At 40.8% G+C, this 135,202-nt stretch overlaps 1 protein-coding gene and 1 long non-coding RNA gene across 15 annotated transcripts; one reads left to right on the top strand and one right to left on the bottom strand.

Moving 5' to 3' along the window:
- Positions 1 to 20,744: 20,744 nt before the first annotated feature.
- LOC123594793 lies at positions 20,745 to 36,437 on the top strand. Its single transcript, XR_006710884.1, has 2 exons — positions 20,745 to 20,789; positions 36,354 to 36,437. It is a non-coding gene; the product is annotated as an uncharacterized LOC123594793 (long non-coding RNA).
- A 9,846-nt stretch (positions 36,438 to 46,283) lies between these two features.
- TAF1 (TATA-box binding protein associated factor 1) lies at positions 46,284 to 131,984 on the bottom strand. Of its 14 annotated transcripts, none has more exons than XM_045472312.1 (40): positions 131,711 to 131,984; positions 130,647 to 130,761; positions 130,383 to 130,499; positions 125,674 to 125,793; positions 124,315 to 124,556; positions 123,695 to 123,913; positions 123,081 to 123,299; positions 122,531 to 122,738; positions 121,120 to 121,296; positions 120,500 to 120,627; positions 120,293 to 120,400; positions 119,994 to 120,167; positions 119,363 to 119,536; positions 119,028 to 119,132; positions 116,772 to 116,972; positions 116,462 to 116,603; positions 115,739 to 115,869; positions 114,940 to 115,020; positions 106,844 to 106,993; positions 106,556 to 106,675; positions 105,847 to 106,022; positions 105,070 to 105,248; positions 103,166 to 103,376; positions 102,544 to 102,709; positions 100,490 to 100,701; positions 97,117 to 97,225; positions 96,799 to 96,897; positions 96,322 to 96,499; positions 89,619 to 89,686; positions 88,144 to 88,266; positions 87,285 to 87,377; positions 87,118 to 87,202; positions 57,292 to 57,359; positions 56,835 to 56,951; positions 56,680 to 56,685; positions 53,295 to 53,420; positions 52,339 to 52,440; positions 51,914 to 52,070; positions 50,682 to 50,859; positions 46,284 to 48,076 (listed from the first exon to the last, which is right to left on the bottom strand). In XM_045472312.1, the coding sequence occupies exons 1-40, from the start codon at positions 131,888 to 131,890 to the stop codon at positions 47,857 to 47,859; spliced, it is 5,784 nt and encodes a 1,927-aa protein (XP_045328268.1). In that variant the 5' UTR covers positions 131,891 to 131,984; the 3' UTR covers positions 46,284 to 47,856. The 14 variants fall into 14 exon arrangements, 12 of the variants coding, with proteins under 12 accessions (XP_045328268.1, XP_045328271.1, XP_045328272.1 ...); XM_045472315.1 differs by having other exon boundaries at positions 103,166 to 103,379; positions 124,315 to 124,493; XM_045472316.1 differs by having other exon boundaries at positions 124,315 to 124,493.
- Positions 131,985 to 135,202: the final 3,218 nt, after the last annotated feature.

The raw sequence follows: 135,202 nt of genomic DNA, 5'->3' as shown, positions 1-135,202 counted from the left end.
CTCCCTCTGTCCCCAGCTCTCTGTCCCTCTCCCCCCACTCCTCCTCTCCCCCGCTCACATGCACTTGCTATCTCTCTCTAAAATGAAAAAAGAGTGAATTCTCTTCCACCATGAGGAAAAAAAAATCACAATGTGAATTATCAGATTCTCCTTAATCCACCACCCCCCACCATCCTTTGCTGCTATCTGCTGTGATTTCTATGCATTGACAGCACACTGCATGTGTATTCAACCCAAAGTAGAGTTGAATAAAACTTCTAGAATAAAAATCGTTGTCTCCTTTAACGGCTTATTTTCAAAAGATAGTGTTAAAGAAACGTATCCATGTGATAAAATGTAGAATTTACATATACACTGAAAATGATATTTTTAATTTTTTAATGTTTATTTATTTCTGAGAGAGAGAGAGAGAGAGCACATGAGCAAGGGAGGGAGAGCAGAGAGAGAGACACACACAGAATCTGAAACTGGCTCCAGGCTCTGCGCCATCAGCCCGGAGCCCAATGGGGGCTCGAACTCACAAACCGTGAGATCATGACCCGACCCAACCGACTGAGCCACCCAGGCACCCCTGAAAGTGATTTTTAGTCTCATACTTTAGAAAGATTTAGAATTATGAATTGACAACACTCTCTTCTCAATTATTTTTTTAAATTAAAAATTTTTTAACATTTATTTATTTTTGAGAGAGACAGAGCTCAAATACGGGAGGAACAGAGAGAGGGGGAGACAGAATCCAAAACAGGCTCCATGTGTCAGCACAGAGCCTGACGTGTGGCTCTAACTCAGGAACCATGAGATCATGACCTGAGCCAAAGCCAGACACTCAACCGACTGAGCCACCCAGGTGCCCCTACTCTCAGTTTTAAGATTGTGCTAATTTGGGGGGCGCCTGGGTGGCTCAGTCGGTTGAGCGTCCGACTTCAGCTCAGGTCATGATCTCACGGTTCCTGAGTTCAAGCCCCACATTGGGCACTGTGCTGACAGCTTGGAGCCTGGAGCCTGCTTCAGATTCTGTGTCTCCCTCTTTCTCTCCACCCCTCCCCCACTCATGCTCTGTCTCTCTCTGTCTCAAAAATAAATAAACATTAAAAAATTTTTTTAAAAGATTGTGCTAATTTTTTAGTTGTGAAAAGTTGAATTTTTCTGTTGCCTTTATTTTCATCTAGTGGTTTATATTTTTAAATAACCTTACATTAAAAACTCTTAAAGAAATGCGGGGCGCCTGGGAGGCTCAGTCAGTTAAGTGTCCGACTTTGGCTCAGGTCATGATCTCACATTTTATGAGTTTGAGCCCCGCGTCCAGCTCTGTGCTGACAATTCAGAGCCTGGAGCCTGCTTCAGATTCTGTGTCTCCGCCTCTCTCTGCCCCTCCCCCACTCATTATGTCTCTTCTCTCTCTCTCTCTCAAAAATAAATATTTATTTTTTAATTGTTTTATTTTTTTATTTTTTTTAAATTTACACCCCAATTAGTTAGCATATAGTGAAACAATGATTTCAGGAGTAGATTCCTTAATGCCCCTTACCCATTTAGCCCATCCCCCCTCCCACAACCCCTCCAGTAACCCTCAGTTTGTTCTCCATATTTATGAGTCTCTTCTGTTTTGTCCCCCTCCCTGATTCTATATTATTTTTGTTTCCCTTCCCTTATGTTCATCTGTTTTGTCTCTTAAAGTCCTCATATGAGTGAAGTCATATGATTTTTGTCTTTCTCTGACTAATTTCACTTAGCGTAATACCCTCCAGTTCCCACGTAGTTGCAAATGGCAAGATTTCATTCTTTTTGATTGCCAAGTAATACTCCATTGTATATATATACCACATCTTTCTTATCCATTCACCCATCGATGGACATTTGGGCTCTTTCCATACTTTGGCTATTGTTGATAGTACTGCTATAAAGATGGGGGTGCATATGTCCCTTCGAAACAGCACACCTGTATCCCTTGGATAAATGCCTAGTAGTGCAATTGCTGGGTCATAGGGTAGTTCTATTTTTAGTTTTTTGAGGAACCTCCATACTGTTTTCCAGAGTGGCTGCACCAGCTTGCATTCCCAAAAAATAAATAAACATTTTTTTAAAAGTTTCTAAAAATCTTTAAGAAATGTATGCCACCAATTTAGAAATTGTTGCCTTTTCAGTCATTAAACTCTGATACAAATGGGCATAACATATACAGATCCACGGAACTAGAACTGTTGTGTGTTTTTAAATTTTTTATGTTTATTTATTTTTGAGAGAGAGTTTGTAAGTGGGGGAGGGACAGAGAGAGAGGGAGACACAGAATCCGAAGCAGGCTCCAGGCTCTGACCTGTCAGCATGGAGCCCAACGCGGGGCTTGAACCCAAGAACCGGGATCATGGCCTGAGCCAAAGTCACATGCTTAACCAACTGAGCCACACAGGCACCCCTAGAACTGTTATTAAAGAAATATTACATGATGTTTGATTCCTATCATAGCAATTTTTGTGTTACTTTCCTTTGGCAAACATTTTCTCCTAATTTCTTCAGCTTAGTCAACATTTTCTTGGGTAGAACTTGATTGCACAACTAAATTTCATAAATAGATTGGATTCTCTTACAACATTAAACTTTTTATCAAGTTTTTAATGGATTTAGATACAAAGAAAACATTGTTTTGCAATTGGATTCATAGGTTTCATTAATGTAGTCACTAGGAATATGTGCTAGATTTGACCCCTGCCCCCACCAAATACTCTAGTTCAAAAAGTGTGAAAAATGTGAAGCATTATGTAAAAATAATGTTAAGACCATATCAGATATGTGGAAGTCTTATTGCCTACCATATACATGCCATTTTTCAAAAGTTTTTTCTGGGGTGCCTGGGTGGCTCAACAGGTTAAGCGTCTGACTTTGGCTCAAGTCATGATCTCACAGTTCGTGGGTTCGGGCCCTGTGTCAGGTTGCATTCTGACAGTGTAGAGTCTGGAGCCTGCTTTGGATTCTGTGTCTCCCTCTCTCTCTGCACCTCCTCTGCTTGCCCTCTGTCTCTGTCTCTCTCTCTCAAAAATAAATTTAAACATTTAAAAAAGTAAAAGTTTTTTTGTTAGTTTCTTTTTAATTTAGCTAAGTCTTGATTAATTTGGAATTATTAATCATTCTACCTCTGATTCAGTAGTCATGGGGTGGTTATTCCTAATATTTATTAGTTATTTTGAAATGCAGACTGTTTATTCGTTGTGCAATGATATAATATAGTGTTTTGAGATTACCTTGTGCAGAAAATGTTTCCAGTTACATAGCCTTAAAGGGAAATGTTTCTAAGACGAAAGATATAATTCAAGATGTTTCTTTCTTTGTCACTTCATTTTCTCTATCCTCATTTGAACACAAGGGTAAAAGTCTTAAGTCAAACTCATGACTTTGTCATTCAAACATATCTGTATCCCCACTTTTTTCTCCATTTGTGTTCTAAGGCCGGAATCGAGATATTACCAAGGAAAGGCACAAAGCCATGGTACTATGTATTTTGACTTAAAGGGGAAAAGGCAATTAATTAACTTTGGTAGAGCATTGATTGTACCTTGTTATGGAGGCTTCTCTTTCACTTTCTGATATATTTTCATGTAGTAAGATGGAATATGGAATATTGTAATAATATAATTTAAGGTTTCACTACAAACTGCTTGGAATAAGAATTATTATGGGGCACCTGGATGGCTCAGTCAGTTAAGCATCTGACTTCGGCTCAGGTCATGATCTCACGGTTTGTGGAGTTCGAGCCCCTCATGGGGCTCTATGCTGACAGCTCAGAGCCTGGAGCCTGCTTCAAATTCTGTGTCACCCTTTCTCTCTGCCCCTTCCCCACTCATGCTATCTGTTTCTCTCTCTCAAAAAAAAATATTTAAAAAATAAAAAAAAGAATTATTACGAAGCTGTGAAGTTGCTATAAAATTAATGTAAGACATTTAAACTACTCTTTTGCAAAACTATTTATTTTTATTTTTTTTTTTTAAATTTTTTTTCAACGTTTATTTATTTTTGGGACAGAGAGAGACAGAGCATGAATGGGGGAGGGGCAGAGAGAGAGGGAGACACAGAATCGGAAACAGGCTCCAGGCTCTGAGCCATCAGCCCAGAGCCCGACGCGGGGCTCGAACTCACGGACCGCGAGATCGTGACCTGGCTGAAGTCGGACGCTTAACCGACTGCGCCACCCAGGCGCCCCAAAACTATTTATTTTTAAACAATTTTTTGAAGTGTAGTTGACAATGTTACATTAACTTCAGATGTACAACACAGGGATTCAACACTATACATGATGCTATGCTCACCACAGGTGTAGCTACCACTTGTCACCATACAATGCTATTACAATACCACTGACTATATACCCTGTGCTGTACTTTTCATCCTTATGATTTATTCATTCCCTAGCTGGAAACCTGTATCTCCCACTCCCCTTCACCCTTTTTACTCCTCCTCCCATCCCCTCTCCCTTCTGGCAACCACCAGTTTGTTCTCTGTATTTATGGGTCTGTTTCTGCTTTTTTTTTTTTTTAATTTTTTTAACGTTTATTTATTTTTGAGACAGAGAGAGACAGAGCATGAACGGGGGGGTGGGGGTGGGGGAGGTCAGAGAGAGACGGAGACACAGAATCTGAAACAGGCTCCAGGCTCCGAGCTGTCAGCACAGAGCCTGATGTGGGGCTTGAACTCACAGACCGCGAGATCACGACCTGAGCTGAAGTCGGACGCTTAACCAACTGAGCCACCCAGGCGCCCCTGTTTCTGCTTTTTTTGTTTATTTATTTTGTTTTTGTTATTTATTTATTTACTTATTATTTTAGAGAGAGAGAAAGAGAGAGTGCACGCACAAGTAGGGGAGGGGCAGAAGGAGAGGGAGAGAGAATCTTAAGCAGGTTCCATGCCCAGAGTAGAGCCCAACATAGGGCTTAATCTCACAACTGTGAGATCATGACCTGAGCCAAAATCAAGAGTCAGATGTTTAACTGACTGATCCACCCAGGCATCCCATGGTTTGTTCGTTTTTTCTTTTTAAATTCCACATATAAGTGAAATCATGTAGTATTTTTCTCTGACTTACTTCATTTAGCATAATACCCTCTAGATCCATCCATGTTGTAGCAAATGGCAAGACCTCCTTTTTTATGGCTGAGTAACATTTATATATATAATATATATATATATATATACATATATATATATATATCATATCATCTTCATGCATTCATCTATCAATGGACACTTGGTATAGAGAACAAACTGATGGTTACCAGAGGGGAAATGGGAGAAATGGGTGAAATAGGTGATGGGGATTAAGAAGGGCAGTTTTGATGAGCACTAGCTAATGTGTGAAATTGATGAATCATTATACTGTACACCTGAAATTAACATAACACTGTATGTTAACAGTATATTAACCATACTGGAATTAATTTTTTTAATTTTAAAAAAATGGACCTAAAAAAATGGACCTGTGGGTTGCTTCCATATCTTGGCTATTGTAAATAATGTTGCAATAAGTTACATAGGGGTGCATACATCTTTTCAAATTAGTGTTTTTGTTTTCTTTGAGTAAATACCGAGTAGTGGAATTACTGGATCATATGGTGTTTCAATTTTAACTTTTGAGGAACCTCCATGCTGTTTTCCAGAATGGCTGCACCAATTTACATTCCCACCAACAATGGAAAAGAGATCCTCTTTCTCCGCATCCTCACCAACATCTGTTGTTGCCCGACTTGTTAATGTTAGCTATTCTGACAGGTATAAGCTGATATCTCATTGTGGCTTTGATTTGTATTTCCCTGATGATGAGTGATGTTGAGCATCTTCTCATTTGTCTGTTAGCCATCTGTATGCCTTCTTTGGAAAAGAACTTATTCAGGTCCTTAAACAACTTAAAATACATCTAGGATGAGGTAAAAGTCCGTGTGCATCTATAATAGATGGCAGGTATGGTCAGAGAGCCACTGTATATTAATAATGACTATTGAAATAACTTCTCCATGTTTCTAGAGGCAAATACATGCATTATTTGTGAAATCATAATACATAAACTTTTGGGACTTGTCCTGAACCCCATTTTATCATGTGTACATAGCCTGTTCCTCAGGTTTTCCTCATGTGATAACCATGTACACAAAATCTAGCTATTTAGTATTGGATTACAATTATTCTTCTGATTTTCACCTGAATGTTTTATTTTTTATCTAAATGTTTCAAAATTTTTTATTTTGTGTTGTTTTGGAGGGCAAATGTTAATACTGTTCTATTCAGGAAGCCATTTTTTTAAATTTTAGTAAGTTAACATACAGTACAATATTGGTTTCAGGAGTAGAATTCAGTGATTCATCACTTACATACATCACCCAGTGCACATCACAAGTGCCCTCCTTAATAGCCATGACTCATCTAGCCCATTTCCCACCCCCTCCCTCCATTAATCCTCACTTTGTTCTCTATCATTAAGAGTCTCTTGTGGTGTGTTTCCCTATCTTCTCTTTCTTTTTTTTTTATTTATTTTTTTTATTTTTTAAAAAAAATTTTTTTTTCAACGTTTATTTATTTTTGGGACAGAGAGAGACAGAGCATGAACGGGGGAGGGGCAGAGAGAGAGGGAGACACAGAATCGGAAACAGGCTCCAGGCTCTGAGCCATCAGCCCAGAGCCCGATGCGGGGCTCGAACTCACAGACCGCGAGATCGTGACCTGGCTGAAGTCGGACGCTTAACCGACTGCGCCACCCAGGCGCCCCCCTATCTTCTCTTTCTACCCCTTCCCATATGTTCATGTTTTTTCTTAAATTCCACATATGAGTGAAATCATATGGTATTTGTCTTTCCTCTATTGACATATTTTGCTTAGCATAGTACACTCTAGCTCCATCCACATCACTGCAAATGACAAGATTTCATTCTTTTTGATGGATGAGTAATATTCTATTGTGTATATATACCACATCTTTTTTTTTTTTAATTTTAGAGAGAGAGAGTGTATGCGCATGAGTGGGGGAGAGGGGCAGAGGGGGGGAGAGAGAGACAATGTCAAGCTGGCTCCATGCTCAGAGCACAGCTTGATGTGGGGCTCAATCCCATGACCCTAGGATCATGACCTGAGCCAAAATCAAGAGTCAGACACTCAACCGACTGAGCCACCCAGGCACCCCTATTTACCATATCTTCTTTATACATTCATCAGTCGATGGACATTTGGGCTCTCTCCATAGTTTGGCTATTGTTGATAAAACTGCTATAAACATTGGGGTGGATGTACCCTTTCAAATCTGTATTTTTGTATTTTGGGTAAATAACTAATAGTGCATTTGCTGGATCATGGGGTAGTTCTATTTTTAGTTTTTTGAGGAACCTCCATACTGTTGTCCAGAGTGGCTGCACCAGTTTGCATTTCCACTAACAGTGTAAGAGGGTTCCCCTTTCTCTGCATCCTCGCTAACACCTGTTATTTCTTGTGTTGTTAATTTTAGCCATTCGGACAGGTATGCAGTGATATCCTCTTGTAGATTTGATTTGTATTTCCCTGATGATGCGCGATGTTGAGCATCTCTTCATGTGTCTGTTAGCTATCTGGGTGTCTTCTTTGGAAAACTGTTCATGTCTTCTGCTTGTTTTTTTTTTTTTTTAATGTTTATTCATTTTTGAAAGACAGAGAGAGACAGAGCACAAGCAGGGGTGGGGCAGAGAGAGAGGAAGACACAGAATCTGAAGCAGATTCCAGGCTCTGAGCTGTCAGCACAGAGCCCGATGCGGGGCTCGAACTCACGAACCACAAGATCATGACCTAAACCGAAGTCAGACGCTCAACTGACTGAGCCACCCAGGGGCCCTCTTCCGCCCATTTCTTAACTGGATTGTGTCTTTTGAGGGTGTTGAGTTTGATAAGTTCTTTATAGATTTTGGTTACTAAAGCCCTTTATCTGATATGTCATTTGCAAATATCTTCTCTCATTTGGTCCGTTGCCTTTTAGTTTTGCTGATTGTTTTCTTTGTTGTGCAGAAGCTTTTTATCTTGATGAGGTCCCAATAGTTCAAGTTTGCTTTTGCTTCCCTTGCCTTTGGTGACGTGTCTAATAAGAAACTGCTCTAGCCGAGGTCAAAGAGGTTGCTGCCTGTTTTCTCCTCTAGGATTTTGGTTTCCTGTCTCACCTTTAGGTCTTTCATCCATTTTGAATTTATTTTTGTGCATCGTGTAAGAAAGTGGTTCAAGTTCATTCTTCTGCATGTCGCCGTCCAGTTTTCCCGGTACCATTTGTTGAAGAGATGATCTCCATTGGATATTCTTTCCTGCTTTGTCGAAGATTGGTTGACCATATAGTTGTGGGAGGAAACCAATTTTTTACGTGCCTTTGTATATGTAAAATATAAAATACTGTTAAGAAAGATGCTGTTATAATGCTAGCTGAAATTGTTAGGTTGTCGACACATGAAAAAATGCTCAACATCACTCATCATCAGGGAAATACAAATCAAAACCACAATGAGATACCACCTTACACCTGTCAGAATGGCTAACATTAACAACTCAGGTAACAACAGATGTTGGCAAGGATGTGAGGAAAGAGGATCTCTTTTGCATTATTGGTGGGAATGCAAGCTGGTGCAGCCACTCTTGAAAACAGTATGGAGGTTCCTCAAAAAATCAAAAATAGAACTACCCTATGACCCAGCAATTGCACTACTAGGTATTTATCCAAGGGTACAGGTGTACTGTTTTGAAGGGACATATGCACCCCCATGTTTATAGCAGCACTATCAACAATAGCCAAAATATAGAAAGAGCCCAAATGTCCATCCATGGATGAATGGATAAAGAAGATGTGGTATATATATATACATATACAATGGAGTAATACTCAGCAATCAAAAAGAATGAAATCTTGCCATTTGTAACTATGTGGATGGAACCAGAAGGTATTATGCTAAACAAAATTAGAGGAAGACAAAAATCATATGACTTCACTCATATGAGGACTTTAAGAGACAAAACAGTTGAACATAAGGACTTTAAGAGAAAAAACAGATGAACATAAGGGAAGGGAAACAAAAATCATATAAAAACAGGGAGGGGGACAAAACATAAGAGACTTTTATTTATTTATTTTTTAACGTTTATTTATTTTTGAGACAGAGAGAGACAGAGCATGAACGGGGGAGGGTCAGAGAGAGGGAGACACAGAATCTGAAACAGGCTCCAGGCTCTGAGCTGTCAGCACAGAGCCCGACTCGGGGCTCAAACTCACGGACTGCGAGATCATGACCTGAGCCAAAGTCGGCCGCTTAACCGACTGAGCCACCCAGGCACCCCCATAAGAGACTTTTAAATATGGAGAACAAACAGAGGGTTACTGGAGGGGTTGTGGGAGGGGAGATGGGCTAAATGGGTAAGGGGTATTAAGGAATCTATCCCTGAAATCATTGTTGCACTATATGCTAATTTGGATATAAATTTAAAAAAATGAAATTAATTAAAAAAAAGAAATTGTTAGGTTGTGAGAGTGTGTTGATACAAATGAAAGTATTTTCCAAGAAATTCATTAAGTGTATAAACAGAAAGGGGCATTGTGATATTTTCTGCTTTCGTATATAAAGAGTCATTTGATGTAGCTAGCACAACATAATGCAAAAGGTTAACTTTACATGGTACTGAAACAGTCTAGTTAAAAATGGAAGAGAAAAAAAGAGAGATAAAATTTCACCCTCCAGTTTGGTCTAAGTACATTTGGAATATATTTTTGGATTCTATTGAATGGTAACTTGAATGGCATATGTAAAAACCCATACCTGACTGTTAAATATGTGCTTCTAAAAACCTGAGATCAAGGCCAAAAAAAAAGGAAAGGAAACAAAAAATGTGTCCCTTCACCATAATAAATGGATCAAATTGGTTTTTGTCTAATGTTTCATCAGAAAATATGATGAAGGCCCAAGCTATTGTCAGGCTTATTTGGAAACTATTGTGCATTTTTACAAATAATAGGAAGGCTACAGAAAGAATTTAGAAAATTTCTCTGTCTCTGTCTCCCAGTCTGTCTAAGAAACACTGTTCTCTTTTTACCTGGTGCATAATCTGAGAATTTAGAAGGTCAGAGTATCACAGGAAATGATTATAGAACTCCAAATAGTATTTAAGGAAACCGGCAACCATCTTGCTCTCTTTTTTTAAAAGTTTTTAAACGTTTATTCATTTTTGAGAGAGACAGAGTGTGAATGGGGGAGGGGCAGAGAGGGAGGGAGACACAGAATCCAAAGGAGGATCCAGGCTCTGAGCTGTCAGCACAGAGCCCGATGCGGGGCTCAAACTCATGAACCACAAGATCACGACCTGAGCCGAAGTCAGACGCTCAACCAACTGAGCCACCCAGGCGCCTCCATCTTAACTACTTCAAGTGTACAGCTCAGTAGTGGTAAACATATTCACATTGTTGTGCAATGGGTCTCCAGAATTTTTTCACCTTGCAATACTGAAACCCTATGTTCCTTTCCCCACTTCCTCAGCCCCTGGTGACCACCATTCTACTTTCTGTTTCTAGAAATTTGACTGCTTTAGATACCTCACACCATGGGAATTACACCATATTTGTCTTTGTGTGACCAAAGAGCCCAATCCTCCCCCCCTTTTTTTTTGCATTTCTGATTAATGCCTTTATTTTCTGATTGCTTTCAAGAAATAGTTTAACCAAGGGGCGCCTGGGTGGCTCAGTCAGTTGGGCATCTGACTTTGGCTCAGGTCATGATCTCGCGGTTTGTGAGTTCGAGCCCCACATCGGGCTCTGTGCTGACAGCTCAGAGCCTGGAGCCCATTTCAGATTCTGTGTCTCCCTCTCTCTCTGACCCTCCCCTGTTCATGCTCTGTCTCTCTCTGTCTCAAAAATAAATAAACGTAAAAAAAAAATTTTTTTTTAAAGAAATAGTTTAACCGAGGATGGGATTCTGGATAAAACATCATTTTCTCTTAGAACTCTGAAGATATATCTCCTTCAAGAATGCCATGTTGCCCACTAAAAAATAAAAAAGTAAAAAGCCCAATACCAATTCCATTCTCACTCCTTGCATGGTAACCTGTTTGTCTCCAAGGAAAACTGTAGGAACTCTTCATCCCTGGGGTTCACGAGTGTCACCGGGAACCAGTGACCTGGAGCACTTCCACTCACCACTCAGTTTTCAGAACGCTCCTTACATGGCAGCGGATATGAAAAAGACATGAAGGAAACTGAAATGCATATTACCAAGTGAGAGGGACCAGTATGGAAAGGCTATGTACTGCAGGATTCCAACTGAGTCACATTCTGAAAACGGCAAAACCATAGAGTCAATAAAAAAATCAGTGGTTCCCAAGGATTGGGGGAAGGGAGGGATGAATAAGTGGAGCACAGAGGCCTTTTAGAGCAGTGAAACTACTCTGTGTGATACTATAAGGGTGGATAAGTGGTGGATAAATTATACCCAAAATATGCATAAGTAAGTTGTTTAGAGCTGAACTGTGTTGAACAGAAAGAAACAACTGTAAAGAACCCCAATCCGAAATATTCACTGACAGGGAATAGATAGATAATATATGCTATCGTCCCAAAATGGAAAACACATAAGTGAAAAGCAGCTTACAGAAGATGGCATACAAAATAAGTCTATTTTTCTAAAGCACCAAAACAAACAAACTAAATGATATATTTTCTGAGGAATCCTTTTTTTTAGATTTTTTTATATATTTATTTTGAGACAGAGAGAAAGCATGCTCATATGCGTGCGTGAGTGAGAGAAGGGTAGAGAGAGAGAGAGAGAGAGAATCCCAAGCAGGCTCTGCATGAGCAGAGCCCAACACAGGGCTCGAACTCATGAACCGCCAGATCATGACCTAAGCAAAAACCAAGAATTGGATGCTTAACTGACTAAGCCACCCCAGCGCCCCTAAGATTTTATTTTTAATTAATCTCTATACCCGTTGTGTGGCTCAAACTCACAACCCCAAGATCAAGAGTCACATGAGCTACCAATTGAGCCAGCTGGGTGCCCCAGCCCAATCCTTTGTTTTTTAACTATTAAAAAAGATTTAATATTTTTTAAATTAAAAGCAGATTCCAGGCTCTGAGCTGTCAATTAAAAGCAAGTTCCAGGCTCTGAGCAGTCAGCACACAGCCCAACACGGGACACAGGACTCGAGCCCACAAACTGTGAGACCATGACCTGAGCTGCAGTCAGACACTTAACCGACTGAGCCACCCATGTACCTCCTGCCCCAACCCAATTCTTTTTTTTTTTTTAACTTTTTTAACGTTTATTTATTTTGGGGACGGAGAGAGACAGAGCATGAACGGGGGAGGGGCAGAGAGAGAGGGAGACACAGAATCGGAAGCAGGCTCCAGGCTCTGAGCCATCAGCCCAGAGCCTGACGCGGGGCTCGAACTCACGGACCGCCCCCAACCCAATTCTTTTTAACAGCTTGCCTGATTAGGTCAGCTTACTTAGGATAATATCTATTTCTTGAAGTTAGCTGATTTGGGATCTTAATTACATCTGCACAATCCCTTAACAGCAGCACCTAGATTAGTTTTCAACTGAATAACTAGGAGGCAGTGTGCATTCACCAGGGGGCCAGGATTGGAGACCATGATAGAATTCTGCCCATTGCAAATGGCAGAGTAACCCTGGAAAAAGAGGGAGTGCTGACTGGGGACTGTCAGACATATTGAGTTCAGTTTTCATATATAGCATTTCATAAATTTCATATATAGCCCTTCAGCTTGTCACATGTGTACATTAAGGCAGTAGAACAATTAAAAAGAGTAAAACACCCTAATCCCTTAATGTTCAAGATATCAGATTCTTGCCTCAGATTACTTGAAGGATTTGGTAGAGGGAAGCAAAGCAAGTAAAGAAAAATAAAGTCGCTGAGACCAAAATCCTTTGATAATTGTATCCCTTGCCCTATATGATGGGCAAGGTGGAGACATTAACGAAAAATCCCATTCTCAGGGCATCTAGGTGGCTCAGTCAGTTGAGGGTCTGACTTCAGCTCAGGTCATGATCTTGTGGTTCATGAATTCCAGCCCCACATTGCCTCGTGGATCCTATGTCTCCTTCTCTCTCTGCCCCTACCCTGCTCACACTCTCTCCCCCTCTCTCAAAAATAAATAAACATTTAAAAAAACACCCCATTCTCAAAGGTCCTGACAGCTGCTTCTGGGGTGGAGAGCTGGGCCATAAAAGCCCAAACAGAAAGGATAAACCTACCAGGCTTCATATGACACACTGAAAATAGGTGGAAGGATGTAGGGCTGCAAGAACACATGTGTGATATCAAAATAGCTCTGGAATTTACCTTCTATCTCCGTTGCCAGTGCCACTCCCCTACTGCCCTAGACAGTTCCAACAGCCCTCTAACTGGTCTCTAACTCCCCCCCTACCTGATTCTAATTTTCCCTGCTTCACCTTAATTTGTTTTAAGTTTATGTATTTATTTTGAGAGAGAGAGAGAGAACAAGTGGGGAGGGGTAGAGAGAGAGGCAGAAAGAGAATCCCGAGCACGATGTAGGGCTCGAACTCAGGGACTGTGAGATCATGACCTGAGCCGAAATCAGACGCTTAACTGATTGAGCCACCCAGGAGCCCCTGCATGCTTCACCTTAGACGATCTAAAACATAAATTGGGATTAAGTCGACATTCTGCCTAAAATGCCTCAAGGGCTGTCCATCATATGTCAGCTTGGCCTGCAAATCCAGCCTCATCTGTTGCCATCTCCATGTACTCACATTCATACCGGCTTCAGTTGCCTGAAAACATCAGGCAGTTCCACATTTCCAGCCACACCTTTTCCCAATCTTTTCCCTCTATCTAGATTGGCCTTCCCCTCCATTCGAGTCTGCTAGGCAATTCTTTTTTTTTTTATGTTTATTTTTGAGAGGGTGGCGGGGAACAGAGGATCTGAAGCAAGCTCCGTACTTGACAGCAGCGAGCCCGATGCGGGGCTTGAACTCACGAACCAACCATAAGATTATGACCTGAGCTGAAGGACACTCAACTGACTCAGCCACCCAGGCGCCCCTAGACAATGCTTACATATCCTTCACTCTCCCTTCCTTAAGTAAAGATATTGGCCCCTGACCCGTGATCTCCCTCTGCACCCTAATTCCTGGTGCTCATACTAGGGGATCTCATTGTCCCTGGAGATGACACGACCAACAGCTTCTTTCTTGGTCCCTAGACTCAATTACCTTTCCCATGCCACTTCAGCCACCCCTACCCAAACACCACATCTTGAATTCTATTGTGGCCCATAGTTATTCACCTCTAACATTTATCCCTACACTATTCCATTTTGGTCACAATCCCCACAAACCTCTCACCTTGGGTCAGTACTAAAAACCACCCTCTGGGAATGCAAGCTGGTGCAGTCACTCTGCACCAGTATGGAGTATGGAGGTTTCTCAAAAAACTAAAAATAGAACTACCCTACAACTCAGCAATTGCACTACTAGGCATTTATCCAAGGGATACAGGTGTGCTGTTTCGAAGGGACACATGCACCCCATGTTTATAGCAGCACTATCAACAATAGCCAAAGTATGGAAAGAGCCCAAATGTCCATCGATGGGTGAATGGATAAGGAAGATGTGGTATATATATATATATATATATATATATATATATATATATATAATGGAGTATTACTTGGCAACCAAAAAGAATGAAATCTTTCCATTTGCAACTACATGGATGGAACTGGAGGGTATTATGCTAAGTGAAATTAGTCAGAGAAAGACAAAAATCATATGACTTCACTCATATGAGGACTTTAAGAGATAAAACAGATGAACATAAGGGAAGGGAAACAAAAATAATATAAAAACAGGGAGGGGACAAAACAGAAGAGACTCATAAATGTGGAGAACAAACTGAGGGTTGCTGGAGGGATTGTGGGAGGGGGGATGGGCTAAGTAAGTGAGGGGCATTAAGGAATCTACTCCTGAAATCATTGTTTCACTATATGCTAACTAATTTGGATGTAAATTTAAAAAAATAAAAAATAAAACAAGTTAAAAATAAAAAAAAGTAAAAATAGAATTATCATATGATCCAGTAATCGTATTACTGGATACAAAGAAAACAAAGAAAACAAAAGAAAGAAAACAGAAACACTAGAAAACAAAAGAAACAAAACAAAAACACTAATTTAGGGGATATATGCACCCCTATGATTACTGGAGCAATATTTACTGTAGCCAAGTTATGGAAACAGCCCAAGTGTCTATTTGATAGATGAATGGATAAAAAATAGGTGATACACACACACACACACACACACACACACACAGGAATATTACCCAGTTATAAAAAAGAATAAAATCTTGCCATTTGCAACAACATGGATGGATATAGAGGATATAATGCTAAGTGAAATAAGTCAGAAAAAGACAAATATCATACGATCTCACTCTGGGTGGAATTTAAGAAACAAAACAAACGAACAAAGGGAAAAAAGTTAACAAACTAAGAAACAGACTCTTAACTACAGAGAATGAACAGATGGTTACCAGAGGGGAGTGGGGTGGGGGGATGGGTAAAATAGGGGATGGGATAGGGATTAAAAATACATATCTTGATGAGCACTGAGTAATTTATGGAGCTGTTGAATCACTTTATTGTTCGCCTGAAACCAATGTAATACTGTAATTAAAATAAAATTTTAAAAGAATTTAAAAATTAAAAAAAAAAAAAACCCCACCCTTCTCCCGCTCCTTTACCTGCGTGTTTTCACCTTGCTGGAGAAAATGCGCCAACCCGTACAAATTAGTGCGACTGTAAATCCGTGGTCTTCAGCCTCAGCTGAATCTCACGCAAACAATACTACATTCACACCCAACTTGTCTCTATCTCACCTCCCTGTTCCGGGTCCACCCATCTCCCTGTGCCCTAAGTGCCATCTTTTTTCAATCTCCTTCAGAATCCTCCGCCATCAATTATCCCTTCTTTCTCTGATTTCAATCTGTGCTTCCTTTCCCTCGGCTGTAAACATGTGTGAGTGTCTCTCATTAAACACCAAAGCAAACGAAATGAAACAGAACAAAACCATCCCTTGACCTGAAACTTCACGGGGTGCCAATTTCTCTCACTCTCTCAGCTTAAGCTTCTCTGAATACTAGTAGTCTACATTTGCTGTCTCTGCTTCCTCAAATCCATTCATGCCTCGACCTGCTGAAAAATGTTTCCATTGAAATTTCTTTTGGCAGGGCGCCTGGGTGGCTCAGTCGGTTAAGCATCCAACTTTAGCTCAGGTCGTGATCTCATGGTTCATGAGTTTGAGCCCTGCATTGGGCTCTGTCTGACAGTGCAGAGCCTGCTTGGGATTCTCTCTCTCTCTGCCTCTCTCTCTGTCCCTCCCCCACTCACATTCTATCTCAAAATAAACAAAACTTAAAAAAAAAATTTGATAAAAAAAAGGAATTTCTTTTTGCAAAATTCACCAATGACCCCCAAACTGTGAAAGGCAATAGCTACTTTTCAGTCTTCATGTTATTGGATTTCTCTGTGCATTTGACATTGCTGCTAATTGCCTCCTCCCTGAACTGTTCTTGTTCTTATGTTTCCATCACATTGAATTCATTCACGGTACTGGTTATTCTTTACTTCTCTGACCATTCCTGGTTATTCTTTTTCTTTTATTTTTATCTCTTCCTCCTTCCACCACTTAAATGTTAATGTTCCCCAATGTTTTGTTAAGAGCTGTGAAAGGTCTGAGATGTTACCCTACATGCATACCTATGTACTTGTAGTATGAATGCTAAAGAATCCTGAGGAGCCTGGATTAGGAAAAAAGAGTTTTTTGGTTTTTGTTTTTTAGATAGAGAGAGTGAGCATGAGTGGGAGAGGGAGAGATTCTTAAGCAGGCTCACACCCAGCATGGAGCCCAATGCGGGGCTCAATCCCATGATCCTGAGATCCTGACCTGAGCCGAAATCAAGAGTCAGACACTTAACTTACTGAGCCACCCAGGCACCCCAGGAGTACACTTATATATATATTTTTAAAAAGTTATTTTTGAGAGAGAGAGAGAGAGAGAGAGAGAGAAAGCAGTGGAGGGGCAGAGAGAGAGGAGGACAGAGAATCAGAAGTGGGCTCTGGGCTGACAGCAGAGAGCCTGATGTGGGGCTCGAACCCATGGACTGTGAGATCATGACTCTAGCCAAAGTCAGACGCTCAACTGACTGAGCCACCCAGGCTCCCCAGGAGTACACTTCTCTTGAGGAGCACTGAGTAATCTATGGAACTGCTGAGTCACTATATTGTACACCTGAAACGAACATAATGCTGCATGTGAACTGCCATGGAATTAAAGTAAAATTTAAAAACAATGGAAAACATATATACACTATATGGGAGAGAGACAGCCATCCTGCTCCCTTCTGAGAGAGAAAACTTGGCTTCTCAGAGAGGGGAAGGAAAGGATCCTGGATCTTACACTAGCCTTTTACAATGTTGATGTCTTTCCAAGGGCCCGATAAGCCTTGTTATCTCCAGTTTTTACAGACTAAAGATGGCTCCACAGTCTAGGCTTCATCCCTTTTGAAGTGTTAATACCTAGGGAAAAACTGCTCCCATCTTCCTGGCACCTTGGGAGCTTCAGCAGGGGACTTAATCCTGGTTGTAGCCATTTGAATCTCTTGGGGAGATAAGAGAAGTTTTATTATCCATTTGGCTCAGAGCAGTTAGCTAGACAAATGGCTAAAGATATCATCCTCATGACGTGTGAAAAGTGAAATGTGTCTAAGAGAAGTGAGAGCAAATATTTTCTTTAACATTTTTTTAAAATGTTTATTTATTTTTGAGACAGAGAGAGAGAGCACGCACGAGGGGGGAGGAGCAGAGAGAGAGGGAGACACAGAATCCAAAGCAGGCTCCAGGCCCTGAGCTGTACGTGAGGCTTGAACTCACAAACTGAGATCACGACCAGAGCCGAAGTTGGACACTTAACCGAGTGAGCCACCCAGGTACCCTTGAAAGCAAATATTTTCTGTCTGTATATTGTATACAACCCTGTGTCTCGGGTGGCTAAGGCTTTTTACAGGAGCACTTAGAAACTCAGGGAAGTTATATTTCCCACCCCAGGACCCTCTCTTCAGTCTTAACTTACTCTACAGGCTCTCTGGACCATCCTATTTTATTTTGTTTCAGCGGCTACCTGTATGCTAAGAACTTCAAATATCTCACCCCTGATATAGATATAGACATCTATATCTGAGTGTTCTACAGACGCCTCACATTCCACGTGTTCACAGTGGAAACTCCTCATCCCCACTGAGACACTCTTGTACGCTCTACATTAGTTGATAGCAGTACCATCTGGGTCATACTTGTGACTGTCCTCATTCGAATTGCCTTTCTATAGATGGAAGAATTTCCACCTCATGAGCTCTGCCTCCCTCCTGTGAGAGTCGGAACTCTTCTGCCAGCCTCCCTTGTAGATAGGACAGTCTGTGAACTTAGGCTCCTCCCATCAGAAACACCTGCCAGAGACCCCGATCCGGAAGTGAGCAAGAGCAACGGAAGGAAACCGGCTCTAGGTGGAGCTTCCATTTTGTTTGCTATCAGGAAATTTCCAGCGTTTTTAAGGTTGACCTTCTAGAATGCAGCAGCAGGGGTAGCAATTCCCTCCTGTGCTCTGGGTCGGGTGGTGCCTGTCTCATCTGGCCACTTGTGCAATGGTTTGGGGCATTATTCCTGAAAGTTTAGCTCCAACCTTGTTCTTCAGCCTTTCCAACAATTGTGGGGTTCCTCAACAGCCTTTTAAAATTCTTTTTGAATTTAATTTATTCCACAGTCTGTTCATTCAATTTAGTTTAAAATTTAATAAGACATAAGGGTGCTGGGATGGCTCCCTCCGTTAAGTGTCGACTCTTGATTTTGGCTCAGGACATGATCTCACAGTCGGCAAGTTCGAGGCCCACATCGGGCTTTGTGCTGACAGCGCAGAGCCCGCTTGGGATTGTATGTCTCCCTCTCTCCCTGCTCCCCCACTCGTGATCTCTCTCTCTCTCTCTCTCAAAAAATAAACAATAGGGGCGCCTGGGTGGCGCAGTCGGTTAAGTGTCCGACTTCAGCCAGGTCACGATCTCACAGTCCATGAGTTCGAGCCCCGCGTCAGGCTCTGGGCTGATGGCTCAGAGCCTGGAGCCTGTTTCCGATTCTGTGTCTCCCTCTCTCTCTGCCCCTCCCCCGTTCATGCTCTGTCTCTCTCTGTCCCAAAAATAAATAAAAAAGTTGGAAAAAAATTAAAAAAAAAAATAAACAATAAAAAAAGTAAAATTTATTAAGACATAGTGTAGACTTACAAGCTGAGTAATTATTGTGATGTAGATGATCATTATAATTTTCTATTGCAAATACTTAGCGTTTTGTGGATTGCTGGCTTTATTTATTGTTTCAAGTTGTTTTTTTTTAAATCTTTATTTATTTTTGAGAGAGAGAGACAGAGTGTGAGCAGGGGAGGAGCAGAGAGGGAGACACAGAATCCGAAGCAGGCTCCAGGCCCTGAGCTGTCAGCATAGAGCCTGACGCATGGCTCGAACTCACCAACTGTGAGATCATGACCTGAGCGAAGTCAGATGCTCAACCGACTGAGCCACCTGGGCACCCCGGTTTTGTTTGTTTTTTTTGACAAACAGTTTGCATTTTGTTTATGCAAACAGCCAATCAGGGTCTTACCCATTTAGCTCAGGGATAGCATTTTAAGGGTTGATTGGTCTTTTTTTTTTTTTTTTTTTTGAGTACTTAATTAATTTATTTAAATTCAAATGAGTTAACATACAGTGTAATATTGGTTTCAGGACTAGAGCCCAGTGATTCATCACTTACATATGACAGCCAGTGCTCATCCCAACAACTGCCCTCCTTAATGCCCATCACCCATTTAGTCCATCCCTCACCCACCTCCCCTCCAGCAACCCTCAGTTGTTCTCTGCATTTAAGAGTCTCTTATGGTTTGCCTCCCTCTCTCTTTTTATCTAATTTTTCCTTCCCTTCCCCTATGTTCATCTGGTGTATTTTTTAAATTCCATGTGTGAGTGAAATCATACATTTGTCTTTTTCTAATTTATTTTGCTTACTGTTATATACTCTAGTTCCATCCACATCATTGCAAATAGCAAGATTCAAATTTTTATTTAAATTCTAGTTAGTTAACATACAGTTTCGGGAGAATTTAGTGATTCATCACTTAAATATAATACCCAGTGCTCAACATGACAAGTGCCCTCCTTAATCCCCATCACCTATTTAACCCATCCCCCCACCCGTTTACCCTCTATTTAAAAAAAACTTTGTATATCACAATTTATTTATCCATTCATCGGTTTTCACTCTTATGTGGATCCTGAGAAACTTAACAGAGACCCATGGGAAGGGGAAGAAAAAAAAAAAAAAAAAGAGGTTAGAGTGGAAGACAGCCAAAGCATAAGAGACTCTTAAAAACTGAGAACAGGGGCGCCTGGGTGGCGCAGTCGGTTAAGCGTCCGACTTCGGCCAGGTCATGATCTCGCGGTCCGTGAGTTCGAGCCCCGCGTCGGGCTCTGGGCTGATGGCTCAGAGCCTGGAGCCTGTTTCCGATTCTGTGTCTCCCTCTCTCTCTGCCCCTCCCCCGCTCATGCTCTGTCTCTCTCTGTCCCAAAAATAAATAAACATTGAAAAAAAAACAAAACAAAAAACTGAGAACAAACTGAGGGTTGATGGGGGGTGGGAGGGGAGGGTGGGTTATGGGTATTGAGGAGGACACCTTTTGGGATGAGCACTGGGTGTTGTATGGAAACCAATTTGACAATAAATTTCATATATTGAAAAAAAAATTTTTTTAATGTTTATTTTTGAGAGAGAGTGCGCGCGAGTGGGGGAGGGGCAGAGAGAGAGAGAGACACAGAATCAGAAGCAGGCTCCAGGCTCTGAGCTGTTAGCACAGAGCCCGAGGCAGGGCTCAAATCCACGACCCTGGCATCATGACTTGAGCCAAAATCAAGAGCCAGATGCTCAACCAAATGAGCCACCCAGGCACCCGGATATAATATATCTTGTTCCACTCATCCATTTATGGACATTTGAATTGTTTCCACTTTTGGCAATTGTGAATAGTGCTGCTATGAACATGTGTGTTCAAGTTTTGGTTTGAATACCTGTTTTCAATTCTTTGGGGTATATACCTAGGAGTGGAATTGCTGAATCATGCAGTAAATCTATTTTCTTTTAACTTTTTGAGGAACCATCAAACTGTTTTCTATGGTGCCTGCACCATTTTACATTCCTACCAGCAACACACAAGGGTTCCAATTTCCCCACAACCTCGCCAACACTTGTTATTTTTCTTACTATATATATATATATATATATATAGCCTTTTTTGTGGGTATAAAGTTGTATCTCATTGTGGGCTTGATTTGCATTTCCTTAATGACTAGTGATGTTGAACATCTTTCAAGTATCTGCTGGTCATTTGTATATCTTCTTTGGAGAAATGTCTATTCAAGTCCTTTGTCCATTTATTTTAGCAGACTTAGTTCTTTTAATGCAGTTTTACATTTACAGAATAATCAAGCAGATATTATATAGAGTTCCATGTATCCAACCTACTCTCTCCACCTCTACTCATTCCCACTCACACATGCACAGCTTTCCCAATTAGGAACATCTTGCAATAGTGTGGTACATTTGTTAAAATTAATGAACCAAAACTGATTCATTGTTACAGTCTACTGACTACAGTTTACATTAGAGCTCACTCTTTATATTGCACATTCTATGGGCCCTGACAAATGTGTAATGACATTTATCCATGATTACACTATTGTACAGTATATTTTCATTGCCCAAAAAATCCCCTGTGCTCTATTTATTCAACCTCTCTTCCTTTCTCTCCCTGAACCTCTGGAAACCACTGATCTTTTTATTATCTCCACGGATAAACTTTATTTTTTTGAGAAGTTTTATATTTGCAGAAAAACTGACAAGATGGTACAGAGTTCCTGTGAACCCAACATCCAGTTTCCCCTATTGTTAACATCTTACATTAGTATGGTATATTTGTTATAATTAATGAACCAATATTGATACATCATTATAAGCCAAAGTGTATACTTTATTAAGGCTTCCAAAGTTTTTACCTAATGTCCTTTTTTTGGTCCATAATCTCATCTAAGACACCATATTACATTTAGTTATCATGTCTCCTTAGGCTCTGTAATGGTTTCTTTCTTTCTTTCTTGTAATGGTTTCTCAGACTTTCCTTGCTTTTGATGACCTTTATAGTCCTTTTTTTAATTTTATTTTAGAGAGAGCATGTGTGTGAGCTGGGGGAAAGGGGCAGAGGGAGAGAGAGAGAAAGAGAGAGAGAGAAAAAGAATCTGAAGCAGGCTCCACACTCAGTGTGCAGCCCAACACCAGGCTCAATCCCTGAGCCTGAGCTGAAATCAAGAGTCAGATATTCAAACCGACTGAGCCACCCAGGAGCCCTAGACCTTCATAGTTCTAGGCAGTGCTAGTCAGGAGTTTTGTAGAATTTCCCTCAACTTGGATTTTTCTGATATTTTTCTCATGATTAGACTGAGATTATGAGTTTTCAGAAGGAGGAGCCCAGATGTAAAGTGCCATTTTCAATGTATCATAGCTACAATACATAATATTAATGTGACTTTTCACTGTTGGTGTTGATCACCTGACTGAGGTAGTGTTTTCCAGATTTCTCCACTATAAAGTTACTCTTTCCCCCCCTTTCTATACTGTACTGTTTGGAAGGAAGTCACTATGCGCACCCAATCATAACAACTAGAATGTAATGAATGCTCCACCTCTTTGAGGGCACAGTATATAAATTATTTCTAATTCTTCTGCATGGGAATTTGTCTCTTCTGTTCATGTGTCTATTTATTCAATCGATCACTAATTTACGTCAGTATGGATTCATGGATTTTTTTTTTTTTTTTTTTAGAGAGAGAGAGGGTATCAGCAGGGAAGAAGGGCAGAGGGAGAGAGAGAGAGAGAGAGAGAGAGAGAGAATCTCAAGCAGCTTCCATGCACAGTGCAGAGCCTGACTCTTAATGGGCTTAATCCCGTGACCATGAGACCCTGACCTAAGCCAAAATCAAGAGTCAGACGCTCAACCAACTGAGGCACCCAGGCACCCCATCATGGATCTTTATTTTATACTTTGCCCCACTCCCATTTTAGTGCTCAATAATTTTTATTTTCTTTTTTATGCAATTAACAGCACTCTGGCATCAACCAAGCAATAATAGGTTGCTTCACTTGATATCTCTAGCACATTGTTCCTGACACTGGGAAACCTTTCCTGGGACCTGCAGAATGTTTTCTTTCCCATCAGAGGCAATGATGGCTCTCTGTAAGTATTTACTGAAGTTGATCTTTCCCCTTGAGGTACAGATGAAAAAGGGTGTCTTTGGGGAGTGCCTCTCTGTGCTTATCCATGAAATGAAGACTTCCCAGACTGGATGGAGAAAATATTTGAAAAGATGTATTAGTCAGAGTTCAACCAGAGAAACAGAACCAGTAGAAGATATATGTTAAGAAATCTACTGTTGGAGCATCTGGGGGGCTCAGTCAGTTAAACATCTGACTTCGGTTCAGGTCATGATCTCACGGTTTGTGGGTTCGAGCCCCACATCGGGGTCTGTGCTGACAGCTCAGAGCCTGGAGCCTGCTTCAGATTCTGGTCTCCCTCTCTGCCCCTCCCCCACTCATGCTCTGTCTCTCTGTCTCTTTCCTTCTCTCAAAAATAAATAAACATTAAAAAAATTTTTAAGTCCTCTGGTCATGGATTTTAATTATATCTACAAAGTACCTTCACAGTAACACCAGATTAGTTTGACTCAATACCTGGGGACTGTCCTAGCCAAATTGACACATCAATAGACCATCACAAAGGAGAAGGAGGAAGAGGGGAGAGGAGGGAGAGAAAAGTCAAAGGGAAAAGAGAATAAGAAAGAAAAGAAGGAGGGGAGAAGAAAGAAGTATAGGAAAAAGAGGAAAAGGGGAAGGAAGATGCCAGGAGGTCAGCAGAGGGTTTCCATAATGAAGGTTATAATGGTAAGTAGAAGAATATTAAAAGGGAGCACCTGGTGGGGGGGGGGGGGTTGCTCAGTCAGTTGAGCTTCTGACTTCAGCTCAAGTCATGATCTCATGGTTTGTGAGTTCAAGCCCCAAGTCAGGCTTGCTGCTGTCACCGAAGAACCAGCTTCAGATCCTCTGTCTCCCTCTCTCTCTGTCCTCCCCCACCCCCACACTCTCACGTGCGCTCTCTCTCTCTCTCTCTCTCTCAAAAATAAAATAAACATTAAAAAAAGAATATGAAAAGAAAAACAAATTGAAACAGCCACCTTACACCATAGATATGAAGCTTTCAATGTGAAGGATTTGTACATATCCACTAGACAAGATGTTTTATCACATACTCCACAGAAGAAGAGGGAGGATTCTGTAAGTGGAAACAAAAGGAAGTGGAAACAGTTACCCTTGGAAGGAGTAGCAGAGACTCTGTGGAAGTGGATGGCTTGCTGCCACGGTGTTGAAGAGATCACTGAATAGAGCCTCTTCCCAACCAATCAAAAGGGATAGTACTATAGTCTTTGGTCTAGAAATTCCACTTTGAGGGATTTTTTAAAAATGTTTATTTATTCTATATGTAGTGTATACATTTATTCTATATATATTCTATAAATATATTCTATAAATATTCTATAGATACAGAAATATCTGTATATATTCTATAAATATATGTTTGAAATGACGCATGTACAAAAATAGTCACTGAAACATGGTTTTCAAGAGCAAAAAGTTGGAAGTAACCCAAAAGTCCACCAGTGGGAAATTGGTTAAATACACTATGGTATAACTAGCCATGTAATATTATGCAATCACAGAAACAATGAGTAATTCTATATGGACTGACTTGGAAAGGACTCCAGGATGTACTATTTAAGTGAAAAGAAGCAAGGTGCAAAATAGTGGACACATAATGCTACAATTTGTGGGGATTTCTCAAAGTTTTTTTTTTTTTAACGTTTACTTATTTTTGAGACAGAGAGAGACAGAGCATGAATGGGGGAGGGTCAGAGAGAGGGAGACACAGAATCTGAAACAGGCTCCAGGCTCCGAGCCGTCAGCACAGAGCCCGACGCGGGGCTCGAACTCATGGACAGTGAGATCATGACCTGAGCCGAAGTCGGCTTCTTAACTGACTGAGCCACCCAGGTGCCCCTCAAAGTTTTTTTTTAAATAAATGTTTATTTTGAGGTGGGGGAGAGGAGCAGAGAGAGGGGGAAAGAGAAAATCTCAAGCAGGCTCCACGCTGTCAGTGCAGAGCCCAACATGGGGCTCAATCTCACAGACCATGAGATCGTGACAGCCGAAATCAAGAGTCAGACGGTCAACCTACTGAGCCACCCAGGCACCTCGGGGGATTTCTTAAATGCATAGATATGTGTTGATAAATGTAAGGAATATTTGCAAGAATATACAAGACACTGATTCCTGTGGTTGCCTCTAGTGAAGGTAAGTGAATTGGGGGAAAGAAAGACAAGGGCAACTTACTCTTTCCACATATCTTGTTTGTAGATTTTAATGTTGTACCATACATTACGTATACAAAAATTACATACTGTATATAAAGTGATGCTGAAAGGGGATGAGATGCTGTTTTCTGAAATTGTTAATCTGGAGTATGTCATTCATTCTCTCAAACTTTCTGGCTCTATCTGCTCCTGGTGCTTCACACAGGGTTGAACAGCAATTTTTTTTTTTTAATTTTTTTTTTCAACGTTTATTTATTTTTGGGACAGAGAGAGACAGAGCATGAACGGGGGAGGGGCAGAGAGAGAGGGAGACACAGAATCGGAAACAGGTTCCAGGCTCTGAGCCGTCAGCCCAGAGCCCGACGCGGGGCTCGAACTCACGGACCGCGAGATCGTGACCTGGCTGAAGTCGGACGCTTAACCGACTGCGCCACCCAGGCGCCCCTGGAAATTTTTTTTTTTTAATGAAAACCACTCTTTATCCCACTGTACAGATATAACCATTGTTATAATTTTCTTGCATTTCCTTCCAGACTGTTTTTTTATGCTTTTTTTTAAAACAAAATATGTGGTCATACTTAATTTTGTATATTGCTTATCTTACTTGACATTGTATCATGAACATTTTCCTATGTCTCATGTCCATCTTGTGGCTGTACTTGAATTTAATTCCTTATTGCTGAACACTCATTGTTTCCAATTATTTAATATTAAAAATATGCTTTGATGAGCATATTTTACATTAATATTTATGTTCATCTCTGAATAGTCCCTTGGGATAATTTTTTAGCAATGGAGTTACTAAATGCAAAGTTATGAAAATTCTTAATGCTCCTGAGGCACAGTATCAAATAGCTTTCAGCAAAGTTCTACCAACCTCTACTCCCACACACAGTGTGTCAGTGCTTTTTTATCACATCCTCATCATAACATTTTCTTTAAAGCAATGTTGTGTTTAAAAACATGGGCTTTAGGCACTCCTGGGTGGCTCAGTCGGTTAAGCGTCCGACTTTGGCTCAGGTCATGATCTCGCGGTTCCTGAGTTTGAGCCCTCTGTCCAGCTCTGTGCTGACAGCTCAGAGCCTGGAGCCTGCTTCAGATTGTTTCCCTCTCTCTCTCTGACCCTCTCCCCCTCGTACTCTGTCTCTCTTTCTCAAAAATAAACATTTAAAAAACACTGGGCTTTAGAAACAGCCCTATAACCAAATCCTGGCTCCTCCGTGTATAAATACGTGACTTTAGGTAAGTCACTTAATTATTTTGATCCTTAGTTTCCTCATCTGTAAAAATAGACATACTAACACCTACCCCCAGAGTTTTTGTGAGGATTAAAGAAGATAATGTATGAGGTTGAACCATGAAATTGCCAGCATTCAATCATTTTGATCTACAAAAATGTTTGCCATGTGGCTCAACCTAAAACATATAAAGCATGATATCTGGCATATTACACGGTCAATAAATGGTACCTATTAAAATTATTATGGAAGCAAGATAATGGGAATTAATGGCATCCTTACAGAAACCCTCAAAAACCTAGAGAAAATAAGCAGAGACAAACTCTTGAAGACAAACTTTCTGGCATTTTTAGAAAAGCAGTACAGGCTTCAAGTATAAAAGGAGAAAGACCAAAACTATAAAAGGAAAAGACCAAAACTACAGGGAAAGAGTTGGGAGACCACCAGGCCTTTGCCAACTGGAAATATCTCTTGTAGTTTACATTCAAATATCCTTACTTTGTGGAAGAATGGCAAAGTACAAATTTCATGAATTTCAACAAGGAAAACCAGGAAATGACAAACTATATAAATAAGGAAACTATAAACATGAACTATAGAATAATAAGTTTTGTGTCCATGTTTAACTATTGGAAAAGAGGGAGAAGAAAGAAATGCCATAAGCCAGTGTTTCTCAAATTTGGTTCCCTAATAAGAGTCATCTGTGATGCTTTAAAGCTCTTTTCCGAGCCCGCACTCCAGACAAGCTGAATTATATTGTAGAGGGGGGGCTTGGAAACTTATAGTTCAGCAAGTACCGCAGGTGGTGATGATGATCAGATAAGTCTGGGAAAATGCTGTACAAATACCTACAGGTTTCAAGAAGGTGATGACAAATTCATAACAACCTCATGGATGAAGAAATATGAAGTGGCTGATGGATAGTGCAGGCAATATTTGTAATGATCATGAAATTAGGAAGAGTCAAAATGGAAGAGATCTATCAAAAATTTATTAATTACTGTGCTGGTTTTAACATATGTCCACAACTTCTTTGCTACTTCTCCCCATAGGAGATGGAACTTAGTTTCCCCTTGCCTTGAGCATGGACTAGACTTGGTAACTTGCTTCTCAGGAACAGTATGTGGAAAAGGGAAAATAGTAATTTTATAGTGGAGTAGCCTGGCAGACGGCTCCTTTAATCGAGTGATCAAGGTTGACATCATCAGTAAGAAGTGATGTTGACATTGTGTGTACCACCTGATATGATGTGATGAGAAAGATAACCAGCTTTTGTGGTATTCTTCCCCCAAAAGCATAAACACCAGTCTAGCCAGAAAGATATCATACAAACACAAATTGAGGGGCATTCTACAAAATAGCAACAGTATTCTTCAAGGCTTGAAGGTCATGGAAGACAAGGAAAGACCAAGACACTTTCAGAGACTGGAGGAGTCTAAAGAAACATAAAGACTAAAACATAATGACTATATGCAACATGGTATCCTGGGTTGAATCTTGGAACAGAAAACAGACAGAAGTGAAAAAAATAGTAAAATCTGAAAAAAATGTTTGTAGTCTGGTTAATAGATGCTAATTTCTTAGTTTTAATAAGGTGCTAACATTAGGGGATGATAGGTAAGGGTATATAGGAACTCTCTGTGCTATATGTGAAACTCTTATAAATTCAAAATCGTTTCAAAATAAAATTATCGAAGAAATAATGTAAGTTCTAAAATTAGGCGGTAGGTACATTTATTGGTTTTATTATTCCTTTTTTTGCAGTAGAAGTGTTTTTCTTAATTTTATTTTTTATTTTTTAAAATTTACATCCAAATTAGTTAGCATATAGTGGAACAATGATTTCAGGAGTAGATTCCTTAGTGCCCTTTACCCATTTAGCCCATCCCCCCTCCCACAACCCCTCCAGTAACCCTCAGTTTGTTCTCCATATTTATGAATCTCTTCTGTTTTGTCCCCCTCCCTGTTTTTATATTATTTTTGTTTCCCTTCCCTTATGTTCATCTGTTTTGTCTCTTAAAGTCCTCATATGAGTGAAGTCATATGATTTTTGTCTTTCTCTAATTTCACTTAACATAATACCCTCCAGTTCCATCCATGTAGTTGCAAATGGCAAGATTTCATTCTTTTTTATTATTCTTTATATTTAGTATTTCCATTATATTCCTTTATACACATGAACTATATCATACTTTAAAAAAATAATAATGGAAAAAATGCAAGGGATCTAAACTAAGTCATCAGTGGATGGGATCTATGAAATTTTTCATACTCCAAATTCAATTAAGTTTATTTGAGATAAGACAAGCACAGGATTGATGGTTCTAGTACAGAAGAAGCTTTTGCTTCGGCAATTATAATGAATTTCATCTGATAAAATGATGTATTAATAGAATAAGTCTGTAAGGCATCAGATAAGAGAGTCCAGAGCAAAAGCCAGATTCATCCATATTCACCAGCACTGTCTAGTGGGGAGAAGTTCTGGTATCAAATCCATGCCTACAGAGGAGACGGGTACATGAGGTTATCACAGCATGATCATACCAGCCATTAAAATTGGCCAATGTAGGGGCACCTGTGTGGCTTAGACGGTTAAGTGTCCGACTTTGGCTCAGGTCATGATCTCACAGTTTGTGAGTTCAAGCCCCGCATTAGGCTCTGTGCTGACAGCTTAGGGCCTGGAGCCTGCTTCGGATTCTGTGTGTGTGTCTCTCTCTGCCCCTCCCCTGCTCACGCTCTGTCTCTCCCTCTCTCTCAAAAATAAATAAACATTTTAAAAAATTAAAAAAAACATAAAATTGGCTAATGTAACAACCAGATACCATGCACCTCCTGGTGTGAAGCAATAAGAAACATACCCCAACACTTAGGAAGCATCTTGCTCCTCTATCTCCCTAACAAAAAATGTTTTCTCTTTTTTCATGTTTATTTATTTACTTTTGAGAGAGAGAGCACGTGTGCATGCAAGCAGGGGAGGGGCAGAGAGAGAGAGGGGAGGGAGGGAAGGAGCGAATCCCGAATCCCGAGCAGGCTTTGGGCTGTCAGCGCAGAGCCAGATGGGGGGCTTGGGGATGGAACTCACAAACTGTGAGATTATGACCTGAGCCAAAATCAAGAGTCTGACGCTTAACTGACTGAGTCACCCAGGCACCCGTGAACAAAAATCTTTTTAAACTGAATCTAATCAAGCATCCTGGTCTAACTGCTAATTTAGAGGACATACAGGAGATAGAATATTGGGGATGCAATCAGCCATGCTGTGAGAAACTCAAAGTGACCTGGTTTCCTCAACAATGCCTTTTAAAAAAAAGAGAGAAAGAGATAACGATGGAAGTGTTAAAAATTAGAAAGCACTTAAGGGGCGGGCATGTGGGTGGCTCAGTAGGTTAGGCATCCAACTTCAGCTCATGTCATGATCTCATGGTTCATGGGTTTGAGCCCCGCGTTGGGCTCTGTGCTGACAGCTCAGAGCCTGGAGCCTGCTTCGGATTCTGTGTCTCCTCTCTCTGCCTTCCCCCTCTTATGTTCTGTCTGTCTATGTCTCAAAAATAGATAAACATTTAAAAAAAATTTAAAAAGATTAGAAAAGATTTAAAAGACAGATGAACCAGAGACTTTTAGATGGTGGTGGAATAGGAGGACCCTAGGCTCACCTCATCCTATGAATACAACTAAATAACTATTATATCATCTTAAATACCCCAGAAATCAATCTGAAGACTGAAAGAACAAACTCCACAACTAAAGGTAGAAAAGAGGCCACATTGAAGAAGGCACAAAGTGTGGAGACATGGTTTGGGAGAGAAACGGACTGGACCCTGGGTGCAGTGGTGGGGGAAGGAGCCATGGTTGCATAGAAGGGCAAGAGACAGACTAGCACACAAGAGAGTGCAGGGGAAAATGAATCCCCATAGCAATTGCCAGGGAAAGTGAGAAAGCCTGACTTCTGTGAGTTCTTGCAACCAGCAGGACTTAAAGCCTGGAGTTTTAAATGTCAGTGTGCTTGGCTCTGGGAGAGCTCAGTAATGGGGCTGTTCTTGGAGAAACGGCCGGCAAACAGCTTAGGGACCTTGTGTGGAAACAGCAATCTGAAGAGCCCTTGGGGCACACAGTGGGGAGGTTATTTGTTCACCTTGGAGTGCCTCCCAGAGAGACAGCAGCATTCATAGAGAGACCCTCTCCAGGAACAAAGGAACTGATGGGCACAACTTCCCTCCCCTGCCACTCAGCATAAGCACAGGGCCACCTGTGGGAACCAGCATAGCACCCACACTCTCTACCTAGACCTGCCTTACTCCAAAGTTCCCCCACTCCAGAAGAACTGCCCCTCCAAGTCACACTTGACCCAGTCCCAGCGTGACAGGCCCCCTCCCACCAAAGACTGGCCCCATACCCTGCCCACACTGTATTTCCAACCCTGGAAGTTTGTGGGACTTTGGTTCTGGTGGCAGTGGCAACAAGTCTCATTTCACAGACCAGAGCACACCTAGTTAAAACTCACCACATTGAGGCCAGGGACCAAACGCTGCCAGCTATAAGCAAAGAGAGCCTCTGCAGATGACTGGCCTGAAGGATAAAGCAGCCAGGGCACAAAAGTAGAGTGCATGCAGCACACATTGGAGACACTGCCAGCGTGCCGAGCCTTGGGGAACAAGGGACACTACATTGCAGGGTACCACAGGACCCCTTCTTAGTAAAGCCATGACCCTCAAGAACAAGAGATGTAGCTGACTTTCCTAACACAGAGAAACAGGCACAGTGACCTAGAAAAGGCACAGTGACCTAGGCAAAATGAGAAAGCAGAGGAATTTGTCCCAAATTTCATTTATTGAGCAAGGAAAAAGAAAAAAAATAAAGCACAAACCATAAAAGTTTGATATGCTTGACTATGTTAAACAAACAAACAAACTTCTGTTTATCAAAAGACATTATTTAAAAAGGCTACAGGGTCTGGCAAAAGATATTTGCAATTTACATAACTAATAAGGGATAACTATAACTATATATATGTATATATACATATATATAATACGTATATATACATATATATAAAGATAAGCCACCCAGCAGAAAATTGACCTGCTTTAAATTCTCCATCATAAGGATACTCCCTGGACTTGAGAAAAAAAGTGGAGGACACCAGTGAGGCCCTTAACACAGAGATAAGGAATAATATAACAGATAAAGAGCTCAATAAATGAAATGAGAAACACACTTGATGCGATGAACAGAGGATGGAAGAAGCAGAGAGATGAATTATGACCTAGTAGAGTAATGGAAAGTAATCAAGCTGAACAAAAGAAAGAAAACAGAAAAACGAGAGTAGAGTTAGGGGAATTAGTGACTCCAACAAATGTAATAACATTTGTATCATAGGAGTCCCAGAAGAAGAAGAGAGAGAAAAGGGGGCAGAGTATTTGAAGAAACAATAGCTGAAACCTTCCCTAATCTGGGGAAGAAAACAGATATCCAGATACAGGAGGCACAGAGAATCCCTAATAAAATTAACAAAAACAGATCCACACCAAGACATATTGTAATTAAGATGACAAAATACAGGGGTGCCTGGGTGGGTTAGTTGGTTAAGCATTCGACTCTTGATTTTAGCTTAGGTCATGATCTTACAGTTTGTGAGATAGACCTTCACATTGGCCTCCACATTGTTAGTGCAGAGCCTGCTTGGGATTCTCTCTCCCTCTCTCTCTGCACCTCCCCTGCTCACACTCTCTCTTTCTCAAAAATAAATAACTAAATGTTAAAAAATAAATAAAATTACAAAACACAGTGATGAAAAAATATTAAAAGCAGCAAGACAAAATAATACCGTTACACACCAGAGAAGCCCCATAAGGCTATCAGTGGATTGTTCCACAAAAATTTTCCAAGCCAGAAAGCAGTGGCATGATATATTCAAAGTGCTGAATGGGAAAAACCTGCAGCCAAGAACACTCTACCCAGATAGGCTATCATTCAGAATACAAGGGGAGATAGTTTCCCAGACAAATAAAAACTAAAGGAGTTTATGACCACTAAACCAGCCCTACAAGAAGTATTAAAGGGGATTCTCTCAGTGGAAAGGAGAGATTTAAAAAAATGACAGTATGAAGGATTGGAAACACAGAAGTAGTAAAAAGGAATATTTCTGTAAAACATCAGTGAAGGAACTGACAAAATAAAAGGATGTAAGGTATGATACCATATACCTAAACCTTAGGGAGGAGAGGAGTAAAAAATGGATTTAAATGTAAATGACCATCAACTTAATATAGACTGCTATATGCAGAAGATGTTATATATAAAGCCAATGGTAATCATATATCAAAACCACTAGTACATATGCAAGGAATAGAGAGAAAGAAATCCAAATATATCACTAAAGAAAACCAGAAAACCATGAAAGAAATACAAGAATCAGAGAAAATCTTCAGGAACAACCACAAAACAAGTAACAAAATGGCAATAAATGCATATCTAACAATAATTACTTTGAATGTAATGGACTAAATGCTCCAATCAAAAGACATGCGGTGACAGAACGGATAAGAAACCAAGACCCAATCTATATGCTGCCTTACACAAGAGGATGTGGTGAGGGGAATGCAAGGGGATGATGTGACGATGTGGAGAAAGGGGACCGCTCTTATGCAAACTGGTGCAGCCACTCTATAATACTGTATGGAGTTTCCTCAAAAAGTTAAATATAAAACTACCTTATGATCCAGCAATCACACTACTAGGTATTTACCCAAATAATACAAAAGCATTAATTCAAAGGGATACATACACGCCTGTGTTTATAGCGGCATTATTTGCAATAGCCAAATTACGGAAGCAGCCCAAATGTCCGTCCACTGATGAGTGGATAAAGAACATGTGGTACGTATATATAAATATATATACATATATGTACGTATATATATGTATATGTATGTATATATATATATATATAATACATGTATATATGTATACATATGTATATATATATGTATATATATGGAATACCACTTGGCGATGAAAAAGAATGAAACCTTGCCATTTGCAATGACGTGCATGGAGCTAGAGAGTAAAATGCTAAGTGAAATTAGTCAGAAAAAGACAAATTCCATAGGACTTCAGCCATATGTTGAACTTAAGAAACAAAACAAATGAGCAAAGTGGGGGAAAGAGAGAGAGAAAACCAAGAAACACACTCTTAACTATAGAGAACAAACTGATGGTTACCAGAGGGGAGGTGGGGGTGGGGGGAGGATGGGTGAAAAGGTGATGGGGATTAAGCAGTGCACTTCTCATGATGAGCACAAGGTGACTAAAATAAAAACAAAAAAAAAAAGATGAGCCAAATGCAATGTTTTAATCCTCATTTCAACAAGCTAAATGTAAACATTTTTTGAGACAATGCGGGAAATTTGAACATCAATTGATAATACTATCTATAGTATTAGAGATTCTTTTTATGGTGTGTGACGAAGATAGTTATTAAATTTTAAAGTTTTTATCCTTAAGATAGGGTGCCTGTGTGTCTTAGTTGGTTAAGTGTCTGACTCATGATCTGGGCTCAGGTCATGATCTCATGGTTTGAGTTCAAGCCCTGCATCGGGCTCTGCGCTAACAGTGCAGAGCAGGCTTTGGATTCTGTCTCCCTCTCTCTGCCCCTCCCTGCTTGTGCTCTTTCTCAAAATAAATAAACTTAAAAAAAACAAAGTTTTTATCCTTAAGTCATACATACTGAGGGGCACCTGGGTGGCTCAGTCAGGTAAGCATCCAGCTTCGGCTCAGATCATGATCTCGCGGTTTGTGAGTTTGAGCCCCGCGTCCGGCTCTGTGCTGACAGCTCAGAGCCTGGGGCCTGCTTCGGATTCTGTGTCTCCCTCTCTTTCTGCTCCTCCCCTGTTCATGCTCTCTCTCTCTCTCTCTCAAAAATAAATAAAAACATTAAAAAAATAGTAAAATAGTAAATAGTAAAAGAACAGTTAATACATACTGAGTGTTTACTTTGTGCCAGACATTATTCTAAGTACTTCACAATATGTTATTTCATTTAATCTTTACGATGATCCCACATTTACAGATGCGGAAGTAAGTCCCAGGGGACTTGCCTTAAGAGCCGGAGTTTGGGGGGGGGGGAGGTGAGTGGGTGGCTCAGTCTTAAGCTCAGGTCATGATCTCGTAGTTCGTGAGTTCAAGCCCCACGTCGGGTTCTGCGAGGACAGAGCGAATCTTGCTTGGGATTCTTTCCCTCTCTCTCTTTCTACCCCTCCTGCATGTGCGCTCTCTCTTTCAAAATAAGTAAACTTAAAAGACCCAGAGTTTGAGCATAAGAGTTTGACCTCAAAGCCATGTTCTCAGGCACTATGATGTATTATGTTACCTTGAAAACAGTCAGAAGTCATCTCGTCTAGTTATTTTGTAAAACATGCACAGAAGTGTCTCTGAACTGTCTATAGGCTCTGAAGCAGCGTATCACAGACTGGGCAAGGAAAAATGTTCCTGGCAAAATGCATACAGAGAGTGTATGCTGGAGAATGAAAGGGTTCATGGAAATTTAGTTATTATTTTGTAAGGAGTACTGGGGGGAGGGGACAGGGCAGCATAGCCTCTTTGGCCCGTATATTTAGAGACTATCTTTTCAGTCTTGGGGCTGTAAGACTTGGCACCCAGTGAAAGCTCTAGGCAGTCCTTGTCACACAGCTCCAACCAACATCAAAAGAAGTTTAAGTGCTTGGATGTTAATAATTAGAGGTTTGCATGGAAAAAAAATCTAGACTTTACATGTCATAAAATGACCTCTTGAACTAGAAGTCAATTGACTAAACTGGGATGTAAGATGTATATTAATCAGGGACACCTGGCTGGTTCAGTCGGAAGAGCATGTGACTCAATGTCGGGGTCACAAGTTCCAGCCCCACGCTGGGTGTGGAAATTACTTAAAAATAAAATCTGGTGCACCTGGGTGGCTCAGTCGGTTAAGCGTCTGACTTTGGCTCAGGTCATGATCTCACGGTCCATGAGTTCGAGCCCCTCGTCGGGCTCTGTGCTGAAAGCTCAGAGCCTGGAGCCTGCTTCGGATTCTGTGTCACCCTCTCTTTCTGCCTCTCCCCCACTTGTGCTCTCTCTCTCTCTCAAAAATAAACATTAAAAAAAATTTTTTTAAGTTTAAAATAAATAAATAAGTAAATGGTAATCAAGTAAATGGAAAATTTCAATTTTCTGGCCCTGCCAGAATGGGAGATGAAGTATGTTGTGAAGCTTTTCAGCTTTCCTCTACCTTTAAACATTTTCATCTGTTACAGTGGCTCACCAAAGTACTGCTTTTCAGCCAAGGGCATAATACAACTCAGGATGATAGTGGAAGCAAATCTGGATGTGGGGACGAAGATCAATGGGGGAATGGGAGTTTGAAAAATTCTTTCAGGTAATTCTAACAAACCTTCCTTTCTTGAGGATTTCTACTTAGTCTGAAATACAGTAAGACTAACTGGTGTTTGGAATGTAAGATTTCACTTTAAGGAGTTAGGGTTATAAAATTGGTGGGCACTATGAGCACTAGGTATTATCTGTAGGGGATGAATCACTGGAATCTACTCCTGAAATCATTATTGCACTATATGCTAATTAACTGGGATGTAAATTTAAAAATCTAAAAAATAAAAAACACAAAATTGGTATACATGCTTGAACTCTTGTTTATTCAGAATATATAACCACAGCTAGCATTTAATGAGTGTGTACTATGTACCAGGCACCGTGCTGAGCACTTCATATGCTCACTGAATTTTCACTACAACCCTGACAGATGGCTGAACTTTAGCTGACTGCTCCAGGTCACACAGCTAGTAAGTTGTGGAAGCCACAGTATGACATTTAAGTCTGTATTTCATAATGTATTTTTTTAAGTTTATTTATTTATTTTGAGACAGCGTGAGTGGGGGAGGGGCAGAGAGAGAGAGAGACATAATTCTAAGCAGGCTCTGGGTTGCCAGCACAAAGCCCCAGGCAGGGCTTGATCCCATGAACTGCGCAATCATGACCTGAGCTGAAATCAAGAGTCAGACACTTAACCGATTGAGCCATTCAGGCGCCCCTAAACCTGTATTTCAAACCACCACACTACCCTGTTTCCAACACATTTGGATCTGAAATGTGGGCTTTTGTTGAAATGTTATTTTTTCCTCCTAGTCCACAAAGAAGTTCTATTGGAATCTGGAGTTACAGCTGGCATTGTAGAAGGTTGAAGACAGTGAAATGACTTGTAAACTTACCTCAAGAGAATGAAAATATGTTGCCCCAACTTTTCTTTCTCTTGTGAGATGGAAATCTGGCCTGTAACTTGCTTAGGATTCTTTCTTAAGATCTAGGAGTATTTAGGGGCACCTGGGTGGCTCCGTCGGTTAAGCGGCCGACTTCGGCTCAGGTCATGATCTCTCGGTCTGTGAGTTCGAGCCCCACGTCGGGCTCTGTGCTGACAGCTCAGAGCCTGGAGCCTGTTTCAGATTCTGTGTCTCCCTCTCTCTGACCCTCCCCTGTTCATGCTCTGTCTTTTCCTGTCTCAAAAATAAATAAAATGCTAAAAAAAAAGATCTAGGAGTATTTAAATTATGCTCCATTGTTTGAGATACAGACACCTTTGGAGAGACATTTACTTTAAACCTCAGGCCACACCCCTTTTCAGTTAGTTTCTTAACCAGGAATCTAAGAAACATCTGACATTATATACAGAACCTTATGTATATTTTCATCTTTTTCTGAAGCTTTTACCCTATTTTCAAAATTGTGCATACCCCCAAACGGGTTAAGAGTCATGATTTTAACCGGTGTTTGATAGATTTAAAGCTGCTTGATCAAATAGAACAAAGGTAAAAGTGAAACTTTCTTGTTGATAAGGAATCAGTTGGTTTTGAACTTAAGAACTGAGGCCTAAGAATTTTTGCAATACTGGGGAAACTTCATCAAATTGTCTAAGTCAGGGATTGGGGAAGAGGCGGGTAGGCCTCCCTACCACTTGGGAGGCTTAAAAAACATCCTCCTCCCACTACCACCCCTCTTGAGAATCTGGCACCTTTTTTTTCTAATGAAAATGTTCTCTCTTAAACTCCCAGTGTATTGTGGAAGAAGCCAAAAAAACAAAAAGATTGGCTTAAACTCTTGCTTTCATGGCCATCATATATGCCCAGTACTATGCTGCTATTATTTTATTTATTTTTTGAGAGATAGCACAAGCAAAGCAGGGGCAAGATAGAGGGAGACAGAGAATCTGAAGCAGGCTCCAGGCTCCAAGCTTTCAGTGCAGAGCCCAAAGCGGGGCTCAAACCCATAAAACTGCAAGATCATGACCCGAGCTGAAGTCAGACGCTTAACCAACTGAGCCACTCAAGCACCACTATGCTGATATTATTGTAAAAGAGAGGCAGAATGTCAAAATTTAGGATAAAGAAATTTAGGAAGTGCATTGTCTAAAATAACACAGCATCTAATACACTTACTGCTAATATACTCTCTTCTGATATACAGCTGGGAAAACTGAAGCAACATAGATCTGGCACCCTAGCAATCTCCATTTCTCATCTGCAAATTCTTTTTCCTTCCGAAGTATTTAACAATGTCTCTACTTTTGAGCATTTTTTTGCTCCCGTTTTTCCAATATAGCCTTTTCCTCCCCTTAAAATATTCCTGATTTCTTAAGAAGAAAACAAAGGAAGAGTGAATAGTTTTGTGATCATTGATATTCCGTACTTTCCAATGTAATTGAATTCTGCTTCCTCTGTTATTTGACCATTTCTTACATAGATTATAGATAACTAAGTCAAGTGTACGGTTGATAGAAGGTCTTATATAAGCGAGAGAGTCACAAACACAGGATTTAAGGGTTCATTTTTATTTTATTGTAAATCAGGATGAATGGATATTTAAAAAATTTGGAAAGTTGTAAGATGGAATTGATTGAAAAGACTCAAGTCCCCAAAATGTAGAGACTCTGAACCTATATAAGTAAAATTCAAAAGAAATTATTTTCAAACTCTTACATCTTTTAAAAATTTTTTAAAATATTTATTTATGTTTGAGATAGAGAAACAGAGCACGAGCAGGAGAGGGGCAGAGAGAGGGAGACACAGAATCTGAAGCAGGCTCCAGGCTCCGAGCTGTCAGCACAGAGCCCGATGAGGGGCTCGAACTCATGAACCATGAGATCATGACCTGAAGTCGGACACTTGACCAACTGAGCCACCCCACTGCCCCCAAAGTCTTACATCTTTTAATCTGCAGAATTTCTAATTTATATATAATATAAACTGCTACAGTTTGCACATGACACTCATAAATAACAGGTGAGACACATAATACTAAAGGTAATTTAGTATTTTTAAAAACTTTGATTAAGTTATTATGAACCAAAAAGCAAAGGAAAAATTTGCATTACTTACCTGATGATTTAAAAATTGTGATTCTAGGGGCGCCTGGGTGGCTCAGCCGGTTAAGCGTCCGACTTCAGCTCAGGTCATGATTTCATGGTCCGTGAGTTCGAGCCCCGCGTCGGGCTCTGTGCTGACAGCTCAGAGCCTGGAGCCTGCTTCCGATTCTGTGTCTCCCTCTCTCTCTGCCCCTCCCCCATTCATGCTCTCTCTCTGTCTCAAAAATAAACATTAAAAAAAATTTTTTTAAAAAAACCTTTAAAAAAATTTAAAAAATAAAAATAAGTAAAAATAAAAATTGTGATTCTATATGTCTTCTAAAGCACTTAGAGTTACCAAAAGATTATTAATATTATCACTATTATTACTTTAAGGTATACTAAAGTATTTGAGGTATATTAAAGGCATATTACAATTATGATTATTATTGCAGGTGTAATTGAAAATGCACATTCCAAGCCCAGGAATTTGAATTTACATTAAGCGACCCCTACTGCCACTTTGATGTACACTAGTTTAAGAACAGCTGATACAGAGGCTAACATTACTTTGGGAATGTTGGTGGGTCACTTTCCCAAACCTCTCAGATCAGAATTACTTGGGCTGTCTGTAGAATACACAGACCACCAGTCCTCTTCCCTACATATTCTGACTCAAGAGGGCTGAACTGGAGCCTAGGAACCAGTATTATTGTTGTTGTTTTTAAAGTTTATTTTGAGAGGGGAGAGAGTGGCAGAGGGGCAGAGAGAGGGAGAGAGAGAATCGCAAGCAAGTCCACGCTGTTATTGTGGAGCCCGACACGGGGCTCAAACTCACAAACCTTGAGATCACGACCTGAGCCGAAATCAAGTGTCGGATGTTTAACCAACTGAGCCACCCAGGTGCCCCTAGGAACCAGGGTTTTTAACTACCTTCAAAGCTGGGGGAGAAACAAGTGAGATTATTGAGGCAAATAATGTACTGTGGTACCTAACACCCAGGGACTGCAAGAAATTTACACTACCAATAGGAAATAAATTGGCTATTTTTACACTGATAAGGGACTGAAGATTTGGAAAAAGAAACCTGAGGGGCACCTGGGTAGCTCAGTAGGTTAAGTGTCCGACTTCGGCCCAGGTCATGATCTCACGGTTTGTGGGTTCGAGCCCTGCGTCGGGCTCTGTGCTGACGACTTAGAGCCTGGAGCCTGCTTCGGATTCTGTGTCTCCCTCTCTCTCTGCCCCTCCCCAGCTCATGCTTGCACTCTGTCTCTGTCAAAAATAAATAAACTTAAAAAAAAAAAAAAAAAAAAAAGAAACCTGAGGTTACCTTCTCCAGCTCCACTCCACTCCCACTGAAGTTTCTCACTACTTTTAGGATAAAGAGAAAACTCCTTGTTAGGGTCTCCAGTGCCCAGAGGCATGGTTTGCGCCCTTCCTACTGCTTAGATATATCCAACACCCATCCTTCTAGGTCTTGATTTAAAAGGGTCCATCTCCAGTCCAAGTACTTAATCCGTCTACCCTTTGTACCTTTCAACACGTTTCCTCATTTGTAAAATGAGAATAGTAATACCAATCTCCTAGGTGGCTCAGGATTAAATGAGGTCAGGTAAGAAAGGCTCTGTGCACAGAGGCAGGCATAGTGGATGACGGCTATTATTTAATGAAATCAAGCTCTGGGTCTACTTCCTCACAATCCGTTCTTCAACCCGCTTGCCATCTGGTTTCATCACTCATTCCAAAGAGACTGTTTGCACTAGGCTCACCAACTGCCAAGTCCAAAGGACAAATTTCAGTCCTTATATGATGGACTTTCTGCAAGTAGTGGACATTGCTGACTGCTCTATCCTTTGAAATTCTCCTCTGGCTTCCATAAAACAGTGTAACCTGTTTTCTTCATACCTCTCTGGCCAGTCTTTTTTTTTTTTTAATGCTTTATTTATTTTTGAGAGACAGCACGAGCAGGGGAGGGGCAAAGAGAGAGGGAGGTAGAAGATCCAAAGCAGGCTCTGTGCTGACAACAGCCAGCCTGATGCAGGGCTCGATCTCAGGAATCATAAGATCGTGATCTGAGCCAAAGTCGGTTGCTCAACTGACTGGGCTACCCAGGCGCCCTCCCCACCTTTTTTAATGTTTTATTTCTCTGGCCAGTCTTTTAGAGCATCTTTTGTGGTTCTTTCGTTGCTGACCTTTTCAGATTTAAAAAATATACATATATTTAAAATTCTTTAAAGGTTTATTTATTTTTGAGAGAGAGGAGACAGAGTACGAGTAGGGGAGGGGCAGAGAGAGAAGGAGATACAGAATCCAAAGCAGGCTCCAGGCTCCAGGCTCCGAGCTGTCAGCACAGAGCCCGACGCAGGGCACGAACCCACAAACCGCGAGATCATGACCCGAGCTGAAGTTGGACATTCAACCAACTGAGCCATCCAGGTGCCCCTAAAAAAAATATATATATATTTTAACTTTATCAAAGTAATACATGCATATCTATACACCAATAACAGCAGCCCAGCAAGGTCTTCCTTGACCATTAAATTAGCATCCTCGCCCCATATCCTCTCATATCACTTTGTTTTTTCTACATAGTACTTCTCACCCTTATTTACTTATTTATTGTCTATCTTTACTACATTGTATGCTCTTTGAGGGAAGGGGTTATGTTTTATTCACTGCCATATTCAGAGCACCTAGAATAATGCCTGGCACCCACTAACTAGGCTCAACCAAGATTTATTGACTGAAATATCACCCTTAATCTGTCACTCATAGATACTACCTCCTACATTCTCTCAACCTCTGTCCACTGTCCTCTCCTTACAACCGACTGATTCAGAGCTTGCCGAAATGACTGCCACAACCATCTTCATCCTGTCCTCCTACAATCCATATCCCAAAGTGCTTCTAAAGTGATCTGAGTCCTTCAACAGATCCCTACTGCCTTTAGGATGAGGTCTCAATGGCAAAACACACAAAGCTCTCCGTGATCTGGACTGTGCTGAGTCTAGTTTCAGCTCTTGCCAGCCCCTTGCATGTGTACTGCATTCTGACCATCCCCTTTTACAGTCACATGTTCTTTGCACATGCCATTTTCTCTGCCTAGAATGATGCCCATTCCCCATCCCCAATGCTTTCCTTGCCTGGCTTACTCCTACCAGTCATTTCTGGGAAGGTCTGCCTCCCCCTGTTCCAGAGCTGGGGTTACATGTCCTCCTCTTTATCTTTACAGGACACCATACTCATCACTTCACTTATCACACTCTTGTGTGGACTCGCCCATCTCCAGCACTGTACTCAGCGCCCAGGACAGGGCTTGCTGCAGAGCAGTCGAGAAATCGTGATTGAAAGGAAATCCACCCATCTCTCTCTTATCTCTGGGTCTTCACCCCACACTGCCTTATGTTTTCTGAGAGCTGTGCTGCTAAGTACCTTTGGAGACAAACCACACAATGACTTGGTACCATTTTAAGTCAACGTCTTTAACCTCATTTGGGCTGGTTCAACACCCAGCAATCCTTTTTTTGGATCCCGTCAGCTCCAGCACCCACTTCCTTCAGCGACCATTAAAAAACACAAATGAAAACAAAGAACAAAAAAGAAACACTTAAATATAAGTAGAAGGATTTGTGGTGATAAGAAGGGGCCCTACCCCCCCTTCACCTCACTGCTAGAGGTGCTAATGGCTTGAAGTGCCTCTTGCCACCCCATTTCCTTGAGTATGCACACACAGATGTATACCCCCAAATGAAATCAAACATCATTGCCTATTATTGGTCTGATTTTTTTCAAGAATATCTTCCTGCATTAGTACATATTGATTTTATTCATTTTTTTTTTTTAACAGTTGCATGCTTTCCCACTGAAGGGCTATGCCTTCATTCAATCTCTGTGCAACTGTCAGGCACATAGCTAGTTTCCCGTTTTTCATGACCGCCCTTTAGTAGTTCAACAGTTATTCAAGCTCCTGTCCCATTTCCACGTTTTTTGCAAGGATCTTGCCTGTTTCATAGAGGAAACAAAGCCAGAAGGTGGGAACTTCTTCAACTTCCCAACTCCCTTATCTCCACACCGATCTAAAACTACATCCATCCTGGGGTGCCTGGGTGGCTCAGTCGGTTAAGTGTCTGACTTCGGCTCAGGTCATGATCTCACGATTCATGGGTTTGAGCCCTGCGTCGGGCTCTGTGCTGACAGCTCAAGAGACTGGAGCCTGCTTTGGATTCTGTGTCTCCCTCTCTTTCTGCTCCTCCTCTCTCAAAAAAATGAGTAAATGTTAAAAAAAAACAAAAAAAAACAAAAAAAAACACTACATCCATCCTTTGCTCTCTCAGGAGAAAGAGACCACTTCTGCAGAATGGATTGCTAGCCATGCTGCCTAACATTCCCTTCTGTGCTCACACAGGGCTTCCCAACAGTTCTCCCGTTTTTTTTTTTTTTTTTTCCTAACCCCTTTCTCTATTGCTTTCTCCCCCAAGCTTATAGAAGCATGTGTACTTACCTTCCAATTTTAAGACTCTCCCCCTTTTCTGCCTCACAGCCTAGCTTCTTTTTTTTTAAGTTTATTTTTATTTATTTTAAGAGAGAGAGCACGAACTGGGGAGGGGCAGAGAGAGAGAGAGAGAGAGAGAGGGAGAGAAAGAATCCCGAGCAGGCTCTGAACTGTTAGTGTAGAGCCCGATGTGGGGCTGGAACTCACAAACTGAGATCACAACCTGAGTTGAAACCAAGGGTCAGATGCTTAACCGACTGAGCCACCCAGGTGCCCCTCACAGCCCAGCTTCTTAAGAGTAGTCTATGACCTCGGGGCGCCTGGGTGGTTCAGTCAGTTAAGCATCTGACTTCGGCTCAGGTCATGATCTCATGGTTCAGGAGTTCGAGCCCTGCGTCGGGCTCTGTCTGATAGCTCGGAGCCTGGAGGCTGCTTCCAATTCTGTCTCTGTCTCTCTGCCCTTCTCCTATGTGCTGTCTCTCTCTCAAATATAAAACAAAAAAAATTTTTAAGAGTAGTCTATGATCTCTAGTGTCACTCCCTTCATCTTCCATCTGCTCCCCACCCTACTGCTGGCTTCCAGTCTCACTACTCTACAACTGCTTGTGCTAGCTAGGGTCTCCTGGGACCTCCAAGTTGCCAAAGCCAAAGGCTCTCGCTCAGGCTTCCTGTGACTTCACCTCTCTGTGGCACCCATGTGATCTCCCCCACCCCTTAAAATTTCTTTGGTTTGAGAAGTACCACTCCTCTTCCAGTTTTCCTTCTATTTCTGACCACACCTAAATACTGGTCTTCACCAGAATTCTGTTGTCCATGCTCTTCTGACTCAACATGTGTCCTGGGTGATCTTAACCTGCTCCCGAGGTTACACAAATCCTAAGCTTTCTACCTATTTTCCTTTAAACTTACGTGCTTCTAACCAAACTTAGTGATTTTCTCCGACCTTCCACCCTCAACCTATGAATAGTATCACCACTTACCCAGTCACCTAAGTCAGAAACCAAGCTTCCACTCTTTCACTTTCCATTATGCAGTCACCAAAGTGTCCCTCTCATTACGCCCCTACTGCCAACGCTTTGGCCAACTTGTTTCCATCATCTCATCTGGCATCAAACCACCCTCCCCAGTCCATCTGTTTTCACACCGTGGCCAGCGTGATCTAAGATGAGCATTTGGGGGCACCTGAGTGTCTGTTGGTTGAGGGTCTGACTCTGGATTTCAGGGCATGATCCTCGGGTGGTGGGATCGAGCCTTGCGTCGGGCTCTGTGCTGAGCATGGAGCTGGCTTGGGATTCTCTCTTTCTCCCTCTGGCCCTCTCCCCTGCTCGCACTCTCTCTAATTAAAAAAAATAAGGGGTGCCTGGGTGGCTCAGTTGGTTGAATGTCCCAACTTTGGCTCAGGTCATGATCTCGCGGTTTGTGAGTTTGAGCCCCATGTCAGGCTCTGTGCTGACAGCCTGGAGCCTGGAGCCTGCTTCGGATTCTGTGTCTCCTTCTCTCTCTGCCCACCCCCCACTTGTGCTCTGTCTCTGTCTCTCAAAATTAATTTTTTTAATTAAAAAAATTTTTTTTAAATTAAATAAAAAAAAATTCATATGTGGATCTTGAGAAACTTAACAGAAGACCATGGGGGAAGGGAAGGGGAAAAAAACTGTTATAGAGAGGGAGGGAGGCAAACCACAAGAGACTCTTAAATATAGAGAACAACAGCAAAAAAAAGAATACACGAGAGAGAGAGAGAGAGAGAGAGAGAGAGAACAAACTGAGGGAGGACGGGGTGGGGGCGAGAGGGAAAATGGGTGATGGGTACTGAGGAGGGCACTTGTTGGGATGAGTGCTGGGTGTTGTATGTAAGCCAATTTGCCAAATCATATTAAATAAATAAAATTTAAAAAATAAAAACAAAACGAACATTTGATCCTGAGATTTGTAATGACCATACTACACATGCTCCGTCTACTCCACCCATCCTCAATACTTGTTCCATGAACTGACCGTGCAATTTTATGCCCCGAAGCACTGCTCCCTCTGCCAAGAATGCCCTCTCCCCTCTGCTCCTTTCTGTCTGGCAAACTTCTACCTACTCTTCATGATCCATCTCAAAGGTCTCCTCTGTGAAACCTTCCCATCCTTACTCCACAAGCAGAGTTGGAAACTCCTTCCTGTCACCACAGATCCTCGTTAAGTATTTATTGCAATGATCATGTCTTATTCAACTTATTTATTTACATGTCTGTGTCTCATTATAGACCTTAAGTTCCTTGCAATCAGAAACTAGACCTCACTTTTGTATCAGCATCAGACACACTGCTTGATAAAGACAGGGGGCTTGATAAATGTTGAGTGAACAAATGAATGAATACCATGTACCCGCGCCCAATCTCCCAAACCAAAATTCTGTCATCTTCCATTCCTCTTCTTCTGCCTCCGAATGCCAACTGGTCATTAAGTCCTGTTGATTCTGCACCGCCTGCTCCCCTGAAGATCTCTCAAATTCATGCCCCTCCTCCCTATCTTAATGCCACGGCTCTACACTGGGCTCCATTTCCCCTTGCTTGAACGAGATTTGTTCCCCTCCAAACCACTCTCCACACTATTGCTGGATTTTTTAAACTTTATTAGAAAAATAGTACATACTCATAAAAAAATTTTAGGCAATCCAGAAATAAAAGCACAATACCCTCCCAGTATACATAAAGCTATATTGCCCCCTCCCCTCCAATCCCAATACCCGGAGGTTATCACTGTGAAGAGTTTAGCATACCTCCTTTCAAACCTTTTCCTTTGCATATACAAGTATATACACACACATAAATACACACATGGTTTGGGCTTTTACAAAAATGGGGTCACACTTGTCTGTTACATATGGTTCTTCAATTTCTTTCATCCAATGTACAGAAAATTTCTAAAACACAAATCTGATTCAATCATCCCACCAGAATTCATCATTTCCCATAATATATAAATCACACTTATTATCGTCAAGGATATGCTTCCTGCGTCTTTCAGGCTCATCTCTAGCCATTCCAGCATAAATCACCTCTCATCCTTTCTGGGACAAGGCAGGCACAATCAATCAATCTAGGAACACACTCTGCTATCTCTAGACTTCGGCCTTTTCACATGTTACACTCTGTCTGGACTTTTCTTTATCTGGCAAGCTCCTACTGATTCTTCAACAGTCAGCTTACAAATTACCTCTAGGAAGACTTCCCTGGCTTTTCCGAACATGATCACTCCTCTGTTTTCCCCTATATTTTGTGTCTAGCTTCTTAATTGCACTCATTGCAGAGCACTGTAAGGATTTATAAACATGCTTTTAATTCCACTCCCCCTCCCCCAACACGAAGGCGAGCTCTTCCGGCAAAAGCAATGTGTCGTCTTTGCCTTTACATCTTAAGGATCTGACAGAGTTCTTATCACGGAGGAGACGCTCAATAACAAATCTCTTGAGGATGTTATGATTCTGGGAACATTTACCTAGTACCTACTATGCATAGGCCCATGTTCTAAGCATGAAAAGAAACAGAAGACATAGTCTTTGCCCTAAGGAACCCTTTCCCCTGGGGAGGAGGGGTACAGAACACATTCACAAGGCAACGGATCATTTCTGACATATAGGCCGTTTCAAAGATTGGTAGCCATTTGCCTCATCATATAATTGAATAAATAATAAAGCCACAGGCAGTCTGTCTGATAGGTTTATGTGTTTACTGGGGCGCAGAGCCCACCAGAACCCAATTCTCTGTCCCAGCAAGGGGGCTGTCACCCGTTCCAGCCTGCAAATTACAAAGCGGAGATGATGCCACGCTTGGCAAATTTTGAAGACACCAGGAGCACAGAAAGTTGTTATTCCTTTCATCATTTGTCCTCCTTCCTGAGGGAAAAGGGGTACCAAGAGCAGTAAGTAGAGCTAAAGGAGGGTGCTGGAAGCAGAGAAGATTGCTGTCCTTTTGTCAGTGGTAGGGGAGAAGGGGTTGCTTGGTTTTAAATCACAGTGTGGCACTGCCCCAAGAAGATCAGAAGAGGTGACTTATGATTTACTATTTCTTAATAAATTAATCCAGTGATTTCAGGATCAGACACCATATAATCATAAACAAATCAGGGAAGGTGAACCGCCTAGGCTGGAGACCAGGGAAGGCTGACCAAGGAGGCCCAAAGGAAGCCTCATTCATCAGAGTCCAAGTCACTGTCCCCAGCAATGGAGTGGAAATCCTCACTGTCCTCCTCGTCCTCTGACAGGTGGACCTGGCTCAGTACACTCGGCCCAGAGCGCTGCTCTTCTTCCTCATCTTCTTCCTCCTCTGATACCTCATACCCACCGATGCTGCTGAAGCTTGTGTCTTGGGTGTTTGACTTGGGGTCAGGCTCCTCATAGCTCCCATAACTGAGAAGAGAAACATGTCATCTCTCAAGCTCGGGCACCATCCTCTAGATGACCAGTCCTGTTCTTGGTGCCACCGAGGGATCAGCTCATCTCACCTCCCCTAGACACTAAAATGACTCATTCTGGACTGTTCTACAGGTCCCCAAGAGGAAAATGATCCCGTTCAAAACATCACCCTGCCAATTTCAATATACATTAAGAACCCGAATTAAAGCGCGCCCAAACAACACACTGCCAGCTTACAGGGCCATACATGTTCTGACAGCCTCATGGTTTCATGTACCATTTATAGCTTCACTCATCTGTGTTTCTAATTAGTCAACAGTCTTGAAGATTCTACTTCTTCAACAGATCTTCTCTCGGTCCCCTCCTTTCCACCTCTACTCTGCCTGCCTTAGCTTAGCCCTTGTTTTCTCTGGCCTGCACCACTGAACTCCGTCTTCATGCCTCCAGTCCTGCTCTCCTCCAATGAATTCTTCACACTTCCGCCAGAGTGCTCTTTATTTTTTGTTTATTCTTAATTTTACTTAAAAAAAAAAATCACACAAGCAATGCATGTTCACTGGTTTTAAAAAAGATAGAGTATATACCAGAAAAAATGAGAAAAAGTCATCAAGAACTCCACCACCCAGAGATAATCTACTGGGGTATATGATCTTCCAAATTTTTTTTCTGTGTACTTCACTTAGATGCTTAACCATTTTGTTACTTGACAAAATTGGAATACTCTACAAGGTCTTTTAGGAATCTGCTTTTTTCACTAGTGATTATAATGACCATCTTTCCACATCAATAAACATACATCTAGAGCATCATTTTGATAGCTGTATGGTGTTCTGCTATACGGCTGTAACAGGGTTTATGCAACAAGTCTCTCACCAGGCTATTTAAGCTGTCTCCAACTTTCCCACTATTAAAAACAGTGCTGTGATGAAACTCCTTGTACAAGTGCCTTGATGAAGGTGTTTTATTATTGCCATAGGATAACTTCCTAGACATGGAACATTGGGGGCCAAAGGGAATGCCCATTTTTTAAAGTTTTTGGTTTATAAGAATAAATTGCTATACCTCTCTCACACCCACCACGGTGTGTTTTTCCTCACGTTCTTCCAACCCTGGGCATTATCACTCATTTTCATCTCTGTCAATCTTAGAGGCAAAATATTGCATTTCGTGGTTTTACTGACTTTCTTTGGTTCTTAGGAAAATTATTTTTTCACATAGTTATGGGCCATTTGCATTTCTTTTGGGGTACAGAGCAATCGTTCCAAATGTAGATCTGCTCCTACCTCTCGTTCAGTGTCTGCCCCAAACTTTCAGGTCTGTCATGATTTGATCCTTACCTACCTCTTTAAATCGGTTCCATCACATGGATCATGGATCAAAAGCTCCAGCCATGGAGCTGCCTGCATTCTCTAGAATTGTTTCACGCCTCCTATCCTGTTCTGGCTCTCTGAAGTGCCCTTTGCTTTCTTCTTCACCTAGCCAAATTCCTAGTCTGAGTTAGCTCAGTTTCCTCCTCTAAGTGGCTCCCCTTCCCCAATCCTACCCAAGTCCCAGAAAAACCCTGTGGTTACCTGTCACAGCACTTTCACGTCACACTACGATTGTCTATTTACCTGCTCTAAGTTTCCCAGTAGCCCGAACTCGTTGAAGGAAGGGACCGCATCTTACTTGCTCTTTAAGTTGTGATATAAATATTTGCTTAATGAGTCAATAAAGACCCTAACTGCTTGTTGCATACCTCTGGCTAGATGTATCCGACATGTCTTAAATCTAACGTGTCCAAAGACAAATTCATTTTCTCCTCCTTTCCCACCTCATCTAATACCTGTTCTTCTTCTTTCCTAGCTCAGTGACATTCCCATTCATGAAATATCTTACCTCCCTACCTCCTGAATGCAACTGATCTATCTTCTCAACAGCTCTTGTATGTCCCTTCCTTTCCCCCACGCTTCTAACAGATCCCAGTTGAAATCCTTACCATTGCCCTAGAGTTATTTAACACAAAAGCCTTCCCTTTCCTTGAAGTGATGATCCCCATTACCCAAACTCCAAGTGTCTCAACATGCCATTTAAGGTCCTCTGCAATATAATCCCCTGCTACTTCTGGAGCCAACAACCTCCCAACAACCTCCCTTTACTCGAGAACATCCTTCTTCTATTTCAGTGCGCCTCTGAACATACTGTCCCGTCTCTAAGGATCTCCTCACCTGCTGCCACTTTTCTACTTAATAGACACCTATCCAGCCTGTCAGGTCCAGTTCAAATGTTCCCTCATCTGCAAAATGTTCCGTGATCACTCCAAGCAGAGTGAGGTACTCCATCCTCAGTGGTCACTTAGCACTTTGTACTTAACTTATGCTATAGCACTTAGCACATTATATCCAATGATTTTGTTTGCATCAGCCTCCTCCACTAGACTTTGAGGTCCTCAAGGGCAGGATACGGCTTGCTCCTCTGTGTATCCTCAAGGGGCTAGCACAGTGTCTGGCTCTAGGTGCTCAGGAAATCTCTGCTGGATGAAACTAATCTGATGCTGGGCCCTCTGACATCAGAGCTGGGCACTGATGCCACAGCCCTGTAGCACATTGCTGCCAATTACCTGATGTTGCTATCCTCCAAACCATGAGAAGCCTCCCCACCGTCTCCGTCATAGGACATCATGCTTTCTTCGTTTTCCATGCCCATCCTTGTGTTCTCCTGAAGCATGCGGGGCTGTTTGGGTCTTATCCCACCAGACCCCACATCAGAGTCACTTCCGCTTTCACTCAGCTGGATAGCTGTGAAAAGAAGGAGGGCCTGAGATAAGCTTGACAGAATTAACATCTTTGGCTTGGTCTTCCAAAACTAGTTACAGCCATATATCCACACAGGCACTGTGGATCCCTCACCTCGGAGTGCCTAGGGACAATATCGGCAAGACCGTAGTTTGGAAACAGGACCCAAATAACCACTTCCTTTTCTCATTGCAGTCCAATCTTGGTTATTTTTCCCCCATCATCTCCTATGCTTTTTCTCTGCCACTGCCAGTAATTGACAAAATAAACCAAGAGGGATTTTTTTTTAATTGAAGCATAATTGACATACAATGTTGTATTGGTTTCGGGTGTACAACACAGTGATTTGACAATATACATTACACTATGCTTACCACAGTGTAGCTGCCATCTGTCAACATGCAATACTATTACAGTATCACTGACTAATTCCCTATGCTGTGCCTTTTATTCCTGTGACTTATTCATTTCATAACTGGAAGACTGTACCTCCCACTCCTCTTCACCCATTTTCCCTGCCCCCCACCCTGCTGCGCTTCGGCAGCCATTGGTTTGTTCTCTGTACTTATGGGTCTGTTTCAGCTCTTTTTGGTTTTGTTTCGTTTCTTAAATTGCACATGAGTGATCATATGGTATTTTGTCTTTCTCTGACTTATTTTACTTAGCACAGTACCTTCTAGGTCCATCCCTGTTGTCGCAAATGGCAAGATCTCATTCTTTCTTTTGGTTGAGTAAAGCGGGGTCTTTCTTATTTTCCTTCCCTGTTACGAATATAATACTTCTTTCCCATCTTCGTCAAGTATTCAACTCACAGATGTTACTTAGGCATTGCCTTTCCCACTGTTGTCTTTTTCACTCTCTAGGTTATATATCTTCACCTCCTCTAAGGCTAATGAATGTAATCCTACAAGTGAGTGCTCAGTCCTCTGAGTCTAGTAATGGGACTGCAAGAAAAGAGCAGCTTCTGGTAAGAGCGTATGTGGCTGGAAGTTTCCTCTCCAGTCCTCAGGGTGCTGCGGTGAGCTACCCAGAACAGAAACCAAGGAACACGACTTACCGGAGAAAGGATTATCTCCTTCTTCATCACTGCCGGCGTCTTCCTCATCATCTTCTCCTTCAGACATAAGCAAATCCTCATACAGGACACTGGCTTGAGGCTGCTGCACAGTTCCTTCCTCTTCATCTGCGAGATCACCATCTGCATCTTCACCTTCCTGAACAAGACCAGCTGGGGTCAAAGTCCCATCAAGGGACCGAGTAAGAGACCACAAGCCACCACCAGCACCACCCTTGCTGCCTCACAAGAAGTTAAGTAATTGTGGTGGATAGATTTGTTTAGCTGATTCCAAGGATTAAAGTTGGATTGGGCCTCACTATGGAGACTCTCTGGTATCACCCTGGGATTTGGCCTGCCCTGTACTAGTGGGGCTCCTATCATATAAGGGCATAATGTAACCATAAGCTTTCTGTAAGCATACTCACTGGGGCTGGAGTCTTAGGTTTCCCATCCTCCTCCTCATCATCATACCCTTCAATATCTACATCAGAGTCTTCCTCGCCCAGCCTACCTCGGCCCTGGCGCATCTGAGTAAGGAACACAAATAGCACATCATTGAGGGACGTGCCTGTAGGAGGAGTTAACCAAAGGCTCTCACCCAGGACGGATGCTCCTCCCTGATATCCCAGCCAACCCCACAGCTAGTGGGGGCTGTTTACATAGCTCAAGGCATGTGTGCTTGTCCCATTCATTCTTTGGAAATCACTGGTAGAGTTAAAACAACAACAACAACAACAACAACAACAACAACAGACTCAAAGAATAGGAGGGTCCTTGGTCTACTCTTGCTGTATCATCACAAGGAGACTCTTCCTTCCTAATCGAAGCTTTCCTCAGCTTCTGTCGGATTCTCTGGGACAGAAAAACTGTCCTGGGTTTTGTACTCTCCAGTGGAACAAATCTCCTGACTGAGGTCAGCTGATACAGCCGATAAGATTTTTGGCTTCAGAAGAGGAGTATCTTCTGACACCTCTAGAACAGGCCAATCTCTCAAATTTAATTGAATTTCATAAATAATTTTAATTTAGATTTAGCATACATACAGTACAGTAGAAGGGCCAATTATTTTGAACTCTGTCTCTGAATGCAGTTAGTTGGTCTTTCTAGTCACCTGTGAGGTTGCTCTGATGCCTCATACACTTTTCATACTTGTGCCTTCCCTGAAGTTCTGTTGTGCCTGACTCTGCCCGTGGGGACAGACAGAAGACAACGCAAGTCATGTGATCTGCCACCAGCTTGCCTTGAAATCACATTGGTAAGGCTTCATTCTTAGGGCCAAAAGGGCCTAATCATCCATGATACATGTCATATATCACCACCATTCTCCCACTCCCCACCAAAGCATATCACCAATGTCATGAAGAGAAAAAGAACATCCTACCTGTGTCACCTGCTTTTCTGGAGTGGCAGCGGGAATGTCCAGGACAGACATATTACTCTCATCTTGAAACACAGAGGCATCCCGAGACATACTGAGGGATGTGTTGGTGTCATACAAATCAGGAGGCTGTGGCACAAATGTACAACTTAGCTTCTATTTAGGAAAAGGGAGTAAGAAATACAGAACTCCCCTTTAGAGCATTCACTGCAGAAGAAGGTCATGCAGAGCAATCCATTTAAAGAGAAAATAGTTTGACACAGCTTTGTGCACAGGTTTTTGGGAATCTTTCAAATGCTGCTCATTCTAGCAGAGAGGCACCTGATGTATATGATCTGAAGCCTGAAGTGGAAAAGCATCAAAGCTATGGGGCAATTCTATGTCCCGACAGCCTTTCTGTTCAATAACCTAGTGTCTTCTAAGCTTTGCCTTATTGTTTTCAGACCTGGGGCTTCGTACCTGTTCAATTTTGACTGGCTTAGAGACATCTAATAGGAAATGGGATAAAGGAATTGCAATTCCAACAAGAGCATGTAGTGGGTTAATCATTTATGAGCTCATCAAAGGATGATGCTATGAGGCAAAATGGTGTGGTGAAAAAACGTGGGCTTTGGAACAAAACATCCTGGGTTTGAGTCCTGGCTCCACCACCTGCTAGGTGAGTAACTTCAAGAGATTATTTAATCACTCTAAGCCTTGGTTTCCTCAATTATAAAACATGGGTGATAATGTCTGCCTCCTAAGGTTGTTGGGAGAATGAAGAGGTATGTGTAAGCTTCTTACCCCATGCCTGGTATTCAATAAATTAAAGATCCCTTCCCTCTTCCCTCTCCTGAAGAGAACAGGGATTTAGCAAATGGACTTTTCAGTGACAGGAGGGCAGGAGGAACTGATAGACAACAGGCTGGAGAAGTAAGAAAGAGTTCTCTAAAAATCTGGTGAAGGGTAGAAATATTATGCGGCTGTTTAAAAATCACATTTTCTTTTTTTTTAAAATTTTTTTTTCAACGTTTATTCATTTTTGGGACAGAGAGAGACAGAGCATGAACGGGGGAGGGGCAGAGAGAGAGGGAGACACAGAATCGGAAACAGGCTCCAGGCTCTGAGCCATCAGCCCAGAGCCCGACGCGGGGCTCGAACTCACGGACCGCGAGATCGTGACCTGGCTGAAGTCGGACGCCTAACCGACTGCGCCACCCAGGCGCCCCAAAAATCACATTTTCAAAGACTATTCTCTCTCTGCCCCTCCCCTGCTTGCTCTCGCAGTCTCTCTCAAAAATAAATAAAATATTAAAAAACTTTAAAATAAAGTGTCTATATACGCTTGTGTGCACATGCACACACACACACACACACACATATCACACTGCAGATTTGAAGGAAACACACCAACATGTTCACAGCGATTGGTTCTTTCTGAGTGGTGGACTTAACTCTAGGTAATTTATTTCTCCTTTATTATTTCCCAATGAGCATGTTGTGTTTAACAAAAACCCCACATTGGTGTTACTTTGTGGGTTTTCTTTTTTTTAAAGCAAACAAGCAAGGCTGATTGAAGAGGGTTTTGGAGAAAGAGAGGCAAAACGGAATTGAAAGCATTCAGAGCAGATAAACTCGTGGCTGAACAGAAGAGAAGATCAGGGAATGAGGGGCTAGTGGGAAACTGCAAAGTGAGCAATTTTAGATAGTGTTAAGCAGAATGTGCGATGCAACACGAGAGCAGTGGAACAGCTGAGTGAAAATACAGTCTTGACTACCACCATTTAAGGCCGGAAGTAACGTATGATTACTGTTACGTTTCTATACAACCAGAATTACAACAGGTTAAACTTACACAAACACGCTTTCGTAACATTTGGGTTTGAAAGTCGTGATGAACAAGGACAATTACTCAGACTCATCTTCCTCAGGGTAAGGGAAAATGCACCGGGCTTACACTTCAAGATGTGTATATGAGTGAAGGCAATGGCGAGAGGGCGACTTGGGAGTGATGAAGAGGCACCATCTACGCCCTATTCTTCATGGGAGCCCCTGTGACTGGCCTGGGCAACAGCTCCGGCTCAGGAGGGAGAACAGTGGCCAGGCTCTCCTCAGCCACCTGAGGCCATGTGGGAGCAGGAGGAAAAGAAAGGAAGATAACCTTTGGGTCTAAGGGTTTGATTCACAGAGGACTAGGTTTCCACTGTCACAGACTAGAGCAAACCGTGTGCCACTCAGTGGCTACACTCTTCTGAGGAATGACGGCCAAAACCCAGGCTTTAGCTTACCAGAAAGGGCCTTGCAGGAGCTGTGGGCCTATTAGCAAAAAGGGCCTTCCTGGGCAACATCACTCACCCAAGCCCCCCGGCCCCAATCTGCCCACATACTCCAAGAGCCTTCCCTTGTTCTGGGCCTGGAAGAAGTATCTTAGGGCTCTTTATACTTGGCCCCTCAGCCACCTAGGTTTTGGGGTGAAAGAGAGTAAAAGACAGAGAGGGAGAGTGCACGCATGAGATACAAACAGCAAGAGTCCAACACAGAGCACACAGGTGGCAGTATCAGTTCAGAGTAGAATGAAAAAAAGTTTTCCGGTGGGAACAGGGAGGATTTTGCATTAAAATATTTGGCTAAATATGAAAGGGCTCCTGAGAACTTTGTAGACAGTTGTCATACAGACAAGGAAACATTTACTGAATGTCTACTATGTGCCAGGCAAATTAACTCATTTGATGTTTATAATCATCTCAGAAAGTACATTTTAGAGAAGTAGAGACGGGAGTTAAAGGGCTTAACTCCCCAAGTTCACAAAGCTAGGTAATAGAACTAAGATTCAAACCCAGGCGTGTTTTATCGCCAAAATTCATGTACTTCCCACTTTACCACAGTGCCTTCAATACAGAAACCAAGCACCAGCCATATTCTGGTTAAGTCCTATTCTTGAAATCTGGAAACATACTCTCTCTTATGTTCAAATTTTTCAATATATTCAACAGACAGACTATAAATTTCTTATTAATCTTGCTCCCTACTCTTTTGACATGTAACTTTAAAAAAGTTATAAATGTTACCAGTCTTCGTTTATAAGGAAAAGGAGTCAATCCAGGAAAATGGGTGACGTCTGAGCTACACTGGGATACCTCAGAGGGAATAAGTCATCAGGCCTATAAGGCACAGGAACAACGTGGCCAATGTCTGTAACTGAGAATTCTATACTTTAGGGAAGTCTTCGAGCCCCATTTCATGGGCAAGGGAACTCCAGAGACTCCAGAAGACACGTTTGGCCATGGCAGTCAGGAATCTGGTATTTGTGAACACTGCCTAAACAACTAAGGCCCCACCCCACTCATTCATCCCACACCTGCTTCTTCTGGATTCAACAAGGCCACCAAGACCCATGGCCCTCACTCACCTTAGCCTTTGAGAAGACAAGAAAGCACACGAAAGGCATATGAAGAGGAAGGACAGAGAAGAAGGGTATCTCAGTAAATGTATCTGTTAATATGCTCCCAATTTCCCAAACTAATAAGCAAACTATAAGAGGCAGTTCTTAGTCTTCAAACTCACCTGAGGTGTGTAAGGCCCTGGAGTCATGGGGTCCAAGCTTTCTAATTCTGCTTCCTCCAAAGCAGCTTCCTTAGCTGTACATATATCCTTCTCGAGTTGAGTCAAATGCTCATCATACTGAGAAATAAAGAATATTAGTGAATTCACCGAACATGTGTTTTGGGCACTGGGGATATAAAAGTAAACAAAGTAGACAAAAATCCTTGTCTTCATGGACCTTATTTCCAGTGGCAGGTCACATACGATAATTACAGTAAATCATGACATAGTTTGTTAAGAACATTTAGTGCTAGGCAGGAAAATAAAGCAGGAAAGGAAATAAGGGATGAGGGGTGAGGTTGGGGGGGCAGGAGGTTACATTTGAAAATCAGATAGGCAGGGAAGGCCTCCTCACCCAAGGGAACAAAGAGATTCCAGGATGCTACATCCCAAGGGGACCCCCCTCCCTACCACGTACCTCAGTCAGTGTCTGGTAACAGACATTCACAATTTCCTGGGCAGTCTTAGTATACTGACTTTCGGGCCCTACAAAAGAAAGGAAAACGCCATGACCTTTGCAGACTTCAGTTCCAGAAATTTATTTCCGGCACTGGCAGTAGTGTCCCATGGTATCCTAGCCTCAAGAAATCATGCTTCAGCTTTAACTTGGACTCTTGCTCTAATTTTGGAGGTGGAAAATTTCAAATCCATACCAAAACAGAGACACTAATATGATGAACTTTCATGTACCCATTACCCAGCTTCAATGACTACCAATACAGGGTTAGTTTCATTTCATTTAAACCTCAACGTTTACACTCCTCCCAAATTATTCTGAAGCACATTCCAGTATCATTTCTGAAGCAAATTCCAGTATCATTTATTTCATCCACAAATTGTTTTAGTACGTGTCTTTGAGGACTCTTCTTTTTTTTTTTTAAAGGTTCTATCTATCTATCTATCTATCTATCTATCTATCTATCTATCTATCTAGGGAGTGAGAGAGTATGCGTGAGCAGGAGAGGGGCAGAGGGAGAGAGGGAGAAGGAAAGTGAGGGAGAGAATCTCAAGCAGGCTCCATGTGCAGCACAGAGCCAGAGGTGGGGCTCAATCACATGACTCTGAAATCATGACCTGAGCTGAAATCAAGTCAGATGCTTAACCAACTGAGCCACGCAGGCACCCTTTTGAGGACTCTTCTAAAATATACTCCATATGGTATTACAGTGGTAGATATGTATCATTATACATTTGTCAAAACTCACAGAATGTACACGTAGAATGAACCCTAATGTAAACTATGGGCTTTGGGTGATTATAATGTGCCAATGTAGGTTCATCAAATGTAACAAACGTATCACTTTGGTAGGAGATGTTGATGATGGGAGAGCCTATGCATATGTGGAGGTAGGGGGTATATGGGAACTCTGTATCTCCCACTCAATTTTCCTCTGAACTGCTCTAAAAAATTGAATCTATATTTATAAAAAAAAAAAAACCAACTATATTACATCTGAAATAACTCACAATAATTCTTTAATATTATTCAATACCCAGTCAATATTTAAATTCCCCAATTGTTTCATAAAGGTTCTTTTACATTTGATTTCTTTGAATCATAATGCAAATAAAGTCCACACATTGCTTTGAGACACTTTTACCAGTTTGGGGATTCTTTTTTTTTTTTTTAAGTTTATTTTATTTATTTTGAGAGAGAGAATGAGCAAGTGGGGGAGGAACAGAGAGACAGAGAATCCCAAGCAGATTCTGCACTGTCAGCATGGAACCCAACACGAAGCTCAAACCCACAAACCGTGAGATCATGACCTGAGCTAAAATCAAGAGTTGGACACTTAACTGACTGAGCCACCCAATTTGGTGATTCTTAACTAGACTATACAGTTCCCCCATGGCCTTTGTCATAGGTTGCAGACTGGTGGCTTGGAAGTCAATCCAGTTTTGTTTAGCCCACATAAAAAATCATTTCACTTTGTGAAGACAGACTGAGCTACACACCTATAACATAAACACTTTTTTGTATGTAAATTATATCTCAATAAAAAGTTTAGAAAAATCGTACTTAGTTGACAATGTTTAATGAGCGAGAAATTTCATGTAAAACCCCAAATGTCTGGCTTCTCTTGAAGAATGAAAAGATGTGGCCACACAGAGCCGTCATTCCCACAAAGCACCAATGGGTCAGGGCTGAGGAGCAGCTGCCCCTTTTAGATAAGGTGTGTGTTCTGCAGGTTACCAGCCCAGGTCTGCTTAACTCATTTATGCCTAGACCCTGAAGGCATCTGGGGTTTTAATCTTTAACTTTAATTATTCTTTAATATACTGTTCACTTACCCATTCGTTCATTCTTAAAACATTTTTGAATACTTTCTATGTGCCAGACAGAAATGAGGACGATACAGACCATATCCTCAAGAAACTTAAAGTCTAGTACAGTAAGGTAGAATATAAACAAATAGGGCAGGGGCGCCTGGGTGGCTCAGTTGGTTGAGTGTCCGAATTCGGCTCAGGTCATGATCTCATGGTTCATGAGTTCGAGTCCCGCATTGGGCTCTGTGCTGACAGCTCGGAGCCTGGAGCCTGCTTTGGATTCTGTGTCTCCCTCTCTCTCTGCCCCATCCCCACTCATGCTCTCTGTCTTAAAAATAAATAAAACATTAAAAAAATTTTTTTTAAACAAATAGGGCAACAGAATGAAGTGAAAAAATTCATACAGGGTTCAGTAGAGGCACAGAGGAGGAAGTGGCCAATTCTGGGAAGTAAGAGGGGAAAAAGGAATTAGGAAAGGCTTCACAGGGTAGGTGATCCCTGAATTAAACCTAGTATTTATTAGGATGCAAAGGCTAAAAAATACACCATGTGTATATGTGCAACTTTCATGCCAGACCTACTCTGATTATTATAAGCTATTATATGAACAAAGAAGTCTCTTTTAGTTAAAATCTCAGATAGGCCATGTGTTCTTTCAAAGATGTATTCTTTCAAAGTTGTATCCTTACACAAGCTGACTGTGACAAACAAAAATAAACTAGAAAGAAAACAAAGTCCTCCATCAAGATATTTAGGACACACATACAGCCAGCCAGAGCTGGCTCACCATCAAGGACAGTTTCAGTGATAAGCCCGCAGCTCAAATTTCCAGAGCTCTAATCTCCTACGGCCACCAGTAGCCTGGTCCTCAAAATACTGAGGGAGACAGACTGCAAAAGTTCTCAGATAAGCTTGCTCTTGTTGATAGCAATACAGGATGCTCGAGTAAATAGGCTGCATACAGGCCACAGGCCTCCTTCTGCAAGCCAATGCAAACAAGAACTGCTTATGGTATGCTGACAACGCTACCTATGGGGACTTGCCTTGTAGTTACAATTCCAGCCTATACATGAAGAATACAGACCTTACGTGACTTCAGTTTTGAAACCTAAACCTCAACTAACCCTTTAACACCTCAATGCTCTTCTTTAAAATACAAGAAAAATTAGGGGCGCCTGGGTGGTTCAGTTGGTTAAGCATCTGACTTCGGCTCAGGTTATGATCTCGTGGTTTGTAAGTTCAAGCCCTGCGTCGGGGTCTGTGCTGACAGCTCAGAGCCTGGAGCCTGCTTCAGATTCCATGTCTCCCCCACTCTCTCTGCCCTCCCCTGCTCACACTCTGTCTATCAAAAATACACATTAAAAATATTTTGCAGATGGAACCTCTTCCTTCTCCATTTTCTTTGCAGTATATAACTAAAGAAATACCCACTAATAATAACCCCAAAATATGTAAAAACACACACACTTATTTACATAGCTGATATACCTGTCCTTGTCCATGTGTTTGGATTGCTAGCTGTTTGTGTGCCTTCTCAGTTTTTAAGTCTGTGCTCTCAAGCATGACAAGGGGTTCAGCTATTTAACTCTATTACTCTACTAAATGCAAAATAGCTTTGAAGTATTTTTGATAAAAGATGGTGGTGAAGTTGGCAAACCATTTTTAACATGACCAAAAAAGGATAAAATATCTAATTTGCCCAAAGGAAACGAAAACACTAATTTGAAAAGATACATGCACCCCATGTTTTTTGCACCATTATTTACAGCAGCCAAGATATGGAAGCAGTGCAAGTGTCATCAAGAGATGACTGGATAAAGATGTGGTGTACACACACACACACACACACACACACACACACACACGTACACAATGCAGTATTATTCAGCCATTAAAAAGAATGAAACCTTGCCATTTGCAACAACACGGATGGAGCTAGAGAGTATAATGCTAAGTCAGACAGAGAAAGACAAATGCCATATGATTTCACTTATATATGGAATCTAAACCCCTCCACCCCAAATGATCAAGCAAACAAAAACAGACTCTTAAAATACAGAGAACGAACTGGTGGTTGCCAGAGGGGTGGTGGGTGGGAGCATGGGTGAAATAGGTGAAGGGTATTAAGAGGTACAAACTTCCAGTTCTAAAATAAGTAAGTCTCAGAGGTGAAAACTACAGCATAGGGAACATGGTTAATAATATTGCAATAGAGTTGTACGCTGACAGACGGTGACTATTGTCACCACTACTGTGTTGAGAATAGTGCGATGTATAGAATTGTCGAATCCCTATGATGTACACCTGCAATTAATATAACATTGTATCTCAAGACACCTCAATAAATAAATAAATAAATAAATAAATAAATAAATAAATAAATGCATACCCACCCCAAAAGGATAAGACACCCAGATGTTTTCTTATCCCAGGAATTCTTGAATGGGGTGGTAATGAGATAAAGAGATCCATGAATGTACTGAAACTAAACAAAATTCTATATGTAATATACAGTTTTCTGGGTGGAAGATCCATGGTTTTTCATCAGACTCTCAAAAGGGTCTATAACCACACCATTTCCATAAAGCTAAAAATACTGCTCTCTATTCTGCAGCAGTCAGGAGCTTACTAGAAGTAGGATGATCAACAGTAGGCTTCACAGATTAGGAAGAAAAGAGGAGTCCAGCAAAGAGACATATAAACTAACAGGGTCTCTGTGGGAATAATAAAGGTGCTGGAGCTATCACAGGGGGAAAAGGAGTAAGTGGAAAGTGAATTCAATTTCCTAGTCCCTAAAGGGTCACAACACAGAAAACCAGAACTAATTTTTTAACGAGTGATTCCCAAAACAACACAAAAATGAATGAAAGATAAGGCCATCTATGAATTATCACTGTGCCCTACAGGAGAATAAGCTACCCGTTTATAAAAAGAAATGTTTTTCCAAATATACTTTGCTTTTCTCTCTCTCCTTAAATCAGAGCAATGTAATTGCAAATGTCTTGTCAAAGAAATAAATCTATACTTGGCCTTATTTCAAATAAGGATTGGCAGTAACCTACAGAATCATATAGAATTCAAATCCAAATGTCCTTAAGTAGTGGTAATTCCAATGACAGCTCAGGAAGGCTGATTTTCCACCCAAATCAAGAAAATTCTTTTTGTCATTTCTAAGTTAATTGACCTCTGCAGAGATGTGAGAAGAAAGCTGCAAGCTTTATGGTTCTGGTGAAAGAGGGAAAACAAGTATTATTGCTTCCTGAAAGGTTTCAGTGAAAATACCAGTCAAGTTGGTGAGCAGTCCTGCTCAACCAAGGAGAAAAGGATGTTTGTGATCACTCTCAAGCTCACATATCCTTTGAGAATCTTTCCGTCGATACCCAAAATAACCTTCCTCCTAAGAAAATGAGTACTCTGCCAAAACAAACCTAAAGTATTATCTGACAGTGAACGGTGCAGGGGGATACGCACGTGTTCCAATGTGAATAATTAAAATTAAAAAATCAAATCAAATCCTAGTAGCAGTAGAAAGCTCCCTTAAAAAAAATCAGTGCCAGATTTAAAAAGAGAGAAGAAATCCATATAGCTAATTCCTAAAGAAACTATGCAATGGTCCACAGATCCCAAAGAAACTGAGCTTGAACTCTCTCAATTCTTAGATATTTGTCACAAACTAGGTCCAGAAAAGGTAAAAAGAGAAGTAAATCTAATCTTCGAGACTGTAGCTAGGCTCTTTACATTATGTACAATGTGGATCAAATGCAAATTAAGATGTTTAGTTTCCAAGATAAGAGGTCTGATCTCTCAAACTGGAGTAACAGAACCTCACTCAGAATCTGGACCAGAAATTCAAGAAGCCAGAAACTATCCAGAGGGGAACTGGGGTAATAAATCTCACTGGACAAAGGTATGATTTACATTCAGGACTATCTGATGAAAAGCCCTAAAGAACCTGAAAATGCTTCTTTCTTTCTTAAATGAACCACTATTCCATTCGGCAACTTAAAAAAATACATACGGGGCGCCTGGGTGGCTCAGTCGGTTAAGCATCCGACTTCGGCTCAGGTTATGATCTCACCGTTCTCGAGTTCGAGCTCCGCATTGGGCTCTGTGCGGACAGCTCAGAACCTGGAGCTTGTTTCCGATTCTGTGTCTCCCTCCCTCTCTGTCCCTTCCCCACTTGCGCTCTGTCTCTCTCTCTCTCAAAAATAAATACGCATTAAAATTAAAAAAAAATACATATCACACAGTCTTGGCTAAATAGTCACATCATATCTCTACAGCCATTGGAAAAAATAACCACATAATGACTTCAAAACACCTTTTCCTGTAGAGTACAATTCATAACAGGCCTTAACTCTTCATTTTTAAGCCAAGTACAGTGCCAGGTTCTGGTGATACAAAGATAAAAATTAAAAAACAAAACAGAACAAACTAACAAAAACAAGACAGGTCCTTGACCTTGATGCCTTTCATCGCCTCATGAAGATTATACACTCCCAATTTCAATAATGGAGAAAGTAATAAGGGACTGTAGAGGAAGTAGCAATGTGTCATAGAATGAAGCAGTGTTAAAGAAGACTTCATAAAAATTGTTCTCTTCAAGTCAACAGTGATGTGCTAACTGCCAAATGTGGTGAACATTTTTCATGGAAATGAAAGGAAGCCCTGTGTTGTGTTTGCAGCCGATACTTACTTCTTCCTTAAAACTCTAATCCCATGGCTTCTGAAGCACCACTCTCCTTTCTTGGTACTGCAGCTCCACCTCTGGCCATTCGTTCACGCAACAGATATTTATTGAGTCTCTACTATGTGCCAAACATTACCCTAAGCACCAGGGATAAAAGACAGACATGGTTCCTGTCTACACGTAGCTTACAGCAATCACTTATTAGATTTAGACCATTAAGTCTACCTGTGGCCATTTTTCTTTCCGTACTCTTGGCCCAACTCTACATGATATCAACTACAATAGCTTATAAAGAATAAACATGGAGGAAGTTAACACTGATTTGTATCCCTCATGTTCAGGTTTTGTTTGGTTTCTCCTGACACCACAGAGGTGCCCTGAAAATACATTACACAAACTCCAGCGCTGAAAGAAAGCCTGTTTTTTTCTTGAGTCTCCTTTTTCTTTTAGTAAGTAATAATCTTTACTTTCTCCTATGATATTTTTTAAATATGGACTTTGTTGTAGCCTTAATATATTCTGGTACATATTTGCTTATTGGCATATTATACCATCTTACTCATCACAAGCACAAGACTTCAGGGAGACGCTGCCTCATACCAGATTGCTATCTATCTATCTACTAGCTCAATACAGTACACAACAGGGCTAGCAAGTTATAGACATCGTATATTTCCTATCAAATTTTAAGTAGAAATTGAATTCCTGAACAAAGCAGTATTCTCATAGAAATGAAAATTCAAACGACAGCGACCACTGGACAATCTCCCTCTCCCTTCAGCCACAGCATATTTTTTTTAGAGTAGAAATTCAATTTCAGTATCTTTTGCAGAAACATCCATAATGACATTCATTTAGCTCTTCTTTAATTTTTTATTTAAAAATTTTTTAACATTTATTCATTTTTGAGAGACAGAGAGAGAGCCAGAGCGTGAGCGGGGGAGGGGCAGAGAGAGAGGGAGACACAAAATCTGAAGCAGGCTCCAGGCTCCGAGTTGTCAGCACAGAGCCCCATGCAGGGCCCGAACCCACAAACCGTGAGATCGTGACCTGAGCCCAAGTCAGACGCTCAACCGACTGAGCCATGCAGGCACCCCTTTTTTCCTTTAAATTTTTAGAGGTTTATTCATTTTTGAGAGAGAGAGAAAGAGACAGAGTGCAAGTGGGGGAGGGGCAGCGAGAGAGGGAGACCCAGAATCCGAAGCAGACTCCAAGCTCTGTCTGTGCTGTCAGCACAGAGCCTGACACAGGGTTTGAACCCATGAGCTGTGAGATCATGACCTGAGCCGAAGTCAGATGCTTAACCGACTGAGCCACCCAGGCACCCCTAGCTCTTTTTCCTTTGAGTCATATACAAATAGATTTCACTTAAACAAGATGACATACTTACATGAATGAAAAATTGTCCATAACATACTATCAAGTGAAAAAAAAACTGTAGAACAAAATGTAAATATGTGATTTCTTTTGTCAAAAAAGTATATGTATGTATAGAAAAAGGTCCAGGATGCTTCACATCAAAACTGGCAGTGGCCACTCTAGAGAATGGGATGGGGAAAAGGAGAAAGATGGGAAGATTTTTCCTTTTCACTTTTTATAATTCTGTATGGTTTGATTTTTTTAAGGAGCATGTAATTCTTTAAGATGGAAAAATTTCATTTCAGTTATATACTTGAATTTACAGAAATAATTTCATTGGTAAAGATTTTTAAATACTGATAATTCCGATGTTGTAGAAGTTGTAGGGGAACAGGCATTCTCGCTGTTGTTTTTCACTATAAAGAGGTACAGCTTTTTAGAACACAATTTTAGAACATATATCAAAATCTCCTATAGAAATACTCCCTAGAAGTGCACAATATCAATGAAATATAAAAATAGTGAAAAAAGGGGCGCCTGGGTGGCTCAGTTGGTTGGGCGTCCGACTTCGGCTCAGGTCATGATCTCGCGGTCCGTGAGTTTGAGCCCCGCGTCGGGCTCTGTGCTGACCGCTCAGAGCCTGGAGCCTGTTTCAGATTCTGTGTCTCCCTCTCTCTCTGACCCTCCCCTGTTCATGCTCTGTCTCTCTCTGTCTCAAAAATAAACAAACGTGTAAAAAAAATAGTGAAAAGAGGTTTGCAAGCCAGCATTATACAAACACTTTAAATACCCAACAGGGGGATGGTTAAATAAATTGATACATATATCTATGCTATGGGATACATTAAAAAGAATGAGAGAGATCTAATACGTACGAACAATAAGACAGGATCAATAACCATGTCAATTTTCCCCAAAACTGATCTCCAGGTTTACCTCAATTCTTATCAAAATCTTGGCAAGACTTCTCTGTATGTATATAAAGACTTCTCTAAAATATGAGTAAGAAGGCAAAAGAAAAATAAAATTTATAGAAAGAATAAAGGGAGGGGGCGCCTGGGTGGCTCAGTCAGCTGAGCGTCAGACTTCGGCTCAGGTCATGATCTCAGGGTTTGTGATTTGAGCCCCACATCAGGCTTCCTGCTGTCAGTGCAGAGCCCACTTCCGATCCTCTGTCCCCCTCTCGCTGCCCCTCCACCACTTGAGCTCTCTCTCAAAAATAATTTTTTATATTCAATATTCATTTATTATAAAAATTTAAGCCCTTAATATATTATAAACATAAAGGAGATTATTGACTTTATGCAAGGTAGTTAACTAATATAAACATAGAACAAACTAATAAATCATGAAGCCCAATGCTCTTTTAAATCAATAATGTTAGAACTATACCAACTATCATGTCCACACATTTTATTGCATTTTAGCTCCTAATATATGTGGTAAACAAACAAACAAAAAAGAATAAGCATTCTAGAAAATAAAAAGATGTAATTGTCATTATTCACTGATTATAAGATGGACAACACTCAAAATAAGTTTAAAGCCCTAGAGAAAAGTATTAAAGTGGTAACACATCTCATTATTTTGGAAGTTATTTTCTTTAGGCAGTGTAATTTTAGAAAATTTAGGATTTGTAATAATAATACTATGAAATAATCTCAAATTTGTGCAAGAATTTCTTGGGTAAAATTGTACAAATCTGTTGAACACTGTTAAGAAAGAAAATATTCTACATAGAACACTTATAAATCGTAATACCCTACATCACAAAGTGACAGTCCTCACCAATATTTAAAATTCAACACAATTTCCAACAAAATCTATACCCTTTTGTTACGTTGAGCTTGACAAGTTGTTTCTAAAATCTTGTTAGATTAGAAGAGGATGAAGAACTAAGAAATAAGAAAAACAAGGCTGTATTGAAGAGAATGTTTAAAATAAATGTGAAGGAGAATTAAAATCAGGAGACAATGGTTAATCAAAATGGAAAAGAAAAGGGAGGGACAATGAATGTGAAGGTACAAGTGCAACTAGAAACAGAACATAACAGGAGAGAACAAAGGTAGTGCCATCTCAGCCAGGAAATGAGCTGAACAGAATGAGCAGGAAAAGACAAAAAGAAAGCAAGTGAGGGCAGTCAAGAACCTAAAGAAATTGTGCAAATAAAAAAAAAGGCACAGGTGCAAAAAGGATTATGGAAAAAGTTAATCCTAACAAGAAATAGAAAACATATTAGGATATATGTCAAGAATGAGAAAGCATTAAATTAGGGATTTTAGGAAATCAAGAAAAAAGTTTTCATTTAGAAGCATTGGTTTTCTAAGTAAGAAACTGCTACCAGAACAATTAGATAGGATTGTGGGGACCCAGCTGACTCTCAGAAGATTACTTTAACCTTAAGACATTCGAGATTCAACAGATGCAGGTGCAAGGAAAGCCTGCTAGGCGCTTCCCCTATGTCACTAAAAGTAGAAACTTCTGGGAATGACACTTACAAATTCCCTTCACTGGCAGCTTGAGAACAACAGAAAATACCACTCACACCTGCATAGACAATAATCATTACAAACTTTTCTTATCTTCTGTTTGTTCCCCTAGAAACCAATTTGTTCTTCCCATAGAAGCCCTTTCTTCCCCTTCCCATTTTTTTTAGAAGTTAGGTGCATAAGCTCTTGATCTTAGCTATTCACGAGCTACACTTTTGTGAACTCCCACAGACACATGAATAAATTTGGGGTTTATCTCCCATTCAACTCTTTTGTCAGCTTGGGTTGCATGCCTCCATACCCAACATAAGGGGGTAGAGGAAAAGGATTTCCTCCCTAATAGGAATAACAAAAAGTCTTAAAACTTAGATATAAATTCATGTAACCTAAATATCAGAAAGCCCTTACAAGTGACAGAAACTAGATGGCAGAGCAATGGAAATAGAGAAATGAAAAAAAAACAAAATATACCAAGAAGGAGAAAGATAAGTTATTACGGTAAATGGAAAAATGGAAACATGAATTAAAAATCAAAGATTTAGGGGATCCTGGGTGGCTTAGTTGGTTAAGCATCTGACTTTGGCTCAGGTCATGATATCGCAGTCTGTGAATTCGAGCCCCATGTTGGGCTCTGTGCTGGTAGCTCAGAGCCTGGAGCCTGCTTCAGATTCTGTGTCTCCCTCTTTCTCTGACTCTTCCCCACTCACACTCTGTCTCTGTCTCTCAAAAATAAAGAAACATTAAAAACATTTTTAAAAAATCAAAGATTTAGGCTAACAGTAACAACTCAGGCAACAACAGATGTTGGTGAGGATGCAGAGAAAAAGGATCTCTTTTGCACTGCTGATGGGAATGCAAACTGATACAGCCACTCTGGAAAACAGTATGGAGGCTCCTCAAAAAATTAGAAGTAGAACTACCCTACGACCCAGCAATTGCACTATTAGGCATTTATCCACGGGATACAGGTGTGCTGTTTTGAAGGGACACGTGCACCCCCATGTTTATAGCCACACTATCAACAATAGCCAAAGTATGGAAAGAGCCCAAATGTCCATCCATGGATGAATGGATAAAGAAGATGTGGTGTATATATATATACATATACAATGGAGTAATACTCGGCAATCAAAAAGAATGAAATCTTGCCATTTGCAACTACATGGATGGAACTAGAGGGTATTATGCTAAGCGAAATTAGAGAAAGACAAATATAATGACTTCACTCATATGAGGACTTTAAGAGACAAAACAGATGAACATAAGGGAAGGGAAACAAAAATAATATAAAAAACAGGGAGGGGGACAAAACATAAGAGACTCTTAAATATGGAGAACAAACAGAGGGTTACTGGAGGGGTTGTGGGAGGGGGGATGGGCTAAATGGGTAAGGGGCACTAAGGAATCTACTCCTGAAATCATTGTTGCACTATATGCTAACTAACTTGGATGTAAATTAAAAAATAAATAATTTTTTAAAAAATCAAAGATTTAAGCAACAAAACAGTTGTGAGGACAGAGGAAGGAAAGAGGAAAGAAAAGTGGACATGATAGAGAAAAAAAAGGAACTCACAGTAACAAAAACAAAAGATGGGAGTGTGGGAGACTGAAATAATAAAGAGAAAAAGTACGAATATCCTTGAATATTATTAAAATAGAATAGTTTTCAAAATATTTTAGAGTGGAAACATTAATAGATGAATAAGGGAAAGTAATTAATTTGGAAAGAGAAAAAAAAGATTTAAATACTGGAAGGTGGAAAAATAAAAACCTGAATAAATGATGAATGAATTGGATAAGGAATAGAAGGCAATGAACATCAAGATGATAGAGAAGACAAAAAATACACACACATTAGGGATGAAGACAAGAGGAAACAGGATTAAAAATCTATTTGTGAAGGCAGATTATAAATGAAAGATACAGGAGTCTGAACAGAAGAGGTAACAGAGGAAACAGTGACGGTGTGGTTAATAAAATGAGCAGTAGGAAACTGTCAATGATTAACAAAAAATAAGAAATAGAGTAAGAGTAAGAATTTCAGCTTATGAACAGGAGTATACACTGAAGAGAAGAAGCTGAACAGGACAAGAGAAAGATGACATGAAAGGAAACAGTATATAAAATGATCAAACAAATTTATCCACTGGTAAAGCTAGAGCTCCCTAGGCTGTTATCAGACATCAGCAAAGCATGCAGGTCTTCAAGCTTTCCTGCTTATTTCCAGAAACTTCTGCAACTACCTGTACCCAAGTTTTCCCTGGCCTCCACTCCCTTGGGATTTATGTCCACAGCCCTCTAAGGGGGCATTTGGTTCTCTCTCACCACTTTGCAAGTATGGCCCTGGAACTGGGGGAGATTTCTGGAGGCTCCTCATGTCCATTTCCAAGACAGTCTCCCCATCCCTAAGGTGATGTCTTGAGACCATTCTAGGTACCTCATGTTTGCCTATAATGCATTAAAAAAAATAACCTTCTGAAGTTATTAAACTGATGTAAATCTTTATTATTTTAAATAGTTAATACTGCCTGTTACATAATATATTGTAAGGTCTCCTACAATTCAATCTACTGGAATATGAATTAAATATTTTACCTCATTCCTTTTACTTGTTGAACACAAACACAAACTTCCCTTTCATTAAAAAAAAAAGAATATGGGAATGCAAGCTGGTGCAGCCACTCTGGAAAACAGTATGGAGGTTCCTCAAAAAACTAAAAATAGAACTACCCTACGACCCAGCAACTGCATTACTAGGCATTTATCCAAGGGATACAGGTGTGCTGTTTCAAAGGGACACATGCACCCCCATGTTTATAGCCGCACTATCAACAATAGCTAAAGTATGGAAAGAGCCTACATGTCCATTGATGGATGAATGGATAAAGAAGATGTGGTATATATACATACAATGAAGTGTTACTCAGCAATCAAAAGGAATGAAATCTTGCCATTTGCAACTATGTGGATGGAACTAGAGGGTATTATGCTAAGTGAAATTAGTCAGTCAGAGAAAGATAAAAATCGTATGACTTCAGTCATATGAGGAGTTTAAGAGACAAAACAGATTAACATAAAGGAAGGGAAACAAAAATAATATAAAAACAGGGAGGGGGACAAAACGGATGAGACTCATAAATATGGAGAACAAACGGAGGGTTACTGGAGGGGTTGTGAGAGGGGGGATGGGCTAAATGGGTAAGGGGCACTAAGGAATCTACTCCTGAAATCATTGTTGCACTATATGCTAATTTGGATGTAAATTTTAAAAAATAAAATTAAAAAAAAAGAATAAAGTGAGAGGAATTAATCTACCTGATGACAAGACTTACTATATATATGTGTGTGTGTGTGTATGTATGTGTGTGTGTGTGTACGTGTGTGTGTGTGTGTGTGTGTATGTGTGTGTGTATGTTTATATAGCTACAGTAATCATGGTACAATGCAGAGGGATAGATACATAGATCAATGGAACAAAATAAATGCAGAAATAGGGGGACCTGGGTGGTTCAGTCGGTTAAGTGGCCGACTCTTGGTTTTGGCTCAGGTCATGAACTCGCGGTTTGTGAGTTTGAGCCCCACATCTAGTTCTGTGCTGACAGTGCAGAGCCTGCTTGGGATTCTCTCTCCCTCTTTCTCTGTCCCTAAACAGCACTCTGTGTCTCTCTCAAAATAAATAAACTTAAAAAAAATAAATCCAGAAATAGACCCACACACTCAACTGATTCTTAATAAAGGTGCTCAAAGCAATTCAATGGAGAAAGGATAGCCTTCTCAACAAATGAAATGGAACAACTGAACATCCACAGACAAAACAAAATGAAACTCAACCAAAACCTCTTATCACATACAAAAATTAATTCAAAGTGGATTATGGATTTAGATGTGAAACACTGATACTACAAACTTTGAAAAGAAAATATGAGAGAAAACCTTTGTGACCTGGGGTTAAGCAGACTTCTTAAAGAGTTATACCAGAAGTGTACTCCACAAAAGAAAAAAATTGACAAATTGGACTTCATTAAAATTAAACATTTCTGTTCTTCAAAGATAGTGTCAAAAGACTGAGACAACACAGACTGGGAGAAAAATCTTTGTCAATCATACATCTAACATGATCCATTCATCTACTGATGGGTACTTTAGGTTGCTTCCATACCTTGGCTATTGTAAACAACACTGCAGGAAACACAGGGGTCCATGTGTCTTTTCAAATTAGTGTTTTCATTTTCTTTGGGTAAATACCCAGCAGTGGAATTACTGGATTCTATGGTATTTCTATTTTTAACTTTTCGAAAAACCTCCTTACTGTTTTCCACAGTGGTTGCACCAATTAAATTCCCACTAACACTGCATGAGCGTTCTTTTCTCTCCACATCTTTGCCAACACTCAGTTATAAATAAGTCACAGGGATAAAAAGTATAGCATCGGGAATACAGTCAATAATATTTAATAACGTTCTACGATGAGAGGTGGTGACTACACACTTATCATGGTGAGCACTGTGTAATGTATAGAATTGAGTCACTATGTTATAAACCTGAAACTAACAGAACATGTCAACTATACTTCAAAAAAATTTTGGTTTTATTTTTAAAAATGCAAATTTTAAAAGTCTTACATTTAATAAAGAGCAAGTACCTAAATATATATAAAGAGCCCTCAAAACTCATTAATAAGAAAACAGAACAATTAAAACTGGGGCAAAGAAATGAATAGATACCTCAACAAAGAAAATATATGGATGGCACGTAAGCATATGAAAAGATGTTTAACATCAACAGCCATTAGGGAAAGGCAAAATAAAACCTCAGTGAAATTAAAGAATGACTAAAATGAAAAAAAGAAAAAAAACAGTGATCATACTAAATACTAAAGAGATCATTCATATATTGCTTGTGAATGCAAAATGGTACAGACACACTGGAAAAGAGTTTGGCAGTTTCTTACAAACCTAAACATATGTTTACCATCATCCTCTTGGGCATTTATCCCTGGGAAATGAAAATACAAAACCTAAAACCCTGTACACAAATGTTCACAGCAGCTTTATTTACAATACAAAATACGGGAAACCTGTCTTTCAATGAGTGAATGGTTGAACAAACTGTGGCACAATGGAACACTACTCAGCAATTTGGAGAAATGAACTACTGATACATACAACAATTAAAAGAGATCTCAAGGGAAATAAGCTTAGTGAAAAAAGTCAATCTCAAAAAGTGCTATTTTTTATGTTAACATGCTCAAATGTCCAAACTATAAAGATGAAGAATAGATAAGAGGTTGCCAAGGGACAAGACAGTGGTAGGTGCATGTAGGGGGATGCAGATACAAAGAGGTAGCATTGGGGAGTTTTCTGGTAGTAATAGAACAGTAGTGGCTACATGACGGCATAAAACTGCATGGGACTGTACATACACACACAATATAGATTTTTTTAAGTGCAAACTGAATAAGGTCTGAAACCTAGTTAATGGTAATGTACCAAACCAATTTCCTGATTTTGATAATGAACTAAAGTTATGTAAGATGTCACCACTGGCAGAAGCTGAGTGAAGGGTACACAAGGCTCTGTACTATTTTTGTAATTTCTTGAATCTAAAATTATTTCAAAAAAATCACAATATATTTATTAGCAAAGAGCAACTTACAAAATAATTCTTTGTAAAAACGGCAATTCTTATAAAAATAAATTTTTAAAAACTATGTGTAATTTATTAAACATGCTTTGTGTAAGTACAGAAAAAAAAGCATGGAAGAAAAAAAAGCATGGAAAAGATATATAAGGATATATGCTAAAATGGTTACCTCTGTTTTACTGTCAAACTATGGCAGATGGGGTTAGGAGGGTAGGCAGAAGCTTTAATTTTTAAATTTTATATATTTCCATATTGTTTGACCTTTTATAAAAAATAAATTTTTTTTACCTTTTAAAAAAGAGGTCCATCTGACAAGAATGTGAATGCTAGGTTAATAAGTCTAGAGGCTGGAACGTTAGCCAGGTAACTATTTGCTGTTATACTCCAGGCAAAATACAATGAGGGCTTTACTGATATATTGGAAGTTGGAGAATTCTTCAAGGGAAAGAATTAAAAATAACCCTGAGGTTTCTAGGTGCAGCTACTGGTTGACACTAGTGCCCCCATTAAACCCAGACTGGAAATAGTGAAGGACTGAGTTGAATAAAGGATGAAGGGAGAACAGCTAGAATAGAGAAGGATAGAAGAACGTTCAGTGTGAGGGATGTCTGAAGTTCCACTGGGACATCCAAGTGGAAATGTTCAGCAGGGGGATGGGTACACAGACCTTCACTCAGAAAAAAACTGAGATTTATCAGGAAAGAGGTGGCTGTTGAAGTTAGAGGAACAGGCAGAGGAACATTCAGCAAAGGAGATGGTAAAGGAATGATCTAACAGGTAGGAGGAATATAAAGGCTAAAAGTTGTGAAGTCAATGATTATAATACACGGGGTGCCTGGGTGGCTCAGTTGGTTAAGTGTCCGATTTCGGCTCACATCATGATCTTGCAGTTCACGAGTTTGAGCCCCACGTCGGGCTCTGTGCTGACAGCTTGGAGCCTGGAGCCTGCTTCAGATTCTGTGTCTCCCTCTCTCTCTGCCTCTCCCCCGCTCGTACTGTCTCTCTCTCAATCTCTCTCAAAAATAAATAAAACATTTTTAAAAAGTTACGAAGCCAATGATTATATTACAGTTTCAAGAAAGGAATGATCAGTGATGTCCAATACTGGGGTGATGCCAAGAAAACGACTAAAAAGTGCCAGCTGTATCTGGCAATCATGTGATCCTATTCACTTGGTATGTTGGACAGGCAGAAGCCAGGTTAAGGCTAAATGAGGCATGAATGGTAGGTAAAGAAAAGGAGAGAAACGTTACGTACTCATTAAAAAAAAGTGATCATGCTACACAACATGGATGAACCTTGATGAAATAAGCCAGACACAAAAAGGCAAGTATTCTATGTACTGATTTACCTTACATGAAGTACCTGGAAGAGGCAAATTCACAGACAGAAAGTAGAACAGAAGTTGCCAAGGGCTGAGGGAAGGGGAGAACAGGATTATTGTTTAATGGATAGAGTTTCTGTTTGGGATGATGAAAAAGTTCTGGAAACGGGTAGCAGTGATGGTTGCACGACATTTTGAACATACTTAATGCCACTGAACTGTACATCTAAAAATGGTTTAAAAGGCAAGATTTTTATGTTGTGTACATTTTACCACAATAAAAACAAAAACAAAAACCAAAAACAAAACTGAAGTCTGGCTGTGAAGAAGAGGAAGAGCAAGAAAGGCAGCAAGAGGCTGAAGCAGGGTTGAGAGTGATTTTATTCTCTTCAATGATGTGAGAGACTTAACCTTCACATAGGAATATTTATATCTTGCCCCAATCTAAGGAAGGTCATTGACAGATAAAAAAGAACCTTTTTATTTATTACTGGCCAAACTTTACAGAGTAGTCTCATAGGACAGACTTAGAAACTAGTATATGGAAATATAAATACTAAGCATTGTATTAACCTATGAATAATACTGAATCATCTACTCATATTTGAACTGACTGAAAACTTCAGAATTAATAAGCAGTTAGGGGAAAAACAGCATATGTACAGTAGCAGCAAAACTTTTAAATTGCCTAGGAATAAACTTAACAACAACAAAAAGATGCTCAATAGCAACAAAAACTATAAAATATACGTGTGGGAATAAATTAAAGATACCTAGAAATTATCCAAAGAAAACTAGAAGCCTTTGTTGAGGGAGTAAAAAGAATGTGAATAAATGAAGAAACAGAAATGTAGTATTATAAAGATACACACGCTCTCCAACTTAATCCATACATTAAATAAGATTTCAATACTATTTATTTACTTGGGGTCAAGTTAGAATCTAACAAAAATTATCTTGGAGTTTCTTTAATAATTGAGCCAAGAAAGACAAGGAATTTAAAATTATAAAGTCTGAGTGATGATCACAGTGATACTATCTGGTGTAATAGTGCAGATTAGACAAACAAATAAAAGACAATAGAAAATCTCCAAATAGGTTCAAGAATACATAAGAATTCAGCATATGATAAAGGTATCATTTAGTAGGAAAGGATAGACTATTCCATAAATAGAACTTAGGACCCTTTGGCTAATCATTTGGAAGAGAAAGTAAGTTAGATATTTACCTTATACCATAGAATCTATTTTTTTAAGTCAATAAACATTCAAAAATTTAAAATATGATATGTATTAGAAGAGAATACAGTTGGGTATCTTAGGGGTAGTGGAGATCTTTTAAACAAGTATACCAAAGATAAAAATCCTAAAGGAAAAGACTGAAAAATATAACTACATAAAAATGAAGTTTCTCATTTTCTCTGGGTACATACCTAGTAGTGGAATTACTGGATCATATGATAATTCTATTTTCATTTTTTGAGGAAACCCCATTACTGTTTCCACAATGACTGCACCAATTTGCATTCCCACCAACAGTGCATGAAGGTTCCTTTTCCTCCGTATCCTCACCAACACACTTGATATTTTTTATGTTTTTGATTTTAGATATTCTGACATGTGTAAGGTGATATTTCATTGTGGTTTTGATTTGCATTTCCATCAGGGAAACATCAGGTTTAGTAATGTCTTTTCATGTGTCTATTGACCCCAAAGAAAATGAAAACACGAATTTGAAAAGATACATGCACCCCTATGTTTATTGCAGCATTATTTAGAATAGCCAAGATATGGAAGCAACCCAAGTGTCCATCCATAGGTAGATAAATGAGACGGTAGTATATAGATACAATGGAATAGTATTCAGCCCTCGAAAAGAGTGAAATCCTGCCATTTGAAACGACATGGACGGCACTAGAGAGTATAATGCTAAGGCAAACAAGTCAGTCAGGGAAAGACAAACACCACATGATTTCACTCATATGTGGAATTTAAGAAACAAAAGAACAAAGAAAAAAGACACAAACAGACTCTTAAATACGGAGAGCAAACTGGTGGTCGCCAGAGGAGAGGGGTTTGGGGATGGAGTGATGGGGATTACAGAGCACACTTATCTTGATAAGCCCTAAGAATGTATGGAACTGTTTGAATCATATTGTATACCTGAAACTAATATAACACTGTATATTAATTACACATCAATTTAAAAAAGTAAGTTACTCTATGTCAGAAAACACCACAAACAAAATTAAAAGACCTTCCAGATGGAAGAACTGCTAGTGGCCTGCTATGAAACTACTGTTTTCAAACACTGACCAACAGGAAGTGTGGGACTATGATCGCTGGGAGAAGCGAAATAAAGGAGGTGGGCTCTATAATTGGCCGTGGCTTTCTACTTTCTACCCACGCAAGACACAGCAGTCTCACAAGGCGACAGAGACGAATATTGGTTTCTGAGGCGAAGACAGCTGGAAATTGCAGGGTAGAACCAGAGAGGAGGGAGCTCCACAGAAAAATAAGTTAAGATCTGCAAAGAGGCTCCCTTGAGTCTTTGGCTGAATACTAACCTCCACATGTATAGGATGAGATTCCACAAAGGGTCCTATAAACAGAACTATCAGAGCTCACACAGGGTTGGGAGTTAAACAAAAGTAGAAAGAAAACCTTCCCAGGTGTTTGTGGGTTTTTTTTGTTTTTGTTTTTTGTAAAGTTATCTTATATCTTATCTAGGTTGTAGGGTCCCACTGAGCATTCTAAAACTTCAGGGTCTCAGGTTTTAGGACACAGGATCTACTTATCCTAGGCCTACCCTGAAGATGGCTTCTCATCAGAGTTGATTTTTGGTTTGGAGAGCACTAGAGGAGTAACTTGCTAGGAAATTCTTTGGGAAAAGAAATATCATGAATAGCTTGGCATCACCTACTGGAACAGACTAGGCAGTTCACTTCAAATTCAACCGAACACTAAGTACTAACACCTCTATCAACAACTTAGGACCTTACAGTTTTATACAAGTTTGGGTTGTGTTTCTCAGAAGGGATTTCTTTTTTTTAATGTTTATTTTTGAGAGAGAACGTGCATGTGTACATGTGTGCATGCAAGTGGGGGAGGGGCAGAGAGAGGAAGACACAGAATCCGAAGCAGGATCCAGGCTCCGAGCTGTCAGCACAGAGCCCGACACAGGGCCCGAACTCATGAGCTGTGAAATTATGACCTGAGTCAAAATTGGACGCTCAACCGGCTAAGCCTCCCAGGTGCCCCCAGAAGGGATTTCTTGATCTACATGCCCCTCTTCTTTCACAGACATGGAGTGCTGTATGCCTTCTGAGACTACCACAAATAGCTCCAATCCCAAGTTTTGGGTTTCCCTGATTATTAATACTCTTTTCAAATATTACTTGAACAGAAAGAGAGGCTCTGAGGTTGATTCAGTACCTACATGGCACGTGGAAGGCCTAAGGGCTTAATCTCTATTATTAGGGTGTAGTCCATCACCACTGCTTAACTACTAGACAGTCCTCTGACATGTCCTGTACCCTTCCAGGTGCGGTTTTATATGTAGTGTTACTTGTCCCCTAATAACCCTAACCTCAACGTGGCTATATACCTTATATACACATATTACACACACACACACACGATAATATAGGATAAGGTGATAAAGTTATATAAAATGCTACAAAAATATGCTTATATGTAGTGTGATATTATGCGTGAAGGATCTGAATGGAAAGAGTCAAGATAATGTTAACTAGATATACCATTCTACTAACCGTGGTGAGTAAATTTTTTAGGGAATAGACCCTCATGGACTCTATTACTATTAATTAAAAACAGAAGCATGTTGAAATCATACCAAACCAACAAAATTTTAAATAAAAGTATTATTTGGTGTATGGTACCTGATAGTAGGAAACACCTCGTAAGTGGTCTTCAACTAGATGACTGATGTCCTTTTAGTACAAAAGATGTCGCATTTTGTATCACATGACACCACTAACCCTCACAGCCCTACTCGGAAGATTCTTATACTCTTATCCATTGGTTTCAGAGGGGGAAAAGTCAGCCTTCTAGACTGTTCACTACTGCTGCCAAATCCTTATTTACTCCCCCATGGGAAAAAAAATCTCCCCTATTTTCAGACTTGTTCTCTACTATGCCAGAGGTTGAAAACCAGCTGTCTTGGAGCCAGACTTGGCCTACAAATAGATGTTTTTGTTTGGCCCAGAGAATTTTTTAAAACAATTTTAAATTATTTGCAAATACATAAAAATTGGGAAATGTCGCACACAAAAATCCACATTTTCAGCTTCTCTTGAAAAATTAAGATTACCTAGCAACATTGTATTATATGCTCATTTCCTTAGGACAACAATCAAATGAAGTACATGCCTCTTTAGATGGAATATGTACTCTTTTAGTTCACTACAATCCACACCTGGCCTACTGCACTCATTTACATTACTTGCCTGACCCCTGCAGGCCACCTGAGTTTGAGAGCTCTACTCACCATCACAAACTCACTCACATTCACCAAGGACCTACACACCTGGCAGCAGAGTCTTCCTCTTGGCTTCAAATCCTTCCCCATCATGGTAGGTTACTCTAATGTCCTCATGTACTATCCATCCAAAATCCTCGTAAATTTCATGCCAAAGGTTTGCACCTCCACTCTAGCCAAACATATCCAAGGCTATACACAGAATGCTATCTTTACTGAAAACAGATTCACTTCTGAAAGTTTCAATTCCAATATCCCACTTTCTTATCACAGCCTTTTATCTGTCCAGTTTTTTTATTCTCTCTGACCTCAAGGAAATTTATAAGCTCATTAATTCCTATTTCCCAATCTATCAAGACTCTCTTGGCTTTAGTTTCCTCCCTCATCAGCTCCCGTGCTTTAAAAAATAAGGTAATTGAGCCTGGGTGGCTCGGTTGGTTGGGCATCCAACTTGGTTCCAGCTCAGGGCATTATCTCACCGTTTCGTGGGTTTGGGCCCCACATCGGGCTCTGTGCTGGCAGTGCAGAGCCAGCTTGGGATTCTCTCTCTCTCTCTCTGTTCCTCCCCCACCAAAATAAATAAACTTAAAAATTAGAAAAAATAAAAAATAAGGTAACATGTATATAATATGGTATATCTCCCTTCATCAGTAATTGTACTTGAAGATAGATGTAGGGGGAGGATATAAAATAATTTGATAAGAAATGTGAATGAAACATGTGAAAACAGATAAGTCAAATGCAAAATCTGATTAACTTTTAAAGATAAAACATAATAAATCTGCTGCTATAAAGGGTCTTCTGGTGACAAAGTTTGAGAAGCTCGAACTTCAACTTTTTTTTTCCTTGCTGACACCTTTACTTCCCAATCTTTCCAACATATCTAGAAAAAAAAATCTGAATCCTGAATCAAATCTATCATCTGCCTTCCCAGTTCCCCAACAATTACACAACTGTGCCAACTGCTGCTACTATAAAAATGAATGGTCTCCAACATCAGCTGGACCCTTGAAGGCTCCTCAACAGTTCTAAAATGTCCCTAGTCAGCTACTTTTCAAGTTTCCTACAACAGATGATTCAAACCCTTATCAACACTTCTCTTCAAATTCCTTCTCCCATCACTTCACCCACTGTCAGCAGACGACCCTGTTTCCTACTTAGTAGAAAAAATAAGAGGCTACTGGGCAGAAACTTTCTCAATGTGTATCTTCCCACCTTCTATAAGGACCTCCTGTCATATCCTTAATTTTCTTTTTTTTTCACCTATACAAAGGTCCCTCGTCCAAATGTTTTCATCCCCTTCCACATACTGATTACAGTCTTCCCTCTTCCCTTCATAGGCAAATTTCTGTTTCTATTTCCTCACTTTCCATTCATTCATATCCTCTGCAGTCTGGCTTTGATTCTACCACCTCACTGAAACAACTCTTCTAACAATCACCCTCTTTGGTCTTCTCTGTAGCACCTGACCTGTTGGCCATTCTCCTCCTTCCTCCTCTTGGGTTTCCAGGTCTTTACTCTCTTCTGTTTTCCCTTCTTTGATTCTGGCCACTCCCCAGTATTCTCTACCTGATCCCTTAAAAGCTGGAACTTGTCAAGTCTCTTCTCCTCCTACATTTTCCCTCAACTAAACAATGGCTCTTAACTTTTCTGGGTCACATACAACTTTAGTAATCTGATAAAACTATGGTCTTTCTACCTGGAAAAAAAATACAACCATATTTTACCTACAGCATCAGAGGGGTTCAAGGAATATACTGCAGTCCCTATTTGAGCTCCATCTACTTATACTTTCATATGCCGCTCTGAAAAAATATCCATATTTACAGTAATGACTTCCCTCCTGAGCTTCAGACATGTATATAGCTAACTACTACTAAGTCTTCACTTGGATGCTCTTCCTCAATACAACACACCCCAAACTGAACTCGACCACTTTTTCTCCCAAACCGCTCCTCCTTTATTTCCTATATTAAGTCACTGGCACCACCAGTTACCCAGGTCAGAATTCTAGATGTCATCTGATTTATCCAACCTTCCAAAAGTGGAATTTTTTTTTTATTACAAAGTATTGTGTGCTCAATTACAAAAATTCAAACATCTGTGACACCTGGGTGGTTCAGTCAGTTAAGCATCTGACTTCGGTTCAGGTCATGATCTCATAGTTCGTGAATTCTAGCCTCGCATCAGTCTCTGCACAAGTACAGAGCCTGCTTGGGATTCTCTCTCTCCCCACCTCTTTCTCTGCCTCTCTCTGACTTGTGCGCATGCTCGCGCTCTCTCTGGATAAATAAACTCTAAAAAAACAAAAAACAAAAAACTTCAAACATCTAAGCACAAACAAGCACAAAGTAAAAATTATCCTCCATCTCTCCCTTTAGTAATTCTATTCTTTTTTTTAAATGTTTTTCGCTATTTTTATTTACGTTTGAGAGAGAGACAGAGCGTAAACGGGGAGGACAGAGAGAAAGGGAGACACAGACAAAGCAGGCTCCAGGCTCTGAGCTGTCAGCACAGAGCCTGACACAGGGCTCAAATCCACGGACCATGAGATCACGAACTGAGCCGAAGTCGGACGCTTAACCGACTGAGCCACCCAGGCACCCCTAGTAATTCTATTCTATGGCAACAAACAAGCTAAATAGTGACTGATTCCTTTAGATGAGTATGTGTTCTCCGGTTCATTGGTTGCTTTTGAGCCCATTTCATTCATACTTATCTCGCCTTTATAAGATCTGAATTTGCAACCTCTTCTGTATATACTGTCAAGTTACCTATTTTTCAATAATACATCTTGAATACATTTTCATATCAGCATATACAAATATACCTTATTAGCTAATCTACCATTTTGATAGCTAAACAGTACTCCACCATATACAGGTACCATCATTTACTTCACTGATTTCCTACTGTTAGAAAATCAAAGAGCTCCCATGTTTTTGCAATTACAGTTGACTCTTGAACACAGGGGTTAGAGGTGCCTATATCCTGTGCAATCAAAAATCTGCTTATAACTTCGGACTCCCCAAAGACTTAACTACTGATGACTGAAAAACTTACTGATAACATTAACAGTTGAGTAACATATGCTTTGTATGTCATATGTATTATATAATGTATTCTTACAATAAAGTAAGCTGCAGAAAAGACAATGCTACTAAGAAAATCATAAGGGTATTATGCTAAGTGAATCAGTCAGAGAAGACAGGTATCACCTGATTTCATTCATATGTGGACTTTGAGAAACTTAACAGATGAACACAGGAGAAGGGAAGGAAAAATAAGATAAAAAGAGAGAGGGAGGCAAACCATAAGAGACCCTTAAAGAGAACAAACTGAGGGTTGATGCGGGTGGGGAAAATGGGTGACGGGCATTGAGGGCACTTGTTGGTATGAGCACTGGGTGTCTTATGTAACAGATGAATCACTGGGTTCTACTCCTGAAACCATGACTACACTGTATGTTAACTTGGGAATAAATTTTTAAAAATCATAAGGAAAATACATTTAGAATACTCTACTGTAAAAAAATCTGTGTATAAGTGAACCTGCACAGTTCAAATTGATGTTGTTCAAGGGTCAACTGGATGATGTTGCAATTATAAATATATGTGTATCTATACACATGCCTTTGCAAACCTGTGTGTGGAGCATTCCCTAGAGGTGAAACTGATCAAAGGCGATGAACATTTACAGTCCTTTAAAAAGTTTGTATCCATTTCTGTTTTCACCCAAGAGCAAATGAGCACTTGGCAACATCCTGAATTCTCCCTGCCCTTTACCCAACATCCCCAACTTCCAACCACTTATGAAGATATCAATTCTACCTCCACAATATCTCTACAATCTGTCCCCACCTTTCCATTCTTATGGCTACTTATCATGGCTCAAGCCCTCAATATTTTTAACTTGGACTATTGTCAACAGTTTCTCTATGGGTCTCTATATCTAATTCCCCTCCTATCTGTTCTTTAGATAGCTTCTAGAGTGATCTTGCTAAAATACCTGCTATGATCCTCTTTCCTTTTTAAAGGCTTAATGTGACACACTAGGCCTTTTGTGATTTGGCCCCATCTATCTTGAAAAACTCCTCTCTTACCACCAAAAGTAGCTCCTAGTCTTTACCCTAGCCAAACTCAACTATTTGCACTTCTCTATCCAAGGCACTCTCACCTACTTTTCTGTTTGTGCTCTCTTCCTGGAACTTCTTCCCCACCCTTCTCTACCTGACTATTCGGCTTGGCACAGGAGGAGAGGTGCTGAATATTTAATTAGCTACTATAATCATCATCCCTGAAAATTCAAAAACCTCTAGGAAGAGTTTCCTGCCTTTTCATACTAGTAGAAAACTTGGAAAACATACAAAAGATGAAAACAAAGAAAATCCTAATCCTACATCTCAGAAATAACCACTATTAACACATTTGATGTGTTTCCTTCCAGTTTTTCCTATATATATGCACTTTTTTAAAAGTGTAACTGAGATGAAATAAGTTTTGTGCTCTGCTTTTCTCACTTAACATTGTAAGCACTTTTGTCTTTAATTTCTTTTAAAAAAGAGTTCTCGGGGCGCCTGGGTGGCGCAGTCGGTTAAGCGTCCGACTTCAGCCAGGTCACGATCTCGCAGTCCCTGAGTTCGAGCCCCGCGTCGGGCTCTGGGCTGATGGCTCAGAGCCTGGAGCCTGTTTCCGATTCTGTGTCTCCCTCTCTCTCTGCCCCTCCCCCGTTCATGCTCTGTCTCTCTCTGTCCCAAAAATAAATAAAAACGTTGAAAAAAAAATAAAATAAAAAAATAAAAAAATAAAAAAGAGTTCTCAATCTTTATATAATAACCCATCATACTGATGGCACGATAACTAATCATTCCCTCTACATTAACCATTCAGGTTATTTCTCTTTAATATAAATAACATGATCAGGAATATCTTTGTCTACAGCTCTGATTAGGGCAGGTTGTTATACCATGTTGTGTATGCCATGCATGTGCATTAAACACTTACATGCATTATTTTACTTAACCCTCTCAACAGCCCTCTGAGGAAGGTACCATTATTATTCCCATTTTACAGATGGGAAAGCAAAGGCTAAGTTACTTACCCAAAGTCACACTGCTATTAAATGGTGGGACCAATATTCAAACTCAAGCATACTTGATTATAAAGTCTGCTCTCTTAATTATTTTTTAGTCTCTAAATGCTGCCAAAGAGCTTTCCAGAAATGTCTTACAAGCTTATACTGCCAACAGCAGTATGTGAGGGTACCCGCCTCACTAGCATTGAATACTTGCATTAAACAAAATTGAGGGGTGCCTGGGTGGCTCAGATGGAGTTGGTTGAGTGTCCCACTCTCGATTTCAGCTCAGGTTATGACCTCACAGTTTGAGATCCAGCCCCATGTCGGTCTCTGTGCTGACAGTGCAGAGCCTGCTTGAGATTCTCTCTCTCTCTGTCTCTCTGCCTCTCCCCTGCTCATGTGCACATGCTCTCTCTCTCAAAACAAATAACTAAACAAACATTAAAAAAAAATTGAGTTAATTGAATAGGTGGAAAAAAGATACCTCCTTCTGTTTCAATTTGTATTTCTTTGATTACTGGGTGCAACTGAATATTCATGTTCATTAGCTATTTAATGTCAGTGTTCTGTGATCTGTCCATCTGCCCTCTGTTCATTTGTCACTTAGCATCTTCTGGGTTTTTCTTTTTGCCTTACATAAACTCCTTTTAAAATCTGCCTTATATCTTAAGCTAGCCATCATCAAGGCCACAGAGGCTTTCTAGAACACTCTTGCTTACCACTTATTACAATCATTTTTAGACATCTGTGAACCTAAACGCTTCTTTTTTACCAGAATTATGGCTGATGAGCTTTAAGTGTTTTTAGAAGACAATAATGGAGAGATAACTAACCTGACAAAAGGCATTTCCACTCCGATTTCCAATGAGCACAAGGGAGAAAGCTGATTCTTTTAAACCAACCCAGATGGAACAAAAATGGAAGGATCATGTCCTACCACTTCGTTTAATAATATATATACAGGTTCTGGTCAAGTATAGCTCTCTGAACTCACCCTGTTCTCTCATTCCTCCCTGGTATTGAACATTCTCTTCTCTATGCCCATTTTCTCATCTCTCTGGTTGTCCCTTCCTTCGACCTCCCGCCTTCAATTCTCTGTCCCTCCTATCTAGCAAATGTACAGCCACACTAGTTAGGCTGCTGAATACTGCTGCAGCAAAGTCACACAGTCATGTGGATTTTTCAGTTCAAACCTCAGTATGCTAGGTAATTCTCTCAAACACCCTTAGCTTCCTCTTCTTTTTTGCTTAAGGAGTTACAGGAGATCATCATTTCACTGCTTAATTCTTCAATGTCTTTCCATTTAAGGTAAAGTAAAATCTCTTTAGGGGCACCTCGGTGGCTCAGTCGGTTCAGCATCTGACTCTTGGTTTCGGCTCAGGTCATGATCTCACAGTTTGTGAGTTCAAGCCCTACATCTGGCTCTGTGCTGGCAACATGGAGCCTGCTTGGGATTCTCTCTCTGTCCTTCTCTCTCTGCCCCTCCCCTGCTCTCTCTGTCTCTCAAAAATAAATAAATAAAAACTTAAAAAAAAAATTTCTTAAGTGTGACATATGGCACACACAAGGCTCTCTAGGATTTGATTCCTAGAGACTTCTACATAAAACCAGTCATTCACCAACATGCACAGGTGACTGCAACCTCAACAATTTGTCTCTTAAGCCCATTTAATATAATTTCAGGCCTCTGTGTCTTTACATACTACTGTTCTCTGCCTGGAATGTTTTCTCCCCCACATTCTTAGCTTAGTGAACTCTACTGATCCTTTAGAAATCAGCTTAAGAAAACTCTTTTCCAGAAAGTTTCCTCTAATCATACTCTTGGTGTAGATATCCTGTCTGTGTCCCTTTGGCACTCTGTGCATACATCTAGCATAATATTTAGCTTCTATAAATTTTCTTTTTTGTTGCCCCAATTAAACTCTAATCAATGTGGGGGCAGGAATCATGCCTAAGTTGATTTTATATTTGTGGCATCTATCAGTGCCAGCACACATTAGGTGCTTAATCAATGTTTACTTAACAAGCAAGTCATTTGAAAATCTTTATTAGCTTATCTATGAAGCCTTTTCTAACCCTTAGGCAAAGGTGTTCGTTTTGCTCCTCTAGTGTGCTTTGTAGTCTTTCTAATATAGACCTCATCGACCTGCATTTTAACAGTCTCCATCACTTGGATTGTCTTTCCTACCAGATTAGGTAGTCAGCACAGAAGTAAGTGACTAGCGGGCCCCCGGGTGGCTCAGTTGGTTGAGCGTCCAACTTCAGCTCAGGTCACCATCTTGAAGTTTGTGGGTTTGAGCCCCGCGTTGGGCTCTGTGCTGACAGCTCGGAGCCTGGCGCCTGATTCAGATTGTGTCTCCTTCTCTCTCTGCCCCTCCCCCATTTGTAGTCTGTGTCTCTCTCAAAAATAAATAAATGTTAAAAAAATTAATAAAGAAAAAGAAGTAACTAGCTTGACATATATTATCAGGTCATGTACTGACCAAAAACTCTATGCTCTAAGGAAGCTCACTATGGCCTCCAGTCATACATTTCCTTAAGCTCCATCTAAGGGCCTGGGGCATAGGTGAATTTTCCTATCTCTTGGAAAGCAGTGATGACTCAAAGCCCAAAGTAATATCCTTTTAATTTTTATTCTCTTTTCATGTTTCTGTGCTTTCCAAAGTTTAAAAATAAATGTACCTTGCTTTTTCATTAAAAGTTATTAGCAGACTTTATAAAACACATTGAAATATGTGCCTGCTTAAAAAAAAAAAGGAGAGTAAGTCAGTTGACTAAGTCTGCTATCACTGTTCAAGGCTAATTAATTGTTCATACAATTAAATTTTAATAATGCTAACTAAAACTGGATGGATAGATAGATGGAAAGAAATTTAAAAAAGGACAAATACCCACCATTATACTTAACACTGTTGGCCAGAATAAGGTTGACATCATCGAGAAAGCTTTCCCGACTCTGGTACTTATGCTTGGAGATATTCTGTGATTAAAAGAACCAGGGACTCAGATTCATGTACAAAGTTACTTGATTCTAAAAACACATTTTAGATCAAATCACTCACCTTACGTATAGTCTCTAAATCCATTGGACTGACAATCACTTTGTAATAATCTGGAACAAACTTCTTATTAACTGGGTGATGAAATGGCCAAGACTAGAAAACACAAAGCATAAAAAATGAAATGGAAACCATTCTTTATACCAGAGACTCTCAACCTTCATTGGGTCACACATTTGCCTAACGCTCCAACAAAAGCTATGAACCACTTTTCCCAGGAAGACACACATTCACACAAAACTCCGTATATAATTTAAGGGGTTCTTGGATTTCTTTAAGGATTACTATGCCCTGATAGTGTAAGAGCTTTTGTTCTATACTCACAGTTAAAACTTCTTATTCCCTACTCCCCTCCAGAAGTTTTATAGCATTATCACATATATAACATGTGCCCACATCACAAAAGGAGATTGAGTTCAGAACTCCTAAGGGAGAATCATTACCAAATGATTCTCATACAGTCAACGTGGTAGCCCTGCCATAAAGTTGCAAAAGACAAAACAAACAAACACAAGACAATAAACAGTGGATAATTAATAAACTGTCATTTGTCAACAAGCACCTTTCAATTCAAAGACTCCCATTAGCTGGCATCCTGATTTCTCTCCAGGGCTATTTGGGAGCTTTCAAATACTGAATGTCAGCAACAGGAAGAGAAAATCTCTCTATACCTGCAGATTCCTGGCCTCTGATTTTAATGATAAAGCACTCATACAGCAAAAAGTTCAGTTTTTTAAATTATACGCCAGTTTGAATTTATAAACACTACCTTGCAGACTCCCCAACATACATAAACATGCACATCCTCCTGTCCCTTCTCTTCTGTACTATCTTCACAATATTTAGCACAGAGACCACTTACATCTGGAACTGCCATCATCTTCTGGGTGACAATGTTATCCAGAATGAAAGAAAATGCCACTTGGTCATCATCATCCAGCAAGGGGTTGATAGCTTTCTCTAAACGAGCCAATTTGTCTTCTTTCTGATATGAAACAAAGCAAAGGAAAAACAGGTTTCCTTGAGGTATAATCACCACAGAAAATTATGGATAATTTATGGTTCAGTCGCCTACTGCCCTTGCCCAAAAAAACCTAACTTTATTTTATTTATTTACTTATTTATTTATTTAATATAATTTATTGTCAAACTGGCTTCCATACAACACCCAGTGCTCATCCCAACAGGTGCCCTCCTCAATGCCCATCACCCACTTTCCCCTCCCCCCACCCCCCATCAACCCTCAGTTTGTTCTCTGTATTTAAGAGTTTCTTAAGGTTTGCCTCCCTCCCTCTCTGTTTGTAACTATTTTTTTTCCCTTCTCTTCCCGATGGTCTTCTGTTAAGTTTCTCAAAAAGTCTAACTTTAAACTGTCAAGTTCAATTCCAGGCAGAAATTTCAGATAAGAGAAATGATATTCTACTAAGAGGATCAAAAGGGATGTACTAATCGATCCTTTAGGTATTCTATCATCTATTCTTATAGATTACCAAAATATACATCCCTGGGAATTGATAGCCTAGTTCCCACAACAAAAACACTTTCACCAAGTTAGGTTTTACTATCACATTGTTTTTGCTGTAAAACTGTTGCTGAAAACACTGGACATATTGCTGATTAGTGACTTTTACGTAAGGGGAGCTAATCCAATAAATTCATTTCAGACTATACTGGGAATAAGTGTGTGTTCCAATTGCTCCACATCCTCATCAACACTTATTACTATCAGTTTTTTAAATTATTTTTTAGTCTTTTCAAAGCTTAGCCTTTCTGGTGGACATGTAATAGTATCTAATCCTAGTTTAAATTTGCATTTTCCCAATGATCGATCAATTTGGGAATCTTTCCGTGTTTATCAGCCGTCTGATTATCCTCTTTTATGAAATGTCTACTTCAGTATTAAGATCATAATCATACTTCCATTTTTGTAAGCTTATAAAGGTACCATTTGGGGGGGGGTAAAAAATGGAATATAGATAATCTCTTAAAAATTAAAGGTCCTCTCTGCCAAAACACAGTCTCTTAGCTCTGACTTCTTGGGAATTTACTTTCCTTGGCCCTTTCTAAAGTTATGTGGGTTCTAAATTTCAATCCTAGCTATACTACTTAATAACCATAATGCCCAGGGCAAGTAATTTCCTTCTATGGATCTCAGTTTCTCCATCTACAAAAAAAAGGGATTATATGATTTCTAACGTCCCTTCTTCTCTAACATACTAAAGATCTACTACTCTCACATTTCTCTACTCTTCCTTCTATTACATTCCCTCCTTCCTCAACCCTGCTTACTAGCCACCTTCAAATTCCACTGCTTTTCTCTCATTTTAAATATCTTACCTCTTTGAGTTTTTCATCACAGAGATCCAGCATGGATTGAGAGATCTGAGTCAATGAGTGCTTCGGACCTAAATGTATAGAGGAACAATAAGAGATGAGACCATTAAAAATGGGAGGCAAGAGCTGCCAATACCACTCGAGACTTTTAACACATTTACTTAAAACACCTAATGTGTGCCAGGCACCAGCCTAGCTACTAGGTTATACAGATATAGCAGTCTTATCGCCATTTTTTCAGCGCTAACACATGGCAGATACACAGCATGGATGAATAAACTAATTTTAACTTCCCTATTTACATATATCCAACAGCACTATTATAGATACCACTGCCTTTAATACCTTGAAAATGATACAGTGGATGGGAAATGATAATTTGTTTAAGGATAGCTGAGGAGATCAATGTATGATTTACGATCTTTCCATACTTAGCATATAAAATTTGTGATTGTAATTTTTGTTTACAGAACTCATGGTTTGTGATGTCCTCCCAACATATGGCTAATCCAAAGCCTTTGTCATAAAAGACTCTCCATCCCATCTGAGACTATTTACCTTCCCTGAAATCCATAACAGCAGCTTCAGAAAATCCTTGAACTATTTCTTCCACTCCCCACTTATGGCTGCCCTGATTCACGCTCGTTATAGAGACAGTCAAGACATTTTCATCTAGAATAATTTGGACTGCTTCCTTTCAAGTACCCTTTGCTGATCTTCCTCTGTCTATTCTTTTACGTAAGTGTTCCTCCACAGACCCTAAACCTCAACTCTAGTCTCAACTAATTAATTTAGCATTCATTCGTTTATTCATCCAACAAATGATTAATGATGGTGTGTGATGTGGTCAGTGATGGGAATGAAGGGAAAATAAGACACAGTTCCTACCTTAGTTCTTAGGTCAAATGACATAAAAATAAATAATTGCCAAGACAGAGTATGAGTGCTTGAAGTATCTATGCATGAAATGATAAAACATCTGGAAATACAGACTAAATAAACAGGGATCGGCCATATGAGAGTAATTGTTGAACTAGATGAATAGGTGTGCTGAGGTTTATTCTCTCTCTACTTCTGTATACTTCTGTGTATATGTACATGTATACCTACAGAGAAATAGAAACCTGAGTGTAAGTGCAAATAGAGAAATACATTGGTTGCTATGAAATATGGTAGGCTTGCATATGAGACGGGTTGTAAGTTGTTTTACAATTAAATCTGCATACTGGGAAGCAGGGAAGGCTTGCTGTGACTGACATGAGTCCTGTCATTAATGAAGAGTAGAGGTCCATCAGACAGACAACAGGGTAGACAGACATTCCGGAGAGAAGAAAAAGTGTACAAAAGTATAAAGTAAGCAAATTAATAGAAACATGAAGCAACACAGTTCACAAGAACCACAAGTAGTTTGGTAAAACTGCAATACAGGTATGTGTGGAGGAGAAATAGGAAATGGAACTTGGAAGGGGCCATATTATAGAGGTCTCATAGGTGATAGAAAGACACTAAGGATTTTATACTGGAAAATAATTTTTCAAATTTGTGTTTTAGAAAAAAAATACCCTTATCAATAATGTGAAGAACTGGGGTGCCTGGGTGGCTCAGTAGGTTGAGCAGCCGACTCTTGACTTCAGTTCAGGTCATGACCTCATAATTTGTGAGATGGAGCCCCGTGTCCGGTTCTGCATGGACAGCACAGAGCCTGCTTGAGATTCTCTCTGCTTCTCTCTCCGCCCTTTACCTGTTTGCTCTCCCTCTCTCAAACATTTAAAAAAACAGCATGAGGGGCGCCTGGGTGGCGCAGTCGGTTAAGTGTCCGACTTCAGCCAGGTCACGATCTCACAGTCCGTGAGTTCGAGCCCCGCGTCAGGCTCTGGGCTGATGGCTCAGAGCCTGGAGCCTGTTTCCGATTCTGTGTCTCCCTCTCTCTCTACCCCTCCCCCGTTCATGCTCTGTCTCTCTCTGTCCCAAAAATAAATAAACGTTGGAAAAAAAAAAAATAAATAAATAAATAAATAAAATAAAAAAACAGCATGAAAAATTAAGACAAGCAACAAAAGGAAAGTCTGGAAGCTGTTGCAAGGGGTTGAATAAGAAATGACAAGGGCTTCAACTAAGATAGGAGTAACAGAGACTGAAAGGAAGGGGATGTATTCCAGCAAACCATCGAGGATACAATTTATAGGATTTAGTGATCTAGGAGTGTGGGGAAGAGAGGGTAGAACCAACAATGACCATCATTTCTAGATTGTACAACTAGAAGGATGGTAATATCAACGAACACTGGGTGTTATACATAGGGGATGAATCACTAGAATCTACTCCTGAAATCATTATTGCACTATATGCTAACTTGGATGTAAATTAAAAATAAATAAACTTTAAGAAAGGATGATATAATATCATCAATCTAAATAAAGCAATCAGATAAAGAGTTGCCAGTAGGGCACTGAAAAATGGACATGTCTGGCAGGCAACTGGAAAATGAGTATGGAACTCAGAAGAGAGGTATGGGCTGGAGACAGTGATATCAGTGGATATATGGTGGTTGAAGTCACGGGAATGAAAAAGATGGGAAGTAATTAGAGAAAATACTCCCGGAAAAGAGAGAAGAGAGTATCAAGGAGCAACAAGTGACCAATAGTGCCAAATACACTAAAGTTCAAGAAAGATTTCTAAGCACATGCAAAGATGCTTAACATCAAAGACAAAGACTGTGTGATCTCACTTTATGTGTAGAATCTTAAAAACACTCATAGGGGTGCCTGGGTGGCTCAGTTAGTTAAGTGTCCAACTCTTGATTTCAGTTCAGGTCATGATCTCACAGTTTTGTGAGTTCGAGCCCCATGTCTGGCTTTGTGCTGACGTGCAGTGCAGAGCCTGCTTGGAATTCTCTGTCTCCCTCTCTCTCTGCCCCTCCCCCACTCGTGCTGTCTCTGTCCCTCTCAAAATAAATAAATAAATAAGCTTAAAAAATTTTTTTAAACTCATAAAAAGGAAATGAGACTTGTGGCTACCAGAGGCAGGGGGTAGAGGATAGGGACATTGGAGGAAGGCAGTCCAAAGGTACAAAGTTCCCATCGTAAGAGAAATAAGCACTAGGGATGTAATGTACAGCATGATGACTACATGACAGTTAACGCTGCTGTATGATATACAGTAAAACTGTTGAGAGTTAATCCTAAGAGTTTTCATCACAAGGAAGAACTTTTTTTTTTTTGCTTTTTACTGTATCTATATGAGATGACAGATGCTTACTAAACTTATTGCAGTAAACCTTTCACACTACGTTAAGTCAAACCATTATGCCATACACCTTAAACTTACACAGTGCTATATGTCAATTCTATCTCAGTAAAATGGGGGGGGAAGATGTTCAATGTCATTAGTCATTATGGAGATATGGATCAAAACCACAATACCACTTCACATTCACCAAGATGGCTAGAATAAAAAAGATGAACAATAACAAGTGGTGACAAGGATGTGGAGAAATCATAACCCTTAAACACTGCTGACGGGGTTATAAAATGCTCCAGTTGCTCTGGAAAACTATTTGATTGTTTCTCAGAAAGTTTTTTTTTTTTAAAGCTTATTTATTTTGAGAGAGAGAGAACATGTGAGCAGGAGAGTGAGAGAGAGAGAGGGCTGTCAGCACGTGCTGTCAGCATGGAGCCTAGTGTGGGGCTCGATCTCATGAACCATGAGATCATGACCTGAGCCGGAATCAAGCACTGGACACTTTGACTGAGCCACCCAGGTGCTCCAAGTTTTTTTTAAACTTTTTTTTTTTTTTTAAGAGAAAGAGCCCACAAGTGGGGCGGGGGAGAAGGGCAGAAAGGGAGGGAGAGGGAGACGGAGAGGGAGAAGAAGAAAGAGAGAGAGAATCTCAAGCAGCCTCCACACTCAGCATGAAGCCCAACATGGGGCTCGATCCCACATCCCTGGGATCATGACCTGAGCAGAAATCAAGAGTCAGATGCTCAACCAACTGAGCCACCCAGGCGCCCCATCAAAAAGTTAAACATAGAGCTTCCATGTGTTACCAGCAATTCAACTCCTAGATATATATCTAGGAGAAATGAAAACAAATGTGTACACAAAAGCTTGTACACAAATGTTCACGGCAGCATTTTTTGTACTAATCAGAAAGTGTAAATAATGCATATGTCTACAAACTGATGAACAAATTTTTAAAATGGGGTATATCTATACAATGGAACATTAGGTGATGATAAAAAGGGATGAAGTACTGATACATGCTACCACGTGGGTAATACACATTAAAACTGATCCCTTTAAATGCGTGAATTGGGAGCTCCTGAGTAGCTCAGTTGATTGAGCATCTGACTTTGGCTCAGGTCATAATCTCACGGTTTATGAGTTCGAGCCCTGCATCGGGCTCTCAACTGTTCGGCTCAGAGCCTACTTCAGATCCTCTGTCCCCCTCCCTCTCTGCCCCTCTCCCCACTCACACGCATGTCCTCTCAAAAATAAGTAAATATTTAAAAATAAATAAATAAGTAAATGCGTAGATTGTATAGTACGTGAATTATGTCTCTATAAAGTTGTTTAAGTAAACAGGCATTTCTGGAATGTGGCCACTTGATCCAGCAATTGGGAGGTTACTGGTACTTCTGTGGAAGGCAACTTCAGGGTTGTAAGGTGTGAACAGGAAGTGAATAAATAGAGAAGAGTATATGAAACACAGTGGTTAAAAGCATAGGCTCTGAGGCGCCTAGGTGGCTCAGTTGGTTAAGCATCCGACTCTTGGTTTCAGCTCAGGTCACGGTCTCACTGTTCATGAGATTGAGCCCCACACTGGGCTCTGTGCTGATAGCGCAGAGCCTACTTGGGATTCTTTCTCTCCCTCACACTCTGCCCCTTCCTCTCTCTCTCTCTCTCTCTCAAAAATAAATAAATAACCTTAAAAAAAAAAAAAAAAAGAGCATAGGCTCTGGAGTTATATATACCTGGATTCACATCTCTGCCACTTTTTAGCAGTGTGACCACCTTAGTAAAGTTATTTAAACGCTACAGGTTTATCTTATCTGTTTATCCATAAAAATAAAGATTATAATAGTACCCATTTCAGAGATTTCTTAAGGTGAAATAAAACAACGCAAGTTAAACACTTGGAGCCACTGGTAATACTGCTACTACTATGATTATCAGCAACAGGTTTGAGGAAGAAAGAGAATTGAGCTGGGGGGGGGTAATGTAAGGCTATGAAAAAATCTTTACTTCTAATTTTTTTACTAACATCTCCACCTAAATGACCCACAGGTACTTCAGCTCTGTATTTTCAAAGTCGACTCTTACACCTTTCCATTCCTATTTCAATTTGATTTTTCTTTTCTTTTTTTTTAGAGAGAGATAGAGTGAGGGAGAGGGACAGAGAGGGAGAGAGAGAATCTTAAGCAGGCTCCATGCTCAATGCAGAGCCCAACACAGGGCTCGATCCCACGACCCTAGGATCATGACCCAAGCAGAAATCGAGAGTCGAACATTGAACCAACCGAGCCACCCCCAATTTGACTGTCTTTAAGTATTTATCCTTATAATTTGAATGACAGTTGGGCCTAACCAATGTATTCTTCCCTTGTGCATGTCCAGCACTCTGCCAGAGAATATAAAGATGAGTAAGACATAGTCTCTCCAGGAGGTCACAAAGTGGTGGGAGATTTGGATATATAAATAACTACATACAACATAGTAAGTCATAAAAGTTGATTTAATTGTGCTGGGGAGCACGGAGGATCAAAAAATGGTATTTTGGGCACTCTGCATAAGTCTCCATGAAGAGATGATATGAATTGGTCTGGAAAATATGAATGGAAATTTATCACCAAAAGGGAAGAAAGGGCATTCCAGACAGGGCACAGACTGTGCAAGAGGCATGAAGAAATGGCAACAGGATATTTAGTGAAATGTGGCAGGAATCTCTAGTAGGTGTGGGAGCCAGGCATTGGACAGGAGACTAGATAAACGGGTCAGGCCTGCTTGTGAAAGGTCACAGAATCTAGGTACTTCTATTGTCCCATGTTTACAGATGACAATACTGAGGAGGCTGTGAGAGGCTGTCTAGGGTAACTTGTCTAAGAACTTGTCTAAAGTAACTTAATTAGTAAGTGGCAGAGCCACGACTCATTCTCTGGCTATACTCTTAATCCCCACGCTTATATACATGAATCTGTGCTCAAGGATCCAACTGGAGACCAGAAACCTTTATCTCCCCTATATGCAGAAGCTGTACTGTTTTCCCTCTTTTAAGACTCAGCAGATTTCTTTCTCCTTCCCTTTCCAGCTTTTGAGCAAAGAGAACAGATAATAGCCCCTATTAACAAATCTGTAGATCAAATCAAAGACTCACAACAAACATGGTCACAGGGACACACATTGCAGATTCCATCCACACTGTCTCTCCTTTCCACTTAATTAGGCCCACTTCTTCCTGCCACTAATCTCCATGCAATTGTTTCATTTCAAAAGATAGACTCCAAATTCTCCAGAGGATATATTCAAAAGTGGGACTAAAAAGAAGCAATGATAAATGACAAAAATGTGCACTAATTTTCTTGACCCCAAAATGCATAATACACTGTAGATCATTTCAGTCAGTCCAAGCTAGTCTGAATTTAGGACTAGTAAGGTGACTAGGTCACTGAAAGGTGACCTTTGCAGTCAAGGAACAGATGATTCTTACCATTGTAGGTTGCACTGTTTTTCACAATTAGCTCCAAATGTTCTCTGAACTCTTCCCGAGATGGGTAGAGGCGTTTACGTACATTTTCACGGAGTGTCTGTAAATCCATTGGTCGAGTGATGATTTTATAGTAGTCCTTTACAACCTTTGCATTGACTGGAGTGTGAAAAGGGTAGGTCTGTGCCAACAAGAAATAGCATTATCCGTGAGCAAAGAGCACTTGCCAGAGCCAATTCCTGAAGACTCACATTTTACCTATCTACCTCGCCATCAACTCTTAAAGGTATCTTTCTAGATGAAGCAGGTAGGTGTCTGTTTCCTCTACTAAACTATTAAATAAACCCAAAAAACCAAAAAACTACATCTGAAAGAATTAGAGGAGTTCCTGGCCTGTACTCTACTGCCCTCTATCTGAAATCACAGACACAACAAAGAGCCTTACCATTCCTACTGTAGACATGAATGCAATGAACTCACATTTGGAAGATCTCTCATGTCATTGATGATAGACTCCAAGATGGATGACAATGTCACCATTGGGTCTGTCCGGCGTCGGTGGATGGACTTATGAGGTCTCTAAGGAGAAACGAGAAATCAGAGTACTCCATTAGGTAAGAAAAACAAAAAAATAGTACTTTCTGGTTACAGCCTACAAATCTTGTGATGAACAGTATGCATAATTTTCAGGGCAAGGCCAAAGGGAGAATCTAAGGCTGTGCCAGAGCCATGGGTTAGAGGGCTGGAGTAATCAATGAGAATCCCATCTGGTCAGAAGGCAGCAATGCAGATACTCACATTTAAGTAGTCACAGTGAACAGTGGTTCCAACTCGCCGTTTCTTCTTGGGAGGAAGTTGCTGTTTGGGGAACTTGAGAACCAGAGATTTTCTGCGAACCTCATCTGCACTGTAATCAATAACACTTTCATAGCATTAAGTCCGTATCTCTAGTCCCCAGAAAAAAAAAAAACGACTACAATGAAGAAGTCCAAAGTACCTGAGCATGAGCCTGGGGAGGAAAAAGCCAAACCAAAGGCCAGATATCCACATTCTAAGGCTCAGATCAGGCAAGGCCTCATATGATCTCCAAATAATAAAGAACTAGGCAAGCCACAACTTCACCTCAGTTTCCTATTTGGAAGATAAGGGAACTGGGATAAAGGAATTTCAAGAATCCTTCCAGCTCCAACATTCTACTTTAGGGTTCAAGGGTTAGGAAGCTGAACTTACTTACAATGGAAACAAGGAAGAAATTAAAATTTGGTTTGAAATAAAAATGAGTTTTAGTTTCCCTCGATCATTAAAAGACCATCCACCTTCTTCCTTTCCGTTGCATAGAATCAAGAGCCTACATTTTCCTTTTCTAATGTGCTTCAAAACATACTATTACAGATACTGATAAATTAAACCAAGAATGGAAAAGAGTCCCGAACTTAATAGGAGTGATTTATAATATTGTACATCTGAAATTTACATTATATACCAATTTTACCTCAATAAGAAAAAGAACAAATGAATATAACTATGTATCAAATTGATTATAAAAATGACACACAAAAAATCATTCAAATATATTTTAAATGTAATACGCTGACTGCACAACTTCAGTGGCATATAGCCTAAGGACAACAAACTAGAGCAAACACCTTGAATCTAAAGATTTAAAGTCTTGTTGTCAGTGGTACTGGTATTGTAATTCTCAGACTATTTTGTACATAACAGATGTACAGACAGAGCAAATGATTCAACATCTTGATGCCAGGAACCAGAGAAAGGATACAAATATGAATGGGGGAAGAAGAGGAAGACTCTGTAGATATAATTTGAATTGGAGGTTTTGATATGAAGGTTTTGATATGTGATTTGCAATATATATTTATTTCCTAGTTCCGTCCACTAAAAGCCTAGAAGCAAGGACATCTCAGTGGCAATGAGCATACTTAACACCTAAATCTTGGTTCTAAATACCATTCCCCAATAAAAGGAACCAGGGCTCTTTGAAGAAATGGCTGATTCTAGGTCTTGAACAAGGAAATTTCAAGGACAGCCTAGAACATTTTGTGTTGGAAAGCAAGTAAGTTCTCACAAGGACACAGGATCTGGCTTTAAGAGGTCAAATTTGAGACAATATGGGGATCACAATTAAAATAGTGTTAATACAATGGAGTACTATGTGGCAATGAGAAAGAATGAAATATGGTTTCATTCTTTGTAGCAACGTGGATGGAACTGGAGAGTGTGATGCTAAGTGAAATAAGCCATACAGAGAAAGACAGATACAATATGGTTTCACTCTTATGTGGATCCTGAGAAACTTAACAGAAACCCATGGGGGAGGGGAAGGAAAAAAAGAAGAGGTTAGAGTGGGAGAGAGCCAAAGCATAAGAGACTCGTAAAAACTGAGAACAAATTGAGGGTTGATGGGGTGTGGGAGGGAGAGGAGGGTAGGTGATGGGTATTAAAGAGGGCATCTTTTGGGATGAGCACTGGGTGTTATATAGAAACCAATTTGACAATAAATTTCATATATTAAAAAATAAATAAATAACATAAAATAGTGTTAATAAATTATATTACACTAAGTTTACAAAAGGAAGAATTTCAGAATCCATAGTAATACTCAAACAAAAAGGAAAAAAGAGCTCTTCTTTATAGAATGCCAGTTAATGTAGAAAGAATGCTATAATTAGAAAAACCATGGTTTTGCAACCCTCAATGTAATAACTGAGTTAGGCAGCGATCATCAACGGATGCTACACTACAGAGAGAAAGATTGTTAGGGAACAGGATATTCACCCACGTGCTAATTACAAAGAGAAAAACATATCTTTATTATAAGAGAGTTCTGGGGACCACCACTTAAACAAAATGATCAAAATAGTGAGAAAGCCTGACATTACATGCTTCTTGATGTGGTGCAGTAAGTACATATTATCACCTATGTAGTAATCTTGCCAAAGACATTTAATCCAAATGTGATCAATGAGAAAACAGACAAATCCAGAATATGGGATATCTTAGGAGACAACTGGCCTGGACTCTTCAAAAAATTCAATGCCATGGAAACCAAAATAGGCAGAGAGAACAGTTCTAGATTAAGAAGTATTCAAAATACTTAATGTTTGAACTGGGATTGGATCCTAAACTGGAGGTGGGGCAGGCCAAAAAGGACACTAAGACAACCAGAGAAATTTAAATAAGAACCAAATATTAGATACTACTGACCCAATGTTAATTTTCTTAGGTGTAATGGTATGTTATGTCCTTAGTCTTAGACAATGTGTGGTATTTATGAGTGAAACAGCAAGATGCCTGCAACTTATTTCCAAATAGTTCAGCAAAAAAAAGTTTTAGATACATAAAAATGAAACAAACGTGACAAACATTAACTGTAACTTTAGAGGAATGATACACTCTATTATTCTTTCAACTTTTCTGTAGGTTTGCAAGTTTCTAACTAAAAAGTCAGGGAGAAAATGTTTTTTAATTTAAAAACTTCTCCACTTGATTATCTGTTACATTCTCTGAGAGCAAGAGACAGGTAGGGATAACATAGTTTATGTCTCCTTAATCTTTCTGGGTGGTCCATTATCAGAACACTGAGATTAGGGCGGGCGCCTGGGTGGCTCAGTCAGTTAAGCATCTGACTTTGGCTCAGGTGGTGATCCCGCAGTTTGTGGGTTCGAGCCCTGCACCAGGCTCTGTGCTGACAGCTCAGAGCCCAGAGCCCACTTCGCATTCTGCGTCTCCCTCTCTCTCTGCCCCTCCCCTGCTTGTAGTCTGTCTCTCTTTCAAAAATAAACAAACATTAAAAAAAAGAACACTGAGATTAAGGACTACAAATATAGTGAGTGCCTGGAAGTACTCTATGCCAGGCACTGTACTACATGCTTATATAACCTCTCGTTTTACCTTCACAACTACGCTGGTAAAGGTGGTTTTATTTCGTAAATAAGGAAGTGGAGACTCAGTAAGTTAGGTAGCATGCCCCAAGGCAAGCAGGAGAGCCTAAGGAGTGCTTTATGACAAAAGACCATAATTTTCATTACTGGAAACAATTACTGAGGAAAATCCATCAAAACGCCTATGCCCTCAGTTCCACTTCATATCAACCCCTGCCCCCCTTCAACCTCCGACAGATCTCTCCACAGCGCTTTCTGTGTGCTCTTACCTCTCAATCAGCTGTTTCCCCAGGACGATCTTGGTCCCTTCAACCTTGATAAGTTCTTCATTATCATTATGAATGACAGTCTTTTCCAGCTCCTCCTCCTGCTCCTCGGTCATGGCAACAGGGTTGGAGGGTGGAGCATTTGTTTGATAGTAGAGGGGGCAGAATTTGTTTGTCCTCATGTGCCCAATGGCACCACAAGCCCCACACTTCAGCTGCAAAAGGGAAAGTATCAGCGTGTCAGAGGTAAACAGGCCATGTGAGATTCGCTTTACAAGACACATAGAAGGCAGGAGAGAAACAAAGGCAGGTGCAGAACTTCTGTTGTAACAGAACTGTTCTACACCTTTTAACCAGAAGCCACTAGACAAAAAGAGCGTGTATGGAAATGACACATTAAAAATAAAATACAGAGGCTGGGCGTTTAAAAAAATTTTTTTTAATGTTTATTTATTTTTGAGAGATAGAGACAGCGTGAGCAGGGGAAGGGCAGAGAAAGAGGGAGACACAGAATCTGAAGCAGGTTCCAGGCTCTGAGCAGTCAGCAGAGAGCCCAACGAGGGGCTCGAACTCATGAACCACAAGATCATGACCTGAGCCGAAGCTGGACGCCTAACCGACTAAGCCACCCAGGCACCCCCAGAGACTGGACATTTAAAAAAAATCAAGTGAGGAAGAAAAGGGAGAGGATTTCTACCTTCAATTTAAGTTGTAAAGTATGAAAATGTTAAATACGCTGGAGAAAGTCTCTTGGAAGCCCAAGGTATATTTCCAGTCCCAAGGAAAAGGATAATACCAAGTCTCTATCTCAGCTTTGCAACTGACCTCAGTTTCATCTGTAAAATAGGGTCAATACTCTGTCATATTTATTGAATACCATATATAAGAAAAGAACTTGAGGGGCGCCTGGGTGGCTCAGTCAGTTAAGCACCTGATTTCAGCTCAGGTCATGATTTCACAGTTTGTGGGTTCAAGCCCCACATCGGGCTGTGCTGACAGTTCAGAGCCTAGAGCCTGGAGCCTGCTTCGGATTCTGTTGTCTCCCTCTCTCTCTGCCCCTCCCCTGCTTGTGTGTGCTCTCTCTCTCACATATAAACAAACATTAAAAAATTTTTTAAAAAAGAAAGGAAGTTGAAAATATTTAAAGACCTCGGTCCATGTTACCAGCAATTTATATTTACTGAGAATTTCAGTTTATAAAGTGCTTCTCATGCATTGTATCACTTACTCCAACAACACTATGAGACAGGTATCGTATTTTATAGAAGAGAAAAACACGTATGGTAAGGTTAAGGTCACAGAGCAACTAAATGGCAGAACCAGAACCCAAAGCCAGATCTTCTGTTTCCAAGTCCATGGCTCTTTCCACTATATCGTAGTTCCCTCATTTTATTGTATACATTACAGTTACGTTGTAGAGTAATATCTGAAATCCTACCAAAGTTATGGAAAGCAACCTGTACTGTAGGTTTTTCTGTTACTTCTTTCAGTATGTACAATTTTTTTTTTTCAACGTTTATTTATTTTTGGGACAGAGAGAGACAGAGCATGAATGGGGGAGGGGCAGAGAGAGAGGGAGACACAGAATCGGAAACAGGCTCCAGGCTCTGAGCCATTAGCCCAGAGCCTGACGCGGGGCTCGAACTCACGGACCGCGAGATCGTGACCTGGCTGAAGTCGGACGCTTAACCGACTGTGCCACCCAGGCGCCCCAGTATGTACAATTTTAAAAAGGTGTGTGTGTGTGTACGCGCGCACACACACATGCACACACAGATGTACACGTAAAAAAATCTATCTCAACCAAACCTATCACAACTCCTAGGAAATATTTCCAACTGATGAAGTATAAAATTAATACCCAATGGCATCAGATTAAGTTGTTGGTACCAGTCACACTAGTACCGGTAACACCTGCCTGACAGCCACACCAACTCAAACTAGCTTTCCACAATACTGCCCTCATTCCCAGTTAGGGAGGATGCCAAAAACTAAGGGAAAAAGTATGCTTTCTTCCTTTGTCTTGTTAGCTATGATTATGCCACATTAATACTTACTTTTAGGTCAGGACGCTCCTTCATTTTTTTGGGTTTCTTCTCAGGAGGACCCTTAAGCTTCTCCTTTTCCTGGTTCCGCTTTAGCCGCCTAAGCTGCTCTTGAATCCTCCGCCGTTCCTTTCGCATCTCTTCTCGATGCTGTTCATCAAAAAGGGCAAACTTTCGACTGAATGACAAGGAGGGAAATAGAACAGGACCATAAGCAAACAAGCCAGGAAGACTGTCCTGACAGCTAAACATCTCCCAACTAAAGTCATCCATCCACACAGAAATAAAAGGGGCTGCCTGGCACTCCCACCTCCCCCGCTCATCAGCCTTCCACGTGCCAGGAGACACCTCTCTCAGAATGAGACATCCTGAGTAATCCTGGAGAGTTCTGCCAACCGACCACAATGCAAAGGACCCAGGTGGAACTGAAGATTCCTTTATTTGGTAGCAAGTCTGAAATTCTCCCTGTGGTTTGGCTCTGTTCAAACTCAAAGGCACCCAGTCAACACAGACAGCCAAGGACAACTGTACAGAAAATCCTGTCATTAAAACTCAAGCACCTACCTCATCCCCCTTCCCCACCTCTTTTTAATCATCCTCCTTATAACACTGGAAAGTGGTGAGTCAAACTCACATGAATTCCTCATCTTTTGTGGTCCGTATGCGTACATAGGCATCAATGACAGCTGGCTTTCGAACTGTCTCACAGCGAACATACTCTTTCCCCTCTTCATCTCGAAATGTGCGATAAATCTTGAGACAACGCCCAGTGGCAGAAGAGTTAAGACTAGTCACAGAAGCTGTGTCATCATCTCTGTGATTGTTTCCTGATGCTGCTGAACCTGCTGCTGCAAGGCAGAAAAAGATTTCCACACATTCCCCCTACCACCCAAACAGTCCTTTTCCTGGAGTTGAGTGGAAACCTCGAAGCTCAACATGTCACAAAAGTATGGTTCTACAGAAAGCATCAACGTCACCACCAGCCCGAAGTATACTGATTTGTCCTTTCCTGACTTCATTTTACCACTGCCAATGTTCCCATTTTTTATTAAGTACAAGAAGTTCTGAAAGGACCTCAAAGAACTGTATGTTTGTTTTAGGGGACAAAAGAACAGTAGCTGTATTCGAAGTCCTCTAAATAGCAAAAGAAAGCCTAAGTAGCAAGTTGCTGATATTCACGTTAAAGAAAAGCACTCAATGGGGCGCCTGGGTGGCCCAGTAGGTTAAGTGTCCGGCTTGGGGTCAGGTCATGATCTTGCAGTTCGTGGGTTCGAGCCCCACGTCCGGCTCTGTGCTCAGAGCCTGGAGCCAGCTTCAGATTCTGTGTCTCCCTCTCTCTGCCCCTCCCCTGCTCACACTCTGTCTCTCTCTCTCTCCAAAATAAACATTAAAAATAAATAATTAAATTAAAAAAAGCACCCAAGCACCAAGGGGGCAAAACTGTCCCAGAGAAACAAGTCCAGAGTCTCAAGGCCTAGAGTGTGCTTCTCAAACTTTAATGTGAATGAATAGGAATCGCCTGAGAATTCTCATTAAAATAGATTCAAATTCAGTAGGGTTTGGGGTGAGGCCTAAGATTCTGCATTTCTAACAAGCTCCCATGTGATGCAGATACTGCTGGTCCAGGACCACACTGATGGAAAGGCTTTATCACATCTTTACAAAGTAGTATGAACACAAAATTACATAAAGCTTTTACAGAGAGGAGTAAACAAAGGAAACACTACTAGGAGTGAGAACAGTCATTCAAATCTTCATCTGGAGTCTTTATCCCCTCTCTCACAGTATCTACATCCAAATTTTAAATTGCCTGCTTGACACCTATACTGGGAAAGCCCTTCATGGGCATCTCAAACTCCACACGTTACTTCTTCCCTTCTCACACCTGGTTCTTTCTCTGAAATTTACTACTTTAATCAATGGGACCACCATCTTCCTAGCAGGCCCAGAATGAAATCTTAGGGTCACCTTGATTTTTCTCTTTTCATTCCCAATATCCTTATCCCAAACCAGTTCAGGCCTTAATCATCCTCACCCTCAACTTCTGCAATTTTTGGTTGACTTTTAACTCTTTTTAGGGTCTAAGACCCCTTTGAGAATCTTCTGAAAGCCATGGATCTTCTCCTCAGAAAAGGCACACTTGTACAGAATTTTACATGTGATTTCAGAGGGTTCAAGGGCAACTCCCCAAATCCATCCACAAATTCTGTATTACAAACTCTTCCTCTCGAGGAGGAATGCCCAGAATGCTCACGTGATGTACAGCACTGCTAGCCCTGGCTTGGACAGGCCTGATACACACGAGAGGCAGGTAGTGGACTGACCAGAGGCAGGTAGCAGACTGGCAGCATGTCTTCCATCTGTGCCCCACAGACAGACCTACAGTCCAGCTTGCAGTAATCGCTCTACCTCATCTACAGGCCTTTCTATACTCATCCCCTATTTCTTCTGCCTCCAGCTTTGCCTCAGTTATTAGTCTGCAGTTAGTTACACTTTTTCGATCCTTCTCTTTCTTGCCTGTGAAGCCACTACCCTCACCCAGTAGCATCCGCTGCAGTTCCTTCCGCTCCTGCTCCTCCCGTTCACGTGACAGCTGAGAGCTGGTTTTCTTATTCTGCAACATGTTCTCAATGTTCTTTCCCATTTCTTCGAAGTCACTGTCTTCAGCTGAGCTGCTGTCTGTGTCGGTTGATAATACTTCAGTCGATGACAAAACTCTAAAAAGAGAAAAAACAATGTGAAGCTAAGAGGAGGGAAAATATGAAAGTGTATAAAGGGCTGAAGAAATACGGTTTTAGGGAAGAGGAAGAAATTGGGAAATCAACCTTAAAAAGGAATACCCCAAATCCACTAAGACATGGGGGCCTTAAGAGAAAAGGGTTCCAAAGTTTTCCTAGACGTCTGTCAATAAGGTCAGTTTGAAATATGAAGCAGCACAGCAACTCTTTCAGAATTGAGAAAAACTGAGAAACATTTTTAATAGTGCAATACCATCCTCTCACAAGTAAAGCCTTCAGAAAAAACACTCGCTATCCCCTATCACCACTGTAATAACTGCCAGAATAGAAGCCACAGAATAAGCCACAGAAGTTGCCACGGAACCTAGAGCTCATACCTAGCACCTCTTGCCAATTCAAAACCTTTACCAAGTTGCTCTGAAAGGAGTAGGTGTCCTAGCAGTATTATGAACAAATACCACCCGATATCTCAGATACCTGACCCCCTAGTCACATGATCAGGTAACCTCCTCTTCATTATAATATACTGTCCAACACCCCTCCCCTATCTGGCTTGGATTTTCTAAAACAAACACACTTGTTCTGTAGGTCAAAGATGCGCTGACACTCCTCTTTGTAACGCTCTTGATGCTCAGCCACAGAAAACCTTGATCCACGGGCAAATTTACTCATGGGCCCCTCTCCAGAGCGGGCCTGTTCTGTTGACATTGTGCGTACCACATCAATCACTTCCCAACGGGACAACTTTTTAATCTACAAAAGAGGTAGACACACACATATACATAAATCATCAGATATTTCAAAGAATAAACCAAGGCACACGCTTAGAGAAATAGACTTACATACATACATACACACATACATATACATACATACATACATACATACATAAATATCATCCAGGGGCACCCTAACAGCTCAGTTAAGTGTCTGACTTTGGCTCAGAGCATGATCTCACTGCTCGTGAGCTTGAGCCCCACCTTGGGTTCCATGCTGACAGCTCGGAACCTGAAGCCTGCTTCAGATTCTGTCTCCGTCTCTCTGCCCCTCCCCTGCTCGCGCGCTCTCTCTCAAATATAAAAAAAAAATTAGAAGTTTAAAAATCACCCAAAGCGGGTTAAACAGAAAGCTTTGAGAAAGCTAACTCCTGAAAAAGTATCCAAGATCCAGTATACTACAACCTACACCACAAAATTATCCACATAGTTCCTTACATCTGCCTCCCACCTTTTCCCTCTATACACAAAGCCCCTAGGAAACTCAAAGTTTCCCTCTTCCATACTCACCTCTTCCTCAGGCACGCCAAATTTTCGTAGAAGCTGCTTGGCATTTTTCAGAGAAAGGCGACGGAGATCTGCATCTGTTCCTGTCACTGTCTTCTTCACGGGCTGAGGCTCCTTATCATCCTACCTCAGACATAAAACAAAAAAGGCAAGAATTGTAATAAGCAGAATCCCTTATAACAGGCATCTAAGTCATCCTGTCAATTAGGTGTTTTCCAGATCCTCCACTCCTTAACTTCCATTTCTTCCTCCCTTGATATTTTAGCTTCTAGGACTTCAGAATAGTCTCACCTTCTGCTGTGTTGGTTTGTTTGGAATCTTGACATAGGAGAATCCTTCACCACACCCTGTAGGATCTGCCACCCCAGTCACCTCCAGGAGACACTTGCCCTTCATGGCAGCAATGAAAGCCCTTGTGGTGTTCCAAGGAGCAGTGCGAACCTGAGGTACAGAAAAAGATTCTAAGGGCCGTGGGAAATGTGCTCTATGTCTAGCCATACTTAGAAGGTTGGGGTGCCTGGGGGCTCAGTTGGCTGAGTGTCTGATTCTCGATTTCAGCTCAGGTCATGATCCCAGGGTCATGAGATGAACCTGGGTCATGGGATGGAACCTGGGTCAGGCTCTGCACAGAGCATGGAGCCTGCTTAAGATTCATTCTCTCTCTCGCTCCCTCCCTCCTTCCCTCTCCCCCCACCCCCTGCCCCTCTGCCCTGCCTGCTCTCTCTCTAAAAAATAAAAAAATTGGGGCGCCTGGGTGGTTCAGTCGATGGAGCATCTGACTTCTGCTCAGGTCATGATCTTATGGTTCGGGAGTTTGAGCCCCATGTTGGGCTCTGTGCTGACAGCATGGTGTGTGCTTCGGATTTTCTCTCTCCCTCTCTCTCCACCCCTCCCCTGCTCGTGTTCTATCAAAATAAATAAATGAACTTAAAAAATTTAAAAAAGGAATTTAAATACAAATCAAGATGTCAGTCAGCAGAAGGAAGAATATGTGGAACACTGGGGTACCCTTCAGTCTCATATCCCTTGGGATATACTGAGAGTTCTCAAAGATAGTGTAGCCACCCTCACGATGCTCAAAGAGGTTACACTGATGATGCATTTGATTGCCCCATTGCTCAAATGGCTTCTTTAGAATGACCAACATATTCTATAATTAAATGATAAGCATGCTTTACAAAGCACTGGCCTTAACTCTAGCAGCACCAAACCAAAGTCCATTCTACCTCTGCCACTGGTTTGATCAAAAATGTCAGTCCTCTTCGGAGACCCTGAATAGGATTTACTGACTGCTGCCAAATAAAGACAAGAGGAATGTGCTTGTCCACACAGACCAGTTAAGAGTATATACATGATTAGCTAAAAAGTGGCCAATTCTATTCAAGATTCAATCCTGAAGGCTACTTAACAAAATCTTTAATTTCTGAAATTCTCAGACATCCACTCATTTTTTCACTCCAACCCCAAAAGAACACCACGACTATGTTTCTTCACTCACTCTGACCTCACTACAATCATTCACTGATTTAACAAATATTTTTGAACATCTACTATATTCCAGGCACTACTTTCTCACGGATCTCCTACTAGTGAGGAAGAGACAAATAACCAACCAAATTCAATACTGCACCACCAGTGCACTGACAGAAAAGTAAAAAGTGCTACCTGTACATTAAGAAGGGAAGAGTGATGATCCAATATGAGTAAAGGGTGGGAGTGAGGACAAGAGTCGGGGCAAGCTTCCAAAAGAATACAAACTGCAGGGGCGCCTGGGTGGCTCAGTCGGTTAAGCGACCGACTTCAGCTCAGGTCATGATCTCAAGGTCCGTGAGTTCGTGCCCCACATCGAGCTCTGTGCTGACAGCTCAGAGCCTGGAGCCTGCTTCGGATTCTGTGTCTCCCTCTCTCTCTGCCCCTCACCTGCTCATGCTCTGTCTCTCTCTGTCTCAAAAATAAATAAAAACATTAAAAAAAAGAATACAAACTGCAAATGAAGGTAAGATAGTAGAGGAGTGTCGAGATCATATTCTAGGTAGAGGGAAGAGCAGTTGCAAAATCCCAGAAGGCAACAGAAAGAAATTTGGGAGACGAAGTGAACTTTAGCATATTTGGAGCTTAGAGTACAAGATGGGCAGTGGCAGGATATGAAAGGAGGTTAGAATTACATACAAGACCCAAATCATGTAGCTCCTTGTAAATAACATAAATAGCTTCTAAACGAAACAAGGACCCAAAGGAAGTCTGTGGGCAAGAAAGTCATATACACGATCAAAATTTTGTTTTAATTTTTTCTTTTATTTTTTTAATGTTTACTTACTTTTGAGAGAGAGAGTGTGAGAGATAGAGAAAGAGAGAATGAATGGGAGAGGAGTAGAGAGAGAAAGAGAGAGACAGAGAGAGAGAGAGAGAGAGAGAGAGAGAGAGAGAGATTTTGAAGCAGGCTCCAGGCTCTGAGCTGTTAGCACAGAGCCTGATGTGGGACTCGAACTCATGAACGAGATCATGACCTGAAGATGGATGCTGAACTGACAGAGCCACCCAGGCGCCCCTTAAATTTTTATTTTAAAAAGTCATTCAACTTAAAAAAAATGGTGCTGGAATAATTAGACATTCATATGCAGGAAAAAAAAAACCTTAATCTATACCTTGCATCCTATACAAAAATTAACTCAAAATGGATCTAAATATAAGATCTAAAACAATAAAACTTTTACAAGAAAACATAAAAGAAAATCTTTGCAACCTTGAGTTAGGTAAAAATTTCTTAGATACAATATCAAAACCACAAGCAACAGAGAAAACTGACAATTTGGACTTCTGCTCTTCATAAAACACTGTTAGAACAATTAAAAGACAAGCCACAGCCTGGGAGAAAATCTTTGCAAATCACATACCCAATAAAGGAGTCAGACCTAGAATGCATTTGAGAACTCTCAAAACTCAGTAAGAAGAAAATAAGCAACCAATTCAAAATAAAAGCGGACTTAGGCACCTGGGTGGCTCAGTCAGTTAAGCATCCGACTCTTGGTTTTGACGCAGGTCACGATCTCACAGTTCATGAGTTCGAGCCCTACGTCAGGCCCTGTCTGCACTGACAGTGTGGAGCCTGCTTTGGATTCTCTCTCTCCCTCTCTCAAAATAAACAAACATTAAAAAAATGTTTTAAGTGGAGTAAAGAGATGAACAGGGGCACCTGGGTGGCTCAGTCAGTTAGGTGTCTGACTCCTGACTTTTTTTGGCTCAGGTCATGATCTCACAGTTTGTGGGTCTGAGCCCCACACTGGACTCTGCACTAGCAGTGCAGAGCCTCCTTTGAATTCTCTCTTCCTCCCTCTCTGCCTCTCCTCTGCTCATGCGCTCTCTCTCAAAATTAATAAACTTAAAAAAAAAGAGATGAACAGACACTTGAGCAAAGAAGATATCTGGATGGTAAATAAGCACATGAAAAGAAGTTCAACATCCTTAGCCATTAGGGAAATGCAAATGAAAACTGCAATGAGAGACCACTTGAAATCTGATGGAGAGCCATGATAATAATTTTTTTAAAAAAGGAAAAATAACAAGTGTCGATAAGGATGTGGAAAAACTGGAACTATCATACACTGCTAATAAAAATGTAAAAATAATTCAAGTCACTGTGGAAAACAGTCTGGCAGCTCCTCCAAAGGTAAAACACAGAATTACCATATGGCCCAGTAATTCTACTTTTAGGTATTAAACCAAGAAAATGTGTCCCTATCAAAATTTATACAGAAATATTGATAGCACTTTTATTCATAACAGCCAAAAACAGGGGACAACCAAAATGTCCTCTCATAGGTGATCAGCTAAACTGTGATATTATGGAGCACTACACAGCAATAAAAAAGAACAAATGATCAATAACCTGGATGAATCTCCACATAATTACAGAGGAAAAGAAGACAGACAAGAAAGAATATATACTTTCAACAAATGATACTGGAAACATAATATCCATGTGCAAAATACTGAAGCTGGACCTGTACATTACACCATATACAAAAATTAACTCACAGTGGGTCAAAAACCTAAGTGTGTGAATTAAAAATATAAAACTCATGGGGCGCCTGGGTGGCGCAGTCGGTTAAGCGTCCGACTTCAGCCAGGTCACGATCTCGAGGTCCGTGAGTTCGAGCCCCGCGTCGGGCTCTGGGCTGATGGCTCAGAGCCTGGAGCCTGTTTCCGATTCTGTGTCTCCCTCTCTCTCTGCCCCTCCCCCGTTCATGCTCTGTCTCTCTCTGTCCCAAAAATAAATAAACATTGAAAAAAAATAATACGGGATAGAAGGAACATACTTAAAGATCATAAAAGCCATTTATGAAAAGCCCACAGCTAACATCATCCTCAACGGGGAAAAACTGAGAGCTTTTTCCCTGAGATCAGGAACACGACAGGGATGCCCACTCTCACCGCTGTTGTTTAACATAGTGCTGGAAGTTCTAGCATCAGCAATCAGACAACAAAAGGAAATCAAAGGCATCAAAATTGGCAAAGATGAAGTCAAGCTTTCGCTCTTTGCAGATGACATGATATTATACATGGAAAATCCGATAGACTCCACCAAAAGTCTGCTAGAATTGATACATGAATTCAGCAAAGTTGCAGGATACAAAATCAATGTACAGAAATCAGTTGCATTCTTATACACTAACAATGAAGCAACAGAAAGACAAATAAAGAAACTGATCCCATTCACAATTGCACCAAGAAGCCTAAAATACCTAGGAATAAATCTAACCAAAGATGTAAAGGATCTGTATGCTGAAAACTATAGAAAGCTTACGAAGGAAATTGAAGAAGATTTAAAGAAATGGAAAGACATTCCCTGCTCATGGATTGGAAAAATAAATATTGTCAAAATGTCAATACTACCCAAAGCTATCTACACATTCAATGCAATCCCAATCAAAATTGCACCAGCATTCTTCTCGAAACTAGAACAAGCAATCCTAAAATTCATATGGAACCACAAAAGGCCCCGAATAGCCAAAGGAATTTTGAAGAAGAAGACCAAAGCAGGAGGCATCACAATCCCAGACTTTAGCCTCTACTACAAAGCTGTCATCATCAAGACAGCATGGTATTGGCACAAAAACAGACACATAGACCAATGGAATAGAATAGAAACCCCAGAACTAGACCCACAAACGTATGGTCAACTCATCTTTGACAAAGCAGGAAAGAACATCCAATGGAAAAAAGACAGCCTCTTTAACAAATGGTGCTGGGAGAACTGGACAGCATCATGCAGAAGGTTGAAAATAGACCACTTTCTCACACCATTCACAAAAATAAACTCAAAATGGATAAAGGACCTGAATGTGAGACAGGAAACCATCAAAACCTTAGAGGAGAAAGCAGGAAAAGACCTCTCTGACCTCAGCCGTAGCAATCTCTTACTCGACACATCCCCAAAGGCAAAGGAATTAAAAGCAAAAGTGAATTACTGGGACCTTATGAAGATAAAAAGCTTCTGCACAGCAAAGGAAACAACCAACAAAACTAAAAGGCAACCAACGGAATGGGAAAAGATATTTGCAAATGACATATCGGACAAAGGGCTAGTATCCAGAATCTATAAAGAGCTCACCAAACTCCACACCCAAAAAACAAATAACCCAGTGAAGAAATGGGCAGAAAACATGAATAGACACTTCTCTAAAGAAGACATCCGGATGGCCAACAGGCACATGAAAAGATGTTCAGCGTCGCTCCTTATCAGGGAAATACAAATCAAAACCACACTCAGGTATCACCTCACGCCAGTCAGAGTGGCCAAAATGAACAAATCAGGAGACTATAGATGCTGGCGAGGATGTGGAGAAACGGGAACCCTCTTGCACTGTTGGTGGGAATGCAAATTGGTGCAGCCGCTCTGGAAAACAGTGTGGAGGTTCCTCAGAAAATTAAAAATAGACCTACCCTATGACCCAGCAATAGCACTGCTGGGAATTTATCCAAGGGATACAGGAGTACTGATGCATAGGGGCACTTGTACCCCAATGTTCATAGCAGCACTCTCAACAATAGCCAAATTATGGAAAGAGCCTAAATGTCCATCAACTGATGAATGGATAAAGAAATTGTGGTTTATATACACAATGGAATACTACGTGGCAATGAGAAAAAATGAAATATGGCCTTTTGTAGCAACGTGGATGGAACTGGAGAGTGTGATGCTAAGTGAAATAAGCCATACAGAGAAAGACAGATACCATATGGTTTCACTCTTATGTGGACCCTGAGAAACGTAACAGGAACCCATGGGGGAGGGGGAGGAAAAAAGGAAAAAAAAAAAAAAAAAAAAGAGGTTAGAGTGGGAGAGAGCCAAAGCATAAGAGACTGTTAAAAACTGAGAACAAACTGAGGGTTGATGGGGGGTGGGAGGGAGGAGAGGGTGGGTGATGGGTATTGAGGAGGGCACCTTTTGGGATGAGCACTGGGTGTTTTATGGAAACCAATTTGGACAATAAATTTCATATATTATAAAAAATAAAAAAAAAAAAAAAAATAAATAAATAAATAAATAAAAAAAATAAAACTCTTAAAACATAGAGGAAAAGCTTCATGACACTAGAATTGGCAATGATTTCTTGGATATGGAGCCAAAAGTATAAGCAACGAAAGAAAAATTAGATAAATTGGACTGTATCAAAATTAAAAACTTCTCTGCATCAAAGGATACAACAGAATGAAAAGGCAACCTACAGGATGGGAGAAAATATTTGCATAGCGTGTACCTGATAAGACATTAATATCCAGAATATATAACGAACTCCTGAAACTCAATAACAAAAAAAAAAAAACCTGATTCAAAAAAGGGCAATGAACTTGAATACACATTTCTCAAAAGAAGATCTACAATTGTCTAATAAGCACATGAAAAGATGCTCAACATCACTAATAATTAGGGAAATGAAAATCAAAATCACAATGATATATCACCTCACACCCATTAGCACGGCCACTATCAAAAAAATAATAAATAACAAGTGTTGGCAAGTGTGGAGAAATTGAAATTCTTATATACCATTGATAGGAACATAAAATGCTGCGGAAGCTTTGAAAAAAACAAAGTCTGGAGGTTGCTCAAAAAATTAAAAAATAGAACTACCATGTGTTCCAGTAATCCTCTTCTGGGTATATACACAAAAGAACAGAAAATAGAATCTTGAAGAGATATTTGTACAACCACATTCATAGCAGCACTATTCACAATGGCTAAGAGGTGGAAGCAACCCAAATGTCCATCAATGGTTGCATGCATAAATAAAATGTGGTATATACATATAATAGAATATTATTCAACCTTAAAAATGAAGGAAATTCTGATATATGTCACAAGACGGATGAACCTTGAGGATACTATGCTAGATAAAATAAACCAGTCACATAAAAACAAATAGTGTATGATTCCACTTAGCTGGAGTACTTAGAGTAGTAAAATTCATAAGAGACAGAAAGTAGAATGGTGGTTGCAGAGGCTAGGGAGGGAGGAATGGGGACTTGCTGTTTAATGGGTAACAGAGTTTCAGTTTTGTGAGATGAAAAGAGTTCCAGAGATTGGGCATATGACGGCGTGAAATGTACTGAACGTTACTGAATTGTAAACGCTTTAAGGTTAAGATAGCAAATTTTATGTTATGTATATTTTACCACAACTAAAAAAATGAAAGAGTACTTATTATATGAGTCCATTTATCTAAAATTCTAGAAAACGTGGGGCGCCTGGGTGGCACAGTCAGTTAAGCTTCTGACTACGGCTCAGGTCATGATTTTGTGGTTTTGTGAGTTTGAGCCCCGCATCAGGCTCTGTGCTGACAGCTCAGAGCCTGGAGCCTGCTTCGGATTCTGTCTCTCTCTCTCTGCCCCTCCCCGGCTCACGCTCTGTCTCTCTCTCTCAAAAATATATAAACATTAAAAAAATAAACAAAATAAAATTCTAGAAAATATGAACTGATCTATAGTGACAGAAAGCATCAGTGGTTGTCAGGGCACAAGGAGGGTGACGAGAAGGGAGGAGACAGAAGAAAGGAATTTCAAAGGGACGCAAAGAAACTTTTGGGGATGACAGATATATTATCTTGTTATGAGGATTCACAGGTATACACATACATCAAAAGACAAATTGTACGCTAAATATGTGCTGCTTATAGCATGTCAACCTTATCTCAATAAAGCTGTTTTTTAGAAAAGGATAAATGGGGAGTGCCTTGGTGGCTTGGTCAGTTAAGCGTCGGACTCCTGATCTCAGGGTTTTGAGTTCAAGCCCCACGTTGGGCTCTACACAGGGCGTGATGCCTAAAGAAAAAAAAAAAGAAAAGGACAAACAGGACACACTAATAAAAATCAGTGTAAAGTCTTACCTCATCATCAATCTTCATCTGGAAATCTTCCTCATTTTCTTCTTCTGGAGCAAAAAAGGACTTCTCACCATAGCCAGCATCCTGAAAGAGCACAAATCTACGCATGTAAACCAATCAATAAATTAGAAAAGACAGAGTACAAGTTTCACTAAGTACCAAGTATAGAATATATGAAAGTAAGCTTTTGCACAGAGAATAGATTCCGTAAAGTCTTCAATGTATCTATCACCATTCTACATCCTTACTACACTTCAGGGTACTTGCCAGCTGATATATGGATAGGTAAGACCCATAAAAGAAGACAGAGGTGCTCATTACTGCAGACTCAGTAACTCAGTGGTCTAGCTGCGCTATCCCACTCCAGATCTAGGGGATAAGGACACTGTGCCTTCTCGAAAGCACATGTCTGGCATCATCATCTCAGCCCACCTGGAAAGCCATGGAAAACAACTGAGAAGTCTTCCCTGTTTACATGCCTGTCTTACAAAGAACGAAGCTTAAAGTCACCACCCAAATGGATGCAACAATATGCCCTAAGTCCCTCATTAAGCCTTCCCGCTGATACTCAGCTACACTGTAGTTTTCCTCAGCACCAATGTACACCGAGTTCCTTACATAGTTTGAATTTTCAAATAAATGGTTAATAATCTAGTAACCATCACTTCTAAGTCAGTGGGGATAGGCTTCAGCCTCATCTCTCTGGGAACGATCCATAGGCAGAGGTAGTACATAGGCTTCAGCCTCATCTCTCTGGGAACGATCCATAGGCAGAGGTAGTACCCAAGAGGAAAGTGTTCACCTTCAGCCGCTGCTCTGCCGCTATCATGCTGTAATAAGCACAGCACTGCTCTGGAGACACCATAGCTCTGATCTCCTCTTCAGTTGGTAAACGAAAATCAGATTTCAGCACCCACCAATTTGAGTCCATCCCTAGAAAAAGCAGAGAGAATGAGATGGTGCTGAATTCCTAAGGCACTTTCCTCAGCAGCAAGAAGGATAACAAACAGGGGTGCCTGGGTGGCTCAGTCGGTTAAGTGTCCGACTTCAGTTCAGGTCATGATCTCATGGTTTGTGAGTTCAAGCCGCACGTCGGGCTCTGTGCTTATAGCTCAGAGCCTGGAGTCTGCTTCAGATTCTGTGTCTCCCTCTCTCTGCCCTCCCCCACTCATGCTCTGTCTCTCTCTTAAAAATAAACATTTTCTAAAAATTAAAAAAAAAGAAGGATAACAAACCAAGACCAAACCACGCAATGTCCCATAAGGTCTAGCCATGAACTCCAAAGAACACCCCTGCTGCTAGGTTCCCTCCATCTCATGTAAGACATCCAACACGCAGTGAACTTCTTGGTAGGCCAAATCAAAAAGTAATCAGAGCCTCCATCATTAGAAGATTTGCTACTTCCTTCTTTTGATGACTATCAATTTCTAATTCTGGTAGTTATATACTGATCCTTTAACCGTGAGCCTGAATTCTTTTCCTGGAAAGAGGCAAAGAGAACAAATAATTAGGCGCAACTGATGACCTGTGCGTTTGAAGTCAGCGCAGAGCTTTAGCCTCTTCCGGATGCTACTTTCTGAGTGAGAAGGAAAGGCTTTTTTGATATCTTCCATTCGGATCCGCCGTGGCCGATCTTTACTCTTCCAGAAGAGGCGGTAAATAAAAACCTGCCCAAAAAACAAACATTTTTCATTCGGCAAAGGAAAAATAAAAGTCCTTGCCAGGGCTCCTTCCCCTGCTACGCTCCTATGTGTTTTGATCTTTCCTGATGTGCCCCCAAATCCACATACCCTATTATGTGCACCCGGACCCCCTCCCTATTCTCTCATTCTTACCTGGAGAAAGTCTCGAATATGTGTATTAGCCCTTTTGGAGTTGGGCCCAGGAACTTCAAACAAGGGGCACTGCTGGCCAACCACAAAAATATCCACTAATTCTCGAATATAGTAACCTTGTCTTGTTCGAATGATAAGGAAGTCCGTTTCTGGCATCTTATGAAGATAAATTGGGGCACGAAAAAGATTGTTCTCAAAGGCCTAACAAAAGTAAAAACACAAAAATTATATACAGAGAAGCCCTAGGAAATTCAGTGAACAAATGAGAAAGGAAAATCAAGCTTGTTTGCTCTCCATCCCCATAATGCCATCTAAAATCTCTCCAGTAATATAAACAAACTGTAACATGGAATGTCAAACAGGACTAGAACAGTAACTTTTTACCCACTGGCTGTCTTTAAGAGTCAGTAGTAGGGGCCCTGCCTGGGTGGCTCAGTCAGTTAAGCTTCCAACTTCAGGTCAGGTCACAATCTCATGTTTCGTGAGTTCGAGGCCTGCGTCAGGTTCTGTGCTGATGGCTCAGAGCCTGGAGCCTGCTTTGGATTGTCTCTCTCTCTCTCTCTCTCTGCCCCTCCCCTGCTCGTGCTCTGTTTCTCTCTCTCTCTCTCTCTCTCTCTCTCTCAGAAATGAATAAACATCAAAAAAAAAAAGAGTAGTAGGGAAACTACAGGATTTGGATTCAGATGACACTGGCTCTGCTACTCACTGTATGAGTATCTCTGAGGTTAACTGTCCTTATTTACAAAACAGAGATAATTTAAAATGCCTATAGCTTGTAGGATTGCTGTGATTATATATGAAAATCACCTTGTAAACTAACAAGTATTCTATTACAACCCTAGACCCCAGTATAGCCTGACATAGTGTAAGATCAAAACATTTGTTAAATAAATTACTAAAATGACAAAAACAAAAATAAATGAAGGCATGCTGGAAAGACAGACTAAATACACAGGACAGAAACATTTGACAGAAACATTTGAGCTTTTTTAAGTAGCAACCATATGGGGATCAACTGTCACACGAAGCCTGTGACTCTAAGGAAAGACTTCTCAGAAAATCAGACAGGAGGACAGAGAGACCTTCAATGTATGGATGAGTATAGAAAATTCTAAGTGTGGGAAAAAAAGAAAATTGTAAGTGTGAAATGGAGAGGAAAAACAGCATTACAGAAGATAAAAAGGATCTTCAAGAGACTATAAAAGTAGTCACAGAAGAAAGGGAGGGATTGGTAGAAAATCTCAACAGAATGTGAACAGGGAAAGGAAAGCCAGGAAAAGTATAAACATAATACTCAAAATCTGGAGGGAAATGGACGATGAATGTCAAGGATAAAGAAAACAATGGGCTCTGCAGATGCTTTAGGGGAATAAGCAATAGTAGTGATAGAATGTAATTAGGATTAGGGGCGCCTGGGTGAGTCAGTCGGTTGAGCGTCCGACTTCAGCTCAGGTCATGATCTCGTGGTTCATGGGTTCGAGCTCCATGTCAGGCTCTATGCTGACAGCTTGGAGCCTGGAGCGTGCTTCGGATCTGTGTCTCCCTCTCTCTCTGTCCCTCTCTCGCTCGTGCTCGATCTCTCTCTCTCTCAAAAATAAATAAACGTTAAAAAAAAAATTTAAATGCTCAAAAAAAAAAAAAGAATGGAACTAGGTATAAGAGGAAGGAAAATGATTAAGACTACCAAGAGAAATTAGGTGGAGGACAAAACACAAGGTAGTGCTAGAGATGTCCTCACATCATTGTGTGTGTGCCTCTGTACTTCCCCTTAACAAAACATGTATAAAGCTAGGTTACCAGAGGGCCTCTCTACACCCATCAGAACAAAGAGGTAGGTAAAAATACTTCCACCGTGGCCAGGGACTATAAATGGCATGGTTCAGGTGTGGTTTAATACTCAAAATGACACCAATAAAAACACACCAAATGCACAGAGACAAATTAAATATTAATTAACTACAGTAAATTATTAATCCCATTTTGACTTCCCTATGCCACCCAGATGTTTCTGGACTTCTTACCAGTGTATATTTTCAAAAAACTATTTCAAATTTAGTTTACAACATTATTAGGAACCAGTTTTAATAGAAAGACCAAAGGAAAATTGGATGATTTTAATCATTTGGGATCATACTGATCATCTCCATACTTGATATATAAACAGTACTTCAACTAGAGTTGGTTCTTTCTGGGCTGATTAGCACCTCACCTGTCAAGGTCCTTAGGAAAGAATTCTAACAGGAAAGAATCCCTTACCTGCAGTAATTGGCCAGGATGGAGAGAGCCCAGGAAAGGAGATGTATGGCAGTAAACCGTTTCTCCGTATTTACAATCTGGGGCTCCAGGATCTTTTCCAGGTTTCTATAAGGAACACAGAAGACCCAGCTACTATCACAGAATGTGATCAATAAGCCTACACAAAATATTCCTCGAGCACGGCATTTTACTAATATTACTAGCTACAAAAAAGACACCATTTCTTTCTCAAGACATTTACAGTATAAAAAAGACAAAATACACGTTTGCAAATTATTGCTGGATACCTAATTACAGCTATATTGGTAACAAAGATTTTCTGAGTAGAGACTCACCCTCTTGTAGTAGTTCTTTATCTTGGTTGCCATGCCAACCTGCATCATCAACGGTCCATTTTCTTCACTGTATTCTGCAAGAATAAGATCTCCATCTTTGCCTGTGAGGTCCTGAGGTGTGCGCATAAAAAACATCTCTCCGCCACCAGAAGCTTGTCTCTCTTGTTCTCTCATCTGCCCAGAGCAAAGAGAATACAGTCCAGCTCCCGACAGCACAATGACTACAAACTGATACTGCTCACTCTAAGACAGTGCCACCAAAAATGATTTTACCTTGCCTTTTATTCCAACTTCACTGCCAAAAGTTTCAAACATCAAGTTGAAACTGCGAACACTTACTATCCCAGCACCTAGATACAACTTTACATTTTACCTTGTTTCGTCTAAAACTACATCTATAGATTTTGCTGAATCATTTTTGAAAGTCACACTCATTATGACACATCCCCCTTAAGTATTTTCATGTGCATCTCCTAAGAATAAGGACATTCCCCTAAATGAGCACAATAACATTCTATCACATCTGAGGAAATAGTAATTCCCGAATACCATCTAATATCCAGTCCATTCCCCGAATTTGTACTCTAATGTCTTTTATAGCGATTTTTTTGTAACCAGAGTTCAATCATACCTTAGCCTTCTTTTTGATGTGCTTTAGCAAGGGCTGGACTGAGTGGGGACCTGGCTGAGATAGCGCCCCAAAGGAGTATTTCTTCAGAGGTGGGCGATGGAACTGCCGAAGTTTGATGGGCCCCATGTGGGTAGGAAAGAAGGGCTGTCGTAACTCCACGGCAGGAATTGAGTGCTAAGACAGGAAATACACGGTTCAAATTAAATACTAACTTCAGCCTACGCAAGATTTACCCACATCCTCCATCAAAACAAGGCAGCGGTTCCCATCCATCATAGAAAAAAAAATGCTACCTTTACCTGGATAATGTTTCCTCCGAAGGTGCCACGAAGACCCTGTTGCTTGGGGTAGTAATACTCATCATTGGAGAGATTCCATGGATCTTTCACTTCTGGCTGAGACATGTTCTAATGATAGGACATCAAATAAACCTTAGTCAGGCTACCCTTCTCCATTGCATTTCTTTGTTCTTCTAAACATCCCAAGTCCCTTTTCCATTCACAGACCTGCTGTGGTTCTTCCTTGATGACCCCCGTTTTCCCTAAGAGAATTCGACTCTTCTTCAGAGAGGATTCCTTCTTACTCTCCTTGGAGGGGGAGTTAGAGGTGGCCTCTTCCTTTTCATCAGGAATTTCTAAGGATGAAACAAAAGTCACTCTGGAGATGCTATCCCTGAAGACTCACTTTTTCCTACAGATACCTTTACGCTTCCTACCCAGATCTTTTATCGTATCCCAGACCACTTCTAGGCACTCTAACTGAATTACACTCCTAGAATCTCAAAGGTACTACTTTCCAATGTTCCTACCTTAGGAGTTTTCCCTAAGCAAAACAGAAATACTAGGCACTAACAGCCACAACTTTGCTCTCTCAAACTGCTACCTAGAAACTCCTAGTCTTTTTATTTTTACCTATTTTTTCAAGTAGGTTTCACACCCAATGTGAGACTTGAACTCACGACTCTGAGATCAAGAGTCACATGCTCCAACTGACTGAGCCACCCAGGTACCTCAAGAAGCTGCTAGTCTTGGACCTGCCCAACCTTTCTGATTTCCCCCTGCCCTTTGACATTAGCAGCAAGCTGTCAATTATGGAGAAGGAACACTGGCCCCTACCAATATCATACCCAAAATGAGGTTCTCATCATTGGGATCAAGTGTCAAAACAGGAGGCTCTAACAGCCGGGGCATAGCCTGAGCATCCCAGATGATATGGTCCTCCCAGCGTCCATACACCAGCTCCTCATTGTCAATGGGAAAGATGGAGTACCAAGGCTTGTCATCATCCAGGGTGGCTGCAAAACCTAGTCAAAATAACAGACAAAACATTTATTCCCCTTTCAATCATGATTCCAGCAAAGGGAAGAGGAGCAAATGGTAGTAAAGTTATTCATGTGGCTACTTGAAAAGGAACCTAGTGCACACAGTATATTTCACACTTTTAAAGAAAGCTGCAGACAAAATGTTCATTCCAATATTTTTTAGAAGAATCAAAGTTTAGGGGCACCTGGGTGGCTCAGTCAGTTGAGCCTCCGACTCCAGCTCAGGTCATGATCTCATGGTTCCTCAGTTCAAGCCCTGCATCAGGCTCACTGCTGTCAGCACAGAGCCCGCTTCAGATCCTCTCTCCTCCTCTCTCTCTGCCCCTCCCCCACTCACGCTCTCTCAAAACTGAATAAACATTAAAAAAACAAAGAGTCTCATGCTCTACTGACTGAGCCAACCAGGCACCCTCCACTTCATGTCTTTTGAGTTTCCCATGTTATTAGACATTTTAACGAAGAACTTTGAATGATATACGATATTTGTCAACTGAAAAGCACAGTGTACGACACTGTCTATAGAAATGAGCTCAACTGGGGCACTTGGGTGGCTAGTCAGTTAAGTGTCTGACTTTGGCTCAGCTCAGGTCATGATCTCACGGTTCGTGAGTTCGAGCTCGGGCTCTCTACTGTCTGCACAGAGCCCACTTCAGATCCTCTGTCTCCCTCTCTCTGCCCCGTTAACTCATGCTCTCTCAAAAATAAACATTTTTTAAAAATGAAAGAAATGAGCTCAACTACACATACACACAGAAGACAAAAAAACAAAAACGAAGTACACCAAAGCGTTAATAATTGATCATCTCTGGGTAGTAGGATTTATCAGTGATTTTTGACACTGTATTCTATTTTCAAAGTTTTCTACGTTAAGCATGGAATACCTTTTTTTTGCATATTTAAGGAGAGAAAAAGCAAATTCTAGAATGATAAAGACAAAGACAGAGGGGCTGGCTTTGAAAACAAAAGTATAGAGATAAAGCACTGTTCTAGTTCAGAAAGATCTTTAACTTCAAAGTGGTTTTCCCGTTTTTTTCATGAGAAATCAGAGTCCACCCTAGCTTGTTAATAGTTGTAAAGATTTATTACGGACTAGAATCAGGGCTCAGATTGAAAACATTTCACCGTCCCTCGGCAGCAGAACAGAGCACAGCTGGGCCCACTCAGGACGACCAAGATGAAGGGCAGTGTGCTAGACACAGCTGGCACAGAAACATACCTTGCTGGACATTGTAGGCCATGGCATTCCTAGTCATGCTGGAAGGGAGCCAGCCCGCCAGGCTTGCACGCTGAGGTTTCGTCCCTTTGTGTTTGACATCCTCCCCATCCCAGATGATATCATCCTCCCAATGCAGCTGTGTCACCATCAGGAAGTTTTCATCAGCCAGAAGGTCAGTGCCACCGTTCTCCTCAAGTTTCCTAAAGTCCTACAGAAACAGGGAAGGAACAACAAATCTCTGAACAGTCACCGGTCAAAGTTCTCACTCCAAATCCCCCGTCGGATACATTGAATGTAGTCCTCAAGAGAAGAACCCGATGATAGAGCAACACCGGCTCCTCCTCCTCCACCTAGCCTAGCACCGCACTCACTCCACAAACAGAATCTCTGCGATGGGGCCTAGCTGCCAGGGTGATATGCTGTAACATGCAACAGGCTTCGACACCTCCATCTCCCACTGAAGACACCCTTCCCAACCGAAAAGCAAAGTTAAGTAAAACTGACAGGGCCCTGGGCACAGATTCCTTTCTCGGGTACCAGTGTCACTTACCTCAATGATTCTACATTTTATCACAGGTTCATGGTCCATCTTTCTCAGTTTGAAGCCATAATCAAACCCACTGCCATCTTCAGGGACACCCAGCATATCATACCACAGTCGAGCAGGCCCATAACGCCACTCAGCCACTCTTGGTTTGGTATCTGTCACTTTATCTATGTCTCCAGTTGACTGGGAAAACTTGGACTCTACAGGAGCCATCATCGTAATCTGTAACAGAACAGAGTAGGAAGGGAGGAGGATTTCCTGATCCCAGATGTCCTAAGGCTACAGGGAGTCCACAGTCAGGAGGGGAAGTCAGAGGGGCCATAAGGATGATTCTTCAACAGGACTGGATTTAGAATGTGAATAATGGAGCTATATCACGACACCCTCGGCCTATCATTCAAACTTTCCTACCCACCAGTTTGTGTACCACCAGGTGCCTGTCTTTGGTACTTTTCTATTATAACAGGGAAAGGACAGCCACTAAGACTAAACTCATGATTACTCACTCATAATTGGCACAGGACTCTGCTAAGGTGCTATTTCCAATTTAGACATAAGCTAGGGAGAACCCACTGTTCCTCTCTTAGACCTCAATCCCAGGACTCTATTTTGCCTACTTCGTCATCAGAGAGACACTGCTCGGGAGGTGGTGGTGGAGCATAGTCATAGTTCCACAAAGACTTCTGGCTGACTTCTGCCTCTACTGAGCACTCCACCTCCTGGATCTGCTCTTCCTGTAACAGCTCACGGTGCTTTTTCTTCCTCTTTCTCCGAGCACTCCGCCAAACAGATGGGACATTCTTCCCTGGTCCAAAAAGACGTAGGAAGCGTAACACCTAGAACGCAGAACATGCTACTATGTCAAAGACTCCATATCCCATAGGAAAACAGCAGTGTCTGGGTCTGCAAACTCCCCTGAGGGGTCTACTCGGCCGTGGGGGAGGGACCAAGGAGTGCTGAACTCAGGTTTATAACATCTACCAAGAAAGTAAAGAAGTATCCCTTAATAATTTGGACTAGTTCTTTTAAGATGACAAGGACAATTTCTAATGAGAACCATATAAATCACACATACTATCACAAATGCGTACAACTTTTTTTAAAAAGAACCAATACAACGTCACTGAATAAGGAAACTTAAATCTCATCCATTCGATATTCAACATCTTAACAACAGAACTCAGTATTTTAGAAGAGGTCAATGGTTTGCAACTTGGGCATTCTCCACAGAAAGTACCTTCCCAGGCCGAAATTCCGGGAAAAGTTCTGTGACACTCGGCAACAGCTTGGTGGCATCATGCTGCATAATCCCGGCCAATGGTAGGGTCAGCTTTCCATCCTCACATTCTGCCTGTGTTGCTTCCTGAGGTCCCATCTCAGATTCTGAGTCAGAGGAACTACTGAAGTCCACTTTCTCTGAGGCCAAAGAGGAAGGGGCAATGATGGAGGGCAAGATGATGCCTTCTCCATCCTCAGACACTGCAACAAGGAAGAGAAACCCCTTTGGCATGTAACTGTGAGCATATCTCCTCCGACTCAGCCAGTACCCAGTCTAGGCTCTATGCATGGCTCGGTGGCAGGGGGTATAGTTCCAAGCACCCAGATTACTAGTATGCAACCCAGAAAACTCACTCCACTCAGTATCTCCCACCATCCCCAACTCACCTTGTACCTGGTACCCTAGGGTTGTGACGAGAGAAAACAAACACTATTACTACGTTCACTACTTTCTATACATATATTAGGTTAAAGGAATATGACCAACAGCAAAATTAAATAACACTTTTATACCAATCAGGCCTTGTAATTTGCAGTTCGGGGGCCCATAAACTGAAAAAATTTTTTAAGCTCACAGGAGAATAATGAAATTATGTAGCATGAAATCAGATCTATGACATAAAGTTAACAGATGTTACTTAGCCTGCAGACTAAAAAGGAAACAGCTAAAACTCTAACAGGAGGAATTTAGGTTAACATAATCCCCAAAATACAGGAGATCAAAAGACACTGCTCTTCCCCAATCTCCTAGCCTAGGACAGGACAGGGTTACTACTGTGGCAGACACAGGAAAGATGAGATGATCACTAAAGCCCTTGCCTTGGAAATCTCTGAATCTGGTAGTTGGCTCTAGATGATTATAAATACACATTCTAGTGTGCCTTCCCCATTTAATCATTTCTTTTAAAGAGAGTCATCTAAACAGGTCGGTTCCAAATACCGGTATACAGATCAGCTGCATCAGAAATTACTTGGAGAACATTTTGAAATTCCTGGGCTCTATCCTGGATCTTTGAATCAGACTCTGGGATGAGAGTCAGAAATCTGTATTTCTTTAAAGGCTTGGGATGACTGGGATGGGCAGCCAGATTTGAGAACCACTGACCTAAACTACTTTCTCTCCAGTGCCTGTTAAAATACTGTTGCCAAATGTTTCAAAAGTAACACTTTCCTTTACCACTGAAATTGTAGGACTCACTTCCAGAAGCAGTACCCTTTCCTAGCAGCTGCAGTTTTACAGCTCCCTATGGGTATGCTAAAAGCCTCGACCTATGAATGCAAGTTGCTCTTTGGACAAAAGAAGACAGTCTCTACTTACCACTGGTAATAGCATCTTGGTCTTTATCCTTCTTCACTGGTCCTGGAGGTGGAGGTGGAGGAGGCATCAACTTGCAGTCAATGTCTTCACAATCAGCATCATAGTCGTCTTCATCATAATCTAATAAAACCAAGAAGGTGATCACCTCAACATCCAGAATGTCACACAACAGCCCTGAGTTCCTCCATCACACAAGAATTTAAAGCAGCACGTGAAAACACTATACAGACCCCTTAAGAACACACAAGAGATGTGGCTTCTGCCTTCAGAAAGAGATGTCACGGTATAATATACCCAAATGCTATAACACTATGTCTACCTCATACAGGAATTGAGCTCCCAAGAATGGTTTAAAAACATGTGTTCCGGGGCGCCTGGGTGGCGCAGTTGGTTAAGCGTCCGACTTCAGCCAGGTCACGATCTCGCGGTCTGTGAGTTCGAGCCCCGCGTCGGGCTCTGGGCTGATGGCTCAGAGCCTGGAGCCTGTTTCCGATTCTGTGTCTCCCTCTCTCTCTGCCCCTCCCCTGTTCATGCTCTGTCTCTCTCTGTCCCCCCCCAAAAAATAAATAAACGTTGAAAAAAAAAATTAAAAAAAAACATGTGTTCCTTCTCCTGATCAAATCCTATTTGATTTTTTATTTTCATCCTGCTCTATCTCATAATTCAATTGAACCTTCTTCCTTCTCTGTCAGTTTCCTTTGAGGCTGGACTTTTTCTCTTCTCACTTCCCAAGTCTTTGATACATTTTTTACCTACCTTCTGCAGTTGTGTTATTCTTTTCACTGCCCTTTAGCCACTGGCATCACTCAGTACTTGATGGTGAAACTCTGCTTTTATTCCTCTACACAAGCTCCGTTGCCTTACTCAAGAATCACCCATATCCAGATTAAACCCAAATCTGTAGCTCTTGCCCTGACTTAACCCCTCTACAATCACACCACCACATTCTGCTGCCTAAAGAACCTTTCCATTCAGATATTCCACAACTGTATCTGTCATCACATTGAAATATCCTTACCACTTTCCAACTCCCTTTCCTTTCTGTCTACACCACCTCCATCCTCATTTTCGCAGCTTATGATTTTAAGTCTCCTGTCCTCTCCATCAATCTTTTACCCCCCCAACACACCTTTTCCAATCAATCATTAACAGTGGTCATTATAGCAACTTCCATTTACTGAGCTCCCATTACGTGCCAGGTATCTGTAGCTATTTTATCTATAATCCTCCCAACGACGTTGGCAAAGTAGGAATTATTCTGAGATAGTGAATTGACTTACTCAGGATCACACAGTTTTAAGTGACAAAGTTAGAATCCAAGGCTGGCTGAACAACAAACAAAGCCTGTACTCTTCCCAATGCACTTCCTCACTTACCCAGTCCTACTCATGTTTTATCAGCAACTCTCTAATTTAATTCTGCTTAGCATTTTCCACAATTGTCACCTTACTCCACATTTTTACATAGGTGTAGAGTAACTTGACATCTAGCCTGCAAGAAGTCTCCAAGTTTGTCTGCCCCTTTACCCTTTTTTTTTTTTTTTAAAGTTTTCATTTATTTATTTTGAGAGAGACAGAAACAGTGTGAATGGGGGAGGGGCAGAGAGAGAGGGAGACAGAGAATCCCAAGCAGACTCCGCACCGGCAGCACGGAGACCTATGTGGGACTCAAACCCACGAACTCACGAGATCATGACCTGAGCCGAAACCGAGACTGGGACACTTAACTGACTAAGCCACCCATGCTCCCACCCCCCTCCCCCACCCCCCCGCTTTACCCTTTTTCTAATCAAAACCCCAAAGCCACAGGTATCACCTTCCATCTCCATTTAGGAAGGAAATGCAATTAACATTTACAGAGCATCTACCATGCCACTGTACTATGTAGGTGCTTTCACACCACATGATAATAAACTTAAATTCCCACAAAAGAGCTATTAATTAATGAGGCAGGTTTTATCATCTTTATTGCAAACAAGAAAACTGAGGGATTATTACAAATCCAAGCCTCAAACACTGAGCAATTTTCCCAGGGTCAAACTAAATATGAAGCTGGGGGTTGAAGCTATCATTCTGATTTCAAAGTCCATTTTCTTTCTTTTCAACTTTATTTATTTATTTATTTACTTACTTACTTACTTAGAGAGAGAGAGAGAGAGAGAGAGAGAGAACCAGCTGGGGAAGGGCAGAGAGAGAAGGAGACAGAATTCAAAGAGGCTCCAGGCTCTGAGCTGTCAGCAGGGAGCCCAACATGGGGCTCAAACTCACAAACCACGAGATCATGACCTAAGCCAAAGTCAGACGCTTAATCGATTGAGCCACCCAGGCACCCCCATTTTCTTTTTATTATACTACCCTTACTGCACCAATCTATGCTGGTTTATAACCTTTTATGGCACCAAATCCCAAGTGAAGGTGCTGTCAAATTGTTCAATCAATTCTTGCTACCTAGCAGTATGTTTTCCACTCCTTTCAAAGTTTATTTATTTTTACTAATCTCTACACCAATGTGGGGCTTGAACTCACATCAAGAGTCACATTCTCCACGGACTGAGCCAGTCAAGTGGCCCTCCACTCCTTCTAAGAAAACCTGCTAGCCAATTCCCCCCACACTAGTCACTTACTTCTACCTCCTAAACCTTTAGACAAGCCATTTTTCCACACCAAAATGCCCTGCTGCTCCCTCCCCATGAAACCCTGTCTTTCAAAATTTTGCTCAAAATTCACCTCCACGACATCTCTTCTAATGACCTCCACTGACTTCCAGCTATTCCACAGAAGCATCATTGTAAATCAGGCCATGTGCAGGGGCCAATGTCAGAGGAGGAGGAAGCTAGGAGCATAGATGAAGGCACCTTCATTGGACAAGACAACTTGGAAATGAGCATCCCAGAGTACTAACACTATCAAATGCAGCATCACCCTTTTCCAGGTCAGCTCATAAAACCCAACTAGGAAACCCCCACTCATCTTCTTCCTTAACATCCCTACCCAAGACAACAAACCCAAACCTGAAAATTACAATAATCCCTGAAAATCAGAGCTGCTATCTAAGTCAGGGCACTTAGTTATGATATTTGTCTTAGACAGTATCAACCTCTCAAAATGAAATACAATATTCCATACAGAAATTGAGCTTGTAGCTGGCTTATGTCTTATTATGAATAATTATGCTTTGTACTTGTTTATTCCATCTTCCTCAAATGATAAGAATATCCCTGATAGTAAGACCTGTATCTTCTATTTTTCCGGGTTACCTCTTGTGTATGTGGTAGTTAATTCTCCTTAAATTATATAAGCAGTTATATAAGCAGCATTGAAGCCCATTAAATGGTCCTGAAATCTGATTCAAAGAGGTAAACAATGAGCAACTTCACACAATATGTCAGGCAGTGAGAGAAGTAAGGCAGTGGAAACAATGAATTACATATGTGTCAACTACCCTTTAAAAGTTGCAAAAATTGGGGCGCCTGGGTGGCGCAGTCGGTTAAGCGTCCGACTTCAGCCAGGTCACGATCTCGCGGTCCGTGAGTTCGAGCCCCGCGTCGGGCTCTGGGCTGATGGCTCAGAGCCGGGAGCCTGTTTCCGATTCTGTGTCTCCCTCTCTCTCTGCCCCTCCCCCGTTCATGCTCTGTCTCTCTCTGTCCCAAAAATAAATAAACGTTGAAAAAAAATAAAAAATTAAAAAAAATAAAATAAAATAAATAAAAGTTGCAAAAATTAAAAGTAAAAAAAAAAAAAAAGAACCAAGATCAGTAGCTCTAGGTCCCAGACCACAGAAGGAAGCTCCTCAAGATCAGAAAATGGATTTTATTATCTTCATACCATACTGTCAGTTTATAGCCCATAACAGGTGCTCGATAAATGTCTAATGACCTGAGTTGAACTCGTCAAGGTCTGCCATTAGCTAACTTACAGAACTTTTACTAAAGTCCCACATCTTATTAAAGTCAAAGCCCAAGTTTTCCTTATCTATGATGAAGTTAAGAATAAATAATCACTAAGACCCCTTTCAGCTTTGATTGATTCTACATGTAGCACTTTATACAAGGGAGAAAAACCTATATTGTGAGCAAGCATTAGGTGCATTCTGTCAGCATACAGGTGGTAAGTGATTAACAGAAGGTGAGCCAATAAATACACGTGCTCATTTATACAGGGCATAGTATATATTAATCCTCCTTGAACTACCAAGTCCCTGAGGGCAAAGACTGTGTTTAAATAGCATCTGAAAACATGGGCGCCTGGGTGGCTCAGTCAGTTGAATGTACGACTCTTGATTTCAGTTCAGGTCCTGATCCCAGGGTCATGGGATCAGGCGGCACGTGGGGCTCCGTGCTGAGCGGGGAGCCTGCTTGGCATTCTCTCTCTCTCTCTAAAATAAATAAAATGAAAAAGCAATTTTTAAAAAATAGCATCCAAAACAGTGTCATGAACTTAAATACCAGATGATAAAGAAAGCATTATCATCCTGACTTGGTGTTCACCAATAATTTGGGAAAACCAGTATGAGGAATAAAAGCCTGAATATGACACTGCCCCAGAACACACACACAAAAAGGACAGCAACTACGTAAAACTGAGCTGACAAAGAGAGAGAAGCAAAGGATGGAGAACAAGAACAATGGCAGAAAGCATACACAAAAACAAAATGGACTACACAGCAAGAAAATGACCTGGGATGCTCTACTGAGGACACTAAAGAATCACCTGAGTGGCAAAGAGGCTGCAAACTCCCCATTGTCTGCTGATATCTTCGGCTTTCGTCTTCTGCTACCTCATTGATGTCTGAATAGTCCACAGCATCTTCTGTACTCCTGATCCATCCTATAAATAAAAGCGGGGGGGGGGGGGGCACAGTATATCTCAACTAAGAGCAAATAACTCTCACTCCCAATAATTCCCATTGAAAAGTGCATATACAGTAAGTGGCTAGCCTCCTCCTCCACCTTACTCCCCATGACCCAGACTTACCTTCATCATTTACCAGGACACCATCAGTCCCAGTCAATTCTTCGTTTGCCGTGAGTTCAGTGATCAGGCTGCCAAGACCTAAAGCCCCCAAGCCTGCCAAGTGCTTCTTACATTCCTGAAAAAGGGACAGCACTAGAGTCAAAGATAACAATTAAACCTAAGCTTCCCACACAAAGCTTAGGAACATCACATTCAAGAACTGTAAAGTATATCTTCCACTAAACTCCACATTGATCAGATCTTTATGAATATATATATATATATACGCTGTCCAATTTCATCACCATACTTCAATATAAGAAAAAATTATTCAAAGAACCATCATCAAGTCTAAACAAATGGAACAGTAGTTCTCTGATTAAAGGTTAAGGCAAATCACTGGATTAGAAAGGGAAGACAACTTTTTTTTTACTACCTTTTGTGTGTCTGCGTGTATGGCAGAAGAATATTGATCAGTGTTTTCTCCTTGAGAAAATGAACCGAAGTCAAAGTAGGGAATGTTCATTTAGGCACAGGAAACAATTCCATGAATGTCAGTGAGCAGGGGAAACTACCTAAGAAGTGCACTGCGCCAGAAGAGGTCTGCCCCAAATAATCTGAACATTCACTGTTCTAAAAACTGAGGCTTGAACTACATGATCCGTTGCAGATTAGGTCCAATTCTCTGGCTCTAGAACCACGTCAGGTGAATGATGTCAGAAATGCAGTTTCAAAAATCTTCAAGGTTCTCATAGCAATGGTTTAAAAACAATGTCACTAGTTACGCTATTTTTCCTGCAGCCTTGTTAGGATGAATATTATCCCCCAAAGGCCCCCACATCAGCGCCCCTGACCTACGAGGGCTAGCCTACCATTCTCTCTTCTCCCTACCCTCAAACAGAACCAAGCCTCCCCAGTCTGTTATGCACACTCTAGTATGACAGTGCCGGCTTGTTTCCTCTCCTCTTACGTTAACTGCGCCGTCTCCCAGAAACTCTACCCTAAGCACCCTCTACTGTCCTCAATCTTACCTGCTCCCCTGAACTGCACCACCCCCAACCCTATCCCCACGCCCACGCCCTCACATCATCCAAGACGCTTTCCCCCTCCAGCTGCCCGGCTCCATTGATATTGCCAAAAAGGAAACCGGTTAAAGAAAATGGGCCTCCTCCCGCCGAATCTTCATCGCTGTCTGTGTCAGACATGATGGCGGTCGTGGTGTCACTAACTGCTGCGGGCAGCAGCAAATCCCAGCCGGGTCCCATAGACCGGAAACAAAAATATCAGTCGCCCAGAAGTGACTTAAAGAGCTCCTTGATCCAACCAGGCCCTGCCGGAAGCGGAATGGGGGGGAGGAGACGGAAACCGGAAAGACCGGCCGTCCTACGAAAAAGGAGAATTTGTTTCACTACTTTACTAACGGCTTTTGATTCGACAGTACACGATCAGGAGGTTACATATCTCGCAAGCGGTTGGTCAAAGGAACGGTTGGGTCCCGCCCCTTCCACTTATCTTCACGCGACCCTTCTCAGAGCCTTGGAGTGCTATGGCCCTTCTTCCAATTAGGGGCAACTGCCTCGGTTACGAGGCACGTCGTGGTAAACCGCGGGCGTCCACGACAGGGTACACGGAAGTGGAGGTTAGAAGTAGCCCTGGGTGTCCCGCTTCGCTGTTTCCTGTCAAGAAGAAACTGGGCGTGAATTGCACTGTGCCAGAACTACCTTTGCACGTTAGTTGTTTTGAGTTAACATTTCCCCATGGAAGTGGAGTCCTCCCCCCGCCCCGTTTTTTTTCGAGAAATGTGAAAACGAAAGAGTAGAATGAACTGCCGACCCCCCACCTGGATTCTTAATTGTTAACATTTTTACAGGGTTTTTTAAAAAAATTTCTGAACCATTTGAAAGTAGGTTACACAAATATGGGATTCCCCAGCCCTAAAAATAGACGTTTTTCTACATATCTACAAAACCATTATCGCATCTTTAAGTGCGATGAATCTTTAATTCAATATCACTTAACATACAGTTCATATTTACATTTCCCCAATTGTCCTAGTTGGAGCATTTTACACTTCAAACCGGGATCCGCTCAGGGTTCCGAATGCGGCGGCATTTGGTAATTTCCCTTCAGTCTTAATCCAGAAAACACCAGCCTTTTCAAAAAAATGACACATTTTTTTAAGAATCCAGGCAAATTGTCTTGAAAATACTCCGTTTTCTGAATTCGTCTGTTTCTTCAACTTGATTTAGGTTCAATATTTTGCTGGCCACCAGAAGGCACAAATGGTTGTCCCAGTATTGATGATGCTATATTTGAGCTCAGAGCCTGGAGCCTGCTTCAGATTCTGTGTCTCTCTCTGTCCCTTCCCTGCTTGAACTCTGTCTCTCAAAAATAAAACATTAAAAATAGTTTATAAAAAAATTACTTGAATCATTTTTTTCTCTATGGATTTGTTTCTGTTTGTATTCAACTTTATGATTTGCTTTTATTATCCATTTTATATAATTTAATTTTTAAAATATGTAAATTTTGACATGGTTCAAAGTCTATGTAACTATGTAAAAACTATGTAACTGTACTGTAAAAACTATGTAACTGTACTGTAAAAACTATGTAACTATGTAAGTATGTAACTATGTAAAAAGCTATTTCCATTGAAGTCTTGCTCCCAGGCCTATGCTCTCTACCCCATTCCCAGCCACTCTCTTTAAGTAACCATTCATTAATTTCTGGTTTATCCTTCCTGTGTTTATTTTTTTATTGAGGCATAATTGACATATTCTATTAGTTTCAGGTGTACAATATAATGATTTGGTATTTGTACTTCCTGCATTTCTTTTTTGCAAAAATAAGCAAATGAGTACACATGTTATTTCTGCTTTTTCATTACACAAAAGGTAGCATACTATATATACTCTTTCACCTTGCTTTTTCGCTTAATAATTTAGCCTGGAAATCACAGTGTGCCACTTAATAGCACTCTTCCTCATTCACTTTTATGGCTGCTTAGTACTTCACTGCATGGATGTCCCTTGGAATGTGAACAGTAGTTACATTTCTAGGCCAGATGACAAAGATCTGCCAAAACCTGCATAGTAGCTGAGATGCTGCACTTTGGTAGTGAAAAGTTAGGAGAATACTTTTGCTATCCTAATGGTTAAGGCAAAAAAGCAGAATGGAATATGTTTTTAAATGTACTTTATACTGCTTGGATGCTTGTGCTTAAGGAAAAGCAGATTCAGCAAGAGGTAGATGGAGGATTATAGAATGGGGAAAGAGGCTTCAGATACTATAAATATTAAAGATGCTATTCTTGACTTAAAATGTGGTTTTGCATAAGTTTACCCAGCAATTCCCAGCACTCCTAGGTATATACACAAGAGAGCTGAAAACATGTCCATACAAACCCTTGTGCACAAAGGTTCACAGTAGCACTGTGCATAGTAGCCAAAAGGTAGAAACAATCCAAATTTCCCTCAACTATGAGTAGATAAAATATGGTATATCCATACAATGGAATATTATTCAGCAATAAAAAGAAATGGAGTACGCATGTGTGCTGCAAAATGGATGAAGCTTGAAAATATTATGCTGAATAAAAGAAGAGTTCCAGGGGTGCCTGGGTGGTTGCTTGGGCATCCAACTTCGGCTCAGGTCATGATCTCACTGTTCATGGGTTTGAGCCCAGTGTTGGGCTCTGTGCTGACAGCCTGGAGCCTGGAGCCTTTCAGATTCTGTACCTCCTTCTCTCTCTGCCCCTCCTCCACTCAAGCTCGCACTCTCTCCCTCTCTCTCTCTCTCTCAAATAAACATTTTAAAAATTAAAAAAAAAACAAGTGAGTTCCAAATGACCACATATTGGGGGCACCTGGCTGGCTCAGTCAGTAGAGCATGCAACTCTTGATGTCAGGCACATGAGTTCAAGCCCCACGCTGGGTGTAGATGTTAATTAAAAAAAAAAAAAAATCAGGGGCGCCTGGGTGGCTCAGTCGGTTAAACGTCCGACTTCGGCTCAGGTCGTGATCTCATGGTCCGTGAGTTCGAGCCCCGCGTCGGGCTCTGTGCTGACAGCTCAGAGCCTGGAACCCGTTTCAGATTCTGTGTCTCCCTCTCTCTCTGCCCCTCCCCTGTTCATGCTCTGTCTCTCTCTGTCTCAAAAATAAATAAACGTTAAAAACATAAAAAAAAAAAAATCACGTATTGTTTGATTCCATGTACACTAAATGTTCAGGAAAGACAAAGTAGAGTACTGATTGCCTAGGGCTGAGGATGAGCACAGGAATTAACTGCATGAGGGATCTTTTGGGGGTGATGGAAAAGTTCTAAAACTGGATTTTGGTGACAGCTGCAGGACTCAGTCACTACTAAAAGTCATTAAACTGTACACTTGAAATGGGTGAATTTTTTGGTATGTAAATTATACTTCAATAAATCTGTTTTCAAAGCAAAGCAAAACAAAACACAACCCTGTTTTGCTTTTCCTTACCACTCACTTAATAGTGCATTGGCACCATATACAATTAAGTCAGTATTAGTTCATTGTTATGACAAACAGGAAGGATATTTTCCTGAGATAA

The sequence above is a fragment of the Leopardus geoffroyi genome, chromosome X (assembly GCF_018350155.1).
Source record: "Leopardus geoffroyi isolate Oge1 chromosome X, O.geoffroyi_Oge1_pat1.0, whole genome shotgun sequence".
In the NCBI taxonomy this organism is placed as follows: Eukaryota; Metazoa; Chordata; class Mammalia; order Carnivora; family Felidae; genus Leopardus; species Leopardus geoffroyi.
The sequence above is the reverse complement of the archived record's forward strand: the minus strand, read 5'-3'. Positions and strand labels throughout refer to the sequence as shown.

Coding starts and splice junctions, on each gene's coding strand:
- TAF1 (XM_045472312.1), bottom strand. CDS start 131,890: ATGGGACCCGGCTGGGATTTGCTGCTGCCCGCAGCAGTTAGTGACACC. Junction 106,676..106,843: donor ACAAACCAACACAGCAGAAG/GTGAGACTATTC, acceptor TGTCTGAGGTAG/GATGATAAGGAGCCTCAGCC. Junction 87,203..87,284: donor ATTTAGAGACTATACGTAAG/GTGAGTGATTTG, acceptor TTTTAATCACAG/AATATCTCCAAGCATAAGTA.